Raw genomic sequence first — 144,179 nt, forward strand, 5'->3', positions numbered from 1 at the left:
ACCAAGTCCCTAGGTCAGTATTCCAATCACGTCTCTGGTTCAACACACACACACATTTCCGTGAACAGGTCGCTGCAATACTGAAACAAATACCTTGTCATTATGTGTCTTTTCCATATCGCATCACAATCACCTTAGTTTCTTCACTGCCAGGATCTTCCTACCACAAACAGGCATAAAGGCTCATGGTATCTTGACCCCGTGGTAGTCATCCACCTACTTAACAAGAGGTCAGGGACCAGCACAGCTGCATCCAGGAGATCCAACCAGAGCCGTAAAATCACATCAACAGTTCCCGCTCTGGCCCTCTTTCCCCCTCCCCTCTCCATCCCATCCCTCGTTTTCCTCCATTTAGGTGAATCAGCCTCCTATACCATATGTCCAGACTATGAGTGTCAGCTGACTGGCATGGCCCTATTATGACTCACTAGAGAAGGGATCTGAGGTGTGAGGTTTTAGGCCGAGGGTGTCCTAAAATGTACACCGCGCTCTTGTGAAAAGTGAACTTACAATTGTGGCAGAAGAGATGTCTCTTTTTTGTGGGAAAAAACAGGTTGTAATTATCTCTCGCACACTTCTCACTTTTCTCACTCTCCGTCTTCTTCACTTTTCGTGTGGTTAAGTGAGCAAACGGTTCCTTCCTCCTTCGCTCAGTATTTTCACCCGAGCAACTCATAGATGCCCCTTCTTTAGCTGTGAGCGTCTCTTCTCTTCCCCTCTCTGCTGCTTTTCTGCCTAGGCCTGCGAGAGGTGTGAAAACTGTGGTTAGGTTTTTTGAGACTTTGTTAGTCTCCTTCCACCCTCACAAACACAAACCATCAGCCAAACCAGATGTAGCAAGTTGAATACACAGTGCAAGACTTCACTTTCACACCGGGTTGTGAGAGCTCTTTTCCTGTTTCAGCAAAGGCAAAGGGACCCTCAACTCTACTGTACTTGCATGCAAGACGGCTACATTACTTGCACTTGTAAAGCACAACTTTGTTTATATGAGTGTCTCACTAAAACACAGGTGTAAAGTATTTCAAACATGTCACAGTCTTTTGGTAAGGCTGGCTGTGTACCCTTAGAGAAGTTTCCCTTTCTGATAATGGCGTTATGTCCATTTCTCCCCTGAGTAGTTGGCATTTGCTTGGGGAATCCATATACCCTATGGCGTTTTTATGTCTTGGAATCTTACCTTTGTGTGTGTGTGTGTGTGTGTGTGTGTGTGTGTGTGTGTGTGTGTGTGTGTGTGTGTGTGTGTGTGTGTGTTTTTCCCGGTCACAGTGCCAGAGGGTGTGTCAATCAACAGGAAACAGACACATGCCAATTTAATAAAAAATGAAAACCTATAAACTACCTATGGGGACTTCACACGTACTTATTAGTCCTTGCCATCCATTGTTTGTTACCAGTCATTGTTTCGTCATGGCGATTGCCGATTATGCAAAAGCACTACTTTTCAATTCGGGGATTCTTTCAGTTGTTCACCAAGTAATTATTGACTAACAGAAAGATCACAATGCGCAATGCCAAGAGTTGGCAGGAGTGGTGTAAAGCTCCCCGACATTAGACTCTGGAGCAGCGGAAACGCATTCTCTGGAGTGAAGAATCACGCCTCACCATCCGACGGACGAATCGGGGTTTGACGGATGCTAGGAGAACGCTACCTGCCCCAATGCATAATGCCAACTATAATTTTTGGTGAAGGAGGAATAATGGTCTGTGGCTGTTTTTCGTGGTTCAGGTGAGGCCCCTTAGATCCAGTGAAGGGAAATATTTTATGCAACAGCATACAATGACATTCTAGACAATTCTGTGCTTTCAACTTTGTGGGAACAGTTTGTGGAAGGCCTTTTCCTGTTTCAGCATGAAAATGCCCCTGTACACAAAGTGAGGTCCATACAGAAATGGTTTGCCGAGATCAGTGTGGAAGAACTTGACTGGCCTGCACAGAGCCCTGACCTCAACCCCATCAAACACTTTTGTGCTGAATTGGAACGCCAACATCAGTGCCCGACCTCACTAATGCTCTTGTGGCTGAATGGAAGCAACTCCCCGCAGCAATGGTCCATCATCTAGTGGGAAGCCATTCCAGTAAACAGCTGAGGCCACACATAAGACCATGAATGGAAGGAATTGGCTGGTCAGAGTAGAAGAGGGGTCACTCCACCCTTCCACTCCTCCTTCCAACGCTCTTCGTAACTCCTAAGTGTGCCAAGAGGGGGGGGGACTAAGCAGGACTGAGCGGGTAAGGGGAGGAGGTGGGTAAGTAGGTTAGTCTCCAATGATTAACTTTCGTTTGGGGCGCAGGGCAGGCATCGTCACAGGCCGTATTTCCTGGCTGCGAGAGGACCTATTCCGAGCTGAGACAGTTAGGGGGAGGTGGGAGGGAGAGTGGTGGCGTGGTCCAGTCAAGAAGCGAGTGATACTCCTCTACTCCTTCCCCCCTCCCTCCTTCATCCTCGTCTTCTTGTAAACCTGGCTGAGCGGTTCGTTAATCAGCAGCCCTGTCGCAGCTCAGTCATTAGTCACGCTAAAACGGGGCCACACAATGTCCCTGTCACACTCACTCTCGTCTCACCCTCCGTCACCCCCTGGCCAGGACTCAACAGATCTTCAAGACAAAGCCCCTTAAGACCCCCAAGCTATGGGTGCGTCTCACCGATGCTCCCTGCCAAGCGTGGGTGTCCCCTGTGCCTTATTCAAGCTTCCAGTACTTTCTAAAGAATCCCTATTGAAGTATGAGTCAGGTTGCTATTCCTGGCCGGTCGAGGCTCAGGGGAGAGAGTTCAGTCTACCGTAGTTATTTCCCCGTTTCCTTATCCCAGCTCTTGAGTTAACTGTGGATGCGTCTTTTTCTTTATGTCATATAAGTGTGTAACTTGAGTCTGGTACACTCCGAGTCAGAGTGTAGACATTGAGCACGTACCAGAAAAAGGCATGACAGACACGCACGACAGAGACTGGTGGTCATTCTCACCAGCGGGGGCAGCGGTGAGCTGAGTTAGGTCATTTATGTTCTGTCTCTGTCCCTGTAAAAGGCTCTGCATGGTCAATCCAACGTCCGCGGCGGCCGTAGAGCGTTCACTGCAACACGGCCTCCGCAGAAGTCAGGGAATTTATACCTCGTGAGCTTTGCTGAGCAGAGCAGAGCTGCTGTGAAGTAAGTTGTCATAGAAATGAGTTTGTGTTTATACTGTCAATGCAGAGCTATACGGACCCCTCCTCATTGTTAAATCACTTGCTCGGTGCACGGCGATGCGGTGCAGAGCTCAATTTGGCCCCTGCATGGCTCCGGAGGCTCCGCAATTGTGTCACACCATTCATACTGTGCCTCCAACCACATTGTTGGGTCAAGCATAAATTGGCTTTTAAGTCAATGGCGTTTATGAGGACAGTCAGCAGGTGAGAGAAGCAGGTCAGAGAAAGTGCAATTCCCTTCATTCATTTAACTCATTAGACAATAGGAAGAAAGCGAGTCACCTTGGAGCTCTGGAGAGAAGATCAGAGCTCCTGTCTGGGTCAACATGTCAAGGCCATAAAAATAAAAATTGGTTGAACAGAAAAAGTTCCTCAGGCCACAGCAAATTGACAGCACCCTCATGCTTCTAATAACTCTATTTCTATGGTCAAGGCTGTCTTAAGGGACTGGCACTGTTTGACTGACTCTAATGTTTGATAGCATGGGTCCCAGATCTGTTTGTGTCGTCTTGAAATCTGGTTCTAAGGCTAACTGTTTGATGATGTAATATCTTGTGTTTAGGTGACAGGCGTGTTCAGCAAAGAGTACATTCCTCAGGGGACTCGGTTCGGACCTCTGCAGGGTGACATCTACACCAAATACAACGTCCCCAAACAGGCCAACAGGAAATACTTCTGGAGGGTAAGTTGGCGGAATAACCGTTCACACACATGGTTTGACATCAAGCTGTTGTGAGATGATGTGGAAACCGGCCACTAGGGGCAACAGTGAGCGCTGTTACCCTCAAGTAGATTTGTGTTTTGCTCGGGCATTGTGGACAGGGATGGTGGATCGGCGTAAGCATCTGCCTCTGATTCCAAAGGTTGCAAGTGCTTATCCAGTGATATTCTTTTGTTTTAAGCCTATCCCAGCCCCTAGCCCTTAACCTTAACCATTCTGAGTTAATGCCTTTACAATTTATAGTCAATTCCTGAACTTAACCCCAAACTTAAAAATGCTGAGTTAATGCCTGAACTTAATGCCTTTACACACAAATTTGACTTTGGAGCAACTTCGAAATTTGACTTTGAACGTCTAATTCTGAGGTGAGAATGTGAGAGCTGGTTGGTAAGTGCAGCCATGAAAACAGGTGAATGAAACTATACAGTGGGTTCAAGGGGAGAAATCGCAATGCCTTGCCTAACAAGCAGATAAGGGAACTGCTTCTCAAAAGAGACGGGGAAAAGAGATTCGACCCAAAATTCCTCCTAGTTATTCTTCTCCAATTATTCTTGGAAGCAAAAGTGGTAAAACAGTTTCACGTCAAGTCAGTCACTTCCCATCTAAAAGGAAACAAAAATCCATTGCTCAGAAGCCCATAAGTACTCAGGGGTTTTGGACAGATTTTTGGGGAAGTTGTGTATCTTTACACGCACGCAACAATTGCATCCTTCCCAGCGCTCAAGTCCCATTCAACCCATTCAACAAGTATGACATATAGGAAGTGATTGTTAGTGTTCCCCTATCTCTCTCTCTCTCTCTCTCTCATACACACTTCCTACTCATTCCCACACACCCTCGTCCTCTCTCTGTCTCCCGGCGGTCACTTGCCTAATTCAGGAGTTTTCTCTGAGTCGTTTCCCTGTTAGGGCTTTCTGTTCTACGTTTTCACCTTCCTTCTGGCATTTCCTGTAAACCCGATCCGTCCTGTCCTACTACTGCAAATTGGTGAAAGTCTGACTCGCCTCGAGAGTATGTCAACACTCTCTCACGGGACAGGTGTGGAGGTGTGTGACGTGTGTGAGTGTGTGTGCCTGTGAGCACGTGCCGCCATCTATTTGTGTGTGTTTGGGTCTGCCAACACAACCCCTCGTACATTTCCTAAATTAAGAGATGCCAGTAGAAACAATTACAGTGCACTCTATGTAGAATAAGTGATTGACAGCTTGGCAAGTGAGGAAATGTAATGGAAATTCCTATGGTTGACATTATTGTGATATGCTCTATCTCCTGGTGGGAAGCAGCCATTCAAGTCTGGGCATGTTGAGAGAACCCCCCCCCCCCCCCAACCAGAGTGTGAGAGAAAGAAAGAGAAAGAGAAAAAATACGTCTGTCTGTCTGTCTGTCTGGGCATGCGTTCAAACTCTTTGCCCTGCCCCCTCTCCGTCAGTCTAACTAGCAGCTGATAAAAGCAGTGACAGCGTTGATTTCACACCAGACAGTGACAGTAGTTCAGGAACCCACACACACACAGTGCGCGGGACACACACTCAAGAAACAGTCCAGGTGGAACAAGAACCAGGTCATTAGAAGAGGACATAGGAGACTGTTCTGTACATGGCAGAGGTGAACTACACTTTCTATCGACATACTGTGACCATGTTTTGTCAGCTCAGCAGCTCAACTGCTACAGTGAACGTTTCAGTCATGAGTGAATGTAACAATACAGTAGAGGTCAATCGGTTACAAAGTTGTGTACTAACTGATGTTACACTATGTTTTAAATACAAGTGTGGGCGCGTGTTCTATTATTGCATTGTATTCTTATTTCACTCTCCCCTCTTTTCCCTCCCAGATCTATAACGGCAGGCAGCTATACCATTTCATCGATGGCTATGACTTGCAGCGCAGCAACTGGATGCGCTACGTCAACCCAGCGCACTCGCTGTCCGAACAGAACCTGGTGGCGTGCCAGAATGGCCGTGACGTCTACTTCTACACCAGCCGGCCCGTGGAGCCCAAGCAGGAGCTGCTGGTGTGGTACAGCCAAGATTTCGCCCAGAGACTGTGCAGCCACCCGGGTGACGAGCTCAAACAAAGTGAGTGCCATCTTTGATTTTTTTTTGTTGTTGTTGTTGCCCTACTCTCATCTGTTCACTCTCCTCAACTCCTCTCCTTGTTTCTTTCTCCTCTACCCTCTCCCCTCGTCTTTCCCATCCTCTACTCTTCTCTGCACTCATCTTTCTCTCTCCTTGAATTGCTTTTCCATCGACTCTCTAGCTCTCTCTTTTCTGTGGCTCTACAAATAAAGCCCTATTCTATGTTATGACACTCAATGAAAAACTGTAAGTGAGTGAGAGGGTAATGTAGTGAAAGACAGTCAGGTGTGTATGTTTGTCTCTAGGTGGAAACGATGATGAACAGCGAGACAGTTTTCTTTTCATACCTATGTCAGATTTTTTTTTAAAGGGGGTTTAAATCTCCGTGTGTGTGTCTGCTCGATAAGATGACACAAAGTTGAGCCATTTTTTTGTCCGATCACAGACTTTCATGATTATTGTCTTCAAAAGGAGTATTTTTTTCCCCCTCATATTGATAAGATCTGAGTTCATTAGATGGTAAACAATGAGACTGAGTGACGGAAACCGTTTCCTTCCTTGTCCCCTTTTCGGAGCGGATGGCATTGTTCTGGAATATGTCCCGAGTCATGGTTGGGTGAGAGACTTACTGACAAAACACAATACACGGCTATACCTGCCTCAATGTAGGAGACGGCTCACCCACACACACAAACACACTCACTCTTCCTTACACAACATAGGGAACATCTCAAAAGGAGTAGAAAAGTCATCTCAACAATGCCTGGTCAAGTAAAGTCCATGAGTCATTGTCAGCTGTAAATTCAGGTATGACAAGTTGTCCACTCATTATATGACAACTCGTTTTGTTGCCAGAAACTCTGTAAGGAGACATGCCCTCTTAAACTATAATTACATTACACAGTCATTCAACCTGTTGACTAATGTTGACTAGGCTACAATGGCAACTGCATTGACACAGTCCTTTTTACTGTGTACTCCACACACTTGGGGACAACCCTGTTAAAGACTGTAGTAATTAAGCTAGGCCTCTAAAAATTCACACAAAACAATAAAGGATAAAAGTAGCTTAAATAGTCTAGCCAAACACATTTGGTTTAAATCGATCAATTTATTGGCCTAATTAAAGGGTGACAGTTGAACGTTCACGCCTAAGCTTTGTATTATCACTAATGCACGGTTTAATGCACTATTGTATCCTGCAGTGGGTTCACTTTCCCTTTAATCCTGGTTGAAAGGCAATTTCTGTTAAACAGTGAGTAATGAGTTAGTTAAAAGCCACACAGCTATTCACATAAAACATAAGTAGGACTTAAAACAAGCTAACTAAATGGCAAATGCATTTCTTCCTGCGGCCCTGAGAAAGACGCTTGAGCGGTAATTGAAACCTTGCGACAGAAACGTCCCCCCCCCCAAATTTTAAGCGTTTTGTTTTACTACAAATCCTACATGACACATACCCACATACACCCACACATCAAAATGAAAACATTGCTATCAAAGTTGCCAGACAGAAACCATGAACTCTTTTGAAGTTTCATCTAAAAACTGAAACCGTCATCATCATTTACCATAAGAGGGAGCGCTAGGGAGGATGTGAGAGCCCGAGTGCGAGTGTGGTGCGTCACTACAGTCACTTCTCACTTCGTTAAGACTGTGAACTTTGTCATTTGTCCATCAATACTGTCCTATTGCAGAGTGATAAGTGAATAAATTGCTCATTAGGTCGACACAAAGGACGGACGGAAGTTGTATTATTGTGTGGATTGGCAAGGTTGACCGTCGTTTTTACAGTGTATTTCATACACACTCAAACCCAACCACTATGTCTGACCTTGGGGTTTTTCTTCTTCTATAGAACACATTATCGGAGATGTCAGAGAATCCGAAGGGAAGGAGGAGATGAAAGACGAGAGAGAGGATGAAGGGGAGGAGAGAATTGATGTGGAGGTGCTGGAAAGAGACACACCACCCGACACGCCAGACGACCAAATCATGGACTTCAGCCAGAAGATAGAGAATGAGAAGGTGACCCAGGGCCACCAGGGACCCATCCCCTCTCCTCAACCCGACCAGCGAGAGCCCAATCTGGGATCTCATGTCTATGGCTTCCCAGAGTGCCACCCTTCCGCCCCCTCCCCGACCCGCGACCTTCACCTCCACGGGCTCTACAGCCAGAGAGAGGGCCTAGTGTCCTCCTACCCCCTCTACCATCCCTCCAGACCCCTTCAACCTCCCTACCAGCTTCTCCCCCCATACAGCAGCCCCCACTACCCCCACCTCCTCCTCCCCCAGTATCCCCAACTCTTCCCTGGGATGCTCCCCTCCAGAGGCCCTCTGCGGTACAGCAGCTACCCGAGTAGCGATGGACTTCCACACTCCTCCATGACCCACCAGCCTGGTCTGCTCCCAGTGTCTCTGCCCTACCCCGGAGCAACTCAGGGAGGGCTGAAGGAGAGGACCCCAAATATGTCACCTCCTTGTGGGGCCCCAGCCACCCCAGAGCTCTCTCCCCTTCCCAAGCAGGAGCACCAGACACCCCTGCCGTCACCCTGTGGCTGTGAGGAGGCCATGAACCTCAGCCTGGCCATGCCAAAGAGCAGCCCCTCGCCACCTGCTCCTGGCTACAAATCCCTCCCCTACCCCCTGAAGAAACAGAACGGCAAGATCAAGTACGAATGCAACGTCTGCATCAAGACTTTCGGACAGCTGTCCAACCTCAAGGTGAGGATCTTATAGACATAGGTGGTACTTTTGGTTTCTCTGGTGGCCCAATCTATTCCTGTCTTATTGTGGGTTTCTATCTAACCGAGGCATTTTTTCTTTTAGGTGCATCTGAGAGTACACAGTGGAGAGAAGCCCTTCCAGTGTCACCTCTGTCCGAAGAGCTTCACCCAGCTAGCCCACCTACAGAAGCATCACCTGGTCCACACTGGAGAGAAACCACATGAGTGCACGGTATGCTTGTGTTTTGATCAGCTTTTTCCAGTCTACTTCAGCTCTAAAACACACACACACACACACACACACACACACACACACACACACACACACACACACACACACACACCCCTGCGTGCCAGTATGAATTTCACCCTGCCCTGCCCTTGTGATGTAAGGAATCCCTGGGCTTTTGTTGAACACTCTTTTATAACTATGTGGGTGTGATCATGACCTCAGTCCTGTGTTGATTTTCATGGTAGGGTTCAGTGATCTCCAACTCAAAACAAGCAGTCTACACTTATAGAAAAAAAGGGTTCTTTGGCTGTCCCCATATGAGAACTCTTTGAACAACCCTTTTTCGTTCCAGGCTGAACTCTTTTGGGTTCCATGTAGAACTCTCTGGGGAAAGGTTTCTACATGGAACCCAATAGGGTTCTACCTGGATCCAAAAGGGTTCTACCTGGAACCAAAAAGGGTTGTTCAAAGGGTTCTCCTATGGGTTTCTAGCACCTTTGTTTCAAAGAGTGTCGGGTTATACCCTGCTAGCACTCAACCACAGAAACCCAGGAGCCTGGTTTCACCCAGTTGTTCTAATGATATCACTATCACAACATCATCCTAACCTGAACTTTCCTATCGATCTGTTCCTATTCATATAGGTGTGTCACAAGCGCTTCAGCAGCACCAGCAACCTCAGGACCCACTTGCGGCTCCACTCGGGTGAGAAGCCCTACCAGTGCAAGCTGTGCAGCACCAAGTTCACCCAGTACATCCACCTCAAGCTCCACCGACGCCTGCACATCGCCCGCGACCGCCCCCACTGCTGCCCTCTCTGCGCCCACGCCTTCGTCCACCGCTTCTCGCTGCGCATCCACCAGCGCAGCTGCTGCCCCGCCTCTGCCCAGGCCCACGCCAGCTCACATGCCCACACCCGCGAGCTGGTCGAGCGCTTCGACACCAGCCCCGAGGCGGACACGCTGCCTGAAGGAGCAGGACCAGCCCATTTGGAAGCTGCAGTGGAGCGCTGGGTAGCCCGGAGCTTGGAAGGGCGAGAGGGCAAGGAGGACCAGAGTGAAGCCACCCTGCTGCTCAAGGCCTTCACGGCGGCCATTAACGCCCCAGCTCCTCCCACGACGTCATCGCACACTTCTACTTCAGCCTATCAGGAGAGGGCTAGTGTGGTACGCCTCTACAACCGGCCAATGGTGAAGACGCAAGGGCAGTAGGCAAAGTAGAATGACCCTTTTGGGGAGGGGTAAGGAACAAGAAACATTTTAAGGGTCTACCTCCTGAAAAGCCAGAGCACAATCGATAAAGTCGTCACGGAAAAATAAGTATTTCCTCGAGGGGAAGAGAGACTATGGAAAGCCAATAAGAGAGCAGCACCAAAACAAAGACTATTCAAAGACATGGCCAGTGTGTTCAGTGTTTGCACTTCCACCCTAACTAAGGGTGTTTTCTTATTCGTCGTGAAGTTTCACTCAGGTCCACAGGTGTAATTTACATGGAATGTGTGAGAGAGTATGTCAGCTATATTTGTTCAGTTGAGTGATTATTTTTCTTGTTAACGTAATGTTACGTCTTGACACTTCCAAGGAGGCTTACTCCTGGGAAAACCGTTGGGCCAATGCCACAGACTATTACTGCGATATCTAATGTTTAATTACCGGACAATCTTTGTGTATATTTATTTATTTTTGCTAAAAAAGGGTAGATCAGGGATCTTGAAACTATGTGTATGCATTTGCGTTTGCCAAAAAAACAACAAGAATCAAATAAAATATGAGGATAAACAGGTCTAACTTATGTAGCATAACTTTTTCAAACTTAAATCGTGTATTCTAATGTAATGTAACAAGAGAGGAAAGCAAACTAAAAGTAGTCAGAATGTTATAATGTTCCGGTTCAATTCAAATAGCTTCTCAGGACATCCTGTGAGTCATTTAGTGATGTATTGGAGGTACATACTTCTGCACAGAAACTAGCAATAAAAAGAAAAAACGTTTGTTTCTTCTTTTTGGGTGTCTTTTTGAATGTTAAAACATTAAGACAGTGTATTTGTATTTGTTTGAATATATCCTGAAATACCATTGTGTTTCTAGCTCTTTCTCTTTGATTCAGTTGTTATCTACCCACTGTCGATATATGCTTTATTTAATTCATCCTCTATACTGGTGGTACTGTAGATGCGATTGTCATCCGAATCAGAGCATGAACCATACAGTATGTGAGAATGAACCCGTTGTAGTCTGTACTGCACTTTCCCCTTTACTCAGTCTGCTCCTAGTACCACTGTATATATATACTCAGGTGAATGGCTCTCGGCTCTTGTTATTTTACCAAAACTATTGACAAAGGTACCTCATACGAGAGCTGTACGTTTTCGCTCTCACTGGAAAAAGCCAGAAATAGATCCATGCGCACCAAGGTTTCTGTTACCTAGAACCAAAATGGTGGAACTGTTCTAACATTAATACTGTGTGAATAATATTTTTTTTTGTATACACGTTTGTAGTTTTGTCAATGTAGTTTATTTTTGGACCAAGGTTATCATATGTGGATACTTTATGTCAGATTATTTTCATGATACTTTTGCAATAAATGTAGCACATTAAAAATGTTGTTTTTCAAAATGTGATGTCTTTTGAGTCTTCTATTTTCTCGCTTCAAAAATCCAACATGCTTGTATTTGCACATTCACATGAACGCACACACAGACACCCACTCACAAATCCCCCACATACTCTCGCCCTCGCCCTCTCCTACTCATAACCAAACTCTAGAAAGTCCCATACGACAGCCCACTCAACTCTTGAGTTCACTTTCTTAGAAAATAGAGGAACTGAGAGTATGCACTGATGTTCACTAGAATCAGCATCACTTACCATCAGACTAAACCTAATGTGCTAATAATGATTGAATGATTGTGCTAATAACATTGAATGCGGATTATGTCTTCTGAGAAGATGTCACCTTTGTGGATATTCAGCTCTCTTGAAAATCTGTGAAACTATTGCTACCACCTTTCAGCGTACGCATATAGTATGTAATCAAGACAGTCGTGAAGAGGGTACGAAAAAACCTATTCCCCCTCAGGAGACTGAAAAGATTTGGCATGGGTCCTCAGATCCTCAAAAGGTTCTACAGCTGCACCATCGAGAGCATCCTGACGGGTTGCATCACTGCCTGGTAGCATCACTGCCTGGTATGGCAACTACTCGGCCTCCGACTACAAGGCACTATAGAGGGTAGAGCGTACGGCCCAGTACATCACTGGGGCCAAGCTTCCTGCCATCCAGGACCTCTATACCAGGCGGTGTCAGAGGAGAACCCTAAAAAGACTCCAGCAACCCTAGTCATAGACTGTTCTCTCTACTACTGCACGGCAAGCAGTACCGGAGCGCCAAGTCTAGGTCCAAGAGGCTTCTAAAAGCTTCTACCCCCAAGTCATAAGAATCCTGAACATCTAATCAAATGGCTACCCAGACTATTTGAATCCCCCACTCTTACGCTGCTGCTACTCTGTTATTAGCTATGCAAAGTCACTTTAATAACTCTACCTCCATGTACATATTACCTCAATTACCTCGACTAACTGGTGCCCCCGCACATTGACTCTGTACTGGTACCGCCCTGTATATAGCCTCGCTATTGTTATTTTACTGCTGCTCTTTAATTACTTGTTACTTTTATAGAAAACAATTTTGGGGGGTATTTTTCTTAAAACTGCATTGTTGGTTAAAGGCTTGTAAGTAAGCATTTCACTGTAAGGTCTATAAGCATGTGAAAATAAAATTGGATTTGATTAATTGAATTCAATATGATTTCTATAATTACATTATGCCAGAACGTTTGAAATGCTGATTAAAGACCACGCTGCTGTTTTCCACAAATACATTCTTAGAAATGACATCGATTTACAGGAATTGGCTCCATGTGTTGATGACTGACTGAGTACTGGCACACCTGTTGAAGGTGAAACAATCGGCTGATGGACCTCCCCCGACATTAAACCACACTTCCAGTCAACAGCATAGTCACAGTAAGCTGGGCCACTACTCCCATTCTTTCTCAGGTGGTCTCTCCTCTCCTTTTAGGGTGTTAACACGAGTGATCTCTCTCTCGCTCCTCAGAGTGTTTGTGTTTCCTCTCGTGATCTTTTGCTTTCAGAGTCTGTGCCGCATCAAGGGAGAACCCCACTGCACACCTCTGACCAGAACAAAAACACCTCAAACCGGATTAAGAGCCATAGTTTTGGCACGTTGTCGACTGAGCAGAGATGACAATAGCTAGACAGTTAGTCGGTTAGCATGCCTGTTAGCTAGCCAGTTACATACGTACGCTTCAGAATTAGTCAGTAAATGTATATTCTTGCCAGTATAAGCTGTAGAGAACAAAGGCTTTTTAAGTGTTTCACTACATTAGGGTTCTTTGATAACTTCTTGAAATTCTTTGCGCAAAGGCTTTCCCACATTGTTCAGTATCCCGCTATACATAAACATCCGTTTCTTATTTCAGCCTGCCCGTTCAGCAGTCATCAAGTAAACCAGTCGGTCAGTCTGTTTTCGGAATACCAGTGACAAATTAGCTCACTAGCTGAGAAAAGCACGTCCTGGCGAAGAAAGGGATGGCGCAGTTATTGTGGAGAGGGGGGAAGTTAAGAGGGCAAACTTCCTGATTACATAGAATTTCTTCTACACCTACCCTTGTTCCAGTCTGTAGCTGGGAAGGGGTGGGACCACAACGTCACAATTGAATGGAATGCCATCCGGACCATCTTTCATTGAACACATTAAAGTGGCACCAGTCTCCTTTTAATAAAAAAAAAACATGTCACTTAAATCCAATGACAAGGTAAACATCTTTGTTGAATTCACGTTAGTTGACATCATTTTCTCAAAAATGGTTTGTGTTGCAAATGTAAAAAAGCATATCAAACATGCTTTCTACCAATGAGGTTTCTATGTGAGAATTGCCAGAACGATCTTAGACACGCAAAATATTTTTGAGCCATGCTGGCATGGAATTGCCCAAAAGTATTAGGTGTAAGGCGAAGCGGCCATGGTTAATCAGAAACCTGTCAATCTGAGTTAGATTTCACAAAATATCCATAGCCAGTCGAGCAAAACCAAACATTTACCCTGACACGCCATGGACGGTGAACATGCAACAGGTGTTTTCTTACATGATTATTTTTGATGGATGGGTGTCTTTGTGGTGACTATGTATTGGAGGGGGATTTAACAGGTCATTAAACCAGATTAACACACGACACCCTTGATAAAGATGAGCAATAATGACCGTATAAAATAAATAATTAAAATACTGAGCAAAACATTTGGAAACGATATTTTCTTATACAAACACAATTGCTCAGAGAAAGAGATTTAGTTTAACAAGTAATATATTTTCCCCCCAAATATAAAAAATAAATAAACTTTTAAGTAGGGGTGCTGATATTTATTGGGCACAAAATAATCACAAACAACCCAACTGAATTGAAAATGCATCCAATAAGTTTGTAGAGTCAAGCTTTAAGTAGTCATCACAGACAGTGTATTGCCCATCATTGCTTCACGCACCATTACAACCCATCACTCAGAACTCGTTGTGCCTATTTGCATGGAACTGCGAAAGTAAAAGCACAACTGGTCCTCCAATTTCAAAGAATTCTGGTTATGGTCGTTCTTTGGAAGTGTGTGTGTGTGTGTGTGTGTGTGACGGTTTGAACACATAGAGATGGTTTTCTGTAGTTGCCAGGGTGTGGCATCAACGACATCACTCCACACATTTGTCCTCTGGCCACACATCCCTGACCGGTCAAAGATGAACATCTGGAAAAGACAGCACCGTTTCGTAAGAGATGCTAAAAGTAAAGGGCACAATAATAAAATCAACCATAGGCCTCTATTTATTTTTTTATTTTTTATTTCACCTTTATTTAACCAGGTAGGCAAGTTGAGAACAAGTTCTCATTTACAATTGTGACCTGGCCAAGATAAAGCAAAGCAGTTCGACACATACAACGACACAGAGTTACACATGGAGCAAAACAAACATACAGTCAATAATACAGTATAAACAAGTCTATATACAATGTGAGCAAATGAGGTGAGATAAGGGAGGTAAAGGCAAAAAAAGGCCATGGTGGCAAAGTAAATACAATATAGCAAGTAAAACACTAGAATGGTAGATTTGCAATGGAAGAATGTGCAAAGTAGAAATAAAAATAATGGGGTGCAAAGGAGCAAAATAAATAAATCAATTAAATACAGTAGGGAAAGAGGTAGTTGTTTGGGCTAAAATATAGGTGGGCTATGTACAGGTGCAGTAATCTGTATTGTACTCTATATTGAGTGTGTGTGTGTGTGTGTGTGTGTGTGTGTGTGTGTGTGTGTGTGTGTGTGTGTGTGTGTGTGTGTGTGTGTGTGTGTGTGTGTGTGTGTGTGTGTGTGTGTGTGTGTGTGTGTGTGTGTGTGTGTGTTGTATGCCAACTGACTTCTGTTTTAGATAAAGGGCAATCCATGGCTCCTTACATACTTCTTACTGTTGATTGATTTATAGAATAATAGTCATTAGGTTGACACCACTAGCCCTACTATATATTGTAATTGAGGTAACAACTACTGTATCTTGTTATCAGGGGGGCTTCATTTCACTGATGAGCCTGTCCTGTTTGCCTTGGCCTCTGAGAGCAAACACGGATAATACAATACAGTAGAAGCAAAATAGAAAAACATTTTGTGAAGGTGTGACGTTTTTACCTGGAACAAGGAAAGATCCCGGGTTTCGCTGGAAGAGAAAACAAAGTGCATTCTTACACTTTGTGGTTTGTTATCTTCAAAATAACAACATGAAGGTAAACTGGGAGCTTTCTTTACTTTCTCTTTTACATAACTGCTAGATTCTTATCACAAAGAACTGGTTGATCCAAGATGTCACATGACTGTCCCCACAAGCTCTCAGTCCAATGGGATTGCTTAATACTTTCATTGTTTTTCTTTAACAACTGATTCAAGATCTGTTTCCCTACTTCTACCTAAGCCTAACTGACAATAAATATAATTTGTTACAGGCATAATGTACCTTCACAAACACCAATTGATGGTAGTGTATACAGTGCATATGGATTATGCTACCTACACAGAAACATAAGCTTACATTGTATTACAAAATCTGTCCTTCAATTGAAAATATGTATTCAGACTATGGCTTAGGGTTGTCTAGCAGTCTAAACTGCTGCCTCTTGATCACATACTGACAATTTTTGGTAAAGACTCGATCAAGGTCCCCGGGCGCCGAAGACTGGATGTCGATTAAAGCAGCCCTTTGCACCTCTCTGATTCAGAGGGGTTGGTTTAAATGCGGAAGACACACTTCAGTTGAAGGCATTCAATTGTAAAACTGACTAAGTATCCCCCCCTACAAAATGCAAAAACTAACTTTAAAAAAATTATAACATGGACCTTTGATAAAAAATGAAACACATAAGTTTTATCTTGGGTGTCCAACCCTGGTCCATTCGTCACTGTCCTGGGCTGTTTGTCTTTCCATTACACACCGTCTCTGACAACATAGGTAGGGCAGGGTGCAGTGGACAGTGATAAACTGGATGAGTGATGAAGGCTCTCAGATACAGTAACCTATATTGGTTTAAAGGTACAGACAGAGGGTGCTTATTCATGTATATGCTGTGTGTGACGTGCACCCTACCCCCGCATCATTCTGCGGATATCATAGAGCTGCATCCATATTCAACTGATCTGGGAAAGTGATACCAGACTGTGCTGGTGTTTATCTCATGTTCTGTTCATTATCGTACGTTATTCTGGGGGAAATTGGGTTATTCTAAGTTATTTAGCAAAAAATAAATAAATATTCTACCTGCAACTAAACTCAACAATTGCTTTTGGAGACTTTCAAAGGCAAGATAAAGTGATATGATACTCTTCTATTATAAATAGAAAAATACTATAGTAAATTTGTTCCATAAATACTATCAAACAATAAGGAAATGCAGTGAAATTGATTTTCTCTCAATGTGTATCAAAGTTCAGTCAGAACCCCTCTTTTGCCACAACAGATGAAAATCACAATTTTCTGTATTTTAGCGCCCTCCTGTGTCAATTTTAAAGGCCTAGTCAGTCTATTGCTGCATTCAAGACAACTGGGAATTTGGGAACTGGGAACCCAAAAATCTTCGACCTCCGACTTCAGTCCATTCAAGACAAATGGGAACTCGACCGAGGGGAAAAAACTGTTTTGAACGGTCATCCAACTTGGAATTCCAAGTCAGAAACTCTGGCCTCCTCCTAGAGCTCCGACTTTCCGAACGGTAGATAACTGACTTTGCCGTAGGCTTTGAACAGGGCACCTGGCTAACGCCGGGAGGCAGCCAGGTTCCAAAACGAATGCAATTAACTTTCACCTGGTGCAAAACACACCTACTCGGGCACTCGGGCCAGATTAAATTGAATCTCCTTACTGACACAACAAGGAAATTTGACAAAGCCTATTTTTCATCAATTTATTTGCGGTTACATTAAATTACTGTAGCTAAGTCTAAAGTCTACAACAGATGGCATGGAACATAATGTACGACCATTTTTGAGGTCTTGTTTTGGAGTAGCAGAGGAAAAGTCGCGTCGGCTAATTTGAGTGACGTTTTAGGCCTACTTTTAGGCCTATCTTTGCACAATGAAAACAAACATCCAATACTCGCAGTTCTCCCTCTATATGTACACTGAACAACAATATAAACGCACCATGCAACAATTTCAATGATTTTACTGAGTTACAGTTCATAAAAGGAAATCAGTCCATTGAAATCAATTTATTAGGCCCTGATCTATGGATTTCACATGACTGGGCAGGGGCGCAGCCATGGGTCGGCCTGGGAGGGTATAGGCCCAACCAATAGAAATGAATGGAAATCATGTATTGTGTCATTTTGGACTCACATTTATTGTAAATAAGAATAAAATATGTTTCTAAACACTTCTACATTAATGTGGATACTTCCATGATTATGGATAATCCTGAATGAATCGTGAGTAATGACAAGTGAAAAGGTTACAGAGGGTCAAAAATCCTAACCTCAAGACATGGCAATAACAGGGGAGATTAGCAAGGGTGAGAGGTTAGCATCTCTTGGGGGCATGATCTTTGGCCCTCTGTAACGTTCTCACTCATCATTATTCATGATTATTCGTAATCACGGTAGCATCAACGTGAATGTGTTTAAAAACATACTCTATTCTTATTTAAAATGAAACAATACATGATTTACCATTCATTTATATTGGGCACAAAATAATTGGAAACACCCACAATGAACTGTGAGTGTGTGTGTGTGTGTGTGTGTGTGTGTGTGTGTGTGTGTGTGTGTGTGTGTGTGTGTGTGTGTGTGTGTGTGTGTGTGTGTGTGTGTGACGGTTTGAACACTTAACCTGATAGAGATGGTTTCCTGTAGTTGCCAGGTTGTGGCATCAACGACATCACTCCACACATCTGTCCTCTGGCCACACATCCCTGACCGGTCAAAGATGAACATCTGGAAAAGACAGCACCGTTTCGTAAGAGATGCTAAAAGTAAAGGGCCCAATAATAAAATCAACCATAGGCCTCTATATTGTGTGTGTGTGTGTGTGTGTGTGTGTGTGTGTGTGTGTGTGTGTGTGTGTGTGTGTGTGTGTGTGTGTGTGTGTGTGTGTGTGTGTGTGTGTGTGTGTTGTATGCCAACTGACTTCCATTTTAGAAAAAGGGCAATCCATGGCTCCTTACATACGTCTTACTGTTGATGGATTTATAGAATTAGTAGTCATTAGGTTGACACCACTTGCTCTACTATATATTGTAATTGAGGTAACAACTAGCTTCTTATCAGGAGGGCTTTAGTTTCCACATGATGTCATCACATTTCACTGATGAGCCTGTCCTGTTTGCCTTGGCCTCTGAGAGCAAACACGGATAATACAATACAGTAGAAGCAAAATAGAAAAACATTCTGTGAAGGTGTGACGTTTTTACCTGGAACAAGGAAAGATCCAGGGCTTCGCTGGAAGAGAAAAAAAGTGCATTCTTACACTTTGTGGTTTGTTATCTTCAAAATAACAACATGAAGGTAAACTGGGAGCTTTCTTTACCTTCTCTTTTACATAACTGCTAGATTCTTATCACAAAGAACTGGTTGATCCAAGACGTCACATGACTGTCCCCACAAGCTCTCAGTCCAATGGGATTGCTTTTTACTTTCATTGTTTTTCTTTAACAACTGATTCAAGATCTGTTTCCCTACTTCTACCTAAGCCTAACTGACAATAAATATAATTTGTTACAGGCATAATGTACCTTCACAAACACCAATTGATGGTAGTGTATACAGTGCATATGGATTATGCTACCTACACAGAAACATAAGCTTACATTGTATTACAAAATCTGTCCTTCAATTGAAAATATGTATTCAGACTATGGCCTAGGGTTGTCTAGCAGTCTAAACTGCTGCCTCTTGATCACATACTGACGATTATTTGCAAAAACTCTATCCAATAAGGCATACAAAATGCCAAAACTATAATACAAAATAATAATAATATGGACCTTTGATTAAAAATGAAACACAAATATGTTTTGTGACGACCCTCCCACTCTGTCTGCCGAATTCTTTCTCTTTGCTCTTGTTTTCCTTAATAGGACGTGGGTGGGCAGAGCCGGGAGGGTCATCAGTAAAATGGGACACACCTGGGCTCGGGTGTGTCCCGGGATAAGTACACCTCTTCCCCAATTATTGAGGAGACTCACTCCATGCAGACACTGATAGATTTCGGTTTTGGCATTTTTGTTTGTTTGCTTTGGCACCTTTCAACACTCGTCATTATCACATTTATGAACGCAAATGCTCACTTACACTACTAATTACTGACTACACACACCATTGTTAATTGTATTTAGTTTACTTCAGTTAATACATATATTTTGTTATTCCTTATCTCCATGTCGTCTCCCTTTTTGTTATGAACTTCGAGCCGGTTCGTGACAATTTTATCTTGGTGTCCAACCCTGGTCCATTCGTCACTGTCCTGGGCTGTTTGTGTTTCCGTTACACACCGTCTCTGACAACATAGGCAGGGCAGGGTGCAGAGCGGACAGTGATAAACCGGATGAGTGATGAAGGCTCTCAGATACAGTAACCTACAGTGGTTGCTCCTCTAAAAGTTTTGCGATTATGCCGAGGCACTTAGAGGTAATTTGTGGTTAATACCCTGCGTCACCACTTCATTGCTCCAGACCAGTGCACGGGGGAGTTAGAGCACTGATTATGCTAAATAGAAACTGATAATTGTGAACGACTTCAGTATTACTTACTGAAACTGTTACACTAAGGTTTTTTAAATTATTATATTATTTAGTACAGCCACTAATGAAGGCTATCAATTGCTTCTCAAAGATGCCCTCTGGTGGTCAAACTAGCACTAACTAGCATTAATAGTACCTGTTCACACTTAAATAACGTGCCATAGAATTCCACGGCACCATGCAAGCTGCGCCGCAATACGCTGCAACTGGGCAGAGGCACAGCCATGGGTGGCCCTGGGAGGGTATAGACCCACCCACTAGGTCAGACAGAAATACTCCTCAGTTTCATCAGCTGTCCGGGTGGCTTGTCTCAGATGATCCCGCAGGAAGCCAGATGTGGAAGTCCTCGGCTGAAGTGGTGACGTGGTCTGCGGTTATGAGACCGGTTGGACTTACTGACAAATTCTCTAAAAGGATATTGGAAGCAGCTTACGGTAGAGAAATTAACATTCAATTATCTGGCAACAGCTCTGGTGGACATCCCTGGAGTCAGCATTCTAATTGCACACTCCCTCAAAACTTGAGACATCTTTGGCATTGTGTTGTGTGACAAAACTGCACATTTTAGAGTGGCCTTTTATTTTACCCAGCACAAGGTGCACATGTGTAATGATCATGCTGTTTAATCAGCTTCTTGATATTCCCAAAATTTGAGAGAACTATGCTTTTTTTGTGCATATCGAAAATATCAGGGATCTTTTATTTCAGCTCATGAAACATGGGACCAACACTACCTCAGACTGTGCTCTGTGATCCCCGGGTCACGCAAAGCTCCCCTACTGATTAGGCTTATATTTAAGAAAATGATTGTAGCTTCCACCTAAGCTACAACAAAAAAGTGCAATAAGGAATGTATTATTGTTACCAAGTGAGCATACAATTATTGTCTATAAGCTGTAAATTTAGGCTAATTTGAAAACTGCTCAAATGTCCACTTTTGTTTTCGGCTATATACCAAAATAACTGCATACTGCCTAGGCCTGATTATGCAACCATTTGGATCAGTTATGGGTCTATTCGACAGCTTATACGGTCCAGAAAGGTACATTATTAGCAGGATACTCATATGGTGTATTTTGTCAGGATGCATTGGTGCTAAGATACCATAGGAAAATATGAGCTTCCTCAGACACTGAGATGCACTGTCTCTCTCTTTTCCAACTCCCCACCAGTTCTTAAGTCTGTAGCCAATTTTACATTCAGCAAGCAAGAGCAAGTGTGCATCTCATTATAAATCAAATAACTCAAAATAATTGTCCAACAAGCTATTGTTGTCTGGTTTTTCCAAGGAACAGCCAAGGCAGCAACATCAGTAGATGTTTGTGTTTATATCTCCTGCCTTGCTGACTCTGAGCTGAAAGAGGCTAGGATGTCGTGCTTCTATACAGCACAATAATACGGTAGCCTACTCATCCCGTCACACATTTGAAGTCTATTTAATTTCGAGGATGATTCTTGGCTATTGAATGAGCAATGGACGAATAAATGGTAGCCTAATATTTGTTGTGCAGTGGGAATAAACCAGTCATGTCAGAGAAGGAGAGACGTCCCAGCGAGCACATACAGTTCAGAGTACCATGGTTCTTAGAGCTTGGTGAGAGCGTGGTTGTCCTTATTTGGCATACAACCTTCGCACAACTTTCTGGGAATGGTGCAGGATAGTTGCTTGGCTTTGGAACGTTCTAAGCACATTTAAGGAACTTGATATTTTCTTGGTATTTCATTATTTTAACAGTATGTTTCCTAAAAGTTCAAACATGGTTACATTTCATTTACATTTTGGTAATGTTCTCGGATTGTTCTCCAACTGGTTTGACATTGGGAATATTCTCACATTGTTCTGAGAACATACTTCTTTTTTTTACATTAAAAAACAGAATAAAACTTTAACAAAATTCAGAGAACATTCTAAGACTGTTATTTAAAAACATACATTCCATTCTCAGCATCAACAAAACTCTCTGTATCCTGTATTTTGTTAAGTGTGTTCAGGTGCTGGCCATACCTGATCTTAATGAGCGCTTGTTTCCTTTGAAATGAGGTCTGTTTGAATAGACTAAAATGAACAGCTTTATATGAGTTAAAAACATGGCATGCTGGAACCAACCTGGTGGCGTAGTGGACTAATTACATGCAGAGCAAACAGAAGATCATAGGTTGGACTAATTGTGTTTGCTTGATTAATTTCCACAGCCAGCCCAAATCTGATCCCCCCCCCCTTCATACCTTTTATTTGCTAGCAATACAATTGATCAACCAATAGACGTTGTGCGTATGCAAAGTCTGAGCTGTACTTGGAGATATGTACACTTTCCTGCAAGTTCACGTTCCTGAACCAGACAGCAAAATCCCAAATTGTTTGCAAAATCATTGTCATGTGGTTAATCAAAATTCTATCCAAATCTAAACAAAAATTATTCAGATCTAAAAAGTAACTTCTATTGCCATTGCCAACTATGTACAAATAGCCTACATAAAGCCAACAAATAAAAACATTGCCGCCTTCAGGTAGAACATATCCTGATAAAATAAGTATATCCTATACTTCACATTGGCTACACAAAGCTTGCGCTAGCGAACTTGTAACATTGTATAAAATATTCTGGCAGTGGTGGAAAAAGTTTGACTCAATTGTCATATTTGATGGTGGAAAAAGTATGACTCAATTGTTATACTTGAGTAAAAGTAAAGATACCTTAATAGAAAATGTCTAAAGTAAAAGTGAAAGTCACCCAGTAAAATATTACTTGAGTAAAAGTCTAAAAGTACTTGGTTTTAAATATACTTAAGCATCAAAAGTAAATGGAATTTCTAAAATGTACTTAAGTATCAAAAGTAAAAGCATAAATAATGTCAAATTCCTTATATTAAGGAAACCGGATGGCACAATTGTCTCTCTTTTTTATAACTAATCTACAATGTTTGTAGCTTTGGGTACGGTCATTTATTTTAATGCATTCAATATTATTCCAGTCTTCCTGTTCTCATTGTCGAAAGTGGACACATTGTTTGCAGAGTTTACAACCTATGCTACACTTGTGAGAAACAAGTTTAGGTTTATTTAATTTAATTTAATTTACGAGATCTGTCAATTTCATTTACATTTACATTTAAGTCATTTAGCAGACGCTCTTATCCAGAGCGACTTACAAATTGGTGAATTCACCTTCTGACATCAGTGGAACAGCCACTTTACAATAGTGCATCTAAATAATTTAAGGGGGGTGAGAAGGATTGCTTTATCCTATCCTAGGTATTCCTTGAAGAGGTGGGGTTTCAGGTGTCTCCGGAAGGTGGTGATTGACTCCGCTGTCCTGGCGTCGTGAGGGAGTTTGTTCCACCATTGGGGGGCCAGAGCAGCGAACAGTTTAGACTGGGCTGAGCGGGAACTGTACTTCCTCAGTGGTAGGGAGGCGAGCAGGCCAGAGGTGGATGAACGCAGTGCCCTTGTTTGGGTGTAGGGCCTGATCAGAGCCTGGAGGTACTGCGGTGCCGTTCCCCTCACAGCTCCGTAGGCAAGCACCATGGTCTTGTAGCGGATGCGAGCTTCAACTGGAAGCCAGTGGAGAGAGCGGAGGAGCGGGGTGACATGAGAGAACTTGGGAAGGTTGAACACCAGACGGGCTGCGGCGTTCTGGATGAGTTGTAGGGGTTTAATGGCACAGGCAGGGAGCCCAGCCAACAGCGAGTTGCAGTAATCCAGACGGGAGATGACAAGTGCCTGGATTAGGACCTGCGCCGCTTCCTGTGTGAGGCAGGGGCGTACTCTGCGGATGTTGTAGAGCATGAACCTACAGGAACGGGCCACCGCCTTGATGTTAGTTGAGAACGACAGGGTGTTGTCCAGGATCACGCCAAGGTTCTTAGCGCTCTGGGAGGAGGAAACAATGGAGTTGTCAACCGTGATGGCGAGATCATGGAACGGGCAGTCCTTCCCCGGGAGGAAGAGCAGCTCCGTCTTGCCGAGGTTCAGCTTGAGGTGGTGATCCGTCATCCACACTGATATGTCTGCCAGACATGCAGAGATGCGATTCGCCACCTGGTCATCAGAAGGGGGAAAGGAGAAGATTAATTGTGTGTCGTCTGCATAGCAATGATAGGAGAGACCATGTGAGGTTATGACAGAGCCAAGTGACTTGGTGTATAGCGAGAATAGGAGAGGGCCTAGAACAGAGCCCTGGGGGACACCAGTGGTGAGAGCGCGTGGCGAGGAGACAGATTCTCGCCACGCCACCTGGTAGGAGCGACCTGTCAGGTAGGACGCAATCCAAGCGTGGGCCGCACCGGAGATGCCCAACTCGGAGAGGGTGGAGAGGAGGATCTGATGGTTCACAGTGTTGAAGGCAGCCGATAGGTCTAGAAGGATGAGAGCAGAGGAGAGAGAGTTAGCTTTGGCAGTGCGGAGCGTCTCCGTGATACAGAGAAGAGCAGTCTCAGTTGAATGACTAGTCTTGAAACCTGACTGATTTGGATCAAGAAGGTCATTCTGAGAGAGATAGCGGGAGAGCTGGCCAAGGACGGCACGTTCAAGAGTTTTGGAGAGAAAAGAAAGAAGGGATACTGGTCTGTAGTTGTTGACATCGGAGGGATCGAGTGTAGGTTTTTTCAGAAGGGGTGCAACTCTCGCTCTCTTGAAGACGGAAGGGACGTAGCCAGCGGTCAGGGATGAGTTGATGAGCGAGGTGAGGTAAGGGAGAAGGTCTCCGGAAATGGTCTGGAGAAGAGAGGAGGGGATAGGGTCAAGCGGGCAGGTTGTTGGGCGGCCGGCCGTCACAAGAAGCGAGATTTCATCTGGAGAGAGAGGGGAGAAAGAGGTCAGAGCACAGGGTAAGGCAGTGTGAGCAGAACCAGCGGTGTCGTTTGACTTAGCAAACGAGGATCGGATGTCGTCGACCTTCTTTTCAAAATGGTTGACGAAGTCATCTGCAGAGAGGGAGGAGGGGGGAGGGGGAGGAGGATTCAGGAGGGAGGAGAAGGTGGCAAAGAGCTTCCTAGGGTTAGAGGCAGATGCTTGGAATTTAGAGTGGAAGAAAGTGGCTTTAGCAGCAGAGACAGAGGAGGAAAATGTAGAGAGGAGGGAGTGAAAGGATGCCAGGTCCGCAGGGAGGCGAGTTTTCCTCCATTTCCGCTCGGCTGCCCGGAGCACTGTTCTGTGAGCTCGCAATGAGTCGTCGAGCCACGGAGCGGGAGGGGAGGACCGAGCCGGCCTGGAGGATAGGGGACATAGAGAGTCAAAGGATGCAGAAAGGGAAGAGAGGAGGGTTGAGGAGGCAGACTCGGGAGATAGGTTGGAGAAGGTATGAGCAGAGGGAAGAGATGATAGGATGGAAGAGGAGAGAGTAGCGGGGGAGAGAGAGCGAAGTTTGGGACGGCGCGATACCATCCGAGTAGGGGCAGTGTGGGAAGTGTTGGATGAGAGCGAGAGGGAAAAGGATACAAGGTAGTGGTCGGAGACTTGGAGGGGAGTTGCAATGAGGTTAGTGGAAAAACAGCATCTAGTAAAGATGAGGTCGAGCGTATTGCCTGCCTTGTGAGTAGGGGGGAAGGTGAGAGGGTGAGGTCAAAAGAGGAGAAGAGTGGAAAGAAATAGGCAGAGAGGAATGAGTCAAAGGTAGACGTGGGGAGGTTAAAGTCGCCCAGGACTGTGAGAGGTGAGCCGTCCTCAGGAAAGGAGCTTATCAAGGCATCAAGCTCATTGATGAACTCTCCGAGGGAACCTGGAGGACGATAAATGATAAGGATGTTAAGCTTGAAAGGGCTGGTAACTGTGACAGCATGGAATTCAAAGGAGGCGATAGACAGATGGGTAAGGGGAGAAAGAGAGAATGACCACTTGGGAGAGATGAGGACCAGAAGCTCTCGGGGTGTGCGAGAACACGTGGGCGGACGAAGAGAGAGCAGTAGGAGTAGCAGTGTTGTCTGTGGTGATCCATGTTTCCGTCAGTGCCTCCCTCCAGTCGAGGGACTGGAGGGAGGCATAGGCTGAGATGAACTCTGCCTTGTTGGCCGCAGATCGGCAGTTCCAGAGGCTACCAGAGACCTGGAACTCCACGTGGGTCGTGCGCGCTGGGACCACCAGATTAGGGTGGCCGCGGCCACGCGGTGTGGAGCGTTTGTATGGTCAGTGCAGAGAGGAGAGAACAGGGATAGATAGACACATAGTTGACAGGCTACAGAAGAGGCTACGCTAATGCAAAGGAGATTGGAATGACAAGTAGACTACACTTATCGAATGTTCAGAACGTTAAGCTTACGTAGCAAGAATCTTATTGACTAAAATGATTGAAATGATACAGTACTGCTGGAGTAGGCTAGCTGGCAGTGGCTACGTTGTTGACACTACACTAATCAAGTCGTTCCGTCGAGTGTAATAGTTTCTGCAGTGCTGCTATTCGGGGGCTAGCTGGCTAGCTAGCAGTGTTGATTACGTAACGTTACGTTAAAAGAACGACAATAGCTGGCTAGCTAACCTAGAAAATCGCTCCAGACTACACAATTGTCTTAGATACAAAGACGGCTATGTAGCTAGCTAGCTACGATCAAACAAATCAAACCGTTGTACTGTAATGAAGTGAAATGAAAATGTGATACTACCTGTGGAGCGAGGCGGAATGTTGACCGGGTTGTTGAAGTTCAATTCGGAAGACGTTGGCTAGCTGTTGGCTAGCTAGTTAGCAGTGACTCCTACGTTAAGGACGACAAATAGCTGGCTAGGTAACCTCGGTAAATTAAGATAATCACTCTAAGTCTACACACTCTAAACTGCACAATTACCTTGGATACGAAGACAGCAAAGACAACTATGTAGCTAGCTAACACTACACTAATCGAGTCGTTGAGTGTAATAGTTTCTACAGTGCTAGTGGACGTTAGCTAGCTGCTGTGCTAGTGGACGTTAGCTAGCTGCTGGGCAGAAAGCAGTGTAGACTACGTTAGGACGACGAAATACGATAATTACGCAATTATCTATGATACAAAGACGGCTATGTAGCCAGCTAAGAAGAAATTGCTAAGATTAGACAAATCAAACCGTTGTACTATAATGAAATGTAATGAAAAGTTATACTACCTGCGGACCGAAGTGTAGATGCGACCGCTTCACAAAATAGATGGCATCTATTTCGTCATTGTATTTTGTTTGGAGCACTCTTGTCAATGTTGAGTAAGGACGTGCAGGCATAGAAGTAGGACTAAATGTACAACTGGTGATACATGTAATGGGAAATTGATGTACACTAAGAATCAAAAGCAAACAATTCACCCAATGAAGTTATGAAACAATGAATGTGCACAAATTGGCGGGAGAGCCCATTCTGGAGAGAAAAGTTGTCATCGGAATTCCATAATTCCTATATGTGTACATTAATGAAATCACTCGTCCTGTAGACTGGGAAAAGCAATGCCGGTTGGATTACGTCACCGTCTCTGTCGACCTTAGATATATATATACCGGCCTGTTCTTTAAACCTCAATTCAGAGGCCAGGTCTTTAAATAACGGGTCCAGACCCGCCCGTGCACGGTTTTCGGCGTACTACCTTCAGATGACAGTGACAGGTTTGGAAATCCGCTCGAAGGACCAAATTGTCATCGGAATTTCATAATTCCTATACGTGTACATTAACTAAATCACTCAGTCTATTTATAATAATTTGGTAGATTCTTATTTGCATAAAATAGACAGAGACCATCAAAATTAGATAATAGTATTTATTCTCGGAGTTTGCTGCCATGGAACCACGAACAACAGTTTATATACAAAATATGACGGCATTGGTTATAGAATTGAATCTCCTCCTCTCGACCAAGACAAAGCAGGATCAAAAGTTCACCAGCCCACTCCTGACACACACTATATCAAGATTAACTTCTGAAGTCTCACCATTATCTACAGTATCACTATTCAACAGAGTTCCAGATAACGAAAAACTTAGGGAAGCTCTCGCTGTCTTACCTAAACGCCACAGAGTTGTCGCTGAGTGAGTTCAGACACAGGTTAACGATCCCTTTCGCTTACTTAAAATCCACAACCCATTTCTCCACAACCTAGTTGGAATGGTGTTTATTATGTTTAATTACTCCTTGTTCATGCTACATAATCGCTTATTAAAACAGGGTAGAGTTGAATTAGTTATAGTTCTATTTAAATGTAGATATTGTTTAGTCATTATTCATAAAATTCCTATCAGAAGTGCGTTGTGCCTCTGGGCGCATAGTCAATCCGACATCGTCATTAACCATGCAGCATTTACAGTGATATATGGCTTCAGCACAAGTCAGAGCATTCATACTTATTGTACGTCGCGGAGCAGTGCAGAGCTGTTGAGGAAGTAAGTATGTGTTTATACAGGATGTATCGCCTCCACCTACCGTCAACCAATCATGTCAATGCGAAGCTGTACATAGCCCTCCTCATTGTTTGAACATTTGGAAGGGGCATTGCGATGTGGTACAGACCTCAATTTGGTCTCTGCATGCCTTTGGAGGCTCCGCAAATGCGTCACACCTTTTTAGTCTGGGCCTCCGTAAAGGATTCGTTCCCTGAGATGGGTGCTGGTGCCATTCCTCAGGTGACAAATCACTTCACCATATGGAGCACAAGCAAAACTTGTAAGCCATGCTTGTGCGAGACTTCTTATGAGTTGTCTGTGAAGAAAATAAATATTTAACATAAGGAGTGTCAGAACTCCAGCAATTATTTTTAACCAAAAACCGTATTATGAACAATCTTTTCAGCTCCAAGGGCCAGCACATCAAGGGCCAGCACATCAAGGGTCAGCACATCAACGGCCAGCACATCAAGGGCCAGCACATCAAGGGCCAGCACATCAAGGGCCAGCACATCAAGGGCCAGACCAGTGCAAACTTTTGGGCCAGTCCCCGAGGAGGAAATATCAGGTAATGATGAGCAATTTAATAGATTAATCTATACAATTCCTGCTAGTCAGTGGCGTTGTAATTAATTTGTTGTATTTTTTTAAATTAAAGCTATAATCGGCAGTTGTAACAATAACAAAGCACACTCCCCTCCCGTTTTGGTAAAAAGCTGAGTGACGGGATTTGGGAAATGTAACCATTTCCCAAATGACAAAGCATAAACTGTTTTTTAGCATGTAATAATAAAAATGTAATAATGAGAAAAAAAACTGAGATATTTGAAGCACCTTTGGCAGCGATTACAGACCTGCGTCTTCTTGGGTATGATGCTACAAGCTTTGCACACAAGTAGTTGGGGAGTTTCTCCCATTATTCTCTGTAGATCCTCTCAAGCTCTGTGAGGTTGGATGGCACAGCTATTTTGAGGTCTTCCAGAGATGTTCGATCGGGTTCCAGACCAGGCTCTGGCTGGGCCACTCAAGGACTGTCAGAGACTTGTTCCGATGCCCCTCCTGCATTGTCCTGGCTGTGTGCTTAGAGTCTTTGTCCTGTTGGAAGGTGAACATTCGCCCTAGTCTGGGGTCCTGATTGCTCCGGAGGAGATTTTTATCTGTACTTTGCTCCATTCATCTTCCCCTCAATCCTGACTAGTCTCCCAGTCCCTGCCACTGAAAAACATCCCCACAACATGTTCTAGGAACAGTCTAAGTGGTTACAAACTTCTTCCATTTAAGAATGATGGAGGCCACTGTGTTCTTGGAGACCTTCAATGCTAGAGAATTTGTTTGGTACCATTCCCCAGATCTGTGCCTCAACACAATCCTGTCTCAGAGCTCCAATGGTAATTCCTTCGACCTCATGGCTTGGTTTTTGCTCTGACATGCACTGTCAACTGTGGGACCTTATATAGGTAAGTGTGTGCCTTTCCAAAGCATGTCCAATCAATTGAATTGACCACATGTGGACTCCAATCAAGCTGTAGAAACATCTCAAAGATTATCAATGGAAATAGGATGCACCTGAGCTCAATTTCGATTCTCTCAGCAAAAGGTCTGAATACTCCGTTTTTTTGTAAATGTGAAAAAGTTTTATTTTTGCTTTGTCATTATGGGGTATTGTGTGTAGATTGATGAACAAGGCTGTAACGTAACAAAATGTGGAAAACGTTAAGGGGTCTGAATACTTCCCGAATGCACTGTATTTGTTACGGTCTTGTGAAGGCTGGCTGAATTCTAGCAGAGTATGTCTTTTGTCTCAGCATGTCTACAGATCTCACTTTTCCCTGTTTTGCTTTTCTTGTAAATGGTGATACTGGAGACTGTTATCAAACGAAACTGTGTAACCTAGCATCTAAGAAATGCATTGCCATTAATTGGAATGTTGGTTATCCTTCCACAATGTCACAATGGATGGCAGAAATGTCAAGTTATGTATCACAATATGATTTATTACAAGATTAAGGGTAAATTGGGCAACTTTCATAAGGTCTGAATGCCTTATATGGAATACAGTATGACAAAGGGAGTCTGTATTGAAAACATGCTGTCAGGGGAGATACCTATTTAGGCAATCCCTAACTGTTGGGTGGCTCAGTCCGGGCCCTGGTGGTCTACCATCCTGTGGGTTGTCACTTGGCCCAACACACCCAAAACCAATAATGTTTCATTAAGATCCTAAAGCTAAGTAGAGGTGTGTTGGATTGGGGCGCTGCAGGATGGTAAGACCCCTAGGGGCAGGATGGGGTGACCCAGCTATATTTGGTGTAAAAGTAAAAAGAGCTCTACAATACTATTAGGCCTATGAGAGTAATTATATGGAGGATGTGCTGTTTCTGTGTGTTAATGAGTATGTGTAGTTGTATGTGTTTTTTTGTATTTTTGTTTCCAAACCTTTCCCTTGTAAAAAAAATAGTTGACAGAGTTGAGGAATTGACTAGACTGGTGGGGGTCAGGTGTGCAGGTTGGGCAGTCTGGCTGAAATTTGATATAGAGGATGTCTTAACGAAGACCGTCAAAAGTCTTTGTACTTGATTTTTTTTAAAGAGTTATTATATTTATTAGGCTATTAGTTAAAGGTGCAACAATATTGATTATTGAATTACCTTTGATGTAGTTCAGTCTTATCAATCACTTAAACATATTTAATGATGACCTCTTACCTTTTTTTAAATTTAACTAGGCAAGTCAGTTAAGAACAAATTCTTATTTTCAATGACAGCCTAGGAACTGTGGGTTAACTGCCTGTTCAGGGGCAGAACAACAGATTTGTACCTTGTCAGCTCAGGGGTTTGAACTTGCAACCTTCCCGTTGCTAGTCCAATGCTCTAACCACTAGGCTACCCTGCCGCCCTGAGTTTGCTTACTTTTTGTTTTTTTAAATAGAGATTGCAAGAAGGACCATGGTCATTTTGGATTGTGTAGAAATGCAGGGAATTAGTTTCTGGTGCCCCCAAAAAATCTGGGGAAGAACCCCAAGACCTGGCACTGTCCTTTCAGCACCTTTCGCTTAAAATGTAATATCATCAAGATCTGTTGCCTACGCCTATAATAGTCATACTCATCAATTATTGTTATTATTACAAATAGAAGATTATCACTTCTCACAATGGTGCTCCTATCTCAGCTTCCAGTATTTATGCTGCAATAGTTTGTGTCAGGGGGCTAGGGTCTGTTATATCTGGAGTATTTCTCCTGTCTTATCCGGTGTCCTGTGTAAATTTAGGTATGCTCCCTCTAATTCTCTCTTCTCTTTTTCTTCTCCTTCTCTCTCCCTTTCTCTCTCTCTTCTCTCAGAGGATTTGAGCCCTAGGACCATGCCTCAGGACTACCTGGCCTGATGACTCCCTGCAGTCCCCAGTCCACCTGGTCATGCTGCTGCTCCAGTTTCAACTGTTCTGCCTGCGGCTATGGAAACCTGACTTGTTCACTGGATGTGCTACCTTGTCCCGGACCTGCTGTTTTGGACTCTCTCTCTTCCGCACCTGCTGTCTCTAACTCTGAATGATCAGCTATGAAAAGCCAACTGACATTTACTCCTGAGGCGCTGACTTGTTGCACCCTCTACAACCACTGTGACCTGTTGCACCCTCTACAACCACTGTGATTTTTTTTATTTGACCCTGCTGATCATCTATGAATGTTTGAACATCTTGGCCATGTTCTGTTATAATCTCCACCTGGCACAGCCAGAAGAAGACTGGCCACCCCTCAGAGCCTTGTTCCTCTTTATGTTTCTTCCTAGGTTCCGGCCTTTCTAGGGAGTTTTTCCTAGCCACCGTGCTTCTGCAATGCTTGCTGTTTGAGGTTTCAGGCTGGGTTTCTGTACTTTCTGTTTCTTCGTGACATCGGCTGATGTAAAAAAAAATGTAATTTTGTCTGATGAGTCCAAATTTGAGATTTTTGGGTTCAACCGCTGTGTCTTTATGACACACAGAGTAGGTGAATGGATGATCTTTGCAAGTATGGTTCCCACCGTGAAGCATGGAGGAGGAAGTGCTATGGTGTGGGGGTGCTTTGCTGGTGACACTGTCTGTGATTTATTTAGAATTCTAGGCACACTTAACCAGCATGGCTACCACAGCATTCTGCAGCGATACGCCATACAATCTGTTTTGCGCTTAGTGGGACTATCATTTGTTTTTCAACAGGACAATGACCCAACACACCTCCAGGCTGTGTAAGGGCTATTTGACCAAGAAGGAGAGTGATGGAGTGCTGCATCAGATGACCTGGAATCTACAATCCCCCAACCTCAACCCAACTGAGATGGTTTGGGATGAGTTGGACCGCAGAGTGAAGGAAAAGCAGCCAACAAGTGCTCGGCATATGTGGGAACTCCTTCCAGACTGTTGGGAAAGCATTCCTCATGAAGCTGGTTGAGAGAATGCCAACAGTGTGCAAAGCTGTCATCATGGCAAAGGGTGGCTACTTTGAAGAATCTCAAATCTAAAAAATATTTGTATTTCTTTAACACTTTTTTTGGTTACTCCATGATTCCACGTGTTATTTCATAGTTTTGATGTCTTCACTATTATTCTACCATGTAGAAAATAGTGAAAATAAAGAAAACCCCTTGAATGAGTAGGTTCAACATGTTCAAGATAGCATGCAAAGGTTGCAGGTCTGTGGAGATCTCCATAATTATTATAATAATCTGCGAAGAACCTTGAACAGCATTGAACACTTGCACTATGTCATTTTAATGTAATCTCAACTACAGGTAATTTGGTTGTGCTATTAGAGGAAGCATAGTGGTAGCACATTAAATGGTTGTATAAATCCTCAAATATCTGACATTGTATTCCCATTTGAACTTTTAAATAGTTGAAAGCGCAGTGATAACACATTTAGATGACAACTATACCAAAAGCCCGCCATTGTTTTTCCTCTGTAATTTGCTTGTGCTTTTAGATGGTTGAAATCATAGTGATAAGACAATGATAATTCAACAAACCTCTAGCTGTCTTTTCGAGTGGGTGAATAAAGGTTGAAATCTCATTGATCAACGTCTCAACCAAATATGACCCATTTCTCCACTGTTGAAATTATGTGGTGTGCCTGGTGGGATTTGTGGTTTATTGGAAGTGTGGCTTTCAGTTAGTTATGTTTGGCCACCCATCCCATGAGAGTGAATGTCCTTCCAGTTGATCTGAATGTCATTCCAGTGCACCGTTTGCTATGAATTCTATCTGATGGTGTTTGCATGTTTAGGTAAAAATACAAATAATGTCCCGTTTGGAACACTGACAAGTAGAGAGCATTCCAAAATAAATCCAATCAGTCTAATTGGGTGCCTACGCGACTGCAATAGACTTCCTCACGGCTCATTCTGCAGTATGGAGGCTATGGAAGAACAAGAACAAAGGCTCAAAAAACACCCAAATATGATGTCCTCTTAGAGAAACGTCAAAGCTCGCAGTATAGAGATGCAGGTCTTTAGATGTTGTACACATGAAATTGTGTCATTCCAGTTTACTATATTCTATTTTGTGCGACTTGAGCGGTTTCCCCTACCAGCTGCGCTGTGTGGGCTAGACGGAGAACTGCATTTCAACCCATTTTGCCATGGTTCAGAGAAAATGTTGCCGTTTTAATGCTAATTTCCTTTAATTCTACACTTTTTACCATCGTTTATGACGTGTTCATATGCTATCAGGCCGGCCCTCGGCCTCCAGGGGGCCCTCAATCTTGTGTGCCTGTTCGATAATCCGGTCCTGCTCTCAGTGTAGTGTTGCAGATCTTTAGAAGTTGTACACATGAAATTGGGTAATTCCGAACTTTTTCTGTACAGCTATATTCTATTTTGTGCAACTGGAGCGGTTTCCCCAACCAGCTGTTCTGCGCAAGCTACATGGAGAAGCAGCACAGCTGGTAGGGGAAACTGCTCGAAGTTCTAGGGGAAAAAAATCGGAGCTCTGGAGGAGGCCTGAGTTTCCGATTTGGAATTTCGAGTTGGATGACCTTTCAAAACAAATATTCCCAGTCAGAGCTTTTTTTCCTGAGTTCTTAGTTTTCAAAAGCGTGCTGAAGTTGGAGGCAGGAGTTTTCCAAGTTGTCTTGGGTGCAGCATGATTCTCAAGTTTCCAACTTGGAATTTAGAGTTGGATGATCATTCAATCCGATTTTTCCCAGTCGGCACTCCGTTTTCTTCTGAGCTCCTAGTTGTCTTGAACGCTCTGACGTCAGATTATCTAGCCAAAAAGCATAAATGACATGTTATATTTGTCTGAAAATATGTCTATCAATAGTCTGGCTCTGCTTGTGTCTATATTTGAGCGATTTACGCATCTGCAGGCATGTGGATTTCCTTAAAATGTTTGGCCAACGCATCACAAGGGCTAGCTTTGGGCCACATCGGGAGCCTGTGTATTGGGTACAGCAGCAACATGGCGCGGTTCAGACAAAAGTTGGATTCAAACGTGTATTTGATAGTGAGGGACACATTTGACTTTACGACTGGTAAATAGTTCCTACAGATTATACATATGCTTAGGTTGACAGGAAACTTTTTTGTTTGTTGGTGAAGTTGGCAACATTTTTATGGTGTTACTTTCCGTCGATACACACCGGAACGATGCACAAATCCGGGAGTCAAACCTACACTCCCAATACACAGACTCCCAGTGTTGTCACTCATCTGTGCGCGACTGCGCGTGCAACCCGAGAGAGTGAAGCGCGAGGATCAGTTGTCATCTTGCTGTCAGCAGGTTCAGCTAAACTTGTGTTTTCCATGTCAAGATTCGTGACAATTCGGTGTTTTGCCAGATCTCGACCTCGTGTCCTGGAATACACGTAAAGATGGCGAAAAAGAGTAGTTCCAAAAAGTCATTCAAAAGCTTGTTTTCTAAAAGCGAAGCCAATTTAACCAACCCGGTGGAGAAAGATGACAGTGGACGTAAAATGTTTAAACTCTTCAAATTCAAGAAAAAGAGGAAACCCAACAAAGATGAAGAGAAGCAAGTCGTCGCCGGGTAGGCTATGCCAAATACTTGAAATGGTTCCAGGATTTTCTTGTTGAAACAACATACTGGTTTGGTGGAATGACACCTGTCGTAGGTTGCAATTTGAACTAATGGTCGTGATAACGTTACCATTATAATGTTCTACTGTAGTGCACAGACTTTAAATAGCATACTTTATTTATTTTGTGCATGACTTGAAATGAATTCACACTTTCGTTATATTTGTTGCCCGCATCTCTAAACAGTGGGAACAATTAGGCTTAAAAATATATATGTGGCTTGGGTCTTTACCCAGACCTTTCGGTTAGCCTACTGGCCCAACACTCTAACCAACCTTTCACAGTAATTGACTGGATAGTTATCATTATGGTTCTTGATATAGTATAACATTGCATACATCTGCAGGGTTTATTCCGTTTGTGCTGTAGCTATTTAAAATGTGTAATATTTAGTGGTTGGCTGTAGCTAGTGTCAAACTTGCGACCCTTGGTTTCAATGTCAGGACACTTCTAACAGAGGTAAGGTTTAATTGTCAGGGCTCCAGACCAACTTTTTCAGTTGGTAGCACCAGCCCATCGTTCTGCAGTGTAACACAATAGAACAAACTAGGAATAATCATGTTATTATGTGATTATAAAGTCAATCACAATGCTTTATTAAGAAGGGGACTACTCAGTTGGAATTCAATAAATAAAATAATCCAGTGATTGTCATGAATTTAAGGTTGACAAGTAAGGCTATTTCTGTTATATTTTAGGCTACTTTCGAAATAGGGCTCAAAACACATTAGGTCACTAACTCTAAATATAAAACCTACTGCTAGTAGCAATGTATTAATCAATAAATGTAATGTCCTAAAAAATACTTTGCACTTGCGATGACCAATGCACATTTCACATGCTCCATATTTTAAATCCATATCAGATATGTATTTGTAAAACAGTGCGTTTTGAGGTCAGTATTTAGCATTGAGAAACAAATACCTACAGAAAGCTGAGACCCTCCTTTCTATAATATGGACAACTGGTTGCTTCTAAATAATAATTATTCTAATGGTTGATGTTTTGCATGACAAGAAATGAAAAAGCCAGGTAGGAGTTATTGACAAGGTAGGAACCGAAGTGTTGGTCAGTGTTTCCCATGGGACCCTAATTACATTTTAATAGATGTTACATTTGGACAAATATTACAGAATAGGCTTTCTGATTCAGAACATACTGTTCCGCAAACAACATGCTGATCTACACCACACTGAATGCAATTTACAACCTCTATTAAGCATAGGGTTGCAAAGGTCAGAAACTTTCCGGTAAATTTCTGGATTTTTTCCGGAACTTTTCCATGGGAAGTTAGCCCGGTAATTTTTGGAATTTTAGCTTATAACAGTTAACTTTCTTTGTGGGATACACATAAAGCAATTCTAGGTCTTGTGACATATTTTGGTTAAACTATCCCCAATTCAATGGAATTGCAACCCTCTGCATGCATCATGTATTCTTCCATCACATGTGCAGTGCACACTTCCATCACATGTACAGCTGATTCTCAAGATCTTGCACACTATTGAGATGCTATTGAGCCCACACTACTACACTGTCTGAGCCAAGAACTACATGCTTTCTGGTAAGTTTTGATTACAATACTGGGTGGGGTGAATATATTTTATATGACATACATGATTTTTTGTTAACTAGTAAATAGTAGCCTACAGCAAAGTGTGTTTAAATAATTTCTAACTTGTTAACATTTTCTGCTAGTTAGTTTTTGGTACCATGTGGGTTTTAGCGTGCTTGAGCCTGCCAACTGAGGAATGTTAATTCACCTGTTTCCATACATGTTTCATTTTAAAACATTTATCTTACAAAGGAGCTGTTTAATCTAACTGCTTAACAATTTTTTTTTACCCATTTTTTTCTAATCTTTACAGGAAAATGCCATGGAGACTATCTGATGTGTGGATGTCACGCCCTGGTCGACATATATTATATATATCTTCATTTATTTGGTCAGGCCAGGGTATGACATGGGTTATTGTGATGTGTTTTTGTCTTGGGGTTTCTGTGGGGCGTATAGTATATTCTATGGCTGCCTGAGGCGGTTCTCAATCAGAGTCAGGTGATTATCGTTGTCTCTGATTGGGAACCATACTTAGGCAGCCATATTCTGTGAGTGTTTTCGTGGGTGATTGTTCCTGTCTCTGTGTTTAGTTTCACCAGACAGGCTGTATAGTTTTTTCACGTTTCCGTCTGTTGTTTTTGTACATGTTCAGTTATTTCACGTCTAGTCATTTTTCTACAATAAACATGAGTAACCGTCACGTTGAATTTTGGTCCGCTCCTCCTTCAACAGAAGAAAGCCGTTACAGTGGAGACATTTCACTGCAGCTAATGTAGAAGGAAAAGCTGTGTACTTTTGCAAATACTGTGCCAAATCATATGTGAAGAATGCAAAAAAGATGCAGAATCATCTTGCCATGTCCATAAAGTTCCCTCAACGCTCACAGCAAGCAACTTCTGACAAAAGTCCCTCTACTTCTATTTGAGGTAAAAATTATGAATCGGACACCTTATCGATAGCAACAGCTCATGATCCTCCTGGAATCAGAAGCTTTTTTGACTCAATGGAGGAACGTAGTCAAGAGAAATGCTGATGAATGTCTTGCTCGAGCTGTGTATGCAACTGGTTAACCTCTGATGCTCACAGGAAATGTGTATTGGAAGAGATTTATGAATGTTCTTCGCCCAACATACACCCCTCCACCAGACATGCTTTATCTACTCATTTGCTGGATGCAGAGTTCAACAAAGTTCAAGGGAAGGTCAAGCAAATGATAGAGAAGCAGACTGTATTGCAATCATCTCTGATGGGTGGTTGAATGTTCGTGGGCAAGGAATAATTAACTACATAATCTCCACCCCTCAACCAGTATTCTTCAAGAGCACAGACACAAGGGACAACAGACACACCGGTCTCTACATTGCAGATGAGCTGAAGGCAGTCATATATGACCTTGGACCACGGAAGGTATTTGCACGGGTGACAGATAATGCTGCGAACATGAAGGCTGTTTGGTCTAAAGTGGAGTCCTACCCTCACATCACACCCATTGTTCTGTGGTGCTCATGCATCGAATCTGCTCCGCAAGGACATCATGGCACTGAAAACAACGGATCCACTCTACAATAGAGCCAAGGAAATGGTTAGGTAGGTGAAGGGTCATCAAGATATAGCAGCATTCTCCCTCACCAAGCAAAGTGAGAAGAATAAGAGCACCACATTGAAGCTGCCCAGCAGCACCCGTTTGGGTGGTGTTGTCATCATGTTTGACAGTCTCCTGGAGGGGAAGGAGTCTCTCCAAGAAATGGCCATATCACAGTCTGCCGATATGGACAGCCCCATCAAGAGGATCCTCCTGGATGATGTATTTTGAGAGAAAGTGGTATGCAGCCTGAACCTCCTGAAACCTATAGTAGTAGCCATTGCATGGATTGAGGGAGACAATGCCATCCTGTCTAATGTTCAGATTCTGCTTACAGATGTAAGAGGAGAAATCCGTACTGCCCTGCCCACTTCACTGTTGCTCCAAGCAGAAGAAACTGCAGTTCTGAAATACATTTTAAAAAATGTGAAGACTTCTGCCTGAAGCCCATACACGCCGCAGTGTACATGTTGGACCCCAAGTATGCTGGCAAGGGCATCCTGTCTGGTGCAGAGATCAATAAGGCCTGTGGTGTCATCACTACTGTGTCTCGCCACCTTGGCCTGGATGAGGGCAAGGTTCTTGGCAGTCTGGCGAAGTACACTTCCAAGCAAGGGCTTTGGGATGGAGATGCAATATGGCAGTGGTGCCAACATATCTCATCAGCCACCAGGTGGAAGGGACTTTGTGGATCTGAGGCTCTTTCCCATGTTGCCTCCATCATCCTCCAAATCCCACCAATATCAGCCACCTCAGAGTGCAACAGGTCCTTGTTTGGGAACACATACAACAAAGTACGCAACAGGCTGACCAATACAATGGTTGAAAAATTGGTGGCCATCAGTGCAAATTTGAGGCTTTTTGAGCCTGACAACGAGCCATCCTCAATAATGTTGGAAAGTGACAGTAAAGATGAGGCCTCAGAGTCTGATGTTCACGAGGTGGACATTGAGGAGGTCCAGGGAGAAGACATGGAAGCCTGAGACGAAGACAACCAAAGCTTTAGTCTAGAAACTATCATTTTATGTTGAAAACGTTTTTGGTAGATGAGATGGTTAATTCAAAATTCCCTTTCTTTTGTTGTTCAGTGAAATCATCCCATGTGAAGAGTCAACTCATTTAATTCAAGTTCAATTCGTAACTAAATAGTTTTTAAAATTCCTGTTGGAAGGATTTAATCATTTGCAATTATGTCTAGTATGATAAGGTAAAAGGTTTATGTTTCTGTCCCCATATGATATTGTAAATATATCCAATGCAAAAAACATCTACATTTAAATGGCATTAATATTATTTTGCATATATTTTCGTTAATTCTCAGGGAAAGTTTCCACCTCTGAATATTCCCCAAAATGTGCAACCCTAATTAAGCATGAAGCATATTGAGAATCTGACTGTCGATAAGTACTTAAGTATCACAGTAGGAGGCTGTTCCTTCTCTTGCTAGAACAAAATACGTACCTGCTGCGTACCGACGAACCGGATGTTTCTACTTGTAGAATCGCAATGCTCCTCAGTCGCCCGATAACTTGGCTTTGAGCCAATGATAGAGCACAAATCTCTACGTGGGGGAGCTGACAGAAGTGACAGCAAAAAGGAAAAAAGTGTTGTGCTCGGTAGCGAATGGCACGCTAACGGTTTAGCTAGCGTTAGCTAGCGAGCTAAAAAAAACCTGTAAGTATAAACTGACACTTTGGGATTAAGGAGAGTGAATTAAATTGTTTCTTCGTCATCTTGCTAGCTAGTTTAACTAGCTGTGGCCATCTGGCTAGTATCAACAAGGGCTTTCTATAACAAAAGCAACATTAGCTCCACTAGCAAGCTAGTTAGCCAACATTGGAAAGCTTCAAAGGAAAATACAGAGGGAATAGCATTGCCAAACTAAGCTTAAGAATGGAACTCTACTGCCAATTTTTGTTTTGGAGTATTTTAACAAGGCTGATGGCTTCAATGTCGATATGGTCGAACACAAAAGAGATTGACCGCTGACACTCTGTTCAGAGGTGCTAAGTACCCCCTGCACGCAAACGTTTGATAATTGTACTGGTATGTGGGATCCATTAGAGTAAACGTTTGCTTTGCTCTAGCTCAGTGCATTAGGTGCAATCATGTGGTTTTGTCGTTTTAGAAAGTGGCGGTTGACATCTGTTTTTATTGGCACCAATACACCAGGTCACCTTATTTGAACAATGCCAACTATACACCTCAATACCTGGATCAACAGCAAGAGTAAACATCTCCTTTTCATAGAAGAGTTCATTCAAAGGCAGGAGGGCCAAACCAGTAAAACAATGGAGTTGAGGTTTAGGCAGTGTTTGTTTTGGTGGTGTTAGTCACTTCCAGGGTATCAAGGGTAGTTGCCATGTTTGACTATTTAGTATAGACTTTGGTGATAAATCACTTCCTTGTGTTATAAAATCAATTTTTACCAAGACAAATATGAATATTCATGTTCTGAATCGTTCAGTGGGGTTCTTTCTCTAAGATATCATTGACCTTATATCCAAAAAGTCCGATTTTTGTAACCTAATATATCCATTAATAATCGCTGTTGACATAGCATTGCAGGTCTCTCTGAACAACTTTTGAAGATTTTTGCATTCCGTGGTCGTCGTCTTCAAAGTGTTTTCCGTCTGTCGCATAGGTAGCATGACATGAGCTGAATTTAGTCACCCGAATTCTGGCCATCAAAGATAAAAAAACTAACTTTTGAGCGGATTATGATAGAGGCATGAGGTCTGGACCATTGGTTTTCTTAGAGGATTATCTACACACAACCCATACACCCTTCTAGTGAAACCACCTTTATCTCTTCAATGGGGAGTGGTGAAGGGGAAAGGTTAAGTACACAAAAAAAGGACATTAATCCCATATGTGAGATTCAGAACGACATAAAAGACCATTACAATATCCAGTCAGCATTGCCGAAACCACACGGGTAAAGATGCTTCCAAATATAGAGCACTCCATGCCGTTTAGTCTAAAAATCCAGTGTGAAGTGTTAACGGAACTTATCATGTAGTGCTCAGAGCAGTTGTGTGAGAAGAGGCAACCTGGCCTCAGCATAACCCTTTTTTCACAATTTAAAAATAAAAAGTGTCTTGACACGACTCAAGGCACGTCCCACTCCATTCTGCCCTTGTGCGTAGCTTAGCTTCTTCACGGCCATCTGTCTAGCCAGAATTGTAGCTACATTATCTGTATCTAAGGAGGACTGTCTATATGGACATATTTATGCCTTAGCACAGAGAAGGGGCACAAAGAGAAATTGGGTACTTTTCCCACCACTTGTCCACACTCCCCTCTTCATAGTTCTACAATCAATGGTGAAACCAATGTGTGCTCGATATTTTTTGACCCAGTACCTTCTCCCATCTCTGAAAGTGACGTTGCCTTCTATTGTTCATGTTTAGCCATTTGACTATTGATCCCAACTGTCATGTCCACTCAGTGACCCCGGTACACGAGCATTCTTGTATGCTCCACAATGTGTTTTCTGGATCTCGAAACGACGCTTCCGTCAACAGACCTTATTGGTTTACTGGGTGTGCAAATAAGAGTTTGTTGACCTGCAATGAAGGCATATCAGCAAGAGATAATAGTAGTTTACTCTGTAGAATTCTCATGTTTTATAGCACTGTATTTATTGCCCAACATTTGAGTTAAACAGACTGAGTCGAATAGATGTTTTTTAATAAGGTCTACCTTTACCGATGTGTGGCAAGGTCATCTCACATATTGTACACAATTACTAGGAGCCACACAGGTATGCTTCACCCCTCAGACTCTGGGTGAAACTTCCTCGACTCCAACAGAACGTCATATTATACATGCATGTTTGCACATGTGTGTCAATACCAGTCTCCCCCTTACTACTACACTGAACAGAAATTTTAAAACCACATGCAACAATTTCAAAGATGTTACACAAGGAAATCAGGCAATTAAAATAGATTCGTTAGTCCCTAATCTATGGATTTGACTAGAAATACAGATCTGCATCTGTTGGTCACAGATACAGTAAAAGGTAGGGACGTGGATCAGAAAACCAGTCAGTATCTGGTGCGACCACAATTTGCATCATGCAGCGTGACACATGCCCTTTACATAGAGTTGATCAGGCTGTTGATTGTGGCCTGTGGAATGCAAAGTTGCTGAATGTTGGCGGGAACTGGAACAGGCTGTCATATACATCAATCCAAGGCATCACAAACATGCTCAATAGGTGACATGTCTGGTGAGTATGCAGGCCATGGAAGAACTGGGACATTTTTCAGCTTCCAGGAATTGTGTACAGATCTTTGCAACATGTGGCTGTGCATTATCATGCTGAAACATGAGGTGATGGAGGCGGATGAATGACACGACAATGGGCCTCTGGATCCTATCATGGCATCTCTGTACATTCAAATTGCCATTGATAACATGCAGTTGTGTTCGTTGTCCGTAGTTTATGCCTGCCCATACCATAACCCCACCGCCAACATGGGGCACTCTGTTCACAACATTGACATCAGCAAACCATCTGTCATCTGCCTTGTACAGTTGAAACCAGGATTCACTCTTTAAGAGCACACTTCAGTGGCCATTGAAGGTGAGCATTTGCCCACTGAAGTCAGTTACGATGCCAAACTGCAGTCAGGTCAAGACCATGGTGAAGACGAAGAGCACGCAGATGAGCTTCCCTGAGACGGTTTCTGACAGATTGCAGAAATTCTTCGGTTGTGCAAACCCAAAGTTTCATCAGCTTTCCGTGTGGCTCGTCTGAGACCATCCTGCAAGTGAAGAAGCCAGATGTGGAGGTCCTGGGCTGGCATGGTTACATCTAGTCTAAGGTTGTGAGGCTGTTTGGACTTACTGTCAAATTAACTAAAAAGACGTTGGTAGCAGCTGGCAACAGCTCTGGTCGACATTCCTGCAGTCAGCATGTCAATTGCACGCTCCCTCAACTTGAGACATCTGTGGCATTGTGTTGTGTGACACATTTTAGAGTTGCCTTTTATTGTCCCCAGCACAAGCTGCACCTGTGTAATGATCATGCTGTTTAATCAGCTTCTTGACATGTTACAACTGTCAGGTGGATGGATTATCTTGGCAAAAGAGAAATGCTCACTTGACAGGAATGCAAATGAATGTGTGCACAAAATTTGTGAGAAATACACTTTTTGTGCACATTGAACATTTCCGGGATCTTTTATTTCAACTCACGAAACATGGGACCAACACTTAACATGTTGCGTTTATATTTTCGATTACTATACACTGAACAAAAATATAAACGTATCATGCAACAGTTTCAAAGATTTTGTATAGTTTGTTGTCAACCTTAATTAGATTATATACTGTGTGCATGTGATTCTATTAACGATTAAGGTTGGCATAACACATCGTTTGAGCAGAACTTTAAAATCCCAAATTGAATTTGTGTAGAATAGTCTGAGCCCTTAAGGTGAGCCTTACAGTATATTAAATCATTTGAATAGGGAAACTGGGTGGCTTGGCTGAGTGTGAACCAATATACATGTATATCTCTATGCAAATCCTTAACTCTTAAAGCATTCTGTCTAGTTGCACTGAGGCGCTCCTCACTTTCTCCCTCTATTTCTGCCTGTGCAGCTGAAGGAGGCACCTGTCACCTGCTCTTTAGGTATGCCCAGTTGAACAGCAGCCAAATCATGTCTTAGATCGGAAGATGTCGGTCTATGAACCTTTTATATGAAGTCTTTATGAAGCCCACACAAGCAAGGCATTGTGCTTCTGTCAGGGTATACATGTCGCCAGGGAAGGATCTTGGAAGATGACATGACCCGTCTACATGCATCAACACTCTTCCCTCTGAGCCAAAGAAACCCCATGCTTGTCTTCTCTGTGATGATGGATGGACAGAATGATTGACAGGCCAAGCACTGCAGATGACACGGTAGAAACTTGAAAGTGAGGCGATGGGTTTTGTTTGTAATTGTTTGTGTGTGTAGAAGACATTGAACCTGTCTGATTTTATAGCGCTCGACAGTCTCTCCTTAACAGCAGACCTATACTGTATTTTAGGGAGGAATACTGTACCCTTGAGGTGAAAATATGGAATTTGGAATTGGATCACTCCAATGGATCATCTGCCACTCATTCAAGTTCACTCCCTTTACATGCAATACCTCATCATGACATTGGCGATATCTATGTCTATTGTAACAGAGATCATATTTTTTTATATACTGTATATTTTATTTGATATTTTATAAACGATACAAAACATACACATACAAACGACAACAGCATACAAACATCAACTACATCACACCTGCCCAGACCCACTAGCACACACCCCCATGGCCTTAAACGGCACAATTTTGTTTCTCTCTGTCGCCCACACACTTTCTATTTTTAGATAATAAAGCATTTGACCTTTCCATTGCGTTAACGACTGAGGATTGGTTGATTTCTAGCTTTTAAGTATACTATATATTTTTAATATGATTAAGGAGAAAGGTATCGTCCAACCAATCAGGTATCTCACTGCACCCTCATATGTCTTGTCTTGATATATGCAGACAAATGGATTAAAAGTGCATTTCCATTGTAATACTTCTGACAGCCAACTTTCTAACTTTGCACATAGCTTGTGAAGGCCAGATGACCTGGCCTCCACAAACACCCAACTTCAACCAAATTGAGATGTTTTGGGATGAGTTGTGCCGCAGAGTGATGGAAAAGCAGCTAACAAGTTCTCAGCATATGTGTGAACTCATTCAAGACGGTTGGAAAAGCATTCCAGTTGAAGCTGGTTGAGAGAATGCCAAGAGTGTGCAAAGCTGTCATCGAGGCAAAGGGTGGCTACTTTGAAGAATCTCAAATAATTCCATATGTGTTATTTCATAGTTTTGATGTCTTCACTATTATTCTACAATGTAGAAAATAGTAAAAAATTAAGGAAAACCCTTGAATGAGTACAGGTGTGTTCAAACATTTGACTAGTACTTTATAAAGTATCAAACATATTTTCTCAAGCAACCTGAAGTGAATATGGTCAGTCTGCACATTCTAAAGGTGGTTTAGTGTTAATATCTCAAGAGGTTTAAGTGCTAGAGCGAGTGGAATAATAAGTATGTAAGAAATCTAGAGTTGTGCTTTGCCTTCAGCAAGCACACCTAATCAGGTTGTGTTTGTGTGTTCTCCAGTGCTGCTGAGACCAATGGATCTGGTGGTGATGCCCTGGGGAGGGATGCTGAGGACTGGCCTGATGTCAGTCACACCAAGAAGACCAGATCTCTGACTGCTCCCAGATCAAAGGTCAGTTAAGGCATCCGCATGCATCCTAACTGAAACAGTTCGGTAGAGTTTATGCCTATTTAACCTACATGATACACTAGAGTTAGCCTACATGATACACTAGTAAAGTAATCAAATATATAGCTGTCGGCTATATTAGCCACGACGTACCGTTCTTTGTGCAGCTTCAAATGTTGAGCAAAGTTGGAAGAAATTGCGCCTCCGTCTGTAATTTTCTTCCCACATATTTTGCATGTTGCAGTCCGTTTTCTGTTGACTACAGCGTAGTCTTTTTATCTGAAAATAATCATTTGGGGTATCATCTTTCCAAGGGCACAGTCTGAATTCACCTACCGACGTTCCTCTGCACTGCCTCGTGCAACTTTTTCTCAGCTGGCACAATTTGATTGGCCGCTGTCCGATTCAAACTCTAAACCGTTAAATGAAGAGTTGATGCGCTGCACACTTTTTAAAATAGCACTATTTTTAATATTTGGGCTTGGAGAGGGTATCAAGTCAGTTCGAGTCATAAGGCTCATGTCCAAGTTCAGTCACGAGTCATTGGTGTCAAAGTCGAGTTGGAAGTCATCATATTTGTGACTCGAGTCCAAGTCATATGACTCGAGTCAACACCTCTGCTGTAAAGTAACAAAATGTGGGGAAAAGGAAGGGGTCTGAATCATTTCCAAATGCGCTGTAAGTTTGTAATGTTGGCGTGAGCTACACCTGGGTTAAAATACTATTTCAATTACTTTCGCATACTTTGAAATGTAAGTGTTTTGATCTTTTTTCTTTGAAAATAAAAGCATTGGAATGTATTTAGAAATACACATGGAAAGTATTGGCATATATTTGAAAATACAAATACTTAAATACTCCAATTCATTTGAACCCTGGTATGTTTGGCCCTACCGGTATGTATTTGGAAACAATGATTTGAAAATAGTTTCAAATAGCCTACTATTTATTGGAAATGATATGAAAATACTTTCTAGTGCTCAGTGATTAAGCGACATTTAGTTTTTTTATAGGTTATTAAACAACTAATTGACAGATGTCGGTGCAATTACTTGAATTCCATTTAGTTTTTTGGGGGTGTGGATTTTGGCCACATTTTTTGAAAATGCAAAAAACACCCAGAAAATAATTATTTAAAAAACCTGTCATATTCTTGTACTTTAGGCTATCCTTTTCTCTCAAACATTAGGTAATCTGTGTCTCTTAAGTTGTCGCCACCACTGTCGGTCCATCTGGAGATCTATTTAAGCAATAATATATGAGAGGCCATGTGTTATGACATTTTTATCATGGCTATGCTGTGGTCATAGAATATACTGTAATGTATGTCCAAAGTACTTCAATTGTTCCTTTCCCTTAAACCTAATGTAATGTGAAACTGTTGTAGCTCATCACACGACATGGGCTTTACCTTTGTGTTTGTCTAGGTTGTGTCTAGGATATCTCTATGTTTGTCCTAGTCTAGTGACTCCATTTGTATCTCAATTTTGTCCAATGTTGTTTGCTGTAGTGTTTTCAGGCTCAACTGCCAGTTCTGTGTGGATATTTGTGATGATGGTCAGAATATTTGCTGTGGTATTATCCCAGTTCTAATAGACGTTTGCTCTGTAGTCATTGTCCACTGTCCTCAGTCTTTTTTCAGTTAAGCCCAATATGGGTGCAGCTGATCCGCGTACTGGATCTTACCACTTCACTTTCTGTAATGACTGTAGCTCAGTTTGAGAAATAGTAATGCACATGAATCAAAAATGTAATTATAGAATTATATCATCATCGGAATAGAATCATAGTTACAATTCTGTAAAAAAAAATATATATTTTTTAATGCAATTATGTCAAAAATATATTTCCTTATCAGCTTAACAGCTATGGTATCCATTTAATTTGCTTTACTATAGTATGACTGTAGCTCACTCCTAACTGTTGAGGTGCAGCATCTTTTTTTTCAGTAGTGGTGCTTGGGTAAAAAAATGAAGCCATATTACACCCTATGTGTTCTGATAATTGTGTGATTTTCTCTATAAATCCTGTTAGTTCATATGCCTTGTGAACGTGATATATAGGCCCAAAGAAGACAGTAAGAACACGGTGGCCGAATACATTCAACCACACCCTTTGTTTCATCACAAACCTGGAGAGCAACCACTCTCCGGCAAAGTCCACAATGCGTTTCCAACCACTAAACAGCTATTCATTTAGATCCACAGAGAGTTACCGGAAGTCACAAAGAAAACAGGAGCCGCCTCCCGTATTCCAGCACCATTTCAACTTCAACATTTCAACATCATCAAATCACCTATACTTAGTCTAATACAATGACAACTAGGGCTGACCCCAATAAGTCGACTGTTTGATTGTTTGGTCATTCGGCTGTTAGTCGACCGAGATTGTTTTAGTCGAGCAGTAACAAATATATATTGCTGATGGCCTAGAATAAAACCCCATTTATGCTTGATTAGAAAATGTGGTTAGTGGCTCCATATGGAGAGTGTGATGCAATTGCTGAGCCTACAGAGGCATGCAGAGGCCAAATCGAGCTCTGTACCGCATCGCCATGCACCTTCCACATTTTGTAACAATGCGGAGGGCTCTGTATAGCTCAGCATGGATTGGTTGATGGTAGGGCGGGGCGGTACATCCTGTATAAACACAAACTCACTTCCTTGACAACAGCTCTGCTCCGCAAAGCGCAAGAGGTATGAATGCCCCGACTTCTGCGGAGGCCATATCAGCGTAAATGATGCATGGTTAATGACCATGTCGGATTGAATAAGCGCCCAGATGCACAACGCACTTCTCTCTCCAGAATGCGCTCTCCTGACAATTTGTACACATTCCTTGTTTCATAACTTTATTGTGTGTATTGTTTGGGTAAGATTGTTTGTGTTAATCAATTCCCATTTGCATACAGTATATCACCAGTAGTACATTTACTGTTAATTCTTATAATTTCTAATCTACAATGTTTGTAACTTTGGTTACGGTCATTTATTTTAATGCATTCAATATTATTATTCCAGTCTTCCTGTTCTCATTGTCGAAAGTGGACACATTGTTTGCAGAGTTTACAACCTATGCTACACTTGTGAGAAACAAGTTTCGGTTTATTTCATTTCATTTATGAGATCTGTCAATTTCGTCATTGTCTTTTGTTTGGAGCGCTCTTGTAAATGTTGAGTAAGGACGTGCATGCATAGAGGTAGGCCTATAGGCTACCTGGCCTGCGTGCAAATGTAGGCATATAGTGGTTAGAGCGTTGGGCCTGTAACGGGAAGGTTGCTGGATCGAATCCCAGAGCTGACAAAGTAAAAATCTGTCTTTCTTCCCCTGAGCAAGGCAGTTAACCCATTGTTCCCCGGGTGCCGAAGACACCCGGTAGCCCCGGGCACCTCTCTGATTAAGGTAGCCCCGCGCACCTCTGATTTAAGGTAGGGCACCTCTCTGATTAAGGAAGCCCCGCACCTCTCTGATTAAGGTAGCCCCGCGCACCTCTCTGATTAAGGTAGCCCCGAGCACCTCTCTGATTCTGACCTCTGATTAAGGTAGCCCCACGCACCTCTCTGATTAAGGTAGCCCCGCGCACCTCTCTGATTAAGTAGCCCCGAGCACCTCTCTGATTAAGGTAGCCCCGCGCACCTCTCTGATTAAGGTAGCACCCCTGATTAAGGTAGCCCCGAGCACCTCTCTGATTAAGGTAGCCCCGCGCACCTCTCTGATTAAGGTAGCCCCGCGCACCTCTCTGATTAAGGTAGCCCCGCGCACCTCTCTGATTAAGGTAGCCCCTGATTAAAGTAGCGCACCTGATTAAGGTAGCCCCGGGCACCTCTCTGATTAAGGTAGCCCCGCGCACCTCTCTGATTAAGGTAGCCCCGCGCACCTCTCTGATTAAGGTAGCCCCGCGCACCCTCTGATTAAGGTAGCCCCGCGCACCTCTCTGATTAAGGTAGCCCCGCGCACCTCTCTGATTAAGGTAGCCCCGCGCACCTCTCTGATTAAGGTAGCCCCGCGCACCTCTCTGATTAAGGTAGCCCCGGGCACCTCTCTGATTAAGGTAGCCCCGCGCACCTCTCTGATTAAGGTAGCCCCGCGCACCTCTCTGATTAAGGTAGCCCCGCGCACCTCTCTGATTAAGGTAGCCCCGCGCACCTCTCTGATTAAGATAGCACCTCTCCCCGCACTCTCTGATTCTGCACCTCTCTGATTAAGGTAGCCCCGCGCACCTCTCTGATTAAGGTAGCCCCGGGCACCTCTCTGATTAAGGTAGCCCCGCGCACCTCTCTGATTCAGAAGGGTTGGGTTAAATGCGGAAGACACATTTCAGTTGGACAACTGACTAGGTATCCCCCTTTCCCTATGTGCCCATTTGTGGGTCTGATAGTATTTTTGATTGGCTTAACCCACTACCACTAATAAATGACCTGTGGAGCTTCTCAAAGTGATGTTTTCTTCACCTCAAACAGCAAGCAAACAAAGTCTTTTGAGTTTCAGTAGTTCCTCAATGTATTTGAAAAATCTTCCCAGCTCTCTCCCTTTCAATAATCAGCCAGTGTGAAAGAGAAAAATGTCATGCTCTAATCCAGTGGAAACATCATAAAATATGCCTACCAGGTCACTTCTTAGCAGTGCTTGACTTGGACTGAAATAGGTTCCGATACTCATTTTGGGTGCTGGTACTGTTTATATTTAGGTGTAGGAGCTCCACAATACTCTATAAGAAGAACAAGAGCTCAATCAGTAGAGAATCTAAGGTGCCGGTACTCTGCTCCCGTGAGCTCCTGCCCAAGTCAAGCACATCTTCTTATCTCTTGCTCAAATAGCCTACAGCTGTGTCTGTCCCGAGCACACTGGCACAGGAAACTGAGGGCCCAGAATATTTCATACAATGTTGCGAGTTTCGGGTTGGGCCCAACTTAATAGTTGATACAATGTTTCGAGTTCGTTGCAGACAGACCATGCATAGCTAAAATGATTTCTAGGATATTTATTTTCAGCAGGATATTTTCTACCTGCATGCTATTTGTTTGCTTTTTGTAGGCTTTTTAGATAGATGGCAATATAAGTTACTTTTTATGTTTGTATCATTTAGATTTGGATAGATTTTGATTAACCACATGACAATGATTTTGAGATATGAAGATGTTATTGTAAATTAGATGAAACCTTCACTGAAATGTGCATATGAATACCATAACTGGCAGGCATATTAGTCCAATCAACGTAAGCTAATTATGATGTTCATGGTTCTGATTCCTGTGTGTGTGTGTGTGTGTGTGTGTGTGTGTGTGTGTGTGTGTGTGTGTGTGTGTGTGTGTGTGTGTGTGTGTGTGTGTGTGTGTGTGTGTGTGTGTGTGTGTGTGTGTGTGTGTATGTGTGCGTGTTCTTTTGTGCAAGTAGAACAACATGTTGACTCACCCTACTTGTAGAGAAACGCCAGTGCCAGCCTCCTCTCTTTCATGCTGACGACACTATCACTCTGTCATACCGTACACACTTTTATTTTTTGTTGTCCTAGGCTACCCAGCTAATATGGTTGCTCACTTTCTTTCATTGGCAACGTTAGCTCGTTAACATTAGCCTTCTACTTCTAGCTACATTTTGAACTTCCATCCTCTCAGGCCAGGGGCACAATGTGTGAATCAATGGTTTGATCAGAATCACAGTTATAATCATTGGTCAGTATGGAGAATTAGGTAAAACCACAAGTCTAAATCCCTATCTTCATCCGTGGCTAATATAGAAAATTGGACAATTTTATCTAGCTAGCTATCCACAGGAGGATAACAACACAACGAGATGCAACAATTCAAGTTGTTTCGGTCAATATGTATGCTCTCAACGAGATTGATTTGATAGGAGGGATGCCAAATCCAAACTGGCTTCCCTTTACACTTTTTTTTGGTGCGCCAGGACCATTCACAGTTGAGCTTACTATTGGCTATTATTTTATACTTTTTTTCTATCAAGGGAGGACAAATGCTCACTGGCTTCCCTTGCATTCAATGCTACAGGTGGCAACAATGTCATACTCTGTTGGACCAGACAGCATCAGATAGATGGCCTACACATACAGAGACAGAGGGGCGCTGTTTCCCTTGCTCGGATGTTTTCTCAGGTAAGATACATACAGCCTCTTGCGAATTGAATGAACATTGTGAAACGCAGAGAGATGAAAGATACATTATTATTGATATATTTTACCATTTTTTTTGGGGGGGGGAGCCTGGCTTCCCTTGGCATCCATAAATACACACCACTGTCTGTTTGAGAAGCCTAATCGCATAAGGGCAACTACTGCTTTTGTTGGTGTTATTATGGTGTCCGTTATTCTGATGGAGAAACCATCTGGGTATTTCTCTTAATTTTCTCAAAGCTTGTCAGCGCAAGGAATATACTCGGGGTCTTATTTTTGTTTGTGTTAGAAAATGCGTTTCGCCTCTTTAAAGGTTAGTGTGTGACCCCTTTCTAACAGTAACTGCATGCCAGTCGTAGTCCCCCTCCAAGCCCTCTGTCAGTTCTCAGTGCAGTCATGACCGTGCAGTACACACCCGCACATAGACTAATCAAACCGTGATCTGTGTAGCAGTCATTTTAAGCGGCGTTGTAATTAGAATTATGACGTTATCAGGTTCTGTTATTCCATGCTAGAGGGAGATACAGCACAACAGGTTGTGGTGGAGCTCTGTCCCCCTCTGCTGTGTGACTGTGTGTTGCACATACCAGGGTTCAAATACATGTGTATTTGTATTTTAAATACTTATTTTCTGTTATTTTTTTTTTCTGTAGCCGAATCGTAGCCAGAACCACCTTGTCGACCGCTGTTGAATAATTCATCAATAGTCAGACACATCTAACCTTTTTTTAAAAGAAGACCAATTTATTTATTTAGTATAATGCAATGAAAACATGCATTGTATAAAAAAACATTGTTTTTACTGAAGTGCCATAGCCTATTGCGCTCTACTCCCCCTCGCATTATCAGTTGGAAAGAGGAGGAGATGTAGAACGTTTAGTAGACAGACTAAGTTAGCAAAACAATTGCTATAATCATTATAATCATACCATCACGGCCCTACTTGTATTCTATCTACTTGTATTTTGAATGGAAGAAATATCCAAATACTTACTTGGAAATTTCTTTGAAAATAATTGAAATACGCGAAATAGTTTAACTCGGGTTTGGTGTAGCCTATTAAAAAAGGGCCAAGCCAATAGCAAAATAATGATCAGCTTAATAATTAGATTGATTTTCGTTTAACGTCGGCTATTTCTTGTTGCTAGATGTTTAGAATTGTTCAGAGGGATTAGGGAAAAGTTGCCCCTATTTTATATTGTGTGTGTGTTGCTTAAAGGAGCAATCTGTAGTTGGACTTATAAATTAATTATATACAGTCAAAGTCGGAAGTTTACATCCACCTCAGCCAAATACATTTAAACTCAGCTTTTCACAATTCCTGACATTTAATCCTAGTAAAGATTCCATGTCTTAGGTCAGTTAGGATCACCAATTAATTTTAAGAATGTGAAATGTCAGAATAATAGTTGAGAGAATGATTTATTTGAGCTTTAATTTCTTTCATCACTTTCCCAGTGGGTCAGAAGTTTACATGCACTCAATTAGTATTTGGTAGCATTGCCTTTAAATTGTTTAACTTGGGTCAAACGTTTCAGGGAGCCTTCCACAAGCTTCCCACAATAAGTTGGGTGAATTTTGGCCCATTCTTCCTGACAGAGCTGGTGTAACTGAGTCAGGTTTTGTAGTCCTCCTTGCTCGCACACACTTTTTCAGTTCTGCCCACAATTGTTCTATGGGATTGAGGTCAGGGCTTTGTGAAGGCCACTCTAATACCTTGACTTTGTTGTCCTTAAGCCATTTTGCAACAACTTTGGAAGTATGCTTGGCGTCATTGTCCATTTGGAAGACCCATTTGTGACCAAGCTTTAACTTCCTGACTGATGTCTTGAGATGTTGCTTCAATATATCCACATAATTTTCCTACCTCATCTATTTTGTGAAGTGCACCAGTCCCCCCTGCAGCAAAGCACCCCCACAACATGATGCTGCCACCCCCGTGCTTCATGGTTGGGGTAGTGTTCTTCGGCTTGCAAGCCTCCCCCTTTTTCCTCCAAACATTATGATGGTCATTATGGCCAAACAGTTCTATTTTTGTTTCATCAGACCAGAGGACATTTCTCCAAAACGTGCAATCTTTGTCCACATGTGCAGTTGCAAACCGTAGTCTGGGTTTTTCTATGGCGGTTTTGGAGCAGTGGCATCTTCCTTGCTGATCGGCCTTTCAGGTTATGTTGATATAGGACTCGTTTTACTGTGGATATAGATCATTTTGTACCTGTTTCCTCCAGCATCTTCACAAGGTCCTTTGATGTTGTTCTGGGATTGATTTATGCTTTTCGCACCAAAGTATGTTCATCTCTAGGAGACAGAACCTTCCTGAGCGGAGTGAGGCTGCATGGTCCCATGGTGTTTATACTTGTGTACTATTGTTTGTATAGATGCATGTGGTAAAGGCTGGCATTTAGACATTTGACTTGTGGAAGTCTACAATTATACTCCTGAGGTCTTGGCTGATTTCTTTTGATTTTCCCATGATGTCAAGCAAAGAGACACTACGTTTGATGGTAGGCCTTGAAATACATCCACAGGTACAACTCCAATTGACTCAAATGAGGCCAATTAGCCTATCAGAAGCTTCTAAAGCCATGACATTTGTTTGACCCTGATTGGTGCCTATTTGACAAAGTTACAGTAAATCAAGTGAAAATCGGCCGCGTCATCGGCGTGCCATGAAGGCGTTGTTCTCTTACCAAATTTGGTGTCCTATAGGATATACTACACTCCTAATGATATAGTGAAGTCTGGTTACGTTCTAGGCACTCTGAGGAATAAATACAAAGGTGATTTGACTGGTTGAAACAACGTTTCGGGTTTGATTTTCACAGATGCCTTTCTTTGTAAATTGAACGAGTGGAAATAGAAAATTGATCGTGCATGCTATATGGACTTTTTTAGGATACGAAAAGGGATTTTATCCAACAAAACACTTCATCTTATCTCTGGGACCCTTTGGATGATAAATCAGAACAAAGATTTCAGAATGTAAGTACACATTTCACCTTCAGAGGTGAATTTATCAAACCTGTTGCGGTGAAAAAAGTGTTTTGTTGTTAGGAGATCTCCTCAAACAATAGCATGGCATTTTTTTGCAGTAATAGTTACTGTAAATTGGACAGTGCAGTTCTATTAATAATAATTTAAGCTTTCAGCCAATGTTGTTTCTCTAAAATCTGCGATCGTGACGTAAGGCGCTGCATGATTTACAACTGTCCCGTTAACGGAATGTCTATCCCTCCGTCAGTCCTCCACTAACCTCACACCCTTTCAGTGGCTATCAACCGGCCCTAACATCGGAGTCAGATCGAGTCTCCTGTCGTGGACGATTGGTTACGGCGCGCCTAGCAGGTATGGAACACCATAGATCAAAACTGGACGAACCCAAACGCTCTTGTGCTCAAAATATATCTTCATAAACAAAAAGCCAAAGGGCGAACCCAAAGTGCAAAATTGAAAGTACTCAGGAAATAGTAAGAGATTTCTCTCAGGAAAACAAGTAACATTTGCAATGACCGACAAAAACAAATGGCAGAGGGAGTAGATATACAGTGATAGAGTGGGGATTGGAACCAGGTGTGTGTAATGATGACGACACAAGTCCGGGGGATTGATGAGTGAAGGGCGTTTTCCAGCAGTAGGTTCGGCAGCAGCTAGAAGACCGGCGACACCGAACGGCTGAGCCGGACAGGAGGGGGAGCCAAAGCGAAGGCTGGTGTGACACATATGATAAGAAAAAACATATACAACTAATATAATATTTAAAAAATGACTTTCTTGAAACAATAAGGTTAGGGGAATACATTGTCTCATTCACCACCTGAAAACAAAGTACAATTTACATCACTTTCATAACCAGAACATCACACACAACCGCATGCCCTTGATTTCCGTTGGCCCACAAACCACATCATATTCTCCTTTCGGTCTTTCCTTTAACAGTCAACAATTTCTATAGTGGTCTTCAAGTACATTGACGTTTCACTCTTTCTGTTCTGACAATCAGCCAAATGCTAGCTTGGTTATTGATCTGTTTCTGCTGCTGTATATAGCAACCGCTATGTATAGCCAAGCCAACTGCTATGGTAACTTTGCATGACAACCATCATATATTAGGAGTTAGATGGATAGGATAAATAGATCAGAGATAGATTTTCTACGACTTGTTATAGAGTTATAGATTTTCTACGACTTGCCCCACCACCTTGGTATGTACAGTGCCATCGCAAAGTATTCAGACCCCTTGACTTTTTCCACATTTTGTTAGGTTACAGCCTTATACAAAAAACTATCCACAGCCATCTACACACATACCCCTTAATGACAAAAATCAAAAACAGGTTTTTAGAAATGTCAGCAAAATATTGCAAATAAAAAACAGAATTACCTTATTTGCTATGAGACTTGAAATTGAGCTCAGGTGCATCCTGTTTCCATTGATCATCCTTGATGTTTCTACAACTTGATTTGGAGTCCACCTGTGGGAAATTCAATTGATTGGACGTGATTTGAAAAGGCACACATCTGTCTATATAAGGTCCCACAGTGGACAGTGCATGTCAAATCAAAAACCAAGCCATGAGGTTGAAGCAATTGTCCTTTGAGCTCCGAGACATGATTGTGTCGAGGCACAGATCGGGGGAAGGGTACCAAAATATTTCTGCAGTGTTGAAGGCCACCAATAACACAGTGGCGTCCATCATTCTTAAATGGAAGAAGTTTGGAACCACCAAGACTCTTCCTAGAGCTGGCTGCCCGGCCAAACTGTGCAATCGGTGGAGAAGGGCCTTGGTCAGGGAGGTGACCAAGAACCCGATGGACACCTGACAGAGCTTTAGAGTTCCTCTGTGGAGATGGCAGAAACTTCCAGAAGGACAACCATCTCTGCAGCACTCCACCAATCAGGCCTTTATAGTTTTATTTTAAATGACTGTACAACCATCAAAATTAATTGTCAGATCCAACAGCAGATCTCTTTGTTTCTTGCGACCTATAACTAGCATCTCTGTTTTGTCCGAGTTTAAAAGTAAAACATTTGCTGCCATCCACGGCCTTAAGTCTTTAACACAGGCTTCCAAGGTAGGCAATTTTTGGGGCTTTACCATATTTCATTGAAATATACAGGTGTGTGTCATCCGCATAGCAGTGAAAGTTGACATTGTGTTTCCAAATGACCAAGAGGTAGAATATATAGTGAAAACAGTAGTGGTCCAGCAATGATTTGTTTTTTTTTTAAGAGTCTTTATTAATGCCATTTTTAGTGAGTTTGATACACATCTGTTGGATAGAGAGACATTTATTATGTTCAACATAAGATGGCCAAGCACAGGATGTAGCTCTTAGTTTAGTTTGAGTAGGGTCCAGTATGTAGCTTGAGCGTTTAGAGGCCATGAGTTTTTTTTTTCATGAAAGTGTCAAGAGATACAGTATTATACAACTCTGAACAGCATATTGTTAGAATTAACTGAATTCCATCTGGTTTTTGGGACAGACATGAATGCCATTTTGGACATGTGGGACCAATCTAATAAGACCAACTACAATCCACAAGCAACCGAGGCTCTCCAGCATATACTCTCTAGTTACAACCTTATTGATGCCTGGCGAGCAGATAATCCTATGGCAAAAGAGTACACGTTCTACTCAAACAGGCATAAATCATTCTCACGAATAATGATAGTCCCACTAGTCCCACAAATGATAGTCCACCCAGATGGGATGGCGTATCACTGCAGGATGCTGTGGTAGCCATGCTGGTTAAGTGTGCCTTGAATTCTAAATAAATCATAGACAGTGTCACCAGCAAGCACCCCCACACCATCACACCTCCTCTTCCATGCTTTACGTGGGAACCACACGTGCGTAGATGATCCGTTCACTTACTCTGCATCTCACAAAGAGACAGCGGGTGGAACCAAAAATCTCAAATGTGGACACATCAGTCCAAAGGACAGATTTCGACCGGTCAAATGTCCATTGCTCGTGTTACTTGGCCCAAGCAAGTCTCTTCTTATTGGTGTCCTTTAATAATGGTTTCTTTGCAGCAATTTGACCATGAGGGCCTGATTCATGCAGTGTCCTCTGAACAGTTGATGTATGTTACTTGAACTCTGTGAAGCATTTATTTGGGCTGCAATCTGAGATGCAGTTAACTCGAATGAACTTATCCTCTGCAGCAGAGGTGCTGACTGTAAGGCGCTACAGAGGGTAGTGCGTACGGCCCAGTATATCACTGGGGCCAAGCTTCTTGCCATCCAGGACCTATATAATAGGCGGTGTCAGAGGGAAGCCCATACAATTGTCAGACTGTTTCCTCTGCTACCACATGGCAAGCAGTACCGGAGGGTCAAGTCTAGGACCAAAAGGCTCTTTAGCAGCTTCTACCTGCTGAACGATTATTCAAATGGCCAACGGACTATTTACATTGCTATTTACATTGACACGCCCCCCACCCCTCCATTTGAGTTGTACACTGCTGCTACTCACTGTTTATTATCTATGCATAGTCACTTCACCCCTACCTACATGTACAAACTACCTCGACTAACCTATAGCCTTGTTATTATTATAATTTGATGTTTATTTGGTAAATATTTTCTTAACTCTTCTAAGACTGCACTGTTAGTTAAGGGCTTGTAAAGTAAGCATTTCACGGTAAGGTCTACACTTGTTGTATTCGGCGCATGTGACAAATAAAGTTTGATTTGATTTGAACGCTGGATCTTCCTTTCCTGTGGCGGTCCTCATAAGAGACAGTTTCATCATAGCTCTGATGGTTTTTGCGACTACACTTGAAGAAACTTTCAAAGTTATTGAAATGTTCCACATTGACTGACCTTCATGTCTTAAAGTAATGATGGACTGTCATTTCTCTTTGCTCAAACGCATTAAGAAGGAAAGCAATTCCACAAATGAACTTTGAACAAGGCACACCTGTTAATTAAAATGCATTCCAGGTGAAGCTGGTTGAGAGAATCCCGAGAGTGTGCAAAGCTGTCAGCTCGGGGATTCAATCTAATAACCTTTCGGTTACTGGCCCACCGCTATAACCACTAGGCTACCTGCCGCCCCCGTATGATGCTACAAGCTTGGCACACTTGTATTTGGGGAGTTTCTCCCATTCTTCTCTGTAGATCATCTGTCGTGACGCGACTTTCATTAATGTGATGACTGTTACTTATCAAATAATTACCTACTATGTTTAATTGTTACCAGATTAAATGAATCATGTAACAATTAACTCATTAGGAATTTGGGGCACCACGGAAGAAGTTGTTTAACGAGTTACCATCTCCCGAATTAAACTCAACTTATATATATATATTCTTATATATCGATAACCGTCACTTATTAATCATTAGCTCATATCAGTCTCATTCTGAACATTGCAGACTTGAATCTGCACAAACCCGAGTCTTACTGATCATTCCGTACCACAGAAATTGATGTAATTATTTATTTGTTAACATACGAAATGATAAAACAGGATACACACACACATATGGTATAGGTTGTTGATTAGAAACTTAATATGATGAAAAGAGGTCCCTAGCGGACTAACACAATATGACACTTGTTACAAAAGATGGAAAGTTAAAGAGAGAAAGAGAGACACTTGGATACATTTGGGATCTACGCTCACAGTAATCCTAATAACTTGCCACGAACTGCCGCCCGTAATGCATGTATTTACGTGTTGAAGGTCTTCGTTGTATATCTCTGTTGGAACCAGGCCTTTATGAAAAGGCTTCTGCTTCGTGAAAATGGTTTGATTGGGCCTTCTCCTTAGTTTGTAAGTGTGAGTCTCTGATTGTCCACAAGAGGTCACAATGTCCTCCCGAGTTGTCTGTGTTGACTTTCACTCGTTCTGGAAGAGTGGTCTTCTGAGGACAGCTAATCAGCCGTGTCGATGATCCCCAGAGTTGTGATTGATGAGAGCAGTGTAGTCAATGATGATTTGAAGAGAATAACCGGATGGTCCTACTTAAATTCACTTTCTTAGATACAGTACTCAAGCTCAAAGATACTCAACCTTAAAATTGATTGTTAGAGGCTACTTTGTCTTCTTCAACTCTTGTTGATTTCCAGGGTCGTGACCAATGGAGACATAGCGGCAGCTTGTGGTCCTTCTAGTCTGGTGTGTTAATTCTTAACTCAATCTTTTATACACTTGGATAAAAAGGGTTATTTCCGTAATACTGACACGTTCTCTGAGCACCCTCGGGCATGGCTAGTTACTGGGCAAAACATCACAAAACAATATGATCTTGTTAGAAAACTCAAATCAAATTCCTATCTTAACAAAAATATTCTCTTCATCCTTTATATTTCCTACGTAAAGGATGTAAACCTGATATACACAGTGTGAAAGCTCTTCAAGTTTTATAATATTTTCATTAAATCACTTTTATACCATTTTTAATGACACCACAAAATATACATTAATTTCCCATATTCCATCTCTCATCATTCCCCACATTCGGATGTTGAAATATGTTGTCCCAGTGTTCACTGTTGGACTTTAGAGTTTTGGGGCAGCAAAACCTTCTGTAAACAAAGGGATTCCATTCCCAATACTAAAGACCAAAAGGAGTCGTCTGCTGCCTACAATTTACGATTGGCGTGAGGTGTCATAAAACCCTCACACCAATCCCTCATCCACTCTGGAGAAGGTTTTCATCAAGGATCTCTCTGTATTTGCTCTGTTCATCATTCCCTTGATCCTGATTAGTCTCCCAGTCCCTGACACTGAAAAAATACCCACAGCATGATGCTGCCACCCATGCTTCACCGTTGGGATGGTGACAGGTCTCCTCCAGACATGACGCTTGGCATTCAGGACAAAGAGTTCAATCGTGGTTTCATCAGACCAGAGAATCTTTTGGCAAACTCCAAGCAGCCTTCAAGTGCCTTTTAGTGAAGAGTGGCTTCCGTCTGGCCACTCTACCACAGAAGCCTGATTGGTGGAGTGCTGCAGAGATGGTTTTCTTTCTGGAAGTTTCTGCCATCTCCATAGAGGAACTCTGGAGCTCTGTCAGTGACCATCGGGTTCTTGGTCACCTCCCTGACCAAGACCTGTCACCCACAATTTGCAAATGTTTTTAAAAACCTGTTTTCGCTTTGTCATTATGGGGTATTGCGTGTAGATTGATGAAGGACATTTTTTTATTTAATCCATTTTAGAATAAGGCGGTAAATGTGGAAAAAGTTGAGGGGTCTGAATACTTTCTAAATACACTGTATACATACCAGTGATGCTTGCCTTTTGTGGTCAGTGGAGTTTTGCAAGCTCTGACTAACTGGGGTTTGGTTCTTATGAAGTCAAAACATTATTCTTATGTGAATGATGCAGTGAGATTATTGGCTCTAAAAAAATTGGTGGAGTATGAAATGTTCATTTCAAAGCTAAGAAATAATGCTCTCTCTCATTTCTCTCCCCAATCTCTCTCTCTCTTAGCACATTGCCCCCCCTCCCCCTCTCTCACTCACTATACCTCCCTCTGTCTTTCCGTCTATCGCTCGCAAACAGGCCAAGGACCTCAGCTACTCAGAGATGGACCTCCGTGCCAAGCCCAAGAGGTTCGGCACATTCACCTTTGGCTTGAAGAGGAGGAAGAAAAAGAGTGACGGGGATCTCTCCCAGAGCATCGTAGTCCTCCACGGCCCCGAGCCAGAGGTCAAAGGGCAAGAGGAGGAGGAGCTTCTGAACCTCAGCCTCTGGGACATCGGCCAGGGAGGCACTCTGAACAAGAGGGTAAGGTTCGCTGTGTCTCAGCCTGACCTAAACACTAAGACACTGGTCACCTCTTATCCTCCTCCCACTGACCCCAAGAAATCGCAGGCCCAGGAGCCACCGATGGACAGTCCTAAGACTGCCACCAACCAACCAAATTCCCAGATGGATAACATTATTCCTCTTGAAGTGGGCCGGGCTACAAGAAAAGTTCCTTTAGCTATGCCTGAGGTGGAGTGGAACGAGATCTCACAGGAAGAGGAGATCCCGGATGTTCAGTGTGACAACCCGTATGGCTCAACAGACCATACTGACACAGCTTCTCCAATGGATGTTGATAGCTTTAACCGAAGTCCTCCACCTTTCCCACCCAACCCACCTACACCGTCCTATCCATCTAGCCCACCCCCCTGCTACCCATTGAGCCCAGCTACATCCTTTTCCCCCTTTAGCTCTCCTCCTGCTACAGTTTACACCTCAAACGAGAGTGATGAAATGCCCCCCTTACCCAGCGCTGACCCTGTGAATAGTGGTATTATTCATCCTGTCCTTCCTGTGACTGAACTCTCACTTCGCAAAACTGAGGCCTCTTATGTTACTCTCTCCATTGGACAACCTGTTGTTGTTGAAAATATCACCACTGTTACCCCTAATACAGATCCCTCTCCCATTGCCTTGGACCCCAATATAGAAGCCACTATTACTGAAACAGACACAACTGACGTTAAAACCGAGACCTTTCCTCTGAACCCTGATTCTTTGGCTGACAACACTGAGACACCTATTCTCAACACCGTCGCCCCCGCTCTTATCACCATCAACTCTGTTACTGACATGGACACCAACTCCATCAATGATACCTCTGTCTCCACCACTGATACATCTAGGCCTATGCCTGAAACAGTCACCTCCATCACCTCTGAAGAGATCAGCGCTGCTATTGCTGATCCTGGCCCCTCTCTCGCTGAAATGGTCATCCCCGTTCCAAGCACTGACAAATCTACACATGAAATTCTAGCCTCCATTGCAAACACTGTCAACTCCATTACCAACAGTGACAACACTGTCCCCAACACTGACACTTTCTCTGCCAACACGGAGGCATTTGGAACTCTGTATGACTCACTACTTCCGCAAAGTTTCACCTCGGAACAAGAATCTGCCACATCAGACAATGACTCTACTGAGGGATGCCTTGACACCAACCTAACCATAATACATTATGAAACTAACCCACACCTGTCCTTGGATAGCCCCTTTGACTCACCAAGTCCCATTTTACCTGAATCAGTTAAACAGGAGTCTAAAACTGCCATTGATCACACTGAAGCTAGTGTCAGTGACCCCACCCAATCATTACAGTCTGCCACTGTCCTCCCTGTCCCCGACATGGACATACCTGCCACTGCAGTCTCCAAAATGGATACCAGCCACCCTGACACAGACACCACTGCTAATACTAACCTCACTGTTACTGATACCGACACTCAACAAGTATTCGAAGATCTTTACGACTCTCTTTTTCCTGGAATGTTCCCCTCACCTCACATATCTGGCCACACCGCATCTGCTCTCAGCAGTTACACTTCTGGCGTTGTGACATCGGGCGTGATGATGGACACTCGATGCACACCTCCTAATATAGACGCTCCTTTTGAGAACAAGCTTCCCCCTGTTCCTCAAACAGACACTGCCCACCCGAGCACAGATGTCTCCCTCGCTGAGCCCGAGGCCTTTGCGCCTCTGTGCTTTGAGCCTACACTCCCCACAACTGAGCCAATGGAAATGGATGACTTAGAGCCTGAGTGTCCCACCTCAGACTCACCTATCCCAAATACCGATATCGCTGTCCCTGATCGTGGCTCTAGTGACACATGCGACTCTCTCTATGACTTTCTTTTCCCTGAACGTTTTCCTTCTGACCAGGTGTGCACCATTTCTGACCCCCACCGTGATAAACCAGTCTATGTTACGGACACCGATTCTGTTCCGCTCCGGCCAGATTGCAACACTCGACCAAACCTTGTTGATCAGTCGGAGCCTTTGACCGCAGCTCTTCCAGTTGACCTTGATACGGAGGACACTGAAAACACGTATCTCGTCCTTCATCATTCTGATATGAACATTGACAACTCTGATCACATTCTCTCGGACAATGTCACCCTCGTTTCTGACATTCTTAGCGCCAGCCATCCAAGCACTAAGAATTCCAGTACTCTTGAAACCACCATCTCCATTGATGCGTCCGTCTCCTCAACAATAGCAGAGACTATGGCTACTGAGACAGGTCAAGAAGCAGAAGTGCAGATTATGGAAGAGGAAAATGGACAGATTGAGCAGAATATTACGTCCTATGATGTAGACGTAGTCAGGGAAAGATCATATGATATGTCCACCATGGCTACTGAGAAAGTTCAAGAAGCAGAGTTGGAGGTAATGGAAGAGGCCAACAGCATAGATTCTAATAGACAGATTAAAGAACATATGCCCTGTGATGCAGACGTTAACAGGGCAAGCTCACAGTGTGTGATCATACCAGAGAACAGCAATGCCATGGAAGTCACCATACCAGCGGTCCATTACAGCATCCTGGAGGATTACATGGAGGAGAGTGGCGTTGAAGAGGTGAAAGCAGAGGAAATGCAAGGAGCGGGCAAACAACGGAGGAATGGTAATGAAACCGTTGAAGCGGGATGGAGTTTGGGGTCACAGAAAGTAACGGAGGTAATGTTAGAAACGAAGGATAGAGGTCAAGAGAATGAAGTCCACCGAGAAAAGAAGAGACACATTGAGTCCCCAGAAGACGGCGATGCAGAGAGGCTGGTGCCGGTGGAGGAGAGAGGAACGAGAGAGGTCTCGGCACTGGTGAAAGAAGGGTGGGAGGATGGGGTGGAACCAGCCCTACCTGTTCAGCAGGTGCACACACTCATGGAATGTGAGTCGCCCGCCCCGCCTTCCATCACAGAGCAGCATGGAGAGGAGGAGGGGTCAGGGAGTAACCGGAGTGCAGTTACAAACGCTTACCTGGTAACAGAGGCCTGCGCTGATACACATACACTCAGACAGACCCCAGGCCACGAAGAGCCACAGGAGTCTCACAGCGGCGAGAACGAACACGCTGCCACCGGCAACAGAGAGAGACAGGACACACTCGCAACACATAACACACTCGCACACACCACAGGCCGAGAGGGGAGCATTTTAGACACACTCACAGCAGAGGAAGTGGACCTAGTCACTCGTACTACTGAGGACGCATCCTCTTTCTCTGAGCAGAAAGCAAAAGTGAACGCCACTAGCACACATGGCGAGAACACATTTTCACTTGACAGAGAAGAGACAACGACAGACACAGAGTCCAGAACGTACACTGTAAAGATAGAACATGAAGGGACACTCGGTACTGAGTGGATAGACATCATTGTCACGCAGGAAACAGACCGAGCCAGTTCAGAGCCAGTGCCAGAGCAGGTGGCAGTGAATCCTCCAGTCACACGAGACACGATCCTCGACAGACTTCGAAAGAGAGCCAACGGTCTTGCCACTGAGGACACAGAGAGACCCGGTGCAGAGCCAGAGCAGGTGGGAGGGACGCTATCAGTCACTGCAGATACACTGCTCAACTCACTGAGGAGCAGAGTCAAATTCCTCAGCCAGCCCGAAGGGTAAGGGATGACATTTCATCTGCTATCCTTACTCTGATTTCCTACTTTTCATGATGTGTGTGTTTTGAAGTGGAGGTGATCAAGTTTCATGTGATCTTTGTATGCTAAATGAGTGAGTGTGTGCACTCAGATTGCACAAGTGTGTCTGTGAGTGCGAGAGAATGTGGGGACTCAGCAACAATAGGACTATAGCTAATTGCTCGGTGTGTGCTGCACAGTAAATTGTACGAGTATGGGACTCGGTGGACTGGAGGGGGAAATTGTTGATGTCCATTCTCTATGCAATGTGTCTGGGATGTTGTTTATTGAACATGCAAAGACTGTTATTATCTCATAATGTTGTGATTGAGGGCAATTAGCTAGAATTATGAATTGGATTTCAATAGCACATCCCCTCTACTATGTACAGTACAGACAGTCTACTTCACTGTCCCGATAAATGACATGTGGATCTGCGTAACAGCCATCTGAACTAGACACGTTACGCTGTAAATCCTTAGAAAAAAAATCCTTGTAAAACTAGAATATTTACCAGCAGAGTGGAATTCATTCTGCATTCACCCAGGGATTATATTTCCTGTCATCTTTTAATATTCTTTGTGGACATTTCTTTATTGCTACGGCATCCTTTTTTTGTCATTGTCGAATAGGCCAGTTTCCTTGGTGGAAGACATCGTGTGAAAGTCTCCAAGCCAGACTCGAAGTGGTGATTGGGCCTCACCCTTCCACCCGCATGCTTGTGGTCCTCTCTGCACCCTCTCAGTGGGATGGGCTGAAAGGAGTCATGGTCAAAGAACTTGACTTCTCGTCCAATGGCTTGTTTGTGTTGGACGGTAGACCCGAGATACACCTGTTGGCGTTGCCAATGGAAACACTTGTGGCGTAAACATTTCATCGGCGCACACTGTGGTGCGCCTGTTGTCGACACCTGAACAGGAATGGCTGGGCGTGCGTGTTTGTGTGTGTGCGCACGCGACACTCTTCGTGTAGCCTATGGCTTTCATTCTTTAAGACAGTGTACACTATGTCAATTGTTTGCCTGGTTGACAGGCCTTTTGCATGCCATGTGTTATCTGATCATGGGAATCTTGGACCTAGTCCTTTTTTCATGGAACACAGTAAAGAACTCAGTGGACCCACACAGTAAAGATTATATATCCAAGCCACACTGTTTTCAGTTCCTCTGAAAACATGAAAACAGAGAGGACAACACTGTACATATGTTATTTTCTTTCCCAATAGCAGCTGTTGTTTCCTGCTGCCCCCACAAGATGGCGGCAAATACATATAGTAAAGTCAAGAACACAGTGGTCCGTTTAGTTATAACAATATCACTTAGAGATATCTCTATATGCTCTGGAAATAGACTCAGGTTGTGTGGATGTGGGCCGTTTCGAGATAGTCACACAGGACACAAAGTGGTTCGCTAGCCTCCGCTTTGTTTACCGAATCTACTTGGATTTTCTATAATATTCAAAGCAGTTGCTTTCGAACGAGGGATTTCATGGCTTAATGAGGTAAGACAGGAAATCCGCTCATAGATTGTGTAGGACACACATGCATATTGACACATCCAGGCCAAAGCGGGAGGTTTCAAAAATACTTTCTCAGTCGCCAACATACTGGAGCATCTTTAATAAGTGAAGATCTACAGATCCAGAATATCTGTCGTGCCAGCAAAATGAATTATCTTACGGGAACTCTACACCCTGATCCCAGCATGTTGAGCTACAGTGGTGGTCGTTTCACATGTCGACGCGACTAAGAACCTAATGAGCTCAGTGGATGGAGCCGCTCTGTCCTCTGAAGCGGTCAGCCTGTCAGGTCACATCGAAAGTTGCGTTGGCTCTCTGCGTGTAAACCTGGTACACCTGGTATCAGATGTACACGTGGTACCAACCAGATGAGTTCCCAGAGCTGGTTTCTGTGAGAATGGAGAGACCTGTGTGGAATGTGGAGGCACACAGGCAGGCCCCAATTCAAAAATACTGTAGTACATTGAACAACAAAAAAACATCCACAGGTGCTGCCAGGGTACAAATACTGCCGTAGGAAAATAAATACCTGCAGAACATTTCGCTGTTGGAATGTCGCTGAATTTCAGTAGTTATGCCTGAGAAAATATCTTTGTGATTGATGCATTGCTATTCAAATGTAAGAACATGCGAAGAGTGTGTGGGTCTTCTTTAGACTGCAAAGCCCTCCTCTGCCTTACCCTTCAGACGGCATAGAGGAAAAACAAGTTAAAAATATATTTTTTAAAGAATGGTCCCCAAATTTTCGATTGAAACATGATCCAAATCAGTATATTGGTTGTGTACACAGCTCAGCAAGTATAGCAGTGCAGCAAAATGCTTCTGTGACTCCTAATAATGCAGTCAAATGTTTAAAAAATAATAATAATTGAATGGAAAGAAAAAAATAAGAAAGAAATCAAGAATGGTTCAACAGTCTTATGGCCTGGTGATTGAAGCTGTTTTTTAGTCTCTTGGTCTTAGCTCTGATGCACCTGGACTGTCTACGTCTGTCGGACGGGAGCAGAGTGAACAGTCCGTGGCTCGGGTGACTGAGGTCCTTAATGATCTTCTTGGCCTTCTTTTGATACCGGCTGCTGTACATGTCCTGGAGGGCAGGCAGCGTGGCTTCTGATGCGTTGGGCTGTCCTCATCACCTTCTGGAGAGTCATGCGGTTGAGGACGGAGCAGTTGCCGTACCAAGCAGTGACGTAGCCCGACAGAATGTTCTCAATAGTGCATCTGTAGAAGTCCGTGAGGGTCTTAGGGGCCATGCCAAATAGATTTCTAGCCATCTGAGGTTGCAAAGGCGCTATTGCACCTTATTCACCACAATGTCAGTTAGGTGAGATCATTTCAGGTCCTCAGTGATGTGTAGGCCGAGGAACTTGAAGCTTTTGACCCCTCTACTGTGGCCCCCTTCGAAGAGGATGGGGTGTGCTCCCTCTTCTGTCTCCTGTAGTTCACAAATCGATCCTTCCTTTTTTTATCGTTGAGGGACAAATTATTTTCCTGGCACCACGCCGTCAGCACAGGTGTGTCTGCATATGCGTGAATTTCCAATTTTTCATGTTGAAGCAGATGATTGTGAGTTTATGTTGGTCTGACATTTATAGGGCCTTCCTAATTTGGCCTCGTTTTAGATTTTGTTCATAACAAATGCTAGCGGCCGTGATTGAATTCAAACGTGAGTTGATTTCGGGGTGTGGTTTGATGTGGGTGTCACTTGTGTGTGTTCTCAGGTGATTTCATACATTAGCTTCAGCCGGGTTGTGTGGAACTGTGGCAAAGTTGGATTGACTTTGGATAGCCTATCTCTGGGGATAGTTAGGGACCGTCAATAAATTGCACATTGAAAATGGGACAATATTTTCATGTTGCACATCTCATTATATGCTTTCAATATTTGTATATTCATTTCTACAATGTATAATTGGTTTGAGGTTAAGTCATTGTAATGTGGAGCGATTGACCTTTTAAAATATAGTCCCGTGTATGTTGTGTAATTGACCATGGGCATTACGACCGGTTCGCATGCAGCTGCGCTCGGAATTGTTTACTTGGGTGCTGCCAGCTGTGGGCAGGATTAAAATGAATCCCAACCCACGGATAACTGTTACGGTACCCTTCATTCCATGACATTCCCTTTTTTTCTATCTTGCAAATCTTAGTTTTGGACTTGACTGACTTCATGACCAAAATGATCCTATTTACATTTTGTAGTCAATTTTGACACTAGAGTAAATGTCGGACTCGATGCCACATCAGCCATTTAAAAAAATGAAAAGTTGCTTTTTAGTTGCTTTTCTTTTAGTTGCTCTATACAACTTCATGTTCCAGCAGAGAGGTGCAGTGGTATGTGGTAGCTATTAAGCCCTTCTGTCTTCCCCGGGGTGCAGGTGTGGTGATGAGCTGAGTTACCTGCTGAAACGGAGGGATGGAGAAGTACCAAGACACACAACGGAGAGAAGTTTGAAATAGTTTAGGGGAAAAAACACTGCTACAGAATGGCATTCTTGTGGTGATGTGCTGTCAACTTTTTCTGAAGTGGCAGTTTGAAATGAAGGAGGAGTTGTGAGGATAGATGAACTCCATTTACTGTAGGTAAACATTGGTTGTCGGTTCACAAAAGGACTGCTGTTTAGTCTGTAAGATATAAACTCAGCAAAAAAAGAAGCGTCCTCTCACTGTCAACTGCGTTTATTTTCAGCAAACTTAACATGTGTAAATATTTGTATGAACATAAGATTCAACAACTGAGACATAAACTGAACAAGTTAAACAGACATGTGACTAACAGAAATGGAATAATGTGTCCCTGAACAAAGGGGGGGTCAAAATCAAAAGTAACAGTATCTGGTGTGGCCACCAGTACTGCAATGCATCTCCTCCTCATAGACTACACCAGATTTGCCAGTTCTTGTTACCCCATTCTTCCACCAAGGCACCTGCAAGTTTCCGGACATTTCTGGGGGGAATGGCCCTAGCCCTCACCCTCCGATCCAACAGGTACCAGACACGCTCAATGGGATTGCTGGGACTGACATTCCTGTCTTGCAGGAAATCACACACAGAACGAGCAGTATGGCTGGTGGCATTGTCATGCTGAAAGGTCATGTCAGGATGAGCCTGCAGGAAGGGTACCACATGAGGGAGGAGGGTGTCTTCCCTGTTACGCACAGCGTTGGGATTGCCTGCAATGACAACAAGCTCAGTCCGATGATGCTGTGACACACCGCCCCAGACTGTGACGGACCCTCCATCTCCAAATCGATCCCGCTCCAGAGTACAGGCCTCTGTGTAACGCTCATTACTTCGACGATAAACACGAATCCGACCATCACCCCTGGTGAGACAAAACCACGACTCGTCAGTGAAGAGCACTTTTTGCCAGTCCTGTCTGGTCCGGCGATTGTGGGTTTGCGCCCATAGGCGACGTTGTTGCCGGTGATGTTTGGTAAGGACCTGTCAACAACAGGCCTACAAGCCCTCAGTCCAGCCTCTCTCAGCCTATTGTGGACAGTCTGAGTACTGATGGAGGGATTGTGCGTTCCTGGTGTAACTTGGGCAATTGTTGTTGCCATCCTGTACCTGTCCCGCAGGTGTGATGTTCGGATGTACCGATCCTGTGCAGGTGTTGTTACACGTGGTCTGCCACTGCGAGGATGATCAACTGTCCGTACTGCCTACCTGTAGTGCTGTCTTAGGCGTCTCACAGTACGGACATTGCAATTTATTGCCCTGGCCACATCTGCAGTCCTCATGCCTCCTTGCAGCATGCCTAAGGCACGTTCACGCAGATGAGCATGGACCCTGGGCATCTTTCTTTTGGTGTTTTTCAGAGTTAGTGGAAAGGCCTCTTTACTGTCCTAAGTTTTCATAACTGTGACCATAATTGCCTACCGTCTGTAAGCTGTTAGTGTCTTAACGACCGTTCCCCAGGTGCATGTTCATTAATTGTTCATGGTTCATTGAACAAGCATGGGAAACAGTGTTTAAACCCTTTACCATGAAGATCTGTGAAGTTATTTGAGGTTTTAAGAATGATCTTTGAAAGGGCCCTGAAAAGGGTCCGTTTCTTTTTTTTTTGAGTTTAGATTGGATGCTTACGTCTGTGTAGTCACTCCACTTGTCTCTCTAGTACAGGAGTATTAGACGGGGACAATGGGGGAAAAAATGCATTGAAACTGGCTTCGAGGTCCAGAGTTGAATCTGAGGGCTCTAGTAGTTTGCACATTGTGCACTTTATGATGAATCAGTCTAGTTGTAACTGTCCCTGGTGAGAGACCCTGCGTGTTTGAACAGACCGACTACTTTTTGTTGAGCGCTAAATGAAAAGGCTTCTGCTTCGTCTAATCTTGAGTCAGTGACCGTGTTTACATGCACACCAATATGCCGTTATTATTTGGGATACTCAAGTATTCTATTTTTGAGTTGACGCATATAAACATCATATCCCGTTTACAATAACTGGAAAAAGCTTGTATCCCAGGTTATGAGAAACCAGGATATGATGCCTGGGCTATGCTGATCTAAGACGGGATACTGTGGCATGTTAACGTCCTGTTCCATTTACTGTTATTTTTGCGGTGTGCTCAGGCTCAGTTTCGCATATCATGGATGTTGTGTGATGATGTTTTAATCTGATTGTCAAACAAATCACTTCAAAAAGTTGGCTACCTGCGCAGTTCGATCCACCATAATAATTTAGCCTACTATAATTAATTTACTATACTTTACTATTGGCGATCCGGTCATGTGCAACTGGGCTCAGAATTGGTGATTACTTGGGTACTGCCAGAAACAGCAGGGATTCAGACTTTAGAACCCAGTTCCTACATTTGAATATAACAATTTATTTTATCAAACAATACTGTGCTACATTTTATCTCTGGGACCCTCAGGATGACAAATCAGAGCAAGATGACTGAATGGAAGTACATTATTTACCTTCAGAGGTGAATGTATCAAACCAGTGCCCATGATACAAAGTGTTTTTGTTGTTGTGCACTAAGCCTCAAACAATAGCATGGTCTTTTATCACTGTAATAGCTACTGTAAATTGGACACTGCAGTTAGAATAACAAGAAATGAAACTTTCTGCTCATGTAAGACATGTCTATGTCCTGGATTGTTGGATGTTACTGACAACGTCATTGTAGACACATTAGCACACGTTAGCAACAACCGTCCCGGTATAGAGATGCCGATCCCGTAGAGGTTTTAAGAGATGCAGAAAGAAAGAAATCATATTTCTCCACTCCTATTCCCTAGACAAAATTAACATATGTTTTATAATATCAATGCATAAAAACAAAAAAAATGCATAATTCTGCAGGAATTCATATTATATGAATCTACATGTGAAAGGTTATAGGCCTGCAGTCTGTGTCCATATTTCACTTACTATTCCATTTAACCCACATACTTAATGAGGAATGTTTATTCATGGACACAGGGATACTCATGAGCGAGATATCAAAGGTGCATGCATTATTCTTATTCCGAATAAGAATTTAAGCGGGATTTGAGCTACTATCCGGAATACTGTGCACATGTAAACGTGGTCAGTGGTTCTAATGGTTCAGTGAGTCAGAGCAAGGTTTCCCAAACTCCTGGGGTCCCCCATGAGTGCATGTTTTGTTTTTTGTCCTAGCACTACACGGCGGATTCAAATCATCAAAGCTTGATGATGAGTTGGTTATTTGAATCAGCTGTGTAGTGCTAGTTCGTTAAAAAAAACTGAATGTGCACCCAGGGGAGTCCCAGGACAGAGTTAGGGATACCCCATGTTAGAGCAGGGGTTTTCTAACCTCTCCTCTGGGACACTAATCCGTTCCATGTATTTGAACTATTCCAGGGCTGGAAAACCTGGTTCAACTTGTCAACTATTTATCAAGCCCTTGACTATCTGAATCAGGTGAGCTAGTTCCGTTCTTCTAAATCCTGGTCCTGGTGACCCAAATGGGTGCACATTTTTGTTTTTGCCCCAGCACTCGCACACCTGATTCAAGTCAAAGGCTTGTTGAAGTGCAGTGTGTGAGTGCAGTGTGTGAGTGCTAGGGAGAGAACTCAAATGTGCACCCCTTTGGATCCACAGGGCCAGGATTGACAAAACACTGAGTTGGTTCAGGGCTACAGCAAAATGGTTAGGTTTCTGGATGGGTTTAAAAACCACTGGGTTAAAGCATGTTCCTGGCAACATCAGGGTCGTAGTTTCAATTCCCACGTGGACCACATGCTGAACACACGTGTCACCGGCAATGCTGACGTTTCTGTCTCTTTTGGATAAAAGCGTCGGTCACACTTTATTTGGATAGTCCATCTGTAGATGCTCTGGTACATGGTCATACTATCAACAAACTATCTGTTGATAAGCGACCGCTGGCTAAGGTTAGGGTTACGGTTAGGTTTAGAATAAGGGTTAGGGTAGGGTTGATTTTAGGGTTAGGATAAAGGTTAGGGTTAGTAGATAATTAGTTGAAATGTTAATGACTAGTCTGTAGAGCATCCACAGATGAACTATCCAACTAAAGGGATACCGAGGCTGCTAAAAGACCATTTATTAGTCATACCGACAAAACGTAGTACGTATGCAACAGTGACCTATGAGGAATACATGTTGATATCTGTGTGTTTGGATTTGACATATGAGAGAACTCCGGTTGTACGCCCAACAGGTGTGTGATTAGGTTCATCGCAACACATTGCTATTGTTTGATCTTATGACCTTCTCCGTTGCTCCTGGAAACCACCCGCCCCTTCCGTGAAGAGTAGGTAGGGCACTTTGGTTAATGTCACTGCCTGAAAGTTCCCCCAACACAAAGAGCTTTAACATAACAGTAATTAGCTGTTAAATGTTATTTGACACGTGTGGAATAGTACTGGGATTCAACAACATTTGTCTGGAGTTATTTGGCCCATTTGGAGGAGAGGAAAAATGGTGATTCATTTCAAAGTCATTTCAACATTGCCTGATAGTTAACCTGTGACTTTCAAATCGACAGCAGCATCACGACAGTGGGTTGGGCATGGTATCGTTTGAAACCTGTTGACTTTTTAAAGTAACCTTTTAGCTTTCATCAACTCTTCATGGAACATTGCAAACACAAACTAAAGTCTCCGTTTTTAACCACATTGTTGCAATGTGTGTAGGCCTATAGGCACGGAAAGAGTCTGTGGAGCTGTTGACATTATTGAAGTTCTGTGTGCATTTTTTTTGTGCCTCACTGTACGTTTTAGGAAGAAAATATAAATTGGCCCACCACAGTGAATGCAACTGTTAAGCATGTAGCCTAGCTTCTGTTAACACTTTTTACAGTACACCCAATTCTGCATACCTAAAGTTCACCTCTATAATTTGCATAGCTCGTCTAGATAATCACCACCTCTTGACAAAACAGTCCTTAACACACTTCCATGGTTGGTCAATGACAATTATTAACATATGTGTCTTTCTGTCTGTTTGTCTTCTACCTGTTAGGTCTCTGGATGCTTCAGCTGTTAACAGTACAGCTTTAGAAGACTCTGAGGACTCCGATTCAGAAATTCAGCAGATAGTGGCTGATCTGGAGTCAGACAGCGAGATGAAGTCATACAGTTCCACTCTCACTCTAAGACCCTCTCCCACCCACAAGGGCGTGGACAAATCAAAACAGGGCTTCCGCAAAGTTTCCCTGGTCACTGACAATGACACCACAGACCACACTGAAGACAGTGTGGACTACAGAGAAAGCACGATCAACGAACCGAATAGAACTGAAAGTGACCTAGGTCCAGTCGCACCAGAATACAAATGGAGGAGCCTGTACGAGGGGGTGCAAACTACTTTCAAACCCAAATGGGAGACCTGGCGCTCTGACTCTCAGTCAGATGAGTCAAGAGTGTCCACATACGATGGACACTACTCTTCCCTCTCCCCCTCCCTCTCTGTGTACACACGACAACTCACCTCTCTCGGGCCGCCATTCCAAGAACCTGGCTTGTCCTCCCTCTCCTCAGAGACACCCCGTTCCCCTGTCAATGGCCGCTGGTTGAGTGACAGGAGCGAAGTTCAGTTGACCCGGGAGAGTAGCAAGCCAGAAGCAGGAACAGGCAGGGGGAGTAGGAGGGTGTGGGAGGAGGAGCTAGCCACTGCACCTGCAGGACAGAGAGAGAGAGAGGTAGAGCAAGAGGGGAGGGAGGGAGAGTCCATGGCAAGGAAGATAAAGTCAGGCTGTGACTTGCAATCACTCCCAGTCTCAAACTTCTCCTCGGCGGGTCAGACCATTGACAACGTGGACTACAGCAGAGGCAGCAGTGACTCCTACTCCGGACAGTACAAGGCCACCCGCGTGGATCTGCTCCCTTCCCCCTCCTCCTCGGACCCTTCCCCCTCTTCCTCGCCCGTGACCCCTGAGCCGGGCTCCCCCTATCACTGCGACATAGAGAGCCTGGTGGACACCCTGAAGAGCATGAACCCTAACCTTCCCCAGAGGCAGAGGAGGCTGCGTGGGACCACCGCCCCCTCCATCATCTCCTCCCTGCCCTCCATCGAGGAGGACACCCCCAGCTCCAGTCCCACCAATACCAAATCTCCCCAGATGCCCTCTGGGTCTCTGCTGGAGGGCCCCAACAGCCGCTACAACCTGCCAGCAGACCTTGGCCTCAACTGGAGTGCCCCCAAGGAGATGCATTCCCCTCTGGAGTTGATGAAGCTCCAAAAGCAGCAGCAACAGGAGCAGCAGGCTGGAGACCACCATTGGAACCGTGGAGGCCTCAACCTCCCACTCCGAGCCTCGGCTCTTAGCAGCATCGTCATGAGGAAGAGCTCCTTGGGCAGTGACTCTTCCCCAGAGCACTCGCCGTCCCCCCTGCTAAACGGAGGGAGCAGCAACCAGTCTCCAAACCCCTCACGCCTGGACAGATCCCTCCTCTACTCTAGCTATCGTTCAGCATCGATTGATCAACCACAGGAGAACGGCAAGGCCCATAGCCCAGGCCAGCGGCCCTCTCTGTTCCTTACGGGCTCCCTACCGGACATAGGGCCTAACCAGGACCACATGAGCTCAGGGCCTGGTATGGGCATGGCTGATGTGTCTGGGAGCGGACTTGGATTCAAATCTGGAGTTGGAACCCAAACTGGAACAGGAACTGATCCTTCAACCCACTTCCGCTACGAACGTTTCTCCTCCCGGATGTCTGACTCCTTAACCGGAAACAACACAGACACCAACTGTCGAATGATGCGGCCCCCTCCCCTCCCTAGCTTCACCTCTACCCGAGAAGGCCTTCTCAGTCCCACAAGCTCATCTCTGGACATCTACAGGTCTTTCGCCAATGCTAATGAGTCCGCATTAAAGCTCAGCCCGGGGCTGGGTGGTATGAGTTCCAATGGCAACATGGGCTCTGTGGGCTCTATTGGTCTGGGTCTGCAGAGGAACTTCAGTAACGAAGGCCTGAACTCACCACTGTTCAACATGGGATCCCCCCATGGAGGGTCCCCCGATGGAGGATCTCACTTCAGTCCAGAGGCTGAGAAGAACCTGTTGCCCAAGTACAGGGCTTTCCCTGACGCCTATGTGAGTACTGACCTGTGCATTTCTTTTTAGCATTGATTTCGATGGAAGGTTTGAGAAGGGAGAATATTTCAGTGAGAGATTGCGTGAAAACTCGGATAATGGGGATGGTAAAGGGGGTGTGTAAGTCATGGAAAAGACTAATGGGACAGGGTCTAGAGTAAGGGAAATGGAGGCATTTACTAGGATTCGGTTGTATTTGTCTGGGACATGTATTTCAGCATTGGCTTTATTCATTTTTTAAATAATGCTTAGCGAGAGATTGTGGGAACACGGTGTGAGAGGAGACGAATACAGGAGGAGGGGAAATGGCATTCAGCCTGGGTATGCAGGATGCAAATGTTTTAGACGCCTACTAAGCATTTGAGCCTTAGTTTATATAGAAGTTCTGGAATACAGATGAGTTTCGTTTTGATTTTAGATTTTTTTACCTTTCACTGAATGAGTTCCACCACAGTGATGCCGATGCCCTCGCTGAACGATAGGGTGTGTGAGAGAGCTGTGAAATGAGTCTAGGGTGACGTTCCATGGCCATATTCATAAGATCAGATTACAGTATGTACAATATCTGTTCTCCCCTCTCATGTAGACAGTTCTTCTCCATCTGCATTCTCTCTTGCCACAATACACATCTTCAGGTCTCTAATAAATACAGTAGTACACAAGAATACAGGTGACACTAAAAGAGGGAGGTGACATCATAAGAACTTCTAGAAATAAAGAAGTGACTCCTTGTGTGGCTCGGGTTGCTGTGGTTAGAAGGTGAGTGGGTTAAGCCAATGTTTTGCAGTGTGCCTCTTGATGATAATAGCTTTCAGGACGGGTCCTGATCAGCAAGTTATTTCATGCCAACACACATATTCACGCAGGCATGCACGACATGAATGCACATGCATGTGTGAGCGCACACACAATCATTCACTCTATGGTCCTCAAGGCTTGGATCGCACGCTAAACTCATTCAACAGTCTCACACTCCAAAAAGTATTTCAGCAGATTTTGTGCGTTTTTTGTGAAGCTTAATTCGTGTGAAAAGACACACATATTTGTGCGATTTAATTTACAGGTAAATACATTTTCTTTGGGGGGGGGGGGGGCATTTTGGGAACAATCTTTTGAAAGTTATTAGAGTGCCCATTGCATGATGACCAATGTTGTTCTACACTGCCTTATTTAATGTCCACATTTATTTATATATAAAAAAGGTGTTAACAAACCAATATTGTTATTCAACCAGGTTGTCACCTGAAATAATTATAATATAATAGTAGCCTTACACTGTTTTTTGGTTTATTAATGCAAATACTGTTTTTTATGCTTGTTTTCGCTTAATACTTTGGGATACTGGTGCACTTGTAGTCAGAAAGCCCTTTTTTCGCATAGGCAACAGTAGGCCTACACGATTTCCTTGATAATGTATTTCATATTTCGGGGACCCTACATTACACTATTTTCTTCATAATGCATTTAATACAAGGATCCACTTTTTCATGTACATGATACAATTTCTTTCATAATGATTGGGGAATGGGGATACATTTTTATGATGGGAAATTATAACACACACACACACACACACACACACACACACACACACACACACACACACACACACACACACACACACACACACACACACACACACACACACACACACACACACACACACACACACACACACACACACACACACACTTTGTTTGTACTCATGTTATAGCCAACTCTTGTCTTGGCTGTGCCAATTGCGCGCCACCCTATGGGATTCCCAATCACAGCCAGATGTGATGCAGCCCGTATTTGAACCAGGGACTGCAGTAACACGTCTTTCACTGAGATGCAGTGCCTTAGACCGCTGCGCCACTCAGGCGGGCATATGGGTGATCCAGGTTATTAGATGTATAAGCTTCAGTAACAGAAGAACACCATGTTTGTAATAACACTTTAAACAGGGAGTTTGTCAAAGTGTAGAACGTGTTTGTTTTGGGTCCACACTGGTAAGTTAACTTATGTAAATGTCTAGTCAGAGGTTTTTCTTCTGAATAACTGGTCAGGGCATAGCACTTTCCATTCATCTTCAGGCAACTTTGATGTAAAGGCTTGATCACACCTGTAGTAACTATGTCTATCCATCACGCCCATTGTTGCTTATCTTTTGTTCACTAGATATATCAAAGTAATTACACCCAACACAATGTTGAAAAACAGAATGCTTCCCACTACTAGATCACTTAACTAGACGTGAGCTGGACGTGATCCCAACGCTGCCACCAATGTGGCGTAAAACAGTGAAAGCTGCAACAGGAAATCTAACCAGGGCTCGTATGTGGCAGGGGAATTTAAACCGCACATTTTCAGGTCTTCTGTTTCCCCACATTTATCGATTAATTCATTTCCCATCATGAAAATGTTTCCCCATTCCCCAATCAAATACCTTAATTGATTGATACCACACAAAAAATAGACAAATACCTTTTTTTTTACTGCAGTCTGTCAACCGACATAGCACCAGCATCCCAAAGTATTAAACGAAAAGAGCATAAAACCATAAAAATAATGTATTTCAGTAACAACTTGGTTGATTAACAATATTGTGTTAACACATTTATAACACACATTATATTTTGGGGGGTATTGTTTTGTATATACAGTTGAAGTCGGAAGTTTACAGTTTTTCACAATTCCTGACATTTAATCAGAGTAAAAATTCCCTGTCTTAGGTCAGTTAGGATCACCAATTTATTTTAAGAATGTGAATTGTCAGTATAATAGTAGAGAGAATGATTTATTTCAGCTTTTATTTCTTTCATCGCATTCCCAGTGGGTCAGAAGTTTACACACACTCAATTAATTTTTGGTAGCATTGCCTTTAAATTGTTTAACTTGGGTCAAATGTTTTGGGTAGCCCTCCACAACCTTCCTAAGATAAGTTGGGTGAATTTAAGTCGTAAGTCGCTCTGGATAAGAGCGTCTGCTAAATGACTTAAATGTAAAATGTAAATGTAATTTTGGCCCATTCCTCCTGACAGAGCTGGTGAAACTGAGTCAGGTTTGTAGGCCTCCTTGCTCGCACACGCTTTTTCAGTTCTGCCCACAAACCTTCTATAGGATTGAGGTCAGGGCTTTGTGATGGCCACTCTAATACCTTGACTTTGTTGTCCTTAAGCCATTTTGCCACAACTTTGGACGTATGCTTGGGGTCATTGTCCATTTGGAAGACACATTTGCGACTAAGCTTTAACTTCCTGACTGATGTCTTGAGATGTTGCTTCAATATATCCACATAATTTTCCTGCCTCATGATGCCGTCTATTTTGTGAAGTGCACCAGTCCCTCCTGCAACAAAGCACCCCCACACCATGATGCTGCCACCCCCGGATGGTGATCTTTGGCTTGCAAGCCACCCCCTTTTTCCTCCAAACATAACGATGGTCATTATAGCCAAACAGGTCTATTTTTGTTTCAACAGACCAGAGGACATTTCTCCAAAAAGTATGATCTTTGTCCCCATGTGCAGTTGCAAACAGTAGTCTGGGTTTTTTATGGCGATCCTTGCTGAGCGGCCTTTCAGGTTATGTCGATATAGGACTCGTTTTACTGTGGATATAGATACTTTTGTACCTGTTTCCTCCAGCATCTTCACAAGGTCGTTTGCTGTTGTTCTGGAATTGTTTTGCACTTTTTGCACCAAATTACATTAATCTCTAGGAGACAGAATGCCTCTCCTTCCTGAACGGTATGACGGCTGCATGGTCAGAAGCTTCTAAAGCCATGACATCATTTTCTGGAATTTTCCAAGCTGTTTAAAGGCACAGTCAACTTAGTGTATGTAAACGTCTGACCCACTGGAATTGTGATACTGTGAATTATAAATGAAATAGTCTGTAAACAATTGTTGGAATAACTACTTCATGCACAAAGTTGATGTCCTAACCGACTTGCCAAACTATAGTTTGTTAACAAGAAATTTGTGGAGTGGTTGAAAAGCGAGTTTTAATCACTCCAACCTAAGTGTATGTAAACCTCCGACTTCAACTGTGTATATATTATATATTTATTTTTTGTATTTAAAAAAAAACTTTTACCCCTTTTTTCTCCACAATTTCATGGTATCCAATTGATAGTTACAGTCTTGTCTCATCGCTGCAACTCCCGTACAGACTCAGGAGAGGCTAAGGTTGAGAACCATGCATCCCCTGAAACCCAACCAAGCTGCACTGCTTCTTGACACAATGCCCACTTAACCCGGAAGCCAGCCACACCAATGTGTCGGAGGAAACACTGTGCACCTGGTGACTGTGTCAGTGTGCACTGCACCCGGCCCGCCACAGGGGTTGCTAGTGCGCGATGGGACAAGGACATCCCTGCCGGCCAAGCCCTCCCCAACCCGGACGACGCTGGGCCAATTGTGCACCGCCCCATGGGTCTCCCGGTCGTGGCCGGTTACGACAGAGCCTAGACTCGAACCCAGAGTCTCTAGTGGCACAGCTACGTAGCACTGCAAAGCAGCGCCTTAGATCACTGCGCCACCAGGGAGGCCCACATTTGTTTTTTTACATAAATATATGTTCGACACAAAAAAAGGTAGTGTGGAACATCTTTGCCCATTATGTATTTCTCCAATAACTTTCAAAAGATTGTTCCAAAGTTTGCCTCCCAAAAATCTATTTTCCTATGAATGAAGCCGCACAAGAAATGTGTATTTGTCTACGAATTAAGTAGCACAAAAGTGTGTGTATTTTCACACAAATTAAGCCACACAAAAACGCAAGAAATCTGCTGAAATACCTTGTGTACACATTTGCACAAATTGAGTTGAGTTGACTCATTATACAAAATTCGACTGGAGTTCTTTCAGTTTTTCTGCCTCTTCCACAGAACTTTGAAATGGGCACATAAATGGTTTCACAATCAGACATTATGGCTTATTTTCACAGTTTACATATACCGTTTATGCCACATAAATGTCACACCACAAGAAGCATCCTCAATGGGAAATACATTTACATTTTAGCCATTTAGGATTTTTCCTCGATAAAGTAGCTATCAGGCTATTCATGGCTAGTAAGTGGGGACAATAGTCAAGTGCGAGTGTTAGTTCACGAAAAGGGTCTGGTTTCTGTGGGACTATTTAAGATTACTCTTTGAAGAGTTAGCGTTTCAGACGATTTCGGAAGATACAGATGCCATAACAGTTTACATTCGAGCTTTATCTGGCTGCATTCTACTGAGATGTTGGCACTTGTCCTATACAACCTGTAGGGTGTTTTGCAGAGTTGGCACATTGTATGTGTGCCTTCTTTGTTTTCCAGTCCGGATATCTAGTTGCCTTGCCTCCTGTCAGGGCCACAGGTAAAGCTCATGATGCTTTGTGTCTCTGAGACTATTATTGACCCTGCTGAGCCATGTGATTAGGCTCCTCAATGGGGACTTGCTGTCTGACCTCAAATGTGTAGGCCGAAACCTAATATAAATCAGAATATGAGTTACACATCCGAAAATGAGATCCACATGGGTGAGAATGTTTTATTTTATTTATTATATTTAACCAGGCAGGTCAATTAAGAGTAAATTACTATTTATAATGGCACTCTGGCTCAAGTCTTTTTGAGCAAATCTCCCATTGACATCAATACATGATTTATGCAATAGTTTCTGTGCATGCATAGCCTAGATCTCAGGTAAGAATGCAGACAGAAGTCACAAGGGCAGTTCAGTTTCCTATAATGTCAGTGGTTCTCTGACCCCAATGCTATGTCACTAGGGCAGGTAAAGTAAGTGGCCTATCAAGTGAGTGTTGCCAGGCGAGTGTTTGGGGAAGATTTGTTTCACCACCCACTGTTGGCTTTTACAGCCTCATCCTGCTTTCCCTCTGCCAACAGAGAGGAGAATTGAGGGAGAGATGGAGAGAGACAGAGATAGTAAAATAGAGACGGAGGGTTGGAGAGACTAAGAAAAGAGAAGAGGGATGGAAATGGGAGAGTGTACGAGAGAGTGTCCAACATGCAAAGACAGACCTATCAAAACACAATGGTTGGAGTTTCTGGGGAATTTTAATACTCAGGGGCAGGGTTTTAGAAGTGTGGGAGGTGTGGGGGGGGGCATCTAGAACAAAAAGTAAGCAAAATGTCCACAGTTTAAGTGATTAATAAGACTGAACTAGATCAAAGGTAATTCAATAATACATATTGTGTTGCACCTATAACCAATAGCCTAACAAATAAACAACTCATGAAACAACTCTTTATAAAGACATCCTCTATGCCTGCATGCCAGACCCCCACCAGTCTAGTCAATAACTCAACTCTCTCCCAACACAATTTCCTTCCCAATTCCCACCTTTCATTTTTGTAATTCACAGGGGAAAGGTTTGGAAAGAACAACAAAACGCATACAACTACAACTACACATACACATTAACACACAGAAACAGCACATCCTCCATATAATTACTCTCATAGGCCTAATAGTATTGTAGAGCTCTTTTTACTTTTACACCAAATATAGCTGGGTCACCCCATCCTGCCCTTAGGGGTCTTACCATCCTGCAGCGCCCCAATCCAACACACCTCTGCTCAGCTTTAGGATCTTAGTGAAACATTATTGGTTTTGAGTGTGTTTGGGCCAAGACCAGAGTGACAACCCACAGGACGGTAGACCACCAGGGCCCAGACTGAGCAGCCAAGCAGCTGGGGATTGCCTAAATAGGTATCTCCCCTGACGTGGGCATGTTTTCAATACAGACTCCTTTACTCATACTGTACTCCGTACAAGGCATTCAATCCTTATGAACGTTTCCCAGTATAACCTTAGTCTTGTAATAAATCAAATCTAGTGATACATAACTTGACATTGTGGGATGGTAACCAACCTTCCAATTAATGGCAAAGCATTTCTTATGCCACTATAAATGCTTGGTTCCACAGTTTCTTCTGATAAGTCTCCAGGATCAACATTTCCATGCAAACAAAAACAGGGAGAAGGGAGAATCTGTAGACATGCAGAGATAAAAGAAGTACTCTTTGCCAGAATTCAGCCAGCCTTCACCAGACCATAACAATTGCAAATACAGTATGTCCCCTTTTTGTGTTTTACAGCTCCAGCAGAGGAATGACATTTCTGAGTGCATGTTATTCAGTTTCACTGGCATATAGTTTGTTCTATGGATGGTCTTAAACTGCAGTAATTTATGTCTGAGATTATATGAACGTGGCCGGGCATTCAAACATACAGTATTTTTATCCATTCATCATCGTTAATAGCTTCCACCAGGTCTTCCTCACATTTTTGTTTGACATGTTTTGTGTAGTCGGGAAACGCCTCTATCAACCCTTTGACACATTTTGGTTTGTCAGACTGCCTTAATATAGCATCTGGCTTGTCCACTGTTTGCTGCACAGAGAGAAGAATTTGTATTATTTTCTACATGGTAGAATAATAGTGAAGACATCAAAACTATGAAATAACACATATGGAATCATGTAGTAACCAAAAAAGGGTGTCTACTTTGAAGAATCTAAAATATATTGTTTAACACTTTTTTGGTTACTACATGATTCCATATGTGTTATTTCATAGTTTTGATGTCTTCACTATTATTCTACAATGTAGAAAGTTAAAATAAAGAAAAGCCCTGACATGAGTAGGTGTGTCCAAACCTTTGACTGGTACTGTATATATTTTACGGGTCGCCACTGGCCTAGTAATACAGATATCCTAATATAAGGGCCATGTGAGAATCTCTGGTAATTTAAACTATTTCTTAAGTTATTTTTGCGCATTTGATATTACCTATAGGGCGCAAAATTGCTGGGACCATGGCTGTCAAGTGGGCTGTGTCACATACGCCTAAAATAACATTGCGGGACTGCGGTTGTTTTGTTTTACCAGTTGTAGCGGGTGGGAATCGAACAGAGAGCTGCGGGCGGTAGCGGGACGAAGACATTGGTCCATGCAGACATCTACTGTCCACCATGACAGTGAATTCTGTAATGTTAGAGCTGGGTATTACTGTGTCAGTGTGAAAAGTAGGGAATTAGCTAGGGAAACTTGACAGATCAATAACGTTACATTGCCGTACTGACTAATAAAAACTCACATTGCACTGAAAAAAGACGTGAGAATATCAATCTTCAATCGTATGGCTGATGGTTTCATTGTTTGATTCAGGTCTAGTGTGATTGAGGCAAAAAATAATAGCTAACACCAGCCAACCTTTGGACAGCTCTCTCTCTAACGGCACATCAACTGGCGAAAGCTAGCCAAGTTCATTTACTTCTGTTGAAATGGGACAAAACAAAGGTTACAAAACATTTCCATGCAAACAACTGCTATTAGATGGCGATATGAGGTGGCTATTACTATCTGACAGATAACTGAAGGCTAGAGCTGACCTGGCTGTGGTAGCTACTACCTAGCGTAGCTAATTCATTCATCTCAGTCGAGAGGGGATGAAACATTAACTAACGTTACTTCTCAGTTACAATACTAGCTCAGTACTGCGAATAAACACTAGTTACATTTTATTTCTGTTAATTAAGTTAAACAGCAGTTACCTTGCCAAATACCTCAGTCAACTAAAGAGTAGCCAGTTTTTGCTCTGCTTGCCTTTACAACTCGGTGAAAGAGCGAAACACATACACACTGAACTATGCGCAACTCTCCCATGCTGATTCAGCCAGCCTTCCAGAAGCGTTGCCTTCACATAGCCTGTCAGCCTGCTCTGTGGTGTCCTCCAACATCCAGCCGGTTGAACATTCTAAACCGCCTACCTGAGCTCGGAGGTGTCCACATGGTCCCTAAGCACACCGTTGCCGCTTTTTGGATCACATTGCAATGATAAACAAAAATGCAATCTCAAAATGTGGGGGGGACATGACTCAGTCCCCAGTAAAAGTTGCCTCTGTTCAGGGAAACAGACTACGGGCAACATGCCTTGGACACACTACAACTATGTCTGTACATACAGTTGAAGTCAGAAGTTTACATACACTTAGGTTGGAGTCAATTAAACTCATTTTTCAACCACTCCACAAATTTATTGTTAACAAACTATAGTTTTGGCATGTTGGTTAGGACATCTACTTCGTGCGTGACACAAGTAATTTTTCCAACAATTGTTTACTGACAGATTATTTCACTTATAATTCACTCTATCACAATTCCAGTGGGTCAGAAGTTTACATACATTAAAATGTACTGTGCCTTTAAACAGCTTGGAAAATTCCAGAAAATTGTGTCATGGCTTTAGAAGCTCCTGATAGGCTAATTGACATTGTTTGAGTCAATTGGAGGTGTACCTGTAGATGTATTTCATGGCCCACCTTCAAACTCAGTGCCTCTGTGTGACATCATGGGAAAATCAAAATAAATTCGCCAAGCCCTCAGAAAAAGAATTGTAGACCTCCACAAGTCTGGTTAATCCTTGGGATCAATTTCCAACCACTTGAGGGTACCTTGCTTTGCTGCAGGAGGGACTGGTGCACTTCACAAAATAGATGGCAGGAAAATGATGTGGTTATATTGAAGCAACATCTCAAGACATCAGTCAAGAAGTTAAAGCTTGGTCGCAAATGGGTCTTCCAAATGGACAATGACCCCAAGCATACTTCCAAAGTTGTGTGCAAGCAAGGAGGCCTACAAACCTGAGTGTTACTCCAGCTCTGTCAGGAGGAATAGGCCAAAATTCACCCAACTTATTGTGGGAAGCATGTGGAAGGCTAACCAAAACGTTTGACCCAAGTTAAACAATTTAAAGGCAATGTTACCAAATACTAATTGAGTGTGTGTAAAATTCTGACCCACTGTGAATGTAATGAAAGAAATAAAAGCTGAAATAAATCATTCTCTCTACTATTATTAATCACATTCTTAAAATAAAGTGCTGATCCTAACTGACCTAAGACAGAGCATTTTTACTTGGATTAAATGTCAGGAATTGTGAAAAACTGAGTTTAAATGTATTTGCCTAAGGTGTATGTGAATTTCTGACTTCAACTCTTATGTGACATTAATGAAAACTACCCATCCAGGTAGCATGAGGGGCATAATTAATCTTGGCACGGGGTTATGTTTTCTTTTCTTATATTCTTTTTACGAGTCTCTATCGCACTTCTCCTCCCAGCGATCTATCTGTCGAATCCTGCTTTGGATGCCACACCTCGTCTTTTGTATCTTCATCTCTTATTTACCTTCAGTTCGACCTCTGTTTACTGGTGGATCAGACAGAGCTGAGTCAACAGTCTGGCCCGGGAGAGGAAGAGGGAAGGAGGTGGAGAGGGTAACAATGATTAAGTCTTCTCTTTTACCTGCTGTTCTGTTAATCTCTCTTACACAAGTCTGTGCAAAGTCTGAACGGATCATGCTGAGCCTACAAGACGTTCGGTAAGCACATTCCCCCCCCCTGCAGCGCTTGGCTTGAGGTTGACACCTGATCTGCATGGTGGAAGGTGGTGAGGCGTGGGTACATGATGGAACTGACAGCATTCACTCGATTAATCAGAGACACAGAGAGAAAGAGAGAGTGGGGGATGTACTAAACTATTGGTAAAGACTTGAGTAACTGATCTGTCAGTCAACCTTCTGCTCAAGTGCCAGGATTTCACAGTTGCAGGCACTAAAAAGTTAGGTCACTCCGCGGTATTGGCAGAACAATTGCGGCAATGCATTTCCAACGTGCCACTCAAGCTTCTTTTACTGCGATACAGGATTTTTTTTCAACTAAAATGTTCGTGCCCACAACTATTCTTAGTGATTTTGATAGTCACTCACGGAATGACGTTCACTGCCTTCAACGGGGAACGGTTGCTTCCATACCCCGCTCGTCCCACACTTTTGTGAATTTAGTTGAAAACATCTCTTTGCCGTGTGGACCTACTGTATGCCTGGCATTTCAATCAACGTCACATACTGATATCTCATTACTATTGGGTGGGTTGTAGTCATTCATCGCTGAGTGTACAAAACATTAGGAACTCCTTCCTAATATTGAGTTTTACCCCCTCAGAATGTCCTCAATTCGTCGGAGCATAGACTCTACAGTAAAAGGTGTTGAAAACGTTCAGGGATGCTGGCCCATGTTGACTCAAATGCTTCCCACAGTTGTGTCAAGTTGGCTGGCTGTCCTTTGGGTGGTGGACCACTCTTAATACAAACGGGAAACTGTTGAGTTTGAAAAACTCAGCAGCTTTGCATTTCTTGACGCACTCAAACCGGTGCGCCTGGCAACTACTACTACACCTTGTTCAAAGGCACTTAAAAAGTTTGTCTTGCCCATTCATCCTCTGAATGGCACATATACACAATCCATGTCTCAAATGTCTCGAGGCTTAAAAATAATTTTTTAACCTGTCTCCTCTTCATCTACACGGACTCAAGTGGATTTAACAAGTGACATCAATAAGGGATCATAGCTTTAACCTGGATTCACCTGGCCAGTCTGTCATGGAAAGAGTTCCTAATGTTTTATACACTCAGTGTATAACTTATGTACAGTTGAAGTCGGAAGTTTACATCCACCTTAGCCAAATACATTAACATTTTCACAATTGCTGACATTTAATCCTAGTAAAAATTCCCTGTTTTAGGTCAGTTAGGATCACCACTTTATTTTAAGAATGTTAAATGTCAGAATAATAGTAGAGTGATTTATTTTATTTCATCGCATTCCCAGTGGATCAGAAGTTTACATACACTCAATTAGTATTAGGTAGCATTGCCTTTAAATTGTTTAACTTGGGTCAAACGTTGTGTGTAGCCTTCCACATGCTTCCCACAATAAGTTGGGTGAATTTTGGCCCATTCCTCCTGACAGAGCTGGTGTAACTGAGTCAGGTTTGTAGGCCTCCTTGCTTGCATACACTTTTTCAGTTCTGCCCACAAATTCTCCATAGGGTTGAGGTCAGGGCTTTGTGATGGCCACTCCAATACCTTGACTTTGTTGTCCTTAAACCACTTTGCCACAACTTTGGAAGTATGCTTGGGGTCATTGTCCATTTGCGACCAAGCTTAACTTCCTGACTGATGTCTTGAGATGTTGCTTCAATATATCCACATAATTTTTCCTCATGATGCCATCTATTTTTAGAAGTGTACCAGTCCCTCCTGCAGCAAAGCACCCCCACAACATGATGCTGCCACCCCCGTGCTTCCCGGTTGGGATGTTGTTCTTCGGCTTGCAAGCCACCCCCTTTTTCCTCCAAACATAACGATGGTCATTATGGCCAAACAATTATATTTTTGTTCCGTCAGACCAGAGGACATTTCTCCAAAAAGTACGATCTTTGTCCCCATGTGCAGTTTCAAACCGTAGTCTGTCTTTTTTATGGCGGTTTGGAGCAGTGGCATCTTCCTTGCTGAGCGACCTGTCTGGTTATGTCGATATAGGACTCGTTTTACTGTGGATATAGATACTTTTGTACCTGTTCCCTTTTCGTACCAAAGTACGTTCATCTCCAGGAGTGGTGTTTTATACTTGCGTACTATTGCTTGTACAGATTAACATGGTACCCTCAGGCGTTTGGAAATTGCTCCCAAGAATGAACCAGACTTGGGGAGGTCTACAATTTGTTTTTCTGCGGTTTTGGCTGATTTCTTTTGATTTTCTCATGTTGTCAAGCAAAGAGGCACTGAGTTTGAAGGTAGGCCTTGAAATACATCCACAGGTACACCTCCAGTTGCCTCAAATTATGTCAATTAGCCTATCAGCAGCTTCTAAAGCCATGACATCATTTTCTGGCATTTCCCAAGCTGTTTAAAGGCACAGTCAACTTAGTGTATGTAAACTTCTGACCCACTGGAATTGTGATACAGTGAATTAATTATAAGTGTAAACAATTGCTGGAAAAATGACTTCTGTCATGCACAAAGTAGATGTCCTAACCGACGTGCCAAAACGATAGTTTGTTTTCAAGAAATTTGTGGATTGGTTGAAAAATTAGTTTATATACTCCAACCTAAGTGTATGTAAGCTTCCGACTTCAACTGTAATTCCAACTTGTGGGTCAGTCCCAAAGGTGAAGTTTACTGGTAGTATGCCTTATGAATCATGCCAGTCATGCCCTTTAGAATGGACTAGTGTGTTTTACAACCAAATCCTAGTCGCTAATGGAAAAAGCACACTCGACACAGAAACAGTCTGGATAATTGCCACGGTTACCGACACTCAATCACTTTTGACAAAAGGACCTTGGTGGCAGTGTGTCGTAACCAGACAGGTGAGGACACTACATAATGATCACTCTATTGTGGGACTGCTCACTCCGTCTCTCAGCAGTTTCAGTCGGGTTATTCTACCCCCAAAGACACCACAGATACACGTGGTGTATTTAATGACTGTACGAGTTGATTTAGGGCTTACATAACGCATCTGCAGCATTTTCTATACGTTCTGCTCCAGAATGTTTCAGCTATGGCTCTGCAAAGGCATCTCATCAAGCAAGCCACGATGTAAGAATGAAAGAGCACGAACCTGTGCCTTAGCTTGAATTGCACGCTATTACATTATTTTATAGACATCGGCACGACACCTTTTGATACATTTGACAAGGTTTCAGTTTTTTGTTCCAATGTTGGGATTTGTATTTGGTTATCACATTTCAGACACACATCTGCTTTTGGCCAATAGAAACCAATTAAAAGCCGATTAATAAAACTGTTGCCAACCAAAATGAGGAGATCGTTAGTCCATCATTTATCTTCTTTATCCAAACACAACGATCACACACGTACAGCGTACAGAGCCCATTTTGAGCGGGATTGCTCCTGCAGCTCCTCAGCTGGTTGTTCCTGGAGTAAAACGTGCTTTTATCAGCCCATTCATTGGGCAATAATTCTGAATAAAGTCCTGTGTTAAAAACAGTTTTGGTGCACAATTAAAAGGAGCTACTATTTTTATTTCTCAACTGTTAATTGATGCACGCCTCCCATTCAGCATTAAAGTTTAGGCAACAGGCTCTCAGCTCGTCACCCACCACTTTATGTGCGCTGGAGGCTTTATGATGAAAACATATTTAAATTCATTGAAACCTGAATGTTTTATTTCATATTGAGGCGCATGTCTTACCTTGCTTCAAAGTAGCCTATAGGCAAAATCCGACCATGGAAACCTGGAGGTAATTATTTGATAAAGACTTCATAGGCAGGGCGTGACTTTTAAGTTTGGAGAATCTTACAATTTATCCTACCATTTCTACCGTTTTGCATGCCAGTTGTGATTGTCGTGGAGCAGTTTAATTTCAATAACTTTTTAGTTTCTCAAAATCATTGTCACATGGTTAATCCTAAAAATCTGAATTAAAATGATAAAAATCTCGAAGTTAAAAGTCAACTAATACAAGTTCACCAGCCTCTGCCATATGGGCACATTGATACACCATTATACACCGTGATCCATTGGCAGCAAATAAATGAACGCATGGAACTCATAGCCTAAAGGCCAATGCAGCAGTAGGTCTATAACTTGCAATGCTCTTTCACACTGAAGATTGGTGATTACTGAGCGGGAGATTGTAGGAAAGATTTTTCAAATAGCTTACTGTGAGGAACTATAGTTTTAATATATTGTCATTCACAATGGATGTTTAAAAAAAACAACACTTTCCTACATTTCTTCGCAGCAGGCCAGGTACTTCTATGCGTGCTCAGGTGCGCGGGCTCCCTCAATATTATCAGGACAGAAACCAGACACGTGCTCATTGCTCACATGAAGCACTCCAAACAAAAGACAATGAAATATTTACAGATCTCGTAAATTACGGTTATGAAATAAACCAAAACTTGTTTCTCACAAGTTTAGCGGATTGTGAACTCTGCAAACAACATTTCCACTCCGAGAATGAGAACGGTAAATGACTGTAATTAATAAAGGCATTAACAGCAATTTATGTAACCAAATCGCCTCACAAGTCCTCAACTGACAGCTTCATTTAAATAGTACCCGCAAAACACCAGTCTCGACGTCAACAGTGAAGAGGCAACTCCAGGATGCTGGATTCTGTTTCTCAAGCTAGACACTCTAATGTACTTGTCCTCTTGCTCAGTTGTGCACCCGGGTTCTCCTGTAACGTCCGTCGTTAAATGAAGACCAAGGTGCAGCGTGGTAGGCGTAAATTTTAAATGTTCCACCAAAAACAATAAACAACTCAACGACCGTAAAGCTTAGGAGTGCAACACACAAAGACAAGATCTCACAACTGAAGGTGGGGAAAAAGGGCTGCCTAAGTATGATCCCCAATCAGAGACAACGATAGATAGCTGCCTCTGATTGGGTGATTGGGAACCATACCCGGCCAGCAAAGAAATATAAACATAGATTTCCCACCCTAGTCACACCCTGACCTACCAAATAGAGAATTTAAAGGATCTCCAAGGTCGGGGCATGACATCTCCCACTCCTCTTTCTATTCTAGTTAGAGCCAGTTTGTGCTGTTCTGTGAAGGGAGTAGTACACAGCATTGTACGAGATGTTCAGTTATTTGGCAATTTTTTGCATGGAATTTCTCAGAACAAAAATAAACGGATTCAGAAAAAAGTTATTTGTTTCTGGTCATTTTGAGCCTGTAATCGAACCCACAAATGCTGATGCTCCAAATACTTAACTAGTCTAATTCTTTAATCAGCACAACAGTTTTCAGCTGTGCTAACATAATTGCAAATTATTATTTATTTTTTTTCATTTTTAAATGATAAACTTGGATTAGTTAACACAACGTGCCATTGGAACACAGGAATGATGGTTACTGATAATGGGCCTCTGTACGCCTATGTAGATATTCCATAAAAACCTGCCGTTTCCAGCTACAATGGTCATTTACAACATTATCAAAGTCTACACTTTATTTCTGATCAATTTGATGTAATTTTAATTGGCAAAAAATGTGCTTTTCTTTCAAAAACATGGACATTTCTAAGTGACCCCAAACTTTTGAACGGTAGTGTACGTATTCAGACCCTTTCCTCAGTACTTTGTTGAAGCACCTTGGGTAGGAGTCTTCTTGGGTATGACGCTACAAGCATGGCACACTTGTATTTGGGGAGTTTCTCCCCTTCTTCTCTGCAGATTTTCTACAAACACTTTTTTCACTTTGTCATTATGGGGTATTGTGTGTAGATTGCTGAAGATGTTTATTTATTTAATCCATTGTATGATAAGGCTGTAATGTAACAAAATGTGGGTCTGAATACTTTCCGAAGGCATTGTATGTAATGTGGAATTGATCAAAAAAATATAAATGAAAGTGCATACAATTCACACAATGAAACACTGAATCGGCAAGAATTGTCGGGAGACCACTGCTCCATTCTGTATAGAGACTCGCCTCGGTCTTCGCCACATACCCCTCCCCTTCTTCTTGTCTCAACATTTTCAGTTATATACTCACATTATCTACTCACATTATCTAAACACATACTGTATTTTACATGCCTCCTTGTCTTCCTCAGAACCAGTTCTCCTAGATGGGGATTTAATCAGAACTAATACTGAGATGGTTAGGCATGCGCTGAAATAAAGTGAAATGCATGGTAAATCACTGCAAAGGATATTGTTAATTGTGTGGATGCACGCACCACACACACACACACACATGCACATACGCGCACACACACACACACAAACAAAGTTTGTTTTTGTCTGTCTCATACATCGTTCCTCTCAAGGTGAAGTTCGTGTTTGCATTCTCATGGAGTAATGGGACATGGGTGGCCTTGTGTGTTAATCAATAATTGCAAAAGGGGGTTGACAAGGTGGCTGGGGGTTGTGGATTTTACATTTCTGTAGTTTGGGTACTATTGCTCCAGTAGTTTAGATGTTTAGAGGTTTAGTATGTTAACTATTAGAAGTTAAACACGACATACTGTGGAAAGTCTAGTGATGCACTGTTCCTTTTTGTTTTTCCATTTGACATTTTAGTCATTTAGTAGAAGCCTAGTGATGGCGCCAGGTAGCCTAGTGGTTAGAGCGTTGGACTAGAAACCGCAAGGTTGCAAGTTCAAACCCCTGAGCTGACAAGGTACAAATGTGTCATTCTGCCCCTGAACAGGCAGTTAACCCATTGTTCCTAGGCCGTCATTGAAAATAAGGATTTTGTCTTAACTGACTTGCCTGGTTAAATAAAGGTAACATTTTTTTTTTTTATTATACAGACTGACTTAACCGTTTGCACATTCTTCTTAAAAGATAGCTAGGTTAGATAGCTATGTGCTATTTATAGTGGTTTGGTAAAGTAGGAAATTACTAAATAGCTGTTTTCTCTGTGTGTCTGCAGCTCACCAAGGAGAAAGAACATGGAAAGCTCAACCCTCGACCAGGAAAGGTGAGTGTCTGTCTGACTGTGAAACAACGACAGGAATCACCCATCTCTGTCCCTCATCTATCATCTTTGTCCTACAGTAAAGGTCAATGTCCCATTGCATCCTTTTTTAGATGTAATGAGGGATCTGCTCACCAACCAAGTTAGCCTTATCAAAAAGGGTTTATTTTGCCAGCTGTCTTGACTGGAGGTCTCCAAGGAGCAATAGTAGCCACATAACATCCTTAAACATGTTTTTTTTATGATGATAATTCAAAGTTAATTAATGGCTTCACAGTGTAAAGTACCCCAGAGGGACAGTTGCCAACGTCGAGTCATTTTGGATGAGAAGAGCATGGTAAAGCTGAGGAAATGAGATTAGTATGATTTGTATTCTTATTCACTCAGCCCAACATCGTTCTCTATTTAGGCTGTTGAACATTTGGATATATCAATCAGAGCTATGTGGAAGTGGAAATCACGTCTTCACAAAGAAAGACATTTTCTTTTTTCCAATGCACACTCAGTGGTTTAGAGAATATTACTAAAAGTCCAGTTCATTCACTATAGACCTAGCATACTACAGAGCAGGGGTTCCCAACCTAAGGGTCGCAACCCCCGCATGGGGCTGCCAAAGCTTCCAGAGCTTGACTTGAGAAAAATAAATACACATTTGTGGTGTACTTGATGGGCATGTTTTCATTTCATCGTTGGTAACAGTTTCAATCTCCTATTATTAGTCATCCATAGTTATTTCCGCATTGGCAGAAGTTATGTTGGTGCCTTGCCAACGCCATTGTTCTCCTCTCAACAATCCTGCGCTTCATCAATTACTGTGGAATTTCAACCCTAACAAGTAACACTAGCTGCCTCATTTGCCTATTGCCATCAAGATGGAGATTATGAAGCTAGCTAAATGTCAAGCTTGCTCCTGCATGCAACCAAATTGCTCCTCCAACCAACTGTACCATTCTATCTCAGCTCCGTCATGGCACCTACAGGCTTGCTTGACATTTAGGTCTGACAGGTTCTGATTACAGAGCCTACCTGTGATACACAATAGCATACCTTCCCTGAACTTTAATGTGGTTCAGAACACAAAGCAGCGTGTCGAAGTTGCATCTCAGTCTGTTTGCTGTTTGCTGCTTCGATTGATGTTGAAAAGAGATGGATAGAGTTAGCCTGGTCATTAGATCGGTTTGTTCCTTTTAATGCACGGAAAGAAGTGGGGGGGGGGGGGGGGGGTTTAACAGACATGAGTGAAGGAGCAACCAAAGAATGACATCGTCATTGAAAAGGAAAAGGTGCAACGCTCGCTCACCATTAAAAACTATTAAAAGCTTGACGTTTGAGCCTTCATTCCCTTTGATAGTGGCCTTTCATCAGAACCTTTTAATGTACGTCAGATATTGGCTGAAGACGAGCAGATCTAGCGTCCATGCTTGGATAGAGGATGGGCCATGGTACATGTACAGTATTAGTGTGCTGTTTAATTTGAGCATCTCTTACGAAACGGTGCTGTCTTTTTTCCAGATGTTCATCTTTGACCGGCCAGGGATGTGTGGCCAGAGGATGGAGGTGTGGAGTGATGTAGTTGATGCCACACCCTGGCAACTGCAGGAAACCATCTCTATCAGAGTTGTCAGAGGAGGGTAAGTGTTCACACACAAAGTGCAATCGTCCCAAAAGCCTGAACTCCATGACCCTGGTGCACCCCAGATGCTAATCCATAAAATTAAGATGAAGATAGTTGCAGTAGGATCTCAACCAAATACCTAATAGTAACATACACTATAATCATTTTAATAATTTCTGAGCGGGAATGGATTGTTAATACTAGGAAGAAGAGCAAAGGCATGCAGTCCCAACACCTGCACTGGGTGTGTGTGCACTGGAGAGGGAATGTTCTCAAGTCTCTCACAACCATCCCTTTCTCTGTGCTGCACAGAGGTTCTTAGGCAAATATCCCTCTCCAGAGAGCTCCTATCTGTCTTCCTGTCTCTCTTTCTTGCTATAGTTTGCCTACTCTAAACGGTTGAAATATAAACAGTCTCTCGCCACCTATTACTGTACACTCTTAGAATAAAGTGCCATCCAGAACCTAAAAGGAGTCTTCGACTTTAGCCCATAGGACGACCGTTTTTGGTTCCAGATAGAACCCTTTTGTCTTCCATGTAAAACCCTTTCCACAGATGGTTCTACCTGGAACCAAAAAAAGGTTCTTCTATGGGGGCGGCCGTAGGGTAGCATGGTGTAGGGTAGCATGGTGTCCAAAATGGGTCTGAACATGCTGACTCACCCATCCCTGGGGCTCCAGAACACTAAACAGTGATGTGGTGCAACCCCCTTCTACCGCCAAGCCTCACTGAGACACAGCGGTGCATAATCATTAGGCTGCTTTCATTACCATCACACATCCTCTGAAGGGTGACAACTGTCACTTGTTCATTCTGTCTCCATCTCTCTCTCTCTTTTTTTCTGTGTGTGTGTGTGAATGTTGACTTTTCAAAACTCTCAGTGTAGAATATGCAGCTAATGAGCCATGGCCGAATTGGCATGACATGATTATTATTTATCACTTGTTTGTCTGTGTGTGAACTTGTGGTTTTCGGAAATCTCAGTGCAGTACAGAACCACCAGGTGTTTTGGATTTATATCACTAATACAAATGTTTGACTGAAAGAAGTCACTTATTTTGTGTCAACTCTCACTTTTGCAAAACTCTCCGTGGGATATGGTTTTGAAAGAATGAGAGGATTTTAGTTCCACGGATAAATCATTAGACTGTATTAGTGATTTAAATACTTAGATGGCTCACAACTTCCTCCAGCTAAATCAAGATAAGACCGAGATGCTTGTTGTTGGAGCCAAAGCACAGAGAGGGAATCTGGCCGTTTTAATTCACGGGTAATAAAGATAAAACACCAGATAAAAAACCTAGGTGTTATTTTAGATTCTGAACTCAGTTTCAAATCATATATTAGGAATGTGACCAAAATAGTGTTTTACCGCCAACATTTCCAAGGTGCGGCTGTTTCTCTCTCAGGCTGACACAGAGAGACTCATCCATGCTTTTATTACAAGCAGGCTTGACTACTGTAATGCTCTCCTGTCTGGTCTACCCAAGAAAGCCAGGGGCTGAAACTGTGGATCTTTATTTGAAAGAAATCTTAAAAAACACCTTTTTAGCTTTGCTTTTCATTTTTAGTCATTCATTTTTTTCTTTTTTTTCTTTTTTTTCTTCTGTAAAGCACATTGTGTTGCATTCCATTTCGGAAATGTGCTGTATGAATACAGCTTGATTTGATTTGACGACTCCACATCTTGTAAATACTTTCTGGATAGATATTTCTACTTTCACCCTTTCATACCTTGAATAGGGACACCAGTGCCATCCTCAGGGTGCTCTACTGTATCCATCATTAGAGCAATGGCCAATCTATGCACCAGTTTTGCCTCTTTAACTCACTTTTAAAATAGGTCACGCATTGTTAAATGAATCTTGTTCAGACCACTGATCCTTACTGTTCATTACCCGGACCTGTTGTTAACCCCCGTCTTTCCATTCCTCTCTTCAGCTGGGTCTTGTACGAGAAGCCCAACTTCAAAGGGGAGAAGATCGCTCTGGACGAGGGGGACATAGAGCTCACCTACCCCTTCGACCCCCCTGAGGAGGTAGAGGGACAACAACCGCAGAATGGAGAGGACAGCCAGAAGGAGGGGGGAGAAGAAGTGTTGGCGGCCAAGCCGGCCAGGAGGTTCATCATAGGATCAGTACGAAGGGTAGTCAGGGTAAGAAGAAGAAGTCACAGATGACCCCTTACTATTATATGATTAGCCCTAGAGCAGTGCTTCTCAAAGTGTGGGATGCAACCAGGCAACTACTAAAGCCTAGGTTGTGGTTAGAAACATGGCTTTGTGTATTTGGTGGATCAGAAGAATTCCAAAGGCTTTAGGTGAGAGTTGTGTCAATCTGATTAGGTGTGGTTCAGTGGAACTGCTCGTCTGTTGATAGATTCTGGCACCTTTAAGGATTTCTGCCTCACAACGCCGTCCTCTCTGTTAGAGCCTGTATCACAATTGCGCTGCTCTGTGAGACTATAGCACCCTCTAGTGTCAAAGTACCATACCTGTCATTTCTGTCTGCCTCCTTCAGGACTACAGTGTGCCAGAGATCAGTCTGTTCCCTGAGGAGAATGCCGAGGGGAAGAAGGTGACCTTCAGAGACACGTCAGAGGACGCCAGGATATTCGGCTTCCCCATCAAAGCCAACTCCATCATCATCAACGCTGGACTGTGAGTAACTGTAGTCAGCTCTGCCAACTGCTTTTTAGTAGGCCACGTTGGGCACGAGGATAAACATTTCTGAAAGTAAGATGATACAATGTATTATTTGATCAAATAAAGCTTCAAATGTAAATCCCTGGGGGAGTAGTGCTAAGCTGACATATGGAATTGTTTTAAAATGGGCATACTATGGACCATTTGGCTATTTGATTTTGAATTTTAGGACCCCTTTAGGTATTAAAAAATTTGATGCCAAAAAATATATCATAACAAATAAGGATTTGTAGTGTCTGTCCTAAATCAAGGAGATATAAGAAAGCTCAGGAAATATTTGTAGTATTTTTACACATATTTAACCCCTTTCTTTTGTGTAGGCACAAAACTACCTTCATACTTCCAATAATATTTTACATCTGGTTACCTTCAGAAGAGTCCTGTGACACTTGTGGGGTCGTAGAGCAAAATGGAGAACACCGTGTTCATGAGAATCTCCCCTTTCCATAGTGGTCATAATAGTTTTTAGGTCGAACCGTTCTGACGCTACATACGTTTCCGTGAGAAGAGCGATTTTCGGGAAGTCTCATGGTCTGACGAACACCGCTCTAGCCCTGCCACCTTTCACCGCAGATGTGGAAGTGCAACACTGGCGGATGCGGTGGATGCGGGGAAAAAAACAACGATATCTCGATCATAAACTGACGGATTTTGATGGGGAATTTTTTTATGGAACTTAGATTAACGCACCAGGGTTTTGGTGAGGTCTGTCTTCTGTAACGATATCTCTGTTCTGATTGGATTGACTCTCTTCTCTCTTCAGATGGCTGGTATATGCTCAGCCTTTCTTCCAGGGCATACCACGTGTTCTGGAGGTGGGGGGGTTCCCCAACCCTGCAGCCTGGGGTGTGGAACAACCTTACGTGGGCTCCGTGCACCCTCTCAAAATCGTAAGATTGTAATAGACAAATTGAAGAGACTGACCACAGCTAGAACAATGCACACCCCGTGGAAATAGCTTTAGTATGATTCATGTATTGCATTCATAGGTGATGTCCACAAAATGAACATTCTCTGATGTTTTTATGACAGGGTGAACCAAGAGTGGAGAAACCTGGTGAGCCCAAGGTAAGAATGAACAAACAAACGAATGATTGAAGCTGATACCTCACTGTAAAAGTTATTGGGTAACTTTCCATTGAATCTTACTCAGCCCCCCTTGTGCCTGCTGTTTTGTCTTCCCAGCTGGTGCTCTATGAAAAGCCCTACTTCACTGGGAAGACAAGGACAATCTACACCAACATGAGAGACTTCATGACCAGGAAGGATAGACAGCAGACTGCCTTCATATACAGCCCTGGATCCATCAAAGTACAGGGAGGGTGGTGAGTAGAGTGTGTGTGTGTGTGTGTGTGTGTGTGTGTGTGTGTGTGTGTGTGTGTGTGTGTGTGTGTGTGTGTGTGTGTGTGTGTGTATGTGTGTCTTACTTCCTGCATCTCATCCTCTGTCTCCCTGTACTTCTAGCTGGGTGGGCTATGAGAAGGAGGGTTTCCGAGGTCATCAGTATATGTTGGAGGAGGGAGAGTACCATGACTGGAGGGTGTGGGGGGGCTGCGATGCCGAGCTGCGCTCTGTCAGAGTCATTCGAGCGGTGAGTGGGCCATACCATCACGTAACACCCCCATCTCTATCAGGCCCTTGTATCTTGTATCCAGCTGCTGCAGGAATGATCATGCCCTAAATGGCATATACACTGAGTATACAAAATATTAAGAATGCCTGCTCTTTCCAGGTGGAAAGCTATGATTTCTTATTGATAGCACTTGTTAAACCCAGTGTAGATGAAGACAACTGAGACATGCTATTCAGAGGGTGAGTGGGCAATCATTTTTTTAAGTGCCTTTGAACAGGGCATGGTAGTAGGCGCCATGCGCACCAGTTTGAGTGTGTCAAGAACTGCAATGCTGCTAGGTTTTTCACGCTCTGCTGTGTGTATATAAATGCTTCCATTGGAAGCATTGGAGTCAACATGGGCCAGCATCCCTGTGGAACACTTTCGACACCTTGTAAAGTCCATTCCCTGATGAATTGAAGCTGTTCCAAGAGCAAAAGGAGATGAAACTTAATATTTGGAAGGTGTTCCTAATGTTTGGTATACTCCGTGGAAATCATATATACAGGTACTGTCACGGGTGTCGTTGGAAGTAGACCAAAGCGCAGCGTGGTGAGCGTACATTTTCTTTTTATTTGAATAATGTCGCCAACAAAAACAATACAAAACGACGTGAAGCTTAACAGGCCATTAGTGCCACTAACAAAGATAACTACCCACCCTGAAAGGAGGGAAAAAGGGCTACCCAAGTATAATTCCCAATCAGAGACAACGATAGACAGCTGTCCCTGATTGAGAACCATACCTGGCCAACACATAGAAACACAAATCGTAGAAATAAAGGACATAGAATGCCCACCCAAATCACACCCTGACCAAGCCAAAAAGAGACATAAAAAAAGCTCTCTAAGGTCAGGGCGTGACAGGTACAGTTGAAGTCGGAGTTTCACATACACCTTAGCCAAATAGATGTCAAATGAGTTTTTCACAATTCCTGACATTTAATCCAAGTAAAAATTCCCTATCTTAGGTCAGTTAGGATCACCAGTTTATTTTAAGAATGTGAAATGTCAGAATAATAGTAGAGTGATTTATTTCAGCTTTTATTAATTTCATAACATTCCCAGTGGGTCAGAAGTTTACATACACTCAATTAGTATTTGGTAGCATTGCCTTTAAATTGTTTAACTTGGGTGAAACGTTTCAGGTAGCCTTCCACAATCTTCCCACAATAAGTTGGGTGAATTTTGGCCCATTCCTCCTGACAGAGCTGGTGTAACTGAGTCAGGTTTGTAGGCCTCCTTGCTCTCTCACGCTTTTTCAGTTCTGCCCACACATTTTCTATAGGATTGAGGTCAGAGCTTTGTGATGACCACTCCAATACCTTGACTTGTTGTCCTTAACCTCTTGAAACTCCCCATCCCGGATCTGGGATTGTGACTAAGCCTCAGGCTCATTAGCATAACGCAACGTTAACGATTTCTGAAAATCGCAAATAAAATTAAAATAATGCGTTTGCTCTCAAGCTTAGCCTTTTCTTAACAACACTGTCATCTCAGATTTTCTAAATATGCTTTTGAACCATAGAAATTGACTAATTTGTGTAAGAGTATGCAAAGCTAGCATAGCATTTTGTGTAGCATGTAGCACGCAACATTTTCACAAAAGCCAGATAACCAAATAAATAAAATCATTTACCTTTGAAGAGCTTCTGATGTTTTCAATGAGGAGACTCCCAGCCACATACCAGATGCGCAGTGTTTCCTGAAAGCGTCTGTGTGTAGGAGAAATCGTTCCGTTTTCTACATTGCGCCTGGCTACCGAAACGAACCGAAAATGCAGTCACCTACAACGTGAAACTTTTCCGGATTAACTACATAATATCGACCGAAACATGGCAAACGTTGTTTGGAATCAATCCTCAAGGTGTTTTTTCACATATCTCTTCATTGACATGCAGTTCGTGGAAGCTTGCTTCTCTCTCTTTTCTCCCATGGAAAAATACTGGCAGGTGACTTTTGCGCACCAATTTCGGCGCAGGACACCGGGCGGACACGTGGTAAATGTGGTCTCTTATGGTCAATCTTCCAATGATCTGCCTACAAATACGTCACAATGCTGCAGACACCTTGGGGAAACGACAGAAAGGGCAGACTCATTCCTCTTGCGTTCACAGCCATATAAGGAGATCATGAAAGACAGAGCCTCAAAAATCCTTGTAATTTCCTGGATGCCAAGTCATCTTGGTTTTGCCTGAAGCTCACGTTAAAGGGCACGCACAGAGAAGATATTTGTATTTCTGGACACGTCAGAGTGTTTTCTTTCGAACAGTAGCAATTATATGCATAGTCGAGCATCTTTTTGTGACAAAATATCTTGTTTAAAACGGGAACGTTTTCTTCCAAAAATGAAATAGCGCCACCATAGGTGTAAGAGGTTAAACCATTTTGCTACGACTTTGGAAGTATGCTTGGGGTACATTGTCCATTTGGAAGACCCATTTGCGGTCAAGCTTTAACTTCCTGACTGTTGTCTTGAGACGTTGCTTCAATATATCCACGGAATTTTCCTGCCTCATGATGCAATCTATTTTGTGACGTGTACCAGTCCCTCCTGCAACAAAGCACCCCCACAACATGATCCTGCCACCCCTATGCTTCATGGTTGGGTGAAATAATCTGTCTGTAAACAATTGTTGGAAATATTACTTGTGTCATGCGCAAAGTAGATGTCCTCACCGACTTGCCAAAACTATAGTTTATTAACAAGAAATGTGTGGAGTAGTTGAAAAAATAGTTTTAATGACTCCAACCTAAGTGTATGTAAACTTCTGACTTCAACTGTAACTGCCAAAATAAAGCCAACATCCAATATAAAGTGTCTTTATAGACTATTGGGCCACCACGAGCCAGAACAGCTTCAATGTGCCTTGGCATAGATCCTACAAGTGTCTGGAACTCTGTTGGAGGGATTGTGGTGGTAAACGCTGTCTCAGGCTGCAATTCAGAATCTCCCATAAGTCTTCAATTGGGTTGAGATCTGGTGACGGTGACATCCGTGGCACAGGGGCTCTATTAGCTTTCAGAAAGCTGCATTTTCGTAACGCAGACCATCCAAAAAATCAGTGTTTTAAACCATTTCGTGCAACACCAAATACATTAGTGCAACACATTGGGCAGAAAATAGTTTTCATCAGATGACAGCTAAAGTGCAACACTGTTTGGCTAGCAGCCACACATAAGTAAGTTAAATTGCAATGAAAATCCAAGGTATTTTTTTCCAAAAAAAAACAATGAATGGCCATCATATTTCTAATGTTTATCATAGAAAGTATGTAGCCAGCTACATTTCCTAATGTTTGACGTTAAGCTTGCGTTTTAACTTGCTACCGGAGGAAAACTAGGCCTGAGGAAAGTACCGTGGAAAAGTAGCCTGCATATCACTCGGACCAATGTCTAGTGATCCAATGGAATATATAGTGGAGACGTGCGATTAACATTCAGGATTTGGAGGGAACCCTGACTGAAAACACAAACGCGACCCCTGTGGCATGTGGTTTACATCGTTTTCATGTTCATCAAACGGTTCAACCATTGACCACTCGTGCTCTTGGATGGGGGCGCATTGTCATCCTATAGGGGCATAGCCATGGTAGTCAAAATAATGGCATGCCCAGCATTCTTCTACATGACCCTAAGCATGACGGGATACTAATTGCTTAATTAGCTCAGGAACCACACCTGGGAGGAAACACATGCTTTCAATACACGTTGTATCCCTCATTTACTCAAGTGTTTCTGTGTTTCCTGTTACATTTAATACATGCAGATGACCTCGGCTTAGGGACGTACTCAGGCTTTTGGTTTGCGATTAGGGTTAAATATCTATCATTTATAATTCACTCAAAAACAAATGTAGTTCCGTTGAACTAATCAGTGTGAAATACGTTTGACCAGAAATGGAACTAAAGGTAGCGTCTTTAAGGGCAGTGGCACACAGTAGCTGTCCCCATACCTGTTTAAGTTAAGTTTCAGATGGAGCTGATCCTAGATCTGTGCCTAAAGACGACCCCTACCGGGAGCCACAGTATGTGACCTCTGACCACTCTGTCCCCTGTAGGACCTGACCGAGCCCATGTTGGTGTTGTATGAGCAGCCCGACGTGGAGCAGGACAACACCTTTGAGGTGACCGAGGCCATTCCTGACGTGGAGCAGGACAACACCTTTGAGGTGACCGAGGCCATTCCCGACGTGGAGCTGTTTGGCTTCCGCACCACCACGCGCTCCATCCACGTCGTCAGTGGAGCGTGAGTACAAATGCTTGTGACGAGCAGCGTTGTAGTCCAACATGGGTGTAATCTAGTGTCGAACAGTAATGACTGATATTATTTTAATTGTGACAGAGGCCGGATAAGATAGTAAGAACATGATCATAACTAGAGCCAATGTACAGTAGATATGGCTCTGATAATAACTTGATACTGGCTGATACATTGATGAGAACATGATCATCTTTAACAATACCTTTATAGACATAACACATTAAACATAAATTCCCTCCAATGGGGAATAAAGGACGTTTCGGAGTATTAGTGGAGGTTGGACGCTAAGTGGCCACTGTTGTCTCCTCCTCCAGATGGATCGCTTACTCTCACGTGGACTTCTCTGGTGACCAGTACATCCTGGAGAAAGGTTTCTACAGTAACTCTGCTGACTGGGGCTCTTCAGACAACCGCATCTGCTCTGTCCAGCCCATCTTACAGGTGAGTAGGTCGTCTATAGACTCTTTTCTACGGAGTTGACAGTGGAGAGACGGAAACAGGCAGGCAACTGAACTGAAAGAAGAACACACACACACACACACACTGTTTAGATGCTCCTTTAATGTTAATATTGAAACGTATTCATCGCTGAGGAAAATTTGAAGGGATTGCTGATGTCAGACATCGGGATGTTTACTCGGTGCACCCGGTTCTCTTGTCTGTTTTCAGGCTCCAAGTGAAAACCAGGGCAGCGTCAGAAGTGAGGTGAGACATCTTGTAGTATCGTGCGTGTATATCCTTCTGCAGTCACGCTCTTCTCTTTTCACACTTCACTTGTACTATGTACTACAGTAAATGTGACTGATTTGAACTCTCTTTCTTCCCTCGCTGCCCCTGTCTGTCTCAGGTGATGTTGTACACAGAGCCAGATTTCGAGGGGGAATGCCATGTGTGTGACAAGAACCAGGAGTCCCTCTCTGACAAGCTCATCGCCAAGTCCTGCAGAGTGGTGGGGGGAAGGTGGGACAGAACCAACATGCACAATATATATATATATATATATATATATATATATATTCACACACACACCAAGTGTAGGTAAAATGTATAATTAGGAGAGATGGAAGTATACACAGGCTTAGTGGAGCTGTAGAGGGATGGTATGGAGTACTGCAGAACCTAGAGATGAGCCAGCATATAATTATTACAATTAAAGGGGAGTTCACTGTACTGACGAGTGTGTGGCGTTAGTAAATGAGTTTTAAATGGGTTTTGCGTGTTCCTCTATGTTTCAGTTGGGTGGTGTACGAGGGCCGTGAGTATTCAGGGAACCTGTACATTCTGTCAGAAGGAGACTACCCCAACTTCACCAGCATGGGCTGTCCTCCGAACTGTGTCATACGCTCGCTGAAGACTATCCCGCTGGTAAGACCAATCCTCATATACTGGTCACACTCATATAGACTGGCTTTTTCACCGTCAAATTTTCCTTCACTTTTTCTGTCTGTCTCTCGCTCTATAGCTTTCTCTGTTTTATTTTCAATCACTTAATGAATCAATTTTGTTGTCTTTAGCTTAACGCCCTATAGCCGTCTCTCTTCCCCATATCATCATTCCTCCCAACCCCATACTCTGACCCACTGTAACACTGCTGCAGCCTATCCAACCGTGTGTGTGTGTGTTCATACAGGAGAGGTTGGAAGAAAAACAGAAGACACATTTCCATCCCATATGGGCTAATAAAGTATATCTTAACACTGTCTCCCCAGGTGTTCTCAGTGCCCTCCGTCTCGCTGTTTGGTCTGGAGTGTTTGGAGGGCAGGGAGATCACAGTGGACACAGAGGTGGTCAATATGCTGGAGGAGGGCTACAACAACCATCTACTCTCTGTCAGAGTCAACCGAGGCTGGTGAGTGTGTTTAAGTGTGTGCGTAAGGGTATGCGTGTTTAAATGTGTTTCTGAGTGTTGATATTATGTGCTCTAGTGTTTTTGACCTGACGAAGATCTGTTCCAGATGGAAACATTGTCAATAAAGCAGTGAATTGGGAGCTTTAACAGTGTGCAGGTCTTCTTGTTCTGTACTAGTATTCTTTATTAGCCCAGCACATATGTTTTTAAAGATGTGCGTATGACCACACACTTTCCTCTTGTGTCCCTCTCTCTCCCTATACCTCACTTGCTCTCTTTGCAGCTGGGTGATGTGTGAGCACAGTAACTACAGGGGGCGACAGTTCCTATTAGAACCCATTGAAATCACCAACTGGCCCAAATTCAGTCAGCTTCTCACCATTGGCTCAATGTACCCAGTACGGCAGGTTAGAATCCCTATGACTTTATTCACTTTGTTTGGGTTGGTTTATAATACTATACTTCTACCCAATTCATGTTTCCTCTTTTTATTTACTCATATTTATATTTACTCATATATATTATTTACGTGTGCCCATTTCCTGCAGAGGCGGCACTTCTTCCGCATCAAAAGCAAAGAGCGAGGTCACTTCCTGTCCATCCAGGGTGGCGTAGAGGAAATGAAGTCGGGACGTGTTGTGGTGACCGAGCAGGTGGAGGGCATGAGCGACATCTGGTTCTACCAGGAAGGCCTCATCAAGAACAAGGTATTGCTCACTAGGAATAAAGTTCCTCAACTTTTTCATTCTCATGATAATTTTCTTTCACCTTACTGAGGAACCCCTGGGACTCCCCCTCGGACCCTATGAGTTAACACATACATACATTGACAGCCCTAAAATGTTGACAATCTGTTTGTTTTTTCCTATAGAAGTAAATATCCTATCCACATCGCCTAGATGTTTTGCTAGTTGAGTACGCCAGATTTCTCAATTACTTATGTCTCTTGCTCTCGTTCTCTAGTTGGCTCCTACTATGAGCCTGCAGGTAATGGGGAACGTGGAGGCGGGGGCGAAGGTGGTGCTGTGGTCAGAGACCCGGCAGCCTGTCCAGACCTGGTCAGCCCAGATGAGAGGCACCATCCCCAGCCTCACCTTCCCTGGCATGGTGTTGGACATCAAGGGTGAGACACTAGTCTAATTTTAGGAGTGAAATTATAGGAACTACACATATATGATTTGTACTTTCATGTAATACTATGACCACTCAGCACCTATTGGGTAAGTGTTTGGGGTAATACCCCCCCCCCCCCCCAACATACAATAAATTGATTATAAAATTGTATCTCTCAGGTGGCAAGCAGTACGACAGAGACCATGTGGTGATTTTACCAGAGAGTGAGGAGAGGCCTTGCCAACAGTGGGAGCTGGAGCTGCTGTAACCTTCCAATAACCTTCCCTCAACCCACACCCTTCACCCGCTCCTCCAATACAATACATTCCAATATCCCCAACCCCTCAGAACTTCTGCTCTTCAGTCTGTGGACTGAAGCACCGCAGTAAGCACCGCAGACTGAACCTTGTGTCATCATGGTCAGGCACTGTCAAGAGGATCCCAGAACATCTTCATTACAGTTAAAGGGTTTCTTTCATTCTGTGAAGAATCATATGAGGGTTATAATTTTTTTGCCTGAATGTGAGGACAGCAGCATACGAATGACTCATCTAACAACCAGTGCCTTTGGATGTAGTCAACTGGAGAGTATGGGAAGGGTAGTGCTTCTTTTCCCCTCCCTTAAATGTGTGTATTTGAATTATTCTATTAACAGACATTCTACCCTCTCAGATTCTTCCTTGACTTCGATGGTATGACCCGGCTTAGCACACACAGTGGTGGACAGAACCATTCACTTGAACCCACTAATGATTATTGGGAAGGTCAAGTTCCATCTACCATATGATACATCACCTTTGGCTACAAGCAGTGTATTTAAGAGGGTTTCATAAAGGAAGCCAAATCTATGCACATTATTTTCTGAATTGGCTTAGTTCAACATTTTGTTTGACTATGTAATGTACTACCTTTTGGGAAACCATTGGATGGGAAGTGTGTTCTTTAGGCAGTATAATACATACAATAATGTATGATGCAGTGCAATGACTCTGTGGGCTTTTATGCAGTTCCTCTCTAATGCTACAGTGTGTTCTTCTATTTCACTATGGTCTCTCTATTTTCATAGATATGAAGCATACATTGCCAAACACTGTCAAAATACAGGTTACTTTCTTATTTTTATATTTAACACCAAATGCCTTGCACCTCAATGCATTATTCTTTGATACCAAAAATAGAATGTGAAAAGAAATGAGTGGTTTTAAAATATTAAATAAAACTATCAAAAATGAAACTGTTGTTCTAATGTCTTGTTAATCTAAAATGTGTCTGGTCTTGTCTTCAATTGTAGCTAAGTTACTGTTGTGTATTCCTTGGAGGAAGAAATTCTGGGACATCATGGGCTTTCACATGTTATTATAATGCAGAGAGGTCAAAATTGAGGAGTGGTACTGTCTGACTATAATCTAGATTGGCCATCAGGATTCACACAGACATAATCTAGAAACACTGAGCAAGCTGTCCCGAACACCATGGTGATGTGTGTACAAGATACAGGACTGTTAAGAGTGAAACAAAACAACTGATAGTTTAGTGTGGCCTACTCTGTACAGAACATACTATGCATATGTAGATACAAGTAGCTCAAAGTGAAATACAGTATCAGTCACAAGTCTGGACACACCTACTCATTCAAGGGGTTTTCTTTATTTGTACTATTTTATACATGGTAGAATAATAGTGAAGACATCAAAACTATGAAATAACACATATGGAATCATGTAGTAACCAAAAAGTGTTGAACAAATCAAAATATATTTTATATTTGAGATTCTTCAAATAGCCACCCTTTGCCCTGATGACAGCTTTGCACACTATTGTCATTCTCTCAACCAGTTTCACCTAGAATGCTTTTCCAACAGTCTTGAAGGAGTTCCTGCCTATGCTGAGCAATTGTTGGCTGCTTTTCCTTCACTCTGCGGTCCAACTAGTTTTATTGATGTCGGGATTATGGAGGCCAGGTCATCTGATGCAGCACTCCATCAATCTCCTTCTTGGTAAAATAGCCCTTACACAGCCTGGAGGTGTGTTGGGTCATTGTTCTGTTGACAAAATAAATGATAGTCCCACTAACCTCAAACCAGATGGGATGGCGTATTACTGCAGAATGCTGTGGTAGCCATGCTTGTTAAGTGTGTCTTGAATTCTAAAGAAATTCCAGACAGTTTCACCAGCAAAGCACCGCCCACAATACCCAGTCCGGAACCTCCGGCGACGGGCCACAGTCCAGTCCTAAACCTCCAACGACGGGCCACAGTCCGGAACCTCCAGCGACGGTCCCCAGTCCGGGGTCTCCAGCGACGGTCCCCAGTCCGGGGTCTTCAGCGACGGTCTCCAGTCCGGGGTCTCCAGCGACGGTCCCCAGTCCGGGATCTCCAGCGACGGTCCCCAGTCCGGGGTCTCCAGCGACGGTCCCCAGTCCGGGGTCTCCAGCGACGGTCCCCAGTCCGGGGTCTCCAGCGACGGCCCCCAGTCCGGGGTCTCCAGCGACGGTCCCTAGTCCGGGATCTCCAGCGACGGTCCCCAGTCCGGGGATCTCCAGCGACGGTCCCCAGTCCGGGATCTCCAGCGACGGCCCCCAGTCCGGGGTCTCCAGCGACGATCCCCAGTCCGGGGATCTCCAGCGACGGTCCCCAGTCCGGGATCTCCAGCGACGGTCCCCAGTCCGGGATCTCCAGCGACGGTCTCCAGTCCGGGGTCTCCAGCAACGGTCCCCAGTCCGGGATCTCCAGCGACGGTCTCCAGTCCGGGGTCTCCAGCGACGGTCCCCAGTCCGGGGTCTCCAGCGACGGTCCCCAGTCCGGGGTCTCCAGCGACGGTCCCTAGTCCGGGGTCTCCAGCGACGGTCCCCAGTCCGGGGTCTCCAGCGACGTTCCCCAGTCCGGGATCTCCAGCGACGGTCCCCAGTCCGGGGTCTCCAGCGACGGTCTCCAGTCCGGGATCTCCAGCGACGGTCTCCAGTCCGGGGTCTCCAGCGACGGTCCCCAGTCCGGGATCTCCAGCGACGGTCTCCAGTCCGGGATCTCCAGCGACGGTCCCCAGTCCGGGATCTCCAGCGACGGTCTCCAGTCCGGGGATCTCCAGCGACGGTCTCCAGTCCGGGGTCTCCAGCGACGGTCCCCAGTCCGGGATCTCCAGCGACGGTCTCCAGTCCGGGGTCTCCAGCGACGGTCCCCAGTCCGGGGTCTCCAGCGACGGTCCCCAGTCCGGGGTCTTCAGCGACGGTCCCCAGTCCGGGGTCTCCAGCAACGGTCCCCAGTCCGGGATCTCCAGCGACGGTCCCCAGTCCGGGGTCTCCAGCGACGGTCCCCAGTCCGGGGTCTTCAGTGACGGTCCCCAGTCCGGGGTCTCCAGCGACGGTCCCCAGTCCGGGGTCTCCAGCGAGGATCCCCAGCCCGGGGCCTATGGCGAGGATCCGCAGTCCAGAGTCTCCGACAATGATCCACGGGTCAGTGATACAAGAGCGGACTCAGTGTAAAGGGGGCGGCATCCAGAACCAGAGCCGCCACCGAGGTTCGATGCCCACCCAGACCCTCCCATATAGGTTTAGGTTTGCGGCCGGGAGTCCGCACCTTTGGGGGGGGGGGGGTTACTGTCAAGCCCTGACCTTAGTTATCTTTGATTTCTTTATTATTTTGGTTAAGTCAGGGTGTGACAAGGGTGGTTGGTTTAGTTTTTGTATTGTCTAGGTGTTTTTATCCTGTCTAGAATTTTTTGTATATCTATGGGGTTTTAGTATGTCTAGGTATATGTAGGTCTATGGTGGCCTGAATTGGATCAGAGAGAGCTGTTTATCGTTGTATCTGATTGGGGATCCTATTTAGGTTGCCATTTTCCATTTTGGTTTGGTGTGTTATTGTGTAGTTGCATGTCAGCACTCGTGTTTATAGCTTCATGTTCGTTTTGTTATTTTGTTAGTTTGTTTAGTTTTCTTCGTTTAATAAAGAAGAATGTTATTCATATCACGCTGCGCCTTGGTCTCCTCGTTATGTCGAACGTGACAAGTGGTTGTCTTTTGGGCAAGCATCCTTTACGGCTTTTAATTTTGTAAAACACCCTTCTAAACAGGCTAGAAACGCATTCATAATGCATTTCACACAATCTCAGTACTTAGGAGAGCTCGTGACTTATTTTGTAATCAAATCGGAGTTGACACATTCCATCATTCCCCATGGGTCTTCATTCTTGCATGAAACAATGGTGTAGTTGTATTAAATGGTATTTCTTGTTTGCTCTTTTGAAGGTGAAATTCAGACATGGTAAGTGAGGAACCTTTGTCTCCTTTGTCTATCAATCTTTCATCTCTTCTTTAGCGGTCGACATCTCATCATCTTAGTTTTGTCAGTGTTTCTTCATCCTACCTGTCCCTTCGCCTCTTTTTCCTGCACTGTGGTTGACAAATGCCTGTTTGTAATTCCTTAAAGTCTCCATTGTGAAATGGAAGGGGGTGAAACCTTTAGGATAATGCTTGTCAGGAAACTTGCACATTTTGGTGATAACCCAACTGCAGTTTGAGGCTTACCGTCTTGAGACAATCCATGGAGTTGAAGGATGGTGGGAGAGAGAGGAGCACAGGAGAAGGAGGGGGGGATAGGGGGAGATACTTTTTTTTTTTTAAAGAAAATACCATGATCGCCAAATAATTAACGTCACTTTAGTACACTCTTTACTACATTGTAACAGTACTAAAAAGTTCAAACCAAGCCACCCCTCCTTGTCCACTGCACACAGATCCCCCCCACCTGACACCCCACAACTATACAAAGTCTCCCAGATGGTGCCCCAGTAGCATAGCTCTGGGGTCTGTACTCCCCGCCCCCATCATCTCATGCTTCCTAGTCTTCCACACTGCCAAATTTTTGCCTGCACCAACCGGTAGTTTACAAGGCAGTCCCTTCGCCTGCCAGCCACACTAAACATAGGCCCTCCAATGTATAGGTCCCAAGTCAGTCCTGTACACCACCACCCCAGGACAGAAAACAGCCCTGTCAGCCTGGAATAAAAGGAAAACAGATGCTGCACTGTCTCCTCCTCCCCACAGAATAGACACCCCCTTCCCACTGATGAATCACGGTGTGACACATATCTGTTCGTAGCGATGAATAATCCTCCCCTGTAGATCAGCTTTTACACTTCTCTATGGGAGTCTTATACAGGGAGCGACAACGTCCTCTCAGAGAAGTGCCCGGTCCCAAACCCCCCTGCCACTCCGTTGCTCTCAGCCCATTTAAATTGTCTTTCTGAGCCAACTTGATAGCCACCGTTACACAAAGCCTTTTTGCTGGCTGGACAAAAGCCCCTCAGTCCTGAACGATAAAATAATCTCCTCACCCACCTGCTGTCCCCCTGCAGCAGCAGCTGGGGGGAAAAGGAGGTAGGTGGTAAAAGGAAGCATATCGGTTGAATTAGTGGTTCAACGGCCCAGTCGCTGCCTGTTTCCCAGCAGCTCTCTGAAGGCCCGCTAGTGCGGCACGGATCCCCTCCAACACCTCTCTCAGGTCACCCAACTTAGTGAACCCCGTTCTCACAGGTCTGGCTCGCAATCTCGGAGAGGTCAGCACTCTGGTCCGGATGAGTGGATTGTAGAACAGTGGCTCCTCCACTAGCCGTGCTCCTGGCTGTGAAACATCCCTGTAAACAGTTGAGGGTCTCTTTCCACGTCCGAAGCACAGCAAGGTAGAACGGCATAAAGGGATTGACATATCGAACTGCTCCAGATCCAAAAGGAACAAGTGCCTGTCACATTCAAGGCCCCCTGACCTCATTAGAACAGCCAGTGCTGTGTCTTACCACACACCCCTTGCTGGTAAAAAAAAAGGCCCTCGTGCAAGGCTGGTGCAACACTGCTGACATGTCCAGTGTTGACCAGACCAAAGAATAATCATTTTTGCAGTTGCTTTAATATATATATATTTGCCACATTTCAGGCTTCAAACATAAAGATATAAAACTTTATTTTTTTGTGAAGAATCAACAACAAGTGGGACACAATCATGAAGTGGAACGACATTTATTGGATATTTCAAACTTTTTTAACAAATCAAAAACTGAAAAATTGGGCGTGCAAAATTATTCAGCCCCTTTACCTTCAGTGCAGCAAACTCTCTCCAGAAGTTCAGTGAGGATCTCTGAATGATCCAATGTTGACCTAAATGACTAATGATGATAAATACAATCCACCTGTGTGTAATCAAGTCTCCGTATAAATGCACCTGCACTGTGATAGTCTCAGAGGTCCGTTAAAAGCGCAGAGAGCATCATGAAGAACAAGGAACACACCAGGCAGGTCCGAGATACTGTTGTGAAGAAGTTTAAAGCCGGATTTGGATACAAAAAGATTTCCCAAGCTTTAAACATCCCAAGAAGCACTGTGCAAGCGATAATATTGAAATGGAAGGAGTATCAGACCACTGCAAATCTACCAAGACCTGGCCGTCCCTCTAAACATTCAGCTCATACAAGGAGAAGACTGATCAGAGATGCAGCCAAGAGGCCCATGATCACTCTGGATGAACTGCAGAGATCTACAGCTGAGGTGGGAGACTCTGTCCATAGGATAACAATCAGTCGTATATTGCACAAATCTGGCCTTTATGGAAGTGGCAAGAAGAAAGCCATTTCTTAAAGATATCCATAAAAAGTGTCGTTTAAAGTTTGCCACAAGCCACCTGGGAGACACACCAAACATGTGGAAGAAGGTGCTCTGGTCAGATGAAACCAAAATTGGGCCTGCTTTTCTTCAGCAGGGACAGGGAAGATGGTTAGAATTGATGGGAAGATGGATGGAGCCACATACAGGACCATTCTGGAAGAAAACCTGATGGAGTCTGCAAAAGACCTGAGACTGGGACGGAGATTTGTCTTCCAACAAGACAATGATCCAAAACATAAAGCAAAATCTACAATGGAATGGTTCAAAAATAAACATATCCAGGTGATAGAATGGCCAAGTCAAAGTCTAGACCTGAATCCAAGCTGTTTTGCAAGGAGGAATGGGAAACAATTTCAGTCTCTCGATGTGCAAAACTGATAGAGACATACCCCAAGCGACTTACAGCTGTAATCGCAGAAAAAGGTGGCGCTACAAAGTATTAACTTAAGGGGGCTGAATAATTTTGCACGCCCAATTTTTCAGTTTTTGATTTGTTAAAAAAGTTTGAAATACCCAATAAATGTCGTTCCACTTCATGATTGTGTCCCACTTGTTGTTGATTCTTCACAAAAAAATACAGTTTTATATCTTTATGTTTGAAGCCTGAAATATGGCAAAAGGTCGCAAAGTTCAAGGGGGCCGAATACTTTCGCAAGGCACTGTATATATATATATTATTGTTTATTGGCAGTGAAATGTGTTGTTTCACAGGGTCGGCCATAGTATTACGGCGCCCCTGATGCAAATTAGGGTCAAGTGCTTTGCTTAAAGGCACTTTTTCACCTTGTCGACTCGGGTATTCGAACCAGCAACCTTTCAGCTCCTGGCCTAACACTCTAACCTCTAGTTAAATAGTTAACCAAATAGCTGACCCTTTTTGCACTCTTACTCATCACATACGCTGCCGTTATTGTTTATTATCTATCTTATTGCCTAGTCACTTTATCCCTACCAATATGTACAATTACCTCATACCCCTGCACAATGACTCAGTACTGGTACCCTGTGTATATAGACAAATTATACTTACTCATTGTGTATTTATTCCTTGTATTATTATTTTTCTCTCTGCATTGTTGGGAAGGGCCCATGTGTAAACATTTCACTGTTAGTCTACACCTGCTGTTTATGAAGAATGTGACTAATAAAATGTGATTTGATGATTTGTTTTGACCAGTGGCAACAACCACCTGCATTTAGACCCCTTAGCCATAACCTTGTCCACCAACTTCTCCCAGTTTCACTCCTGAAGCACTTAGATCCCCAAGAACACCCCTAGGTGTACCTTCGGATAACTTTTACTTTTACTTCACTACATTCCTAAAGACAATGATGTACTTTTTACTCCGTACATTTTCCCTGACACCCAAAAGTCTGTTTTGAATGCTTAGCAGGACAGGAAAAATGTCAAATTCATACACTTATCAAGAGAACATGCCTGGTCATCACTATTGCCTCTGATCTGACGAACTCACTAAACTTAATCATGTCTGAAAGTTTAAAAAAACTAGAAAATCGTGCTGTCTGATTTGCATATTATAAAGAATTAGAAATGATTTCTAATTACTTTTGATACTTAATTATATGTAAAAACAAATACTTTTAGACTTTTACTCAAGTAGTATTTTACTGGGAGACTTTCACTTTTACTTGACTCATTTTATATTAAGGTATCTTTACTTTTACTCAAGTATGACAATTGGCTACTTTTTCCACCACTGGAAACTTCTTCCCTACTCTGCCCCACTGAAGCCCCCCAGTAAGACTGAGACATCCTGTTCTAGCCCATCTCTCCGTAATCAACCTCTCACTCCTTTCCCAGTTCACATCAAACAATATCAAACCCTGCTAACCTCCTCCACATCTCCCTCCATCTTGACACTATCACATCAGCAGCAGCATCCAACACTGAAACCGACTCCCCCCCAGCTGCCCCCAGAATTGACATTCCCTGCAGCCTCTCCCTCAGCCTACAAAGCAGTGGTTATATGGCTAGACAGTAGAGCTAACCCAAGAGTGGACACCTTATCCCTCTCCTAACTGGGACTGGCCAGCTCAGCCCAGAGTACAATAGCTTGACCCATGATCTTAAACCTGCTACCCAGGTCAAAAGCTTTCATGGCCCTAAACAGATCGGTATGATACTATCAAAAGCGTTTGCTTGATCTTTAGAAATGAGTCCAAGATCCTGATCATACATCCTAGTGATGTCTATTAGAGAGAGAGAGAGAAACAGAGAGAGAAAGAGAGAGAGAGAGAGAAGCGGAGAGAGAGAGAAACGGAGAGGGAAACGGAGAGAGAGAAACGGAGAGGGAAACAGAGAGAGAGATAAACAGAGAGAGAGAGAAACAGAGAGAGAAACAGACAGAGAGAGAGAGAGAAAAGGAGAGAGTGAGATAAACAGAGAGAGAAACAGAAAGAGAGAGAAACGGAGAGAGAGAGAGAAATGGAGAGAGAGAGTGAAATGGAGAGGGAGAGAGAGAGAGAAATGGAGAGAGAGAGTAACGGAGAGAGAGAAATGGAGAGAGAGAGCATGGAACATTGAATACACACTGTAAATTTAGAGATGAGTAACATGCAGTATTTAAAATGAGAAAGTCAAATACCTGTAATCTACTGTGATATGTTCTAATCAAGTAATCACCAATGTACTCAGAGGCCAAGTAATGTCCTGTCGTTACTCATCCTGGCCTTACTCAATTTAAACTTTAGTCTCTCTCCCCTCCCTGACAGAAATCCTCTTCACTGGAGCCTTGTCATAAGACATTACTAAGATGTAGCACTTATTAGAAGAACCTCTGTGTACGATTGTCTGCTAAACGACAACATGTTTACATTTTGAATAGGCAAACAATATGGTAGATTATGAATATAATGTATTGGTGCACTGCACCGTATATTTGTGTGTGTATATTTGACTGAACAGGCTGTGTGTGTATATTTGACTGAACAGGCTGTGTGTGTGTGTGTGTGTGTGTGTGTGTGTGTGTGTGTGTGTGTGTGTGTGTGTGTGTGTGTGTGTGTGTGTGTGTGTGTGTGTGTGTGTGTGTGTGTGTGTGTGTGTGTGTGTGTGTGTGTGTGTGTGCACACGCATGTGCTTGTAACCTTATGTGCTGGTGACTGAGCAGGATCTCTCTGAAGCTATCAATCAGGCAAAGACAGATCATGGAACATGGTTCACCATTTTGACTATCAGAGACTCTGAACCTCTTAACCAAGGCGCACACACACATGCGCGGGCACACAAACACAATCATACGTACGGTATATGTGTACCCAGTGGTGTGGTGGGGGCAAAATGCAGGTATGCCCACTTTTTTCCCCCAGTGGGTGTTGCATATACTCACTTACTTCTTAATCCACACTGATGTGTGTCAAAGTAGTGTAGTGGAGATGTATGCTGTATCAACTATGTAGAACAATAAAGAAATCACAAAGTAGGCTACACAAAGGTAGCTCTCGAAAACCCTTCTGTCCAAATGTAGGGTTTTCAGCCCTTATATTCACCCGCTATTGACTTCATGCGAACTACGGATGTAGGATCTTAATTACAGACATCTTTCATGAATTATAATCCACATATTAATTCACATTTCCTGTTTTCTGCAGGATTATTTTCCTGCTGAAGCAAACTGGCTTAAATTAAAATCCTACATCGGCTGATAAATTGTCAAGTACTTACCTTCCCAAAGATCCATGGACCTCCGACCGAGAGGCAAGAAGGACGACCAAAACGTTGTTGAATCCCAAGATAACGATAACGCTACAGCTAGCAAGATTAGCATTTGCCCTCATAACTCAGACGACAGTTCCAGACTGTTGCTCTCAGCAGCCTCTTGCGAGCCTGCCGACATGCTGGCTACTCTCCTCCGGGAAATTCAGGATGGTAACAGAGGTCTTTCTATGAAAATTGATAAGAAATCGTCTGAATACCATTCTTCCATTCTTCCATTGACGACCTGAAATCATCCATGTTACGATTCTCCACGACAGGAGGGAGTTCTTATGTCTTTTGATCAGCTGAAACAGAAATACCACTTTCCTAACAGGGACTTCTTTAGCTACCTTCAACTACGAAACTTTATTAGGGTGACTCTCAAGGGACAATGGAACCTACCTAAGATGTCACCTATTGAACAACTCTGCCACGCAGACCAACCACTGTTCAAGACCATTTCCCGTGTTTACGATGCTCTTATGTCAGGACTAACACTGCCTGGGATAGATAAACCCCGACTTAGATGGGAAAAATATCTGGGTATTGATCTTAATGAGGATCTATGGAGTGACCTATGCAGGGATGGGGTTACATCCACTTTGAACTCCAGATACAGACTGATCCAGTTTAATTTCCTCCATCAGCTCTATATCACCCCATCTAGACTGCACAAGTTCAACCCAGATATCTCCTCCCTATGTTTTAGATGTGTCTCAGATGAAGGAACATTCCTCCATTCCACTTGGCAGTGTTCAAAACTACACGGTTTCTGGCAGGGGGTATGCGATACCATATCCTCAATTCACGGTGTTGCATTCCCTTTAGACCCTGGGGTCTGTCTACTGGGTAACTTTACTAACACCAATCTTAGGCAAAGTCATACTATAAAGCTAACAGAAATATTGCTAGCGATTGCCAAGAAATGTATTGCCTTGAAATGGATATTGGATTCCTCCCTGCCAGTTGCAATGTGGCTATCGGAAGTTAATAGTTGTATCCCTTTGGAGAAAATCACTTACTGCTTGAGGAATAAGTTAAAGACATTTTAAAGAATTTGGCAACCTTTTATTGACTATATGGAGAATCTCCCTCCACATCTCATTGAGTGAATCTATATATAATCCTCACATAATGTTTCACACGTAATGTATAATATGTAGCCTATGGCAGGTGATCCAATGTCTCGTTATTTTTTTTTCTTATTGTATGTTTGTATATATAATTATAATTATTTTTTTGTTACGCTTGTCTGTTACTGTCACTTTGTCCCATCGTTGTCTAATATCTTTTCACTTTTGTTTTGAATGTTCTTAATTGGAAAATGCAAAAATAAAATATTAGAGAAAAAAAAGAAACAATCGTCGCTGTCAAACCGGGTTTTGAAACATACGCTGATATGCCCCTTATCTTTCATTATCAGTGAGAAAGAATATTTCTAAAATATATTCCTACCACATGGCTGTGAGTGCTTCGCTGGTGCCTCCAGCCGAAGAACTACGCTTCATCTCAACTTCCTCCCCAGCTACGCTCCCATTTCCGATGCAAACGTTTCCATTGATGTCATCACGCTACACCACTCAGTAGAGAAGGCAAATATAGGCCTTTATGTTTTGGAGATAGAAGGATGGAGTAATTACAACTTTGTAGCTGTGTTAACTAGTAGTGACCATGCAACACGGATGGTCTACCAGTATCTTAATAGTCAATTTGTGAGTGAAACCCTGAAAAAAACTATAGGAAAGAAAAAAGATATTCACACAGGGAGCCTTTCCTTCAAGCTGTTAAATTAAGGATGTTTCTTTTTACCCCTTTTTCTCCCCAATTCCATGCTATCCAATCGGTAGTTACAGTCTTGTCCCATCGCTGCAACTCCCATACTGACTCGGGAGAGGCGAAGGTCGAGAGCCATGCGTCCTCTGAAACACAACCCTGCCAAGCCATGTTGTTTCTTGACACCCGGAAGCCAGCCGCACCAATGTGTCGGAGGAAACACCGTCCAACTGGCGACCGTGTCAGCGTGCCTGCGCCCGGCCAGCCACAGGAGTCACTAGAGCACGATGGGACAAGGATATCCCGGCCAGGCCGAACCCTCCCCTAAGCCAGACGACGCTGGGCCAATTGTGCGCCACCTCACTGGTCTCTTTTTGTAAAAATGTGAGTATGCCCACTTCTCCAGGCACCACTACACCACTGTGTGCACCCTCCCACCAGATGTAATGCACATTTAGACTCCCACATGTACACACACTTATCTGCACGTCAGTAGCACACTGTCAGCGTCAAATGTTGGAGGGATGAAAAAAAGCCATGCATTTATTTCCTGTAACGAATACAGTAGGAATACATGTCAATGAAACTATCCACCTCAACCAAGCAGTATAACTAACAGTCTTTCAAAATCCGTTGAATTTTTTGAAAAATGGCCACTGTTTTTCAACAGGACAAATTCAGAGGGGATCATCCTCAAAGCGTTGCTGGCTATCTGTCGATACGAAGACTAAAGGATTAAGTTTTGTGTACAATTTCACACTAGCTCAGCCTTCACATACACAGATGTAGGATCGTAATTTGATCCAGTTTGCTACAGCAGGAAAATAATCCTGCAGCAACAGGAAATGTTATTTATTATGTGCATTTTTTGTAAGGGAAAATCACATCTGAAATGTAAAAGTGGCAATGACACATTCTGACCCTTTTGAACTAAAATACACTACAAAAGAAATGTTTAAAATATCCTGCAATGCAGGAAAGTTCTCCTGCACCAGGGTGATCAAATTCAGATCCTACCTCAGCATTGGGTTATGTCTCCATCTTACACAGTAACACAAGAAAATACAACTTTGTTCTATTGCTAATGCTCCTAATGCTTAATATGTAAGTAGTCACACATTCTATTATTTTATTTTACTGATTGTACTTCCATACATGCATTTATTAACATAGAAATTGGATTACAATCAAGTGTATTGTCTACAATATGAACTCATTCCCTCTAATCAGTGCATTTCAATTTAATCAAACAAACGGACAAGAATAAGTCTAAAAGGGCAGTGGAATCAAGTTCGTAAAACTGTCAGTGTTCAAAACACAACCAATATCTCTTGGCCCAAAGGTTTTTACCCATTGGTGACGGTTTACAACAAATGCTTTTTGTTGTACTTTCTTTATAGATTTTCAGATATGAGAACAGAAAAACAGTACAACCCCAACCCCTCCCTCCACCCCTTCTCCCCTCCAATCCACCCACCCAAATTCAAATTTAAGAAGAATTTGCTTCTCTCATAACGTGTCCATATACAAAGATTAACCTCTAACATGAAACATCAATGACTGGTGTTCTAGTAGAGGAAAATCCATTCTTCCAGATACATATTTGCTTTGTTCATTGGCTCTGGGGTCATTCATAGCCACTCAGTCTATATAGTCCTGAACAATACAAACTCCAGGCCAGAGGGGGTTCACCACTTAGTACTACAGGCTGTAGAGCAGAAGAATCACCACAGAACACAACAGAGACGCTCCGGTTGCTGGGCTGCCACTTGGTTTGGAAGATTGGACAGTTGCTGGTGTTGCATGAGCAGGACCAGCGCTTGTAGGAGCAATAGGACCAGCGCTTGTAGGAGCAACAGGACCAGCGCTTGTAGGAGCAACAGGACCAGCGCTTGTAGGAGCAACAGGACCAGCGCTTGTAGGAGCAACAGGACCAGCGCTTGTAGGAGCAACAGGACCAGCGCTTGTAGGAGCAACAGGACCAGCGCTTGTAGGAGCAACAGGACCAGCGCTTGTAGGAGCAACAGGACCAGCGCTTGTAGGAGCAACAGGACCAGCGCTTGTAGGAGCAACAGAACCAGCGCTTGTAGGAGCAACAGAACCAGCGCTTGTAGGAGCAGAACCAGTGATTGTAGGAGCAGAAACAGCGATTGTAGGAGTGAGATAAGCTATTGTTGAAAGATTCTGAATGTGGAGAATGATAGAAGAGACAATTGAGTCAATGTCAATGTGTACTGCAAATCATTCTTAAAGGGACATTTCACTCATAAATGAAAGTTTGTCAGATGTTTTCAGACCTCAAAAGAAGACTAATGTCCAGATTAAACATTGATTGTGTGGATCCAACTATAGACCTCAATCCCAAAGGAATAGAAAAGATTAGCACTGTCTAATTTCCTGGATTTCCTGGTTTTATTCGGTGCTCATCTTTTCCATGGAGGCATATAGCTGGATCTACACAACCGATGTCATTGGACGTGTCACACCCTGATCTGTTTCACCTGTCTTTGTGATTGTCTCCACCCCCTCTCCATGGATCGCCCATCTTCTCCATTATCCCCAGTGTATTTATACCTGTGTTCTCTGTTTGTCTGTTACCAGTTCGTTTTGTTTTGTGAAACCTACCAGCGTTTGTTCCCTGGCTCCTGTCTGTCCTTGCTCCTGTTTTCTAGTCCTTCCCGGTTTTGACCGTTCTGCCTGCCCTGACCCTGAGCCTGCCGTTCTATACCTTGCCCCAACTCACAGGATTATTGACACCTGCCTGCCCTGACCCTGAGACTGCGTGCCGTTCTGGACCTTTTGCACCCTCTCTGGATTACCGACCTCCGCCTCCCTTTGACCTGTCGTTTGCCTGCCTCTGTATTAGAAATAAACGTTTCTTTCTTCGACACTGTCTGCATCTGGGTCATACCTGAAACGTGATAGGACGTAGTTTCATCTTGACATTAGACTACTTTAGAGGTCGGAAAGAGACGAACAAACTTTCATTTGAAAGTGTAATGTACCTTTAAAGCTTGAATCCTTAGTTGCTACATCAATTTTCTGACTTATGAAATTAATGATATATACCCGTTGATTCTTGAAGAATATAACTTATGGCGTTACAGATTGCACCATATACATTTTAACGTAATTTCCGACATATGCACCGTTTACCGTGAATGCAGTTCTCCACTAAATTCGGGAACATTGTCTTTACATTTCAATCACACTGTAGTGCTGAATGTCAATAATACGGATTGAATAGAGCCCTTAGTTCAACTGTTGTACCCCGTCAGGACCCAAAATACAAGCTTGTTTTACTCCAATGTTTGGAAACAATTTAAATGTAAACAAACAGTCTATTTCCTCAAAACATAGGGCTGTATTTAAGCCATAGCACTGAAGATCTAGTGCAAATCACAAGTAAAATCAATCTTACCGTGGTGGTAGAGACTGCATTAACGGTAAACGCTGCGTACAGTGCGTTTGGTAAGAGACTTTTTCCACATTTTGTTACGTTACAGCCTTATTCTAAAATTATTCTTAAATGATTCATTTTCCTTATCATTCTACACACAATACCCCATAACGACAAAGCGAAAATAGGTTTTTAAGAGTTTTTGCACATTTATAAAAGATGAAAAGCAAATACCTGATTTACATAGCTATTCAAACCCTTCGCTATGAGACTCGAAATTGAGCTCAGGTGTATCCTGTTTCCATTGATTATCCTTGAGATGTTTTTACAACCTGATTGGAGTCCAGCTGTGGTAAATTCAATTGATTGGACATTATTTGGAAAGGCACACACCTGTCTATATGAGGTCCCACAATTGACAGTGCATAGCTCCGAGACAGGATTGTGTCGCGGCACAGATCTGGGAAAGGGTTCCAAAAATTTCTGCAGCATTGAAGGTCCCCAAGAACACAGTGGCCTCCATCATTCTTAAATGGAAGAAGTTTGGAACCACCAAGACTCTTCCTAGAGCTGGCCTCCCGGCCAAACTGAGCAATCGGGGGAGAAGGGTCTTGGTTCGGATGGTGAACAAGAACCCGGTGGTCACTCTGACAGAGCTCCAGAGTTCCTCTATGGAGATGGGAGAACCTTCCAGAAGGACAACCATCTCTGCAGCACTCCACCAATCAGATCTTTATGGTAGACTGGCCGGACGGAAGCCACTCCTCAGTAAAAGGCACACGACAGCCCGCTTGGAGTTTGCCAAAAGGCACCTGAAGACTCTCAGACCATGAGAAACAAGATTCTCTGGTCTGATGAAACCAAGATTGAACTCTTTGGCCTGAATGCCAAGCTTCCCATCTGGAAGAAGCCTGGAGGCATGGTGGTGGCAGAATCATGCTGTGGAGATGTTTTTCAGCGGCAGGGACAGGATCGAGGGAAAGATGAATGAAGCGACGAGAGATCCTTGATGAAAACCTGCTCCAAAGGGCTCAGGACCTCAGACTGGGGTGAAGGTTCACCTTCCAATATGACAATGACCCTAAACACACAGCCAAGACAACGCAGGAGTGGCTTCAGGACAAGTCTCTGAATGTCTTTGAGTGGCCCAACCAGAGCCTGGACTTGAACCCGATCGAACATCTCTGGAGAGACCTGAAAATAGCTGTGAGGGGAATTTCCTCATCCAACCTGACAGAACTTGAAAGGATCTGCAGAGAATTGGAGAAACTTCCAAAATACAGGTGTGCCATGCTTGTAGCATCATACGCAAGAAAACTCAAGGCTGTAATCGCTGCCAAAGGTGCTTCAAAGAGTAAATGGTCTGAATACTCATGTAAATGTGATATTTCAGTTTTTTACATTTCTAAAAACCTGTTTTTGCTTTGTCATTATGGAGTATTGTGTGTAGATTGATGAGGGAAGAAAATAAATTAATACATTTTAGAAAAAAACTGTAATGTAACTAATTGTGGAAAAAGTCAAGGGGTCTGAATTCTTTCCAAATGTCAGCTCAAACTGAAATGACCTTTCAATTTTAGCGCGGATCTTCCATGATACTACTGCAACACGGATTTAAAACTCTCATTTTTAGTAGCTCTATGTATGAATTTGAGAGTGGCTCCATTTCTCCAAGCCCATCCCTCAGCGTTTTACTAAAACACAGGCGGGGTGGCCGCTTGTTATTGTTTCAATAATGGATTCTAGCTTTAAGGCATGTAGTAACACTGAGATTGGGGTCAATTCCATTTCAATCCAGTAAGTGAATTCAAATTCAAATTCCAGAATGTAACAATCCTTATTGGAAATAATGTCAATTAATGGAACGGAATTGCCTTCTTTCCAGATTAGTAGGTTTCCCTCGATTACCGTGACACCAGAAATGGTCACTTTCAGGGTACCCAATTGCATTCTAACAGCATACTACACGTTGCTTTCCCCAAAATAAAATAAAAACCCTCACTGTCATCAAAATCACACACATCTGAAGCATTATACAGTAATTCAGATATTTTCTGTGTAAACAGAAAGACTGGGGTCATTTCCATATCTACTTCAAATAATTCACAAAGTGATTTTGAAAAAATGCACCCGAAAAATGAATGCCACTTTTGAGTTCTTGAAGTGGAATCTTGAGTCATCTCCTGAACTAACCGATTTGAAATGGAATTGACCCCGACTCTGTTGAGTAGTGTCCATTCTATTACCTGTGCGATGGTGGAGGCCAGCAGGGCCAGTGTACAGAGTCCCAGAAGATACATTATATTGGAGAGCAGGTGAGGTGTCCTGAGAGTAAAATACTGCAGGAGGCTTGAAGAGCTGTTGATGGTCTGCCCTGGTCTACGTTTCCAGAGATGGTCCTCAGTGTATCAGGTGCTGTAGAGTCTATGTCCTTTTCGGAGTTGCACTGCTCTTATATATCGCCCCACCATGTTCCTCTGGTTCCAAGAAGGTTGTGTGTTTGTGTCTGTGTGTGTGTGTACATGTACACATGTGTGGTGAGTGTGTGTGTACATGCACACATGAACAGTTTCGGCAGGCATATCATGTCAGTGTACAACACAGCAGAGTCTAGGTTCAACATTTACACTTTCTTTCCATTACCTTTCCTTGCTCTGATGAAGCCATGACTGCCGAAACGCATTAGCCTGTTCGGATGAAAATGAGGATATGTCTTTTCGTCTTTTTGTTTGTTTAAATACACTTTCTGGTGTGCTGCCGTTTCCCAATGTTTTTTTGAACACGGGATTTCATTTGATACTACCTTTCCATGACACTTCACTCTATTGTTTCTGTTAATACAAAATCTTAATTTTGGTAAATGTACTGTATAAATACCATACAAATACAGTCCAGGGGAAATGATGTTGCTTCGCAAATTCCATGGCATCAAGTCTATTTTTATTACAGAGATGACCAAGCCACTTTCTCCCAAATCACTTCCCATCTCCTTCTTGGAATTTCACTCTCAAAAAACGAAAGCAGAATTCTATATTTAGATCATGTATGCCCATAATCCACAATATATTTAGATCACACATGCCTACAATCCACTGTTTTGTTTGTTATCAATACAGTGAGAGTACAGAGAGGTCCGGGGTAACAGGGGACCTAAAGTGTCCCAGGAACACATTCCACACAACATTACACCACCTCCACCAGCCTGCACCATTGACACCAGGCAGGATGGGGCCATAGCCTCATGCTGCTTCTTGTTTTTTAGCTGGTAGGAGTGGAACCCGGTGTGGTCATCTGATGTAGTAGCCCATCCATGACAAGGACCGACAAATTGCGCTTTAACTGAAGACATGGCTGCCCCCTGCTGGTGTGGTGAGAGCGGTTGACCATGTGGCGGTTGTAGCGTTTGTGACAGCGGTTGTTGGTCCTATTGCAGATTTCTGTTGGTCGGTTGTTGGTCCTATTCTCAAATTCTGTTGGATGATATCGAATTATTTACATTAGGCTACATATTAATTCAGCATTAATTCACCCATGTTTATTTGAAGCTGGAATGAATTAGGGACAGTTAAAAAATGACTGGGGGGCGGGTTAGTAAATCATTTTTCAGGTTTTACTATATGACTTCTTCCACCCTAGCCAAATCTCCTCATCTGCTTGCCTGCGCCTCCCCAATCAAGGTCTTTTGGTACTTCCCTTGTGCACTACGCTTTTCCATAAGCTTACTATACCACGTGTCAATATAGTCTGCCAGTCTCACCGTCTGTCCTGCCCTCTATCCACCATTCATAGTGGCAATAGTGGTAGGTGGGTCGTATAGTGGTAGGTGGATCTGTCATGGGCTATCAATCATACCACATGTAAAATCATTCCAAGCTGCATACATTTTCTACATAAATCCACAAGAACAAGGGGAGGAGCTGATAGGCAGCAGCGAGGCAGGTGTGTCATGCCGTTGCTCATGAAAGAACAATGAAGACGTGAGACACGCAGCTCAAAAGGCTCCACTATTGATCTTGATTAGGGAGAATAAAATGATCCAACCTAGACAAGCCTACAACAACTACGGAAGTATCCGGGCCAAGGGAAGAGTAAAAAAAATGGTGAGAGATGGTGGTACTTGGATAAAACATTTTGGTATGATCATACTTTAAAACAGTGGCAATATTCCGAGAATAAAGTGGCAATATTCCGAGAATAAAGTCAGTTATATTTCGAGATTAACGTAAGGGATTTCCAGTTGCTGTGTCCGCCACTGTAGAAATGGCTGAGTTAGATGACCTGGTGAAACTATCCTTTAGAATTTATTTTTAGTAACAAGGAAATCCTCTCTTTTAGCACATAATAGCCATATTGTTGTAAGTATTAGGAGCAGGAAGAGGTTGTGCCACAGATTTCTTTCAGAGGGAACCATGGCTACATACACAGTTAGACATGGACGGGTTGTGTGTGTATGCAGGTGTGTGTGAGCAGTAAGAGTAGGGGCAAAACAAATAAATGGCCATTAATTGAACTATCTAATACACTCGTTCAAACTGGCGTCACTGCGCACTCACGCTTATCAATCTAAAAATCTAATAACTTGCATGCGCACGCACGCACGCACGCACACACACACACACACACCTTCTCCGCTGTGCAATCTGGTTTCCGTGCCGGTCACGGGTGCACCTCAGTCACGCTCAAGGTACTAAACGATATCATAACCGCCATCGATAAAAGACAGTACTGTGCAGCCATCTTCATCGACCTTCCCAAGGCTCTTGACTCTGTCAATCACCATATTCTTATCGGCAAACTCAGTAGCCTCGGTTTTTCCGATGACTGCCTTGCCTGGTTCACCAACTACTTTGCAGACAGAGTTCAGTGTGTCAAATCGGAGGGCATGCTGTCCGGTCTTCTGGCAGTCTCTATGGGGGTGCCACAGGGTTCAATTCTCGGACCGACTCTTTTCTCTGTATATATCAATGATGTTGCTCTTGCTGCTGGCGATTCCCTGATCCACCTCTACGCAGATGACACCATTCTGTATACTTCCGGCCCGTCCTTGGACACTGTGCTATCTAACCTCCAAACGAGCTTCAATGCCATACAACACTCCTTCCGTGGCCTCCAACTGCTCTTAAACTAGTAAAACCAAATGCATGCTTTTCAAGCGTTTGCTGCCTGCACCCGCACGCCCGACTAGCATCACCACCCTGGATGGTTCCGACCTAGAATATGTGGACATCTATAAGTACCTAGGTGTCTGGCTAGACTGTAAACTCTCCTTCCAGACTCATATCAAACATCTCCAATCTAAAATCAAATCTAGAGTCGGCTTTCTATTCCGCAACAAAGCCTCCTTCACTCACGCCGCCAAACTTACCCTAGTAAAACTGACTATCCTACCGATCCTCGACTTCGGCGATGTCATCTACAAAATAGCTTCCAACACTCTCCTCAGCAAACTGGATGCAGTTTATCACAGTGCCATCTGTTTTGTTACTAAAGCACCTTATACCACCCACCACTGCGACCTGTATGCTCTAGTCAGCTGGCCCTCGCTACATATTCGTCGCCAGACCCACTGGCTCCAGGTCATCTACAAGTCCATGCTAGGTAAAGCTCCGCCTTATCTTAGTTCACTGGTCACGATGGCAACACCCACCCGTAGCACGGGCTCCAGCAGGTGTATCTCACTGATCATCCCTAAAGCCAACACCTCATTTGACCGCCTTTCGTTCCAGTTCTCTGCTGCCTGTGACTGGAACGAATTGCAAAAATCGCTGAAGTTGGAGACTTTTATCTCCGCACACCAATATATCTATCTGTACATGACCATCTGATCATTTATCACTCCAGTGTTAATCTGCAAAATTGTAATTATTTGCCTACCTCCTCATGATCTACACTTCCGGCGCCGACAGAGATGGCCGCCTCGCTTCGCGTTCCTAGGAAACTATGCAGTTTTTTTTTTTTTTACGTGTTATTTCTTACATTAGTACCCCAGGTCATCTTAGGTTTCATTACATACAGTCGAGAAGAACTACTGAATATAAGAGCAGCGTCAACTCACCATCAGTACGACCAAGAATATGACTTTCGTGAAGCGGATCCTGTGTTCTGCCTTTCACCCAGGACAACGGAATGGATCCCAGCCGGCGACCCAAAAAAACAACTTCGTAAAAGAGGGAAACGAGGCGGTCTTCTGGTCAGACTCCGGAGAGAGGCACATCGCGCACAACTCCCTAGCATTCTTCTCGCCAATGTCCAGTCTCTTACCAACAAGGTTGATGAAATCCGAGCAAGGGTAGCATTCCAGAGGGACATCAGAGACTGTAACGTTCTTTGCTTCACGGAAACATGGCTCACTGGAGAGATGCTATCGGAGTCGGTGCAGCCAGCTGGTTTCTCGACGCATCGCGCCGACAGCAACAAACATCTTTCTGGTAAGAAGAGGGGAAGGGGCGTATGCCTTATGGCTAACGAGACGTGGTGTGATCACAGAAACATACAGGAACTCAAATCCTTCTGTTCACCTGATTTAGAATTCCTCATAATCAAATGTTGACCGCATTATCTACCAAGCGAATTCTCTTTGATTATAATCATAGCCGTATATATTTCCCCCCCAAGCAAACACATCGATGGCTCTGAACTAACTTTATTTGACTCTTTGCAAACTGGAATCCATACATCCTGAGACTGCATTCATTGTAGCTGGGGATTTTAACAAGGCTAATCTGAAAACAAGACTCACTAAATTGTATCAGCATATCGATTGCGCAACCAGGGCTGGCAAAACCTTGGATCATTGTTATTCTAACTTCCATGACACATATAAAGCTCTGCCCTGCCCTCCTTTCGGAAAAGCTGACCACGACTCCATTTTGTTGATCCCTGCCTACAGACAGAAACTAAAACAAGAAGCTCCCACGCTGAGGTCTGTCCAACGCTGGTCCGACCAATCTGATTCCACACTCCAAGACTGCTTCCATCACGTGGACTGGGATATGTTTCGTATTGCGTCAGACAACAACATTGACGAATACGCTGATTCGGTGTGCGAGTTCATTAGAACGTGCGTTGAAGATGTCGTTCCCATAGCAAGGATTAAAACATTCCCAAACCAGAAACCATGGATTGATGGCAGCATTCGCGTGAAACTGAAAGCGCGAACCACTGCTTTTAATCAGGGCAAGGTGACTGGAAACATGACCGAATACAAACAGTGCAGCTATTCCCTCCGCAAGGCAATCAAACAAGTTAAGCGTCAGTATAGAGACAAAGTAGAATCTCAATTCAATGGCTCAGACACAAGAGGTATGTGGCAGGGTCTACAGTCAATCACGGATTACAAAAAGAAAACCAGCCCAGTCACGGACCAGGATGTCTTGCTCCCAGGCAGACTAAATAACTTTTTGCCCGCTTTGAGGACAATACAGTGCCACTGACACGGCCTGCAATGACTACAGCTCGGCATTTAACACCATAGTACCCTCCAAGCTCGTTCATCAAGCTCGAGACCCTGGGTCTCGACCCCGCCCTGTGCAACTGGGTACTGGACTTCCTGATGGGCCGCCCCCAGGTGGTGAGGGTAGGCAACAACATCTCCACCCCGCTGATCCTCAACACTGGGACCCCACAAGGGTGCGTTCTGAGCCCTCTCCTGTACTCCCTGTTCACCCACGACTGCGTGGCCATGCACGCCTCCAACTCAATCATCAAGTTTGCGGACAACACAACAGTGGTAGGCTTGATTACCAACAACGACGAGACGGGCCTACAGGGAGGAGGTGAGGGCCCTCGGGGTGTGGTGTCAGGAGAATAACCTCACACTCAACGTCAACAAAACTAAGGAGATGATTGTGGACTTCAGGAAACAGCAGAGGGAACACCCCCCTATCCACATCGATGGAACAGTAGTGGAGAGGGTAGTAAGTTTTAAGTTCCTCGGCATACACATCACAGACAAACTGAATTGGTCCACCCACACAGACAGCATCGTGAAGAAGGCACAGCAGCGCATCTTCAACCTCAGGAGGCTGAAGAAATTCGGCTTGTCACCAAATGCACTCACAAACTTCTACAGATGCATAATCGAGAGCATCCTGGCGGGCTGTATCACCGCCTGGTACGGCAACTGCTCCACCCACAACCGTAAGGCTCTCCAGAGGGTAGTGAGGTCTGCACAACACCTCACCGGGGGCAAACTACCTGCCCTCCAGGACACCTACACCACCCGATGTTACAGGAAGGCCATAAAGATCATCAAGGACAACAACCACCGAGCCACTGCCTGTTCACCCCGCGATCATCCAGAAGGCGAGGTCAGTACAGGTGCATCAAAACTGGGACAGAGAGACTGAAAAACAGCTTCTATCTCAAGGCCATCAGACTGTTAAACAGCCACCACTAACATTGAGTGGCTGCTGCCAACACACTGACTCAACTCCAGCCACTTTAATAATGGGAATTGATGGGAAATTATGTAAAATATATCACTAGCCACTTTAAACAATGCTACCTAATATAATGTTTACATACCCTACATTATTCATCTCATATGTATACGTATATACTGTACTCTATATCATCTACTGAATCTTTATGTAATACATGTATCACTAGCCACTTTAACTATGCCACTTTGTTTACATACTCATCTCATATGTATATACTGTACTCGATACCATCTACTGTATCTTGCCTATGCTGCTCTGTACCATCACTCATTCATATATCTTTATGTACATATTCTTTATCCCCTTACACTTGTGTATAAGACAGTAGTTTTGGAATTGTTAGTTAGATTGCTTGTTGGTTATTACTGCATTGTCGGAACTAGAAGCACAAGCATTTCGCTACACTCGCATTAACATCTGCTAACCATGTGTATGTGACAAATAAAATTTGATTTGATTTATATAGACTCTCTTTTTTTCTACTGTGTTATTGACTTGTTAATTGTTTACTCCATGTGTAACTCTGTGTTGTCTGTTCACACTGCTATGCTTTATCTTGACCAGGTCGCAGTTGCAAATGAGAACTTGTTCTCAACTAGCCTACCTGGTTAAATAAAGGTGAAATAAAAAAATAAAAAATAAAATAAAATGTCAATACGCACCTCAAACAATATCAAATAGGGTGTTCATGTCACCACCACAAACTCGTATCATAAATTGACCCATCATTTCTGTAACAACCTGATAACAGCTATTGTTTGATAGGTTTTATAGAAGTGAGAAGACGTGCAACATTTACCAGTAAGCGGGGGAAGTAGATAACAGTAGTTTAATAATTGCCCTTTGGCTGTTGCTGTAGTGTATACTTCCACTTCCCCCTCTTTTGTCTCTCTCTTTAGAACTCAAAGCACCCCACTTCCTCATGCATTTATTCTTTAGTACACCATGCAGTAACATGTGAACAAATATACACTCCGTGGCTAGTTTATTAGGTACATCCATCTCTACTGGATCCAGCTGACTGGAGCTAACTGGATGTTTTTGTTTTGTCGTATCATTCTCGATAATCCCTAGACACTGTCGTGTGTGAAACGCAGAAGAGGCCAGACGGTTCTGAGATACTGGATCCGGCGCGCTTGGCACCAACGATCATACCACGCTCAAAGTTGCTTAGGTCACTCCATGCCATGGCCACTTGACTGTCTGTAGGAGCAAACTATTTTCGTGAACGGGGTGGTGTACCTAAAAAAACTGGCGACTGGGTGTATATTTAAGCAATCACTCTCTAGCAAGGCCAGGGGGGGGGGGTGTGGTATATGGCCAATACACCACGGACAAGGGCTGTTCTTATCCACAATGCAAAGTGCTAGGACACAGCCCTTAGCCGTGGCACAGTAGAAGTCGAAAGTTTACATACAACTTAGCCAAAAACATTTCAACTCAGTTTTCACATTTCCTGACATTTAATTCTAGTAAATATTCCCTGTCTGAGGTCAGTTAGGATCACCGCTTTATTTTAAGAATGTGAAATGACAGAATAATAGTTGAGAGAATGATTTATTTCAGCTTTTATTTCTTTCATCACATGCCCAGTGGGTCAGAAGTTTACACACACTCAATTAGAATTTGGTAGCATTAACGTTAAATTGTTTACCTTGGGTCAAACGTTTTGGGTAGCCTTCCACAAGCATCTCACAATAAGTTGGGTGAATTTTGGCCCATTCCTCCTGACAAAGCTGGTGTAATTGAGTCAGGTTTGTAGGCCTCCTTGCTCACACATGCCTTTTCAGTTCTGCCCACACATTTTCTATAAGGTTTTGTGATGGCCACTCTAATACCTTGGCATTGTTGTCCTTAAGCCATTTTGCCACAACTTTGGAAGTATGCTTGGGGTCATTGTCCATTTGGAAGACCCGTTTGTGACCGAGCCTTGTCTTCCTGATGTCTTGAGATGTTGCTTCAATATATCCACATAATTTCCCTCCCTCATGATGCCATCTATTTTGGGAAGTGCACCAGTCCCTCCCGCAACAAAGCACCCCCACAACATGATTCTGCCACCCCCGTTCTTCACGGTTGGGATGGTGTTCTTCGGCTTGCAAGCCACCCCCTTTTTCCTCCAAACATAATGATAGTCATTATGGCCAAACAGTTCTATTTTTGTTTCATTAGACCAGAGGAAGTTTCTCCAAAAAGTACGACCCATGCGCAATTGCAAAACGTAGTCTGTTTCTTTATGGCGGTTTTGGAGCAGTGGCTTCATCCTTGCTGAGCGGCCTTTCAGGTTATGTCGATATAGGACTTGTTTTACTGTGGATATAGATACTTTTGGAGCTGTTTCCTCCAGCATCTTCACAAGGTCCTTTGCTGTTGTTCTGGAATTGATTTGGACTTTTCGCACCAAAGTACGTTCATCTCTAGGAGACAGAACGTGTCTCCTTCCTGAGCGGTATGATGGCTGTTTGGTCCCATGATGTTTATACTTGCGTACTATTGTTTGTACAGATGAACGAAGTACCTTCAGGCATTTGGAAATTGCTCCCAAGGATGAAGCAGACTTGTGGAGGTCTACAATCTTCTTTCTGAGGTCTAGGCTGATTTAATTTGATTTTCCCATAATGTCAAGCAAAGAGGCACTGAGTTTGAAGTTAGGCCTTGAAATGCATCCACAGGTACACCTCGAACTGACTCAAATGATGTCAATTAGCCTATCAGAAGCTTCTAAAGCCATGACATAATTTTCTGGAATGATCTGTCTGTAAACAATTGTTGGAAAAATTACTTGTATCATGCACAAAGTAGATGTCCTAGCCGACTTCCAAAACTATAGTTTGTTAACAAGAAATTTGTGGAGTGGTTGAAAAACGAGTTTTAATGACTCCGACCTAAGTGTATGTAAACTTCCGACAACTGTAAGTCTCCAACCATGATTTTTGCAATTTGTTTCAGTCATTGGCAGCAGAGAACTGGAAGGAAAGGCGGCCAAATGAGGTGTTGGCTTTGGGAATCACCAGTGAAATATACCTGCTGGAGCGCGTGCTACGGGTGGGTGTTGCTATGGTGACCAGTGAGCTGAGATAAGGCGGAGCTTTCCCTAGCAAAGACTTATAGATGACCAGGAGCCAGTGGGTTTGGCGACGAATATGTAGCGAGGACCAGCCAACGAGAGCATACAGGTCGCAGTGGTGGGTAGTATGTGGGGCTTTGGTGACAAAACGGATGGCACTGTGATAGATTGCATAGAATTTAATGAGTAGAGTGTTGGAGGCTATTTTGTAAATGACATTTCCGAAGTCAAGGATCGGTAGGACAGTCAGTTTTCCACGGGTGTGTTTAGCAGCATGAGTGAAAGAGGCTTTGTTGGGAAATAGGAAGACAATTCTAGATTTAACTTTGAATTGGAGATGCTTAATGTGAGTCTGGAAGGAGAGTTTACAGTCTAGCCAGATACCTAGGTATTTATAGTTGTCCACATATTTTAAGTCAGAACCGTCCAGAGTAGTGATGCTAGTCGGGCGGGCGGGTGCGGGCAGCGATCGGTTGAAGCACAAGCATTTTGTTATATATATATATATGTTTTGTAAGTATCAAATAATATTTTTCCAGTAATACACATACCAGTGATACATTAAGATAGAAAGAGCAAATGCATAATACCAGCGTCTTGATGAAATACACAACTATCTCCAGTCCTTACGAATTGTAATCTTAAAGTCTCTTATTAGCTGTTCACAAGGCGAGGACCACCTTCAAACACCTTAACTTGTACTTGCGTGTCTGACTTTCCTGTTAGTCTTGACCTTATGTTGCCTCACGACGCATCTTTATGTGGAGATGTTCTTCTTAGGGTGCAGGTAGGTGTAAAACTCTTATCTGGCAGATGACAGGGCCTACCAGGACTTGGGAATCTTGTAGACGTTTTACAGCTGGGTGAGATTCTTCTTTCTCTCTTGCTTGTGAAGAGCATCGAGTTCTCAATGTAGCTCCCTCCAGTAACCGGGAGCACAACTGTTCCTTGATTTCAACTGGCGGCTTTATTTTGTAGATTTAGTCCGAATTATCACCTTCCGTGAGAACTATAAAGTAAACGAAGTTAAGCACACTCTTACAACCTTCTTATCTTACGAGTGACTTATTAGCTTGGTATAACTCTGAAGTGCTGACATACATAAACAGTTTAGCCGGAGCAATAACAGTATCAGATTAAACACATGAATAAAGGAAAAATACCTCATTGGCTGCTTATTACAAAAGGGAGGAAATCAAACTTCACACTTATTGTTCCTGGCATGAATTCACAGTTCATCCTTAATTATTATAATGTTACCATCCTAACATACACCCTTCAACCTTTATGAACTACACCCGATGACCTGAAAACTTAGCTAACACAGCGCGGGATTGCCTTCCCTCCAAAAGTGTGTTGCTACAATAAGGATCCCCGTTACAACAGTTATCAGCTACGTAGTTCCGCTTGTCTTATCATTTCCCCCGCACAGCGAACACGTAAACAATTCAAACAAAAAACAATGACACAGACTTACGGGTTAACTGTCAGCTACACATAGGACCTACTAAAGAAGACTTAAAGGTCGAGACCGAGTCTGCATCTCTCACATGGATAGGCAGACCATTCCATAAAAATTGAGCTCTATAGGAGAAAGCCCTGCCTCCAGCTGTTTGCTTAGAAATTCTAGGGACAGTAAGGAGGCCTTTATCTTGTGTCCTGGCAGTGTTGTTCAGGCAACTGAGCTTTGGAGAAATACGCAGATTTAAAGAGGAGTCCGTCATTTGCTTTCTAATGATCATGATCTTTTTGTCAATTTATCACTGCTGAAGTGAAAGCCATCCTCTTGGAGAATGCTGCTTTTTAGTTACCTTTGTGACAGCATCAAAAATACATTTTAGATTGTTCTTATTCTCCTCAATTAAGTTTAAAAAATAGGATGATCGAGCAGCAGTGAGGGCTCTCCGATACTGCACGGTACTGTCTTTCCAAGCAGGTCGGAAGACTTCCAGTTTGGTGTGGCGCCATTTCCGTTCAAATTTTCTGGAAGCTTGCTTCAGGGCTCGGGTATATTCTGTAGACCAGGTAGCTAGTTTCTTATGACAAATATTTTTAGTTTTTAGGGGTGAGACTGCATCTAGGGTATTACGCAAGGTTAAATGTAGTTCCTCAGTTAGGGTGGTTAACCAAATTTTGTACTCTGACGTCATTGGGTAGGTGGTGGGAGTCTGGAAGGGCATCTAGGAATCTTTGGGTTGTCCGAGAATTTATAGCACAACTTTTGATGATCCTTGGTTGGGGTCTGAGCAGATTGTTTGATGCGATCGCAAATGTAACAAAATGCTGGTCCGATAGTCAAGGACTATGAGGAAAAACATTAAGATCTACAATATTTATTCCACAGGACAAAACTAGGTCCATAGTATGACTGTGGCAGTGAGTAGGTCCGGAGACATGTTGGACAAAACCCACTGAGTCGATGATGGCTCCGGAAGCCTTTTGTTGTGGGTCTGTGGACTTTTCCAAGTGAATATTAAAGTCACCATAAATGTGACGATTATCTGCCATGACTACAAATTCAGGGAACTCAGTGAGGAATGTTGTGCATGGCCCAGAAGGCCTGTAAACAGTAGCTATAAAAAGTGATTGAGTAGGCTGCATAGATTTCATGACTAGAAGCTGAAAAGACAAAAACACAGTCTATTTTTTTTGTAAATTGAAATTTGCTATCGCAAATGTTAGCAACACCTACGCCTTAGCGGGATGCACGGGGGATATGGTCACTAGTGTAACCAGGAGGAGAGGCCTCATTTAACACATTAAATTCATCAGGCTTAAGCCATGTTTCAGTCAGGCCAATCACATCAAGAGTATGATCAGTGATTATTAGTTTATTGACTATAACTGCCTTGGAAGTGAGGGATCTAACATTAAGTAACACTATTTTTAGATGTGAGATATCACAATCTCTTTCAATAGTGACCGGATTGGATGAGGTCTTTATTCCAGTGAGATTGATAAGGCGAACACCGCCACGTTTAGTTTTGCCCAACCTAGGTCGAGGCAGAGACACGGTCTCAATGGGGATAGCTGAGCTGACTACACTGACTGTGCTAGAGGCAGACTCCACTAAGCTGGCAGGGTGGCTAACAGCCTGCTGCCTGTTCTGCACCCTATATCATTGTGGATTTAGAGGAGTTAGAGCCCTGTCTATGTTGGTAGATAAGATGAGGGCACCCCTCCAGCTAGAATGGAGTCTGTCACTCCTCATTAGGCCAGGCTTGGTCCTGTTTGTGGGTGAGTCCCAGAAAGAGGGCCAATTATCTACAAATTCTATCTATTGGGAGGGGCAGAAAACAGTTTTCAACCAGCGATTGAGTTGTGAGACTCTGCTGTAGAGCTCATCCCTCCACCTAACTGGGAGGGGGCCAGAGACAATCACTCGATGCCGACACATCTTTCTAGCTGAATTACACGCTGAAGCTATGTTGCGCATGGTGAACTCTGACTGTTTCATCCTAACATCGTTGGTGCCAACGTGGATAACAATATCCCTATACTTGCCAGTTTTAACCTTAGTCAGCACCATCTTCAGGTTAGACTTCAAGTCTGTAGCCCTGCCCCCTGGTAAACAGTGTATGGTCACTGGATGATTCTTTTTTGTCTAATACTACAGGTAATGGAGTCACCAATGACTAGTGTGTTCAATTTGTCAGAGATAATGTTGGGAGGCTTCGGCTTCGGCTTCTCAGACCCCGTAACGGGTGGAGGAGAGACCAGAGAAGGCTCGACCTCTGACTCCGACTTGTTGCTTAATAATGTGGAGAACCAGTTGAAAGTTTCTGTCTGCTGAATGAGCGACACCGGTTGAGCATTCCTACAGCATTTCCTTCCAGAAGCCATGAGAAAATTGTCAGGCTGTGGGGACTGTGCGAGGGGATTTATACTACTATCTGTACTTATTGGTGGTACAGACGCTTAAATAACTCTTACCTAACGATTGCGCCTGAAGCTGGGCTTGCAGCAAGGCTATCCTCACCATAAGGCGATTGTTCTCCTGTATGTTATGAGTACAGCGACTACAATTAGAAGGTTTAATGTTACTACTTAGCTTCGGCAATGGAGGTCCTGACGAACCACGTCCAGACAAAGTGTCCGGGGTTACAAAGGTGAATGATAAATGTCGAGCGAGGGAAAACACAACAATTAGAAACGGTAATTAAAAAGTTAAAAAAACGTAAAGTTGACAGGTAACAAAGAAACGTTAGCTTTGACGGCATAGATATGGCCACCCATCAGAGCCTGGTTCCTCTCTAGGTTCCTTCCTAGGTTCAGCCATTCTATGGAGTTTTTTCCGAGCTACGTGCTCCTACATCTGCCTTTCTTGCTGTTTTATGCAGGGTTTCTGTACAGCACTTTGTGACATCGGCTGATGTAAAAAGGGCTTTATCACTAAATGTGATTGATCGAATGCTCCTTCTGTACCTGTATTGATACGTCACATCGCATGTCATGGATCTTTATAATTCTTTCATTGTTAATTAATAACTTCACCTTATATTAAATTAGAATGCATTTATTTTCACCTGTGAAGGAACTTTTGTGGTGGACACTTTTTATACACAAATCTTAGTGCCCTGAAAAGCAGAACAATGGAACTAATATTAAGATTAAAAGCAAGAGTAATTCCGAATAACCTATTTACTGTGATAAAATATCCGGATATTAATAAATGTATATGTAAATATTTCACTCGGTCAAATAGCAATACAAAAAAAATATTTTATTTGGGTACATTTCAATATTTGTACAGTGAGAAATTAAATAATTTACCATTTGTATAATGACCTATTTTTGTCCGAAGGCAATCACATGAATACTTCACTTGTTTACAAAGCAAAGGAACTCACCGCTTGATTGACTATAAAACATTAGTATACATCGATTTTGGGCATTGCAACCCTATCAACCAGTGTTTCAGTTCTACATTTTGAAATACACAGAGCACACACAAACCTCCAGCAGGTCATTGTAAAACACACAAATTGAGAGAAAGATTATTCTCCTACGCTCTTATTCAGTTTTTAAAGGAATACGTTAGGATTTGGCAATGGTGCCCTTTATCGTCTTTCCCAGAATCAGATGAACTTGTGGATACCATTTTTATGTCTCTGTGTCCTGTATGAAGGAAGTTAGCGGTAATGCTAATGCCAATGCTAATTAGTGTTAACACAATGACAGGAAGTTCCAGTCATTTCGCTAATGCTAATTAGCAATTGCGCTAGTTAACAACTAGCATTAGCAGTCATTGAGCTAAAAGGAAGTTAACAGTTGCGCAAGTTAGCAACTTTATTCAAACCGCACGCAGAGACTTAAAACTGGTATCCATGACTCTGGGAAAGTAGATAATGGGCCTCATTGCCAGAATCCCAAAATGACCCTTTAACACTCTCAGAAAGGTGCAGTCAATGTGACTATTGTCCTCTATGTGGCGCTCAATGCCATAGTGAATGTATTATCAGGTTGGCTGTCGAACCAAACAGTAGAGTCAGGGAGTAACTGAAGACATGGCTGCCCCCTGCTGGTGTGGTGAGAGTGGTAGACCATGTGGCGGTTGTGGTGGCATATGTTGGTCCTGTTGTAGATTTCTGTTGGTCGGTTGTTGGTCCTATTGTAGAATTCCGTTGGTCGGTTGTTGTTCCTATTGTAGAATTCTGTTGGATGAAATTGAAGTATATGTTAATTCAGGATTATTTCACCCGTGTCTATTAACTGAAATGAATTAGGGACAGTTTGAAAATTACTGGTGTGGATGGCCAGGTGGCGGTTGTGGCAGTTGTGAAGGTTGCTGGTCCTATTGTAGAATTCTGTTGGTCTGTTGTTGGTCCTATTGTAGAATTCTGTTGGTCTGTTGTTGGTCCTATTGTAGAATTCTGTTGGTCTGTTGTTGGTCCTATTGTAGAATTCTGTCGATGAAATTGTTCATTAAGCATTCATTTACCCATGTCTATTTGAAACTGAAATTAATTAGGGACCATTCGAAATTACTGGAGGGGATTACAATATAACTTTTCAGGTTTTACTTCTTGCATCCTTGCCAAATGTCCTAATCTGTTTGCATGCACTACGCTTTTCCACACACTTACTATACCACGGGTCAATATAGTCTGCCAGTCTCACCGTCTGTCCTGACCTCTATCCACCATTCATAGTGGCAATAGTGGTAGGTGGATCGTTGGTCCAGATCTCCGATAGTCTCACTAACAATCATACCACACATAAAATCATTCAAAGGCGCGACAATTTTCTATGTCAATCCACAAGAACAAGGGGAGTAGCTGACAGGCATCAGAGAGGCAGGTGTGTCATGTCGTTGCTCATTAAAGACATGAGACACGCAGCTCAAAAAAGCTTCCCTTTTGGTCTTGTTTAGGGACAATAAAATTATCCTACTTAGACTTGTCTACAACACCACAACGCAATTAATAATAGTTTTCAAGAGAGTATAAAATTATACTCTAGCTGTAAACTGCAAAAAAAAAAAAAAAAAAGAATAACAGCGCAAACGCTCTGTGATTTGAATGTTTCATTCGATTTGGATCAGTTGTGGGTCTACTCTCAACAGTTTATAAGGTCTAGAAAGGCACAGCATCAGGCCAGTCTGGTTTTATTTATATCTGTTGGGGATCATCATTCTCCCAAATCGTCCTATAATAATGTGGCCACATATAATCCCTGCTGGCCCAGTTATTCCGGAAAACTCAATGCGCGCTCTCCCTCCTCTCCGATCCGAGTGGCTATTCCTCCCACACCTAGAACCTAACACATCAAAATAGCCTAAATATTTGTCGTTTAACTTTTTTTTAAACACAACCAGTTACAATGTTTTTAATTGGGTTAGGCTACTTCAAACGTCTCATGTAGGCTACCTGCTCACGGTCGTCCACTCCACTCTAATATAAATCCAGCATCCAAACGGTGCACCGGCTATTTAATGTATGGAAAGAGACATCTGTTACTAAACCCAAACATTTTTGAATGACATTCGGAGATTGTCAAGCCAAGCCTTTGCTAGTGGGTACAAGGTAGGGAGGGATGTATTTTGTTTTTGTCGAGATCGACATATTCGTAGTAATTTTGATTGTGGTGTTGAAAACGCAAATCATGATGTTGAGCGCCCGAAGTCAGTAATCGGTATGCAGATATGCTTTGTTTATTGGCTGTTCGTTCCATATACATTTGTTGCATATATTTTATATAATTAAGCAATAAGGCCCGAGGGGTGTGGTATATGGACAATATACCACGGCTAAGGGCTGTTCTTATGCACGACGCAACGCGGAGAGCAGTAAATATACATATTTTGTATTACCCATTGTATACGGTCTGATATACCACAGCTGTCAGCCAATCAGCATCCTGGGCTCGCACCACCAAGTTTAGAAAATCTGATTCCCCCTTGCTGATCATTATTTTCAACCGCCTCTGATTGTAGTGTAATGAAACAGTCAGGGGGAGTGAGCTCGTCTGTGGTGGTTGGTGAACCCTCAACGTTCTGGCCCGTAGCCCTGCGTGGCATCAACTGTGCCACAAAAGCATGCTGTAGTGGCAAAGCCGGCATCCACATTTATAAACACAGGGTCTCTACATGTATTGTTATTTTTGGTCATAATAATTATTTTTGAGTTAATTCAATGAGGGGGAAGGGTGTGCAATTTTATTTTTACAGTACAAGGGGAGGGTCATGTGAAAATGTTTTTTTATGTTGGGAAGTGGGTGCATTTAAAAACAAAATGAAACCTAGAGTTGTATTTTTTTTTACTGACCCTTAGGCTATCCATTTTAAACATTGCAATTTTCCACCTTTGTGTTATTAAAACTGCATGGGGAAACATTTTGGTGCAGATATATGACAGGGGCTCCTGGTTTGACTGTTGGCCTGAATTGGGGTCCCTGGGCATGAAAAGGTTGAACGCCCCTGACCTAATGTCACTTTGGAGCATATTAACAGTCCAACTAAAATCACTGTTCTATAACTACATTTACTCATTGAATGATCCTCAAATTATTGAACCTCAAATTACAACATACTGCATCAGCTATAATCAGAATTGTTGAGATCACCAAACACTCTAGGTTGAATCAGGTCTCCCCATCTCTCCATCCTTTATTTAAGTTTGTTCAGCTATTATTTCTGAATAAGGAATAAGTACATTCATTACCTGTGCCATGGTGGATGCCAGCAAGGCCAGTGTGCCGAGTCCCAGAACCAGGCACTTCATATTGCAGAAAGGTGAGGTGTCTCGTGGGCCAGATACTAGAGGAAACTGCTGTCCTGGGTTTGCTATCGTTGATCTGATCTGGCTGTGTAGAGACTCCAGCTGAAAGTGAGCCTGGTCTTATATAATGTGTCAAAATCACCCTCCCCACCTTAGACACGGGCTGTCCAGGAAACAGCCCTGACCAGCTTACGTTAGATAAGGAGGACAATAAATGCAAAGTTGCCAAAGCCCTGCCCATTAATTCTCAAGGGCACTGATTCACTGTCTGAATCTATAATTTTCTGTTGTGTATCTCTGTTTCCTTGTTCCGTGCAATATAATATATTTTCCAGCAGTAACAATGTCGATGATGTCAGGCATTGAACATGTTGCACCAATAAACTTGACTTCATATTTGATTTTACCTGCCTTGTAGTTTGATACTTGTAATAATTCTACGTTGTGCTGTGTAGATTTTGGCAGACATTGTGCGCTAATGTCTTTTGGCCATACACCACAAACCCCAGAGGTGCCTTATTGCGATTATAAACTGGTTACCAACAATTAGAGCAGTAACAATATGTGTTTTGTCATCGTCTGATATACCACGGCTTTCAGCCAATCAGCATTCAGGGCTCGGACCACCCAGTTTATAACAATCTGTTGAACCCTTGAGGAAAATGTGAGCACTTTAATCTGGTATGATTGGCTCATTCATCCCCCTCCTCTCCCCTGTCACTATTCCCCAGGTCGTTGCTGTAAACGAAAACGTGTTCTCAGTCAATTTACCTGGCAAAATAACGGATAAATACAAATAAATAAATTGACATGAACCAGATTATAAATGACAGTTACTTGGTAATCCATGCCACCCTCCAAGCTCTGGAAAGTCGTTAGAATGGCTCCCTCACCACTTCACCTGTTTCCTTATGACTGAGACATTAAACACTTTGTCTGGCTGCCTGAATCTTTCTGCGGTCAACAATGCTACATTGTTGCAAGACCACAAAAAGTATTTTTTCAACAAGTCAGTAAATGGATTCTCTCCCAATTTCCAAATTCAATTTGCTTCAATTTCCAAGTTAACAGAATCTCCCTCAAACTCCTAAAACAGCTCAAATAGTTGCTTTACTATCAGGCTAACAACTATTGTCCGTAAGAGTATTCAAGAGTAGTTTCATTTAGGCAAACCGATTGAAAAAATATATTTCTGACATCATACACCCTGACCAGACAGGTTTTTATCCCGGGCCGACATGTATACTACAATTTTCAACATAATGTATCACGATCATAAGGTTGAGGCAGTGGTAATAGCTCTTGACGCAGAGAAGGCGTTTGATCAGATTGAGTGGAAGTACATGATGTCGGTTCTGGAGCATTTCGAGTTTGGAAAGGAATTTAATAATTGGATAAGAATCATTTATGCACACCCAATGGCGTCCGTACTAACCAATCAGGAAATGTTGCAGTTATTCCGCCTGTTCAAGGGCTGCCGACAAGGGTGCCCTATTTTGCCTGCTCTCTTCGCTATAGCCATGGAACCCCTTGCTACTCGCATTCGGGCATGTGCCGATATAGCTTCTGTTAAATAAAAGACACGCAGCACAAAATTTCCCTATATGCAGACAATGTTCTTTTGTTTTTATCCAAGCCTAAAACCTATATTCCCCCCTTACTTAACTTGATAAATACATTTGGCTCCTTCTCTGGCTACAAGATAAACTGGCAATAAAGCGAATTGATGCCAATATCACGGCTGGGG

General features: G+C 43.3%; 2 protein-coding genes and 2 long non-coding RNA genes across 6 annotated transcripts in view; 2 read left to right on the plus strand and 2 right to left on the minus strand.

Annotated features, from left to right (window-relative positions):
- Positions 1 to 11,561, plus strand: part of LOC135550056 (PR domain zinc finger protein 1-like) — a 12,025-nt gene extending 464 nt beyond the window's left edge. The window contains exons 2-6 of one of the 2 annotated variants that reach the window (XM_064980515.1): positions 3,749 to 3,868; positions 5,742 to 5,985; positions 7,844 to 8,709; positions 8,815 to 8,943; positions 9,588 to 11,561. In XM_064980515.1, coding sequence (XP_064836587.1) covers positions 3,749 to 3,868; positions 5,742 to 5,985; positions 7,844 to 8,709; positions 8,815 to 8,943; positions 9,588 to 10,154 — 1,926 coding nt within the window. In that variant the 3' untranslated portion in view covers positions 10,155 to 11,561. Of the gene's footprint in view, positions 1 to 3,748; positions 3,869 to 5,388; positions 5,513 to 5,741; positions 5,986 to 7,843; positions 8,710 to 8,814; positions 8,944 to 9,587 lie in introns of those variants that run through there. The other variant, XM_064980514.1, reaches the window with a different exon arrangement.
- A 23,736-nt stretch (positions 11,562 to 35,297) lies between these two features.
- LOC135550057 (uncharacterized) lies at positions 35,298 to 108,396 on the plus strand. 2 transcript variants are annotated; one of them, XM_064980516.1, is made up of 22 exons: positions 35,298 to 35,630; positions 45,996 to 46,107; positions 61,689 to 65,629; positions 74,627 to 76,703; positions 93,962 to 94,009; positions 95,519 to 95,637; positions 97,564 to 97,777; positions 98,142 to 98,281; positions 99,090 to 99,216; positions 99,359 to 99,394; positions 99,512 to 99,651; positions 99,791 to 99,917; positions 103,998 to 104,185; positions 104,515 to 104,641; positions 104,870 to 104,905; positions 105,048 to 105,160; positions 105,436 to 105,565; positions 105,910 to 106,049; positions 106,333 to 106,456; positions 106,598 to 106,756; positions 107,013 to 107,172; positions 107,342 to 108,396. In XM_064980516.1, exons 1-22 carry the CDS (start codon positions 35,458 to 35,460, stop codon positions 107,428 to 107,430), a joined length of 8,520 nt encoding a protein of 2,839 aa, XP_064836588.1. In that variant the 5' UTR covers positions 35,298 to 35,457; the 3' UTR covers positions 107,431 to 108,396. The 2 variants fall into 2 exon arrangements, with proteins under 2 accessions (XP_064836588.1, XP_064836589.1); XM_064980517.1 differs by having other exon boundaries at positions 61,761 to 65,629.
- Positions 108,397 to 119,816: 11,420 nt separating this feature from the next.
- Positions 119,817 to 125,161, minus strand: LOC135550058 (uncharacterized). The gene is made up of 2 exons (XR_010457059.1): positions 124,949 to 125,161; positions 119,817 to 121,486 (listed from the first exon to the last, which is right to left on the minus strand). It is a non-coding gene; the product is annotated as an uncharacterized LOC135550058 (long non-coding RNA).
- A 13,758-nt stretch (positions 125,162 to 138,919) lies between these two features.
- Positions 138,920 to 142,538, minus strand: LOC135550059 (uncharacterized). The gene is made up of 3 exons (XR_010457060.1): positions 142,376 to 142,538; positions 139,958 to 140,119; positions 138,920 to 139,867 (listed from the first exon to the last, which is right to left on the minus strand). It is a non-coding gene; the product is annotated as an uncharacterized LOC135550059 (long non-coding RNA).
- Positions 142,539 to 144,179: the final 1,641 nt, after the last annotated feature.

This window comes from Oncorhynchus masou, chromosome 12 (assembly GCF_036934945.1).
Source record: "Oncorhynchus masou masou isolate Uvic2021 chromosome 12, UVic_Omas_1.1, whole genome shotgun sequence".
Classification (NCBI taxonomy): domain Eukaryota; kingdom Metazoa; phylum Chordata; class Actinopteri; order Salmoniformes; family Salmonidae; genus Oncorhynchus; species Oncorhynchus masou.

Excerpts from the sequence above, each read along its gene's own strand:
- LOC135550057 (XM_064980516.1), top strand. The coding sequence starts at position 35,458 with ATGGCGAAAAAGAGTAGTTCCAAAAAGTCATTCAAAAGCTTGTTTTCT. Across the intron at positions 99,918-103,997 it reads CTGTCAGAGTCATTCGAGCG|GACCTGACCGAGCCCATGTT; the intron begins GTGAGTGGGCCA and ends TGTCCCCTGTAG. Across the intron at positions 104,906-105,047 it reads AGGGCAGCGTCAGAAGTGAG|GTGATGTTGTACACAGAGCC; the intron begins GTGAGACATCTT and ends TGTCTGTCTCAG.